The sequence below is a fragment of the Hemiscyllium ocellatum genome, chromosome 4 (assembly GCF_020745735.1).
Source record: "Hemiscyllium ocellatum isolate sHemOce1 chromosome 4, sHemOce1.pat.X.cur, whole genome shotgun sequence".
NCBI lineage: Eukaryota > Metazoa > Chordata > Chondrichthyes > Orectolobiformes > Hemiscylliidae > Hemiscyllium > Hemiscyllium ocellatum.
Window position 1 is genome coordinate 91,951,224 of NC_083404.1, and position 144,179 is coordinate 92,095,402.

General features: G+C 40.8%; 3 protein-coding genes and 1 non-coding gene across 7 annotated transcripts; 2 read left to right on the forward strand and 2 right to left on the reverse strand.

The window, feature by feature from the left end:
• Positions 1-1,923: 1,923 nt before the first annotated feature.
• zfand1 (zinc finger, AN1-type domain 1) lies at positions 1,924-28,451 on the reverse strand. The gene is made up of 8 exons (XM_060824389.1): positions 28,364-28,451; positions 13,124-13,166; positions 12,941-12,980; positions 10,692-10,816; positions 10,520-10,611; positions 7,235-7,359; positions 5,697-5,852; positions 1,924-4,095 (listed from the first exon to the last, which is right to left on the reverse strand). The coding sequence occupies exons 1-8, from the start codon at positions 28,416-28,418 to the stop codon at positions 3,925-3,927; spliced, it is 807 nt and encodes a 268-aa protein (XP_060680372.1). The 5' UTR covers positions 28,419-28,451; the 3' UTR covers positions 1,924-3,924.
• An 85-nt stretch (positions 28,452-28,536) lies between these two features.
• On the forward strand, positions 28,537-66,298 carry LOC132815007 (charged multivesicular body protein 4b-like). Its single transcript, XM_060823629.1, has 5 exons — positions 28,537-28,816; positions 45,458-45,635; positions 54,535-54,649; positions 60,621-60,726; positions 62,839-66,298. The coding sequence occupies exons 1-5, from the start codon at positions 28,591-28,593 to the stop codon at positions 62,904-62,906; spliced, it is 693 nt and encodes a 230-aa protein (XP_060679612.1). The 5' UTR covers positions 28,537-28,590; the 3' UTR covers positions 62,907-66,298.
• Positions 66,299-79,879: 13,581 nt separating this feature from the next.
• snx16 (sorting nexin 16) lies at positions 79,880-125,914 on the reverse strand. Of its 4 annotated transcripts, XM_060824392.1 has the most exons (9): positions 125,622-125,638; positions 125,157-125,199; positions 122,842-123,294; positions 114,466-114,552; positions 111,907-112,055; positions 97,922-97,991; positions 85,848-85,984; positions 84,727-84,843; positions 79,880-81,344 (listed from the first exon to the last, which is right to left on the reverse strand). In XM_060824392.1, the coding sequence occupies exons 3-9, from the start codon at positions 123,214-123,216 to the stop codon at positions 81,239-81,241; spliced, it is 1,041 nt and encodes a 346-aa protein (XP_060680375.1). In that variant the 5' UTR covers positions 123,217-123,294; positions 125,157-125,199; positions 125,622-125,638; the 3' UTR covers positions 79,880-81,238. The 4 variants fall into 4 exon arrangements, with proteins under 4 accessions (XP_060680375.1, XP_060680374.1, XP_060680376.1 ...); XM_060824391.1 differs by lacking the exons at positions 125,157-125,199; positions 125,622-125,638 and adding an exon at positions 125,812-125,914; XM_060824393.1 differs by lacking the exons at positions 125,157-125,199; positions 125,622-125,638 and adding an exon at positions 125,329-125,500.
• On the forward strand, positions 83,901-83,973 carry trnar-ccu (transfer RNA arginine (anticodon CCU)). Its single transcript has one exon. It is a non-coding gene; the product is annotated as a tRNA-Arg (tRNA).
• Positions 125,915-144,179: the final 18,265 nt, after the last annotated feature.

The following is a 144,179-nucleotide window of genomic DNA, read 5'->3' on the forward strand; positions in this document are numbered from 1 at the left end:
CACGAATGTCACTTCAGGGAAAGTAACTACCATCCTTACCTGGTCGAGCCTCCATATGACTCCAGACACATAACAATGTGGCTGACTGGATCAGCTTCTGGGCAATAAATGCTTGTATAGTCAACTACACCCAGATCCCATAAAGGAATTTAAATAAACCTGAATTGTTGCTAGATCCCACAATCTTGTCTCAAGGATAATTTAAGGAGGAAGTGAGGACTGCAGATGCTGGAGATCAGAGTCGAAGACTGTGATGCTGGAAAAGCACAGCTGGTGAAGCAGCATCCAAGGAGCAGGAGAATTGGCATTTTAAGCATAAGGCTTTCATCAGGAATGAGGCTTGTGGTACAAGGGGACTAAGAGATAAATTGGGCGGGGGGGTGGGGGCTGGGCTGGGGAAGGTGCCTAGGAATGTGATAAATAGATGAAGGTGGAGGCGAAGGTGATAGGTTGGAGAGGAGGGTGGAGTGGACAGGAAGATAGTTCAAAAGGGCAGTGACAAACTGGAAGGTTGGATCTGGGATCAGGAGGGGGCGGAGAAATGAGGAAACTGGTGAAATCCACATTGTTTGCCTTGGAACCCTCCAACCAGCTGGGGGAAGGTAGCTGGGAATGCGACAGTTAGATGAAAGTGGGGATGAAGGTGATAGGTTGGAACGGATAGGTGGGAAGGAAGATGGACAGGGAGGATAGTTGAAGAGGGTACTGCTGAGTTGGAGGGTTGGATCTGGGATAAAGTGGGGGCAGGGGAAATGAAAAACTGGTGAAATTCACATTGATCACGTGTGTTTGGAGGGTTCCAAGGCGATCAATGTGGATTTCACCAGTTTCCTCATTTCCCCTGCCCCCACTTTATCCCAGATCCAACCCTCCAACTCAGCAGTACCCTCTTCAACTATCCTCCCTGTCCATTTTCCTTCTCACCTATCCGTTCCAACCTATCACCTTCACCCCCACTTTCATCTAACTATCGCATTCCCAGCTACCTTCCCCCAGCCCCACCCTCCTCCCATTTACCTGTCAGCTCTCTTGGGCCACAAGCCTGATTCCGGATAAAGGGCTTAAGTTTGAAACGTCGATTCTCCTGTTCCTCGAATGATGCCTGACTGGCTGTGCTTTTCCAGCACTATATGCTTTGTCAAGGATGATCTTAGTCACTTGGACAAATTAGCATAAAATTTATTTGCTTATTAAAAATCTCACCTCTGCTGTAGTTTCTATAAAATTTCCCACTGGGTCAATACTTAACTGACTGCAAACTTGTTTTACAGGAATTACCTCACTCAACAAACCAACACACCACTTAGCTCTGATGTAGAGTCATCTACATTCAAAAGATGAGCTTGCTTTCTCTCCGTGGATGCTGACTGACCCGCTGTAATCTCCAGTATTTGTTGTTTTCAAGTCAACTAACCACCGAGTGTTCTGTATAACTGTATACATTGCATACAAATTGAGGCTTAATTAAAACAGCATACCTTGATCCAGTAACACTCCACTACAGATAAATCTGCTCCAATAAGCAATGCCAGAGAAAATCAAATGTTTTTTTAACTTTGTACGTTGTTTGCATTTTGTCCAATTTCTGGTTGTCATGTTTTTTGGTCACCTATATAAGGTGATCAAGGAAATCATAGGTGGAGTAAACTCTGTTCAGATGGAGGCAGAGTGGAATGTTTCTACAGATTTTTTTCCCAACTATCAATAGTTAGTCTACATATAAAAACTTCTCACTCAAATTTTAGTGTTGCTCATATTTTTTTAGTGTCTTGAATCCATTGAACATTTTCTAATGACTATTTCAATAACTTCAACGAGACAAGAAAGTCAGTGGAGAGATAGCATTGAAATTGTGGTCAATGCTAAGTAATTACTGCACAAAAAAAAATTGGCCCGCAAAATTTTTAATCGAATTCCAGAATTTTAATATTGTGTCATGTTTACATGACTTGTAGGGTAAAACTTTGTAATGATAGTTTAAGTTATTCTAACATTTTAACTTTTTGATATTTGTAAACAAACTGATTAAACTTTCAGTTGTCATCAGGGATCTATAGACCAGTGAGCCTAATGACGGTGCTGGGCAAGTTGTTGGAGGAGATCCTGAGGGACAGGATGTACATATATTTGGAAAGGCAAGGACTGATTACGGATAGTCAACATGGCTGTGTGCATGGGAAATCATGCCTCACAAACTTTTTTGAGTTTTTGAAGTAACAAAGAGGATTGATGAGGGCAGAGCAGTAGATGTGATTGATATGGATTTCAGTAAGATGTTTGACAAGGTTCCCCATGGGAGACTGGTTAGCAAGGTTAGATCTCATGGAAAACAGGGAGAACTAGCCATTTGGATACAGAACTGGCTCAAAGGTAGAAGACAGAGGGTAGTGGTGGAGGGTTGTATCTCAGATTGGAGGCCTGTGACCAGTGGAGTACCACAAGGATTGGTGCAGAATCCACTACTTTTCGTCTTTATACAATGATTTGGATGAGAGTTTAGGAGGTATAATTAATAAGTTTGCAGATGACACCAAAATTGGAAGTGTAGTGGACAGCAAAGAAGGTTACCTCGGATTACAACAGGATCTTGATCAGGGGAGCCAATGGACTGAGGAGTGGCAGATGGAGTTTAATTTAGATAAATGCAAGGTGCTGCATTTTGAGAAAGCAAATCTGAGTGGGATTTACATACTTAGTCGTAAGGTCTTGGGGAGTGTTGCTTAATAAAGAGACCTTGGAGTGCAGGTTCATAGTTCCTTGAAAGTAAAGTCGCAGGTAGATAGGATAGTGAAGAAGGCTTTTGGTATGTTTTCCTATATTGGTCAGAGTATTGAGTGCAGGAGTTGGGAGGTCATATTGCAGCTGTATGGGACATTGGTTAGGTCGCTTTTGGAATACTGCATGCAATTCTGGTCTCCTTTCTATCAGAAGTGTGCTGTGAAACTTGAAAGGGTTCAGAAAAGATTTACAAGGATATTGACAGAGTTGGAGGATTTGAGCCACAGGAAGAGGTTGAATAGGCTGCAGCTGTTTTCCCTGGAGTATCGGAGGCTGAGGGCTGACCTTATAGAGATTTATAAAATCATGAGGGGCAAGGACAGGGTAAATAGAAAACGTCTTCTCCCTGAGGTGGGGGAGTCCAGGACTAGAGGGAAAATGTTTAGGGTGAGAGGGAAAAGATCTAAAAGAAACCTAAGGGGCAACTTTTTCATGCAGAGAGTGGTACACATATGAAGCGAGCTGGCAGCGAAAGTGGTGGATTATAGTACAATTGCAACATTTAAAAGGCATCAGGATGGGTATCTGAATCGGAAGGGTTTGGAGGGATATGGGCCGGGTGCTGGCAGGTGGGAGTAAATTGGGTTGGAATATCTGGTCGGCATGGACGAGTTGGACTGAAGGGTCTGTTTCCGTGCTATACATCTCTCTGACTCTATGTATGCCCTATGCCCACTCCATTAACCGTGACACTTCCAAAATACAAGTTGCCAAAATAAAATCTGTTTAAAATATTGAAGCCTAACTCTAATATACTCTGCTTTTAATTTAACATTCAGATTCAGATTTTCTCACATTATTCCAAGGGCAGTTATGTAATTTTTTTACAGTGAAGAAGGGTTGCTAACATGATTTAAGGTATTAGATTACAGAGATCAGATAGTGAAGACATAATTTGGGAAAATTATTTTCGACTCTAAACAGGTTAAACATCATCTGGAATTACCCATCAAGCATGTAACAGTAACAGTAGACTGATTTATTCCAAATAAAATGATTTACACTTAAATAAAAGTCAATAGTTTGGCGATATAAAAAAGTTGTATAATTTACAGTGTTTAAAGATCATCTCAGATATGATATCAAAACAAACTTTCTTCAGCGTACTTTCCTCTAAATGATTACATTTGTTCATTTTAATAACTGTCATTCCATGTATGAATTTGTGTTTTCTAATTTCATACAATCATTGTCTAAGTATTCAAGGATAATGGTTCCTCCATTGATCAGTGGGCTGTCATTATTTGTTAGCCATAATTCCAAAGTTTGGCCCACAGGCAATGCATTTCCTGATTCACTGTGACACAGCCTCAATTTCTGGGGAATGAAAGAAAAAGAGAATGAGAAAAAAGTTGCAGTGGCAAAAACTATTTATCTATTAAAACATTTTCCTATGCTGCATTACCTGTCACATAATGGAAGCTATAAAACTTTAATTTTCTTTTTACTTTATTGCTTTGCTTGACGATTTCAAAAACCATTTGAGTAGAAACGGTTTTCTTGATTGCTGTTATAAATTTATCTTTAATTAATTTCCGTATGTCCTCCAGTCCTATTCTCTTGATATAATTTGAGTACTGTTTATCATTGTATGTATTCTTATTTTATGTTTTTGAATGGATATTCTCTTACAAACTTTTTACTAAACTCCAGCACTCATCTCATTAATCTTTCACTTATGTTAACTCTTTCGACTTGGCATTAGTTTTGTTCCTCGATTTAGCATCTTTTCAACTGGAAGCCTTTTTTTTGTAAAGCCAGAGGATAACGTCTTCAGACTTTTATTTTCCTGTTTTGTAATACTGTGTTATAACTGCATGAAAAGTAGTGTATCGACTAGTTTCAAATTCTCTCCTTAATTATGTGCTATTCAATCCCTCCATTGCACAGCCATATCTTAGCTTACATTTATCAGTTTTCAGTTTCATTTGCCATTTATCCACCTAATGTCTCAGCTAATGTTTATATATTTGAAAATCGCTGCAGGATCCTTTTTGTCCACTATTCATCCCATCTTTTGTGTTTTAAAATGTGACTAAAATTACATTGTTTTAGCAAATCATTTAAAACAAAAAAATACTTACTTTTGTACCACCCAGCATGAGAAAATAGGATTTCCAGCCAAGTTCTAAGCCACTGCCAATACTCCTTTTACTTTGTTGTCAGAAGACAACAGAGATTTATTTTTATTTTTTAAAAGAAAACTACACTTCTCAGCAGTATCTCATAGATGGGAGTTCAGACATTAACAATCTAAACAGGACTATTTCAGTGCCCTCCTTAAACCCAGGTTCATTCAAAATTCTGGTGCCTGCGTGCTAATTTGCACAACTTTACATTCATCAATTATCCCTATGGTCTGACTTACACTATTCCTGGTGTAGCAATGCCTCAAATTAAAAATTCCCATCTTTCTGTTCAAAGCTCTCCTTGGCTACACCTCTGTTTATCTCTACTTTCCTCCAATTACAGTCTATTGACTCCATGACTTCCCAAGCTCTGAAATTCCCTATCCCTCTCTCCTCCTTTCAATCCTTACTTCCTTGACCAATCTTTAGTCATTTGACCTAATATTTCATTAACCAACAAAATTAAATGATAATTAACGCTCCTATGAAATACCTTGCGACACTTTACTATTTAAAAAGATGCTATATAATTGCTATCAAGCTCAATGTGACAAAAGACTCATTCACGTTTTTCATATTGCAATATTGCAAATCTATGCTCAAACCACTGCATCACTTTCAATTATTAGTTTTCTATTTGCAAGTTGTTAAACCTTTGAATTATCAATTTTAAACAGATGAAACATCTCATGCTGGCTAAATAATGGACATTAGCTAAGAGTGAAGGAAACAATGATACCAAGTAGGCAAAGGATAAATGCAAAATTGTATGATTTTATCAACAATTACCTTAGCTGCCAAAATATTGTTGTCATTCCTAAGGTTCAACAGTGAGGCTGCATTATCCACCATTTTTCCAATACTCCATTTGGAACAAAAGAACATTGATCTGCTTTTCTCTTTGCTTCCTTTTGGCAAAAAAACTTGAAAATATAGTCGCTCACTCTGCAAACAACAAATTAAATTCAATGATTTTTGGCCATTAGTACGTTTGAGAAAAACAGCCTTAACTTCTGTAACTTTGCATCATTATCCAATTTAGATTTAAAACTGGGAACACAAAGATCATTTTTCACTTAATTGCAACTGATTTATAAAGTTAAAACCCCATGACAGTTCCAACTCTGAGAATCAAACTGCCTGTCTCCTTCACTTCTAAAAATTTGAAAACATAGAAAATAGGAAAGTGAATAGGCCTGTTCCACCATTCAATATGACCATGGCTGATCATCCAACTCAGTACCCTGCTCCCTCTTTCTCATAATGTCCTTTGATCCTGTTAGCCCTAAGAACTATACCTAACTTCTTGAAAATATTCAATGTTTTAGCCTCAACCACTTTCTGCCGTAAGAATTTCACAGGCTCACAACTCTCTGGCAGAAGAAATGGCTTAGCCCAAATCCTTAGATTGTGACCCCTGGTTCTGGACATTCAGTCATCAGGAACATCCTTCCTGACTAGTCTTGTTAGAATTTTACAGATTTCTATGAGCAATTGCATACTCATACCAGATGTAGACAGATTTTTGATAGAAGTCAATAATACTGTGTACAAAATAGGTAGGTAGGTATTTGTTTAGGTGATTAGCCTGTGGTCATTGATGGATTTTTAATTTTTTTACATTGCAAAGAATACCAGAGCAGCTAGAGGGCACAGCAGTAATTGTGATGTTTAGTTGTGTCATGATCTCTTAAATTAATACATGGGATATGGGTGTTGTTGACAAGGCCACGTCTTTTGTAACCACCCATCTATGAGTAGGTTTAAGGATAAGACACACCAAGAAAACAGATTTAACCATCTTCTAATCTTAAAAAGGTACGATTAAGCAATTAAAATCACAACACAGGGAAATAAGTTTGAAAATTATGCATTTTTCTGTTCCAATCATTTTAAGATTATAAAACTTTATTCTTCTGGCCATACACATATTGCTGTCTTCACAAATGGCGCAATTCACCATATGGATTTGGGAAAATGTGTAATTTGGGCAAATCCTTGGCCTTCTTGCTAATTCTGGCAATCCATTAAGAAAGTGATGATATTCTGTATGTAAGCCAAGTTGCTGACTATTTAAATATTATGAAAATCTTATCTGTCCTGTTGCCTTTCCAATCCACAAACAATATGACCAGTGTACAGAATGGTTAAAGACCTGCTAGAGATAACCTCTGCTTATTTTTACACCTTATCTTAACCTACTTGAAGGCAAGATGACACTAAAAATCAGCTCCAAGACATCATTTGAAAATTCAGAACCCCATCATATTGTGTACTATCCCCATTAAAAGAACTTCAATGAAAATTTCACCTTAAATAACATTAACCTGTGGTATGGAATTGTCTCCAACAGCATGTAACTTCATCTTCATAAGTGCTACTTTTGCAGCTGTTGCATCATTCTTTGCTCCTTTTCTACCTTTCTTCAGCGGAACAGGGACTGCATCTCGGGCTTTTGATTTAAAAAAAAATTGAAACAACATAAATGCAATACTGATATTGGTTAAGCTAATTATTTTTCCTGTCCTTTCCAATCAATATGATATGTATATTTGTATCAACGATCCCTGAAATAGATACATCATAAAGAGACTTGCATTTTTTTTTTGCATTGCTTTCCCTAACCATAAAATGGCCCAAAGTACTTTTGAGCTGAAAATGTGTTGCTGGTGAAAGCACAGCAGGCCAGGCAGCATCTCAGGAATAGGGAATTCGAAGTTTCGAGCATAAGCCCTTCATCAGGAATGAGAGAGAGTAGCCAAGCAGGCTAAGATAAAAGGTAGGGAGGAGGGACTTGGGGGAGGGGCGATGGAGGTGGGATAGGTGGAAGGAGGTCAAGGTGAGGGTGATAGGCCGGAGTGGGGTGGGGGCGGAGAGGTCAGTAAGGAGATTGCAGGTTAGGAGGGCGGTGCTGAGTTGAGGGAACCGACTGAGACAAGGTGGGGGGAGGGGAAATGAGGAAACTGGAGAAATCTGAATTCATACCTTGTGGTTGGAGGGTTCCCAGGCGGAAGATGAGGCGCTCCTCCTCCAGCCGTCGTGTTGTTATGTTCTGCCGGTGGAGGAGTCCAAGGACCTGCATGTCCTCGGTGGAGTGGGAGGGAGAGTTAAAGTGTTGAGCCACGGGGTGGTTGGGTTGGTTGGTCCCGGCGGCCCAGAGGTGTTCTCTGAAGCGTTCCGCAAGTAAGCGGCCTGTCTCCCCAATATAGAGGAGGCCACATCGGGTGCAGCGGATGCAATAGATGATGTGTGTGGAGGTACAGGTGAACTTGTGGCGGATATGGAAGGATCCCTTGGGACCTTGGAGGGAAGTGAGTGTGGAGGTGTGGGCGCAAGTCTTACATTTCCTGCGGTTGCAGGGGAAGGTGCTGGGGGTGGAGGTTGGGTTGGTGGGGGGTGTGGATCTGACGAGGGAGTCACGAAGGGTGTGGTCCTTGCGGAACGCTGATAGGGGAGGGGAGGGAAATACATCCTTGGTGGTGGGGTCCGTTTGGAGGTGGCGGAAATGACGGCGGATGATACGTTGTATGCGGAGGTTGGTGGGGTGGTAGGTGAGAACCAGTGGGGTTCTGTCTTGGTGGCGGTTGGAGGAGCGGGGCTCAAGGGCGGAGGAGCGGGAAGTGGAGGAGATGCGGTGGAGGGCATCGTCGATCACGTCTGGGGGGAATCTGCGGTCCTTGAAGAAGGAGGCCATCTGGGCTGTGCGGTGTTGGAACTGGTCCTCCTGGGAGCAGATGCGGCAGAGACGAAGGAATTGGGAATATGGGATGGAGTTTTTGCAGGGGGCAGGGTGGGAGGAGGTGTAGTCCAGGTAGCTGTGGGAGTCAGTTGGTTTATAGTAGATGTCTGTGTTGAGTCGGTCGCCCGAGATAGAGATGGAACGGTCTAGGAAGGGGAGGGAGGAGTCTGAGACAGTCCAGGTGAATTTCAGGTCGGGATGGAAGGTGTTAGTAAAGTTGATAAACTATTCAACCTCCTCGTGGGAGCACGAGGCAGCGCCGATACAGTCATCGATGTAGCGGAGGAAAAGGTGGGGGGTGGTGCCAGTGTAGTTGCGGAAGATGGACTGTTCCACATATCCTACGAAGAGGCAGGCATAGCTGGGGCCCATGCGGGTGCCCATGGCAACTCCTTTAGTTTGGAGGAAGTGGGAGGATTGAAAAGAGAAGTTATTCAGGGTGAGGACCAGTTCAGTCAGTCGAAGGAGGGTGTCAGTGGAAAGGAGACAGGCCGCTTACTTGCGGAACGCTTCAGAGAACACCTCTGGGCCGCCCGGACCAACCAACCCAACCACCCCGTGGCTCAACACTTTAACTCTCCCTCCCACTCCACCGAGGACATGCAGGTCCTTGGACTCCTCCACTGGCAGAACATAACACGACGGCTGGAGGAGGAGCGCCTCATCTTCCGCCTGGGAACCCTCCAACCACAAGGTATGAATTCAGATTTCTCCAGTTTCCTCATTTCCCCTCCCCCCACCTTGTCTCAGTCGGTTCCCTCAACTCAGCACCGCCCTCCTAACCTGCAATCTCCTTACTGACCTCTCCGCCCCCACACCACTCCGGCCTATCACCCTCACCTTGACCTCCTTCCACCTATCCCACCTCCATCGCCCCTCCCCCAAGTCCCTCCTCCCTACCTTTTATCTTAGCCTGCTTGGCTACTCTCTCTCATTCCTGATGAAGGGCTTATGCTCGAAACGTCGAATTCCCTATTCCTGAGATGCTGCCTGGCCTGCTGTGCTTTAACCAGCAACACATTTTCAGCTGTGATCTCCAGCATCTGCAGACCTCATTTTTTACCCAAAGTACTTTTGAGCCAATTAAGTGCTTTTGAAATGTAGTCACTGTTGCATTGCAGGGAAAACAGCAGCCAGTTTACACAAAGTAAATTTCTACTAACAGCAGTTATATAACCAAGATAATCTTGTGACTTTGATTGAGGGGCAAATATTGGCCAGAACACAAGGGAATAACTCTCTGTCCTTCCTTAAAATAATGCTGTGATATCTTTGACATCCAGCCTTGGTTTAACATCTTATCCAAAACTTGGCACCTCTGATCGTGGATTGTTGTGTTTAAGTCTTGGAATGGGACTTGAACTTCCAAACTGGCTCAGTACCAAAAATGCACCCTACTGATCCACAGCAGAAGCTATCGAATACTGTGCAATAATAAAGGCGAAGAAGAGAAGCAAATAGACTATACAATGTTGATGTTTTGTGCTGCTGAGCAGTACATGAAAGATTAGCTTCAGCTATTCAGCAAATAGAGATCTCAGCAAGGAGAGATAATGTATTCCTCCAAAATAATTGGAAAGTGTTAATCTGCACTACAGACATAAACCCACTAATATCAGATTATGGTTCCTTAAAAAAGGAGTGTCTGGCCTTATCCTTTGATTAAGTATCAGCACACAAGTAAAACAATATCCACAAAATTCTAATACTATTCTACTGTAAAGAACATACAATTATATTGTAATTTTAATTTTTACTAAGCTGATTTGGGTTTTATATGCATGTGATTAGACTTTAAAGATTAATTTACGAATAACCAGGTCATAGATAATAGAAAAGCTATGTTGTTTCTGAAAGGTAATTCAATACTTGCCAACAGACTCTTTAACTACTTGCCGAGAAACAGCCAAGTGTGATATAGGCAACTCTTGTTTTTCACAATTGTGGTCTGACTGGTGTCGATGACTGAAACAGAAACATCAACATTATAAAGTATAAATCATAACCAAAACTGTAATAGAAGTTCAGCTTATATAAATACTCACCTCAGACAAAAATGTTTCTCGCAATGTGAGCAAATTACTGGCAAGAGGTCTTTTGCCTTACAGCTTTTATATGTACATTTGTAAGAAGAGGTTCCTTTAGATTTCACTGGTTTTCTTAAACAAACCTGAAATTGGAATTTCAGAATATTTAACTCAATTTTTTAGCATTTTAAATTTTACTTTATATTGGATCTCCCTTTCTATTGCTCACAGCAGATAGGTGCATCTACAATATATCAGGTATAGCATTCTGACAACCGATTAAATTAATTATTTAAATTTCTGTTTCAATAAATTTGGTGCAATAGTAATTCAACAATTCTATTCATTAGTTAATGAAAGTTGTAACTGGGTTTTTAAAAATGTATTAAGTGTAATATAATGCAACACAATACAATATTTTGTTGTAAAACAAAAACTGCACAATGCACTAAGCTTGATCAGTTATCAACCTAGATAATCAATAATTAATAGTGCTAGGCAGAGGCAGTGAAGTCACCTACATTAGGGACATCAGCCTTTAGTGGCACAGACAGGATTTGCAGGAACTGGAGGAAGTGTCAAGGACCTTCCAGTAGGTTGCTTGTGCTCATTATATTTTCAAGCCAGTATGGGGAGTGGCTTAGAGAACTTGTGGTGATCCTTCACATCTGCTGCCCTTGTCCTTGTAGATGAAAATGGTCATGAGTTTTGAAAGTGCTGTTTAAGAAGCTTTACTTGTATACTAAGAGATGCTTTGAGTTTGCACCACCATGGAACCAAGGAATTGAGGTTTGCCAGAAAGACAAGCCATTATGAGATTTCACTCAGAGTTGGATTCCTGGTAACTATAGTGAGGATAAGAGGTAGGATATTCCATATTTGCTAACACTGGAGTATTAACTTCCCAAAATACCTAGACATCATCAAACTTGGGGCTTTATGACTGTAGAATTTCATGCAATAGTAATTCTGGAGATAGACAGAGACAATATCATAGAAATGAAAAATAATATATTTGGTTTATTATTATCACATGTACCAAGATATAGTGAAAAGTATTGTTTTGCGTGCTATCCAGGCAAATTGTACTTTACATAAGTCCATCAGGGAATAGAACAGAATGCAGAATAAGGTGTTCCTGCTAAACAAAAGATGCAGAGAAATATCAACTTCAATACATGAGAAGTTCAATCAAAATTTTGATAACAGTAGGGAAAAAAAGCTGTTCTTGAACTGTTGATACTTGGTTCAAACAATTTGTAACCTTTGCCCAATGCAAGAGGGTGGACATTCATATTTTCCTTTTATTTAATTCATTTGTAGGACAGTATGTAATTGGCTAAGCAGCATTTATTGCCCATCCTTAATTGCCCAGATGGTAGTTAAGAGTCAACCACATTGCTGTGGGTCTGGAGTTACATGTAGGCCAGACCCGGTAAGGATGGCAGTTTCTTTCCCGAGAGGACATTAGTGAATCACATGGGTTTTTCCTGCTAATCGACAATGGATTTATGGTCATCATGAGATTCTTAATTACAGATATTTATTAAATTCAAATTCCAACATCTGCCGTGGTGGGATTCAAACCCAGGCCCCCAGAACGTTATCCGTAGCTCTGGAATAACAGTCCAGCAATAATTCCACTAAGCCATCGCCTCCCAAACCAATGTGGCTTGGAGAGGTGATGGTGATCCCCTGACATTGCTGTTATTTCTTTCCTGGACAGTTGTAGAGGTCATTGGGAAAGTAGGTGTTTTTGAAGTGATACAGTAAGGGCAGAGCATTTTGTACATGACTGTAGTTGACACTATGACTTTTTCAATTCAAATTTTGATGTTTACAAGAGCAATACTTCTGTTTCTACAACCATTAAATATACTGATTTGTCAAATAGGATTTCATGGGATATACAACACAGGAACAGATATTATCAATTCTGGTGATAGAAATTTTAATTTTTCCTTTCAAAAGATTTCCACTTTATGTTCCTCATATTATCAGCAAGTAAGAGTAGATAACAGACTCAGATTCCTGACAAATATTTGTTGTAATATCCATTAGGAAATGTACAAATGGAATTTCCTTGTTAAATCAGTGGAAAAAGTGTGTTAGATTTTCTGGAACATTTCAAGGAAAGACTAGGAACACAAGTCTCATCATTTTGTGTGATCGATTTAAACACGGAAAGTGACCCACCTATAAGCCAATATTAACTCAAAAAAGGAATAATGTACTACTTGCACAGGTATTTTTGTCCGAAAACTCACCTCAGAGCAGCCATGAGCATCTTTACCTCTATGTTCAAGGCTAAATGAAAAGAAAAGACATTCAGCTTGCAGTCATTTTTAAAATAATACAATGGTAAGAGGACACCTATCCAATCTTATATTTGTAAAGCTTATATTCCTATTTATAAATGTAGCTGTTTATTTTGATGATGAATACTATACCAGTAAATTCCTGAACATCCATCACAAACAAAAGGCAGAAAATCTGAAAGAGGGAACAATTCTTGTTAGTTTAACACAACTCAGCCATCTTGACAGCATATTTGTTATTCACTTAAAATTACTTCAGAGCTTACAGGAATGGTTATTGTCAATTATTCTGATGACAGGAGAAAAGTTAGCTCTCTAAGTTCAAAGTGGACCAACAAATATTATCATAAAATGAGGTTAATTATCATTTGAATACATATACGCGTATGATTTGGCTTCAAATTTCTAGTAAATAAGTCAAGTTAACATACTTTATATTTGTCTATGAGACTAGAAATTTATTATTGTTCGGGATCATGTACAAGTGTAGTTGAAATTTGACATTTCAGTCTACAATTTCACACTACAATTGTGCTGATATTTAGACAGTAATTTCTCCTCACTACCTTTTGAATACTTTCCCCTTTTTTTTACTGCTCATTTTAAGATCAAATGCAATCTAGCTGGTGAAATACCAGGTTAATGGAGAAGCTGGGAGAGGGAGAGAGTGCTTCCCTTGACTTGGTAACTGTAAGTAAATCAAAGCGCATAAAAAGGAACATATGGCATCCCTGAGGGCTCCCACGAGAAGGGTGAACAATTCATCAACTTCAATAACACCTTCTACACTGACTACAAGTTGACTGGACCATCTTAGATAGCTCCCACCCGTTTCTGGACTTTTCCATCTCCATTTCCAGCAACCGACTTAACATGGAAATCAGCACCAAATCCACTGACTCCCACAGCTACCTGGACTACAATTCCTCCTACCCTACTTCCTTATTCCCAATTCCTCCTCCACCACCGCATCTGCTCTCAGGAGGACCAATTCCACCACAGAACATCCCAGATGGCTTCCTTCTTCAAAGACTGCAATTTCCAATCCCACGTGGTCGACAATGCCATCCAGTGCATCACCTCCACTTCCCGCACGACTGCCCTTGAACCATATCCCTCCAATCGCAACAAGGACAGAACCTCCCTGGTCCTCACCATCCACCGCACCAACCTCTGGATACATTGCATCATACTCTGCAATTTCTGCCACCTACAAACAGACCTCACCATCTCGGACATATTCCCCTCCCCACCCTTATCTGCATTCCGCAGAAACTATTCCCTCCGTGACTCCCTTGTTGGTCAACGCGCCCCACAATCAACCTTCACTCCCAGTACCTTCCCCTGCCATGGCAAGAAGTGCACACACACCTCCCCTCTCACCTCTGTCTAAGGCCCCAAAGGATGCTTCCACAGCCAACAGATTTACTGTACCACGGCCCATGTCATCTGCTGTGCCCGTTGCTCTCGATGTTGTCTCCTCTACATCGGGGAGACAGGACGCCAACTTGCAGAACATTTCAGAGAACATCTCTGGGACACATGCACTAAACAACCCCACTACCCTGTGGCCGAACACCTTAAATCCCCTTCCAAATCTGCCAAGGACATGCTAGTCCTGGGCCACCTGCACCACCAAACTCTAGCCACTTAAAGCCTGTAGGAAGAATGCCTCATCTTCTGCCTTGGGATCCTCCAATCGCATGGAATCAATGTGAATTTCACCAGTTTCCTCATTTCCCCTGCTCCTACCTTTTCGCAGATCTAACTTTCCAACTTGGAACCATCCTCTTGAACTGTCTTATCTGTCCATCTTCCTGCCCACTTATCCGCTCCACCCTCCTCTCCATCACTTTCACCCCCACCTTCATCTACTTATCGCAGTCCTAGCTACCTTCTCCCCAGCCCCACCTCACTCTCATTTATCTCTCAGCCCCTTGGGCCAACCCCTCTTCCCTGATGAAGAGCTTACGCTCGAAACATTGACTCTCCTGCTCCTCAGATGCTGCCTGACTGGATGTACTTTTCCAGCACCACACTAATATACAAAGAGTAAGTTTTCTTCAGTAGATACTTAAAAAGAGCTGACAAAGTGAGAAGGTAGGAGACAGAGGATGGTTGGAGAAGGTTGTTTTGTGGACTGGAGGCCAGTGCGCCAGTGACCAGTGTTTTGCACAAGGATTGATGCTGGGTCCATTGCTTTTCGTCATTCATATAAATGATTTGGATGTGAATATAACAGGAATGGTTAGTAAGTTTGCAGATGACACCAAAATTGGTGATGTAGTGAACAGTGAAGAAGGTTATCTCAGGATACAAAAGGGCTTTGATCAGATGGGTCAATGGGCTAAGGAGTGTCAGATGGGTATAATTTAGATAAATGTGAGGTGTGCATTTTGGTAAGGTAGAAGCCAGGACCTATAGTCCAAAGATGTGCAGATTATGTGAATTGGCCATTCTAAATTGCCTATAGTGTTCGGTGCATTAGTCAGGGGTGAATGTAGGAAATGGGTCTGGGTGGGTTCCTCTTCAAAGGGTCGGTGTGGACTTGTTGGGCCAAAGAGCCTGTTTCCACTCTCTAGGGAATCTAATCTAAATGGTAGGGTCCTGGGGAGTGTGGCCGAACAAATGGACTGCTGCGGGAGGGTGCACAGCTCTTTGAAAGTGGAGTTGCAAGTAGACAGGGTGATGAAGAAGGCATTAGGTATGCTTGTCTCCATTGGTCAGTGCATTGAGTATAGAAGTTGGAATATCATGTTGTGGCTGTACACAAACATTGGTGAGTCCACTTTTAGAATACTGCATTCAATTCTGGTCTCCCTGTTGTAGGAAAGATGTTGTTAAACTTGAAAGAGTTCAGAAAAGATTTACAAGAATGTTGCTGGGTTTGGAGGGTTTGAGCTATAAGGAGAGGTTGAATAGGCTGGGGCTATTTTGGATGAAGAATCGGAGGCTGAGGGGTGACCTTATAGAGGTTTATAAAATCATGAGGGGCACAGATACGGTGAATAGCCAAGATCTTTTTTCTAGGTTAGGGGAGTCCAGAATTAGAGGGCATAGGTTTAAGGTGAGAGGGGAGACATTTAAAAAGGACTTAAGGGGCAACATTTTTGTGCAGTGTGTGGTGTGTGTAAGGAATGAGCTGCCAAACAAAGTGGTGGAGGTGCATACAATTACGACATTTAAAAGGTATGTGGATGGGTACCTGAATTGGAAGGGTTTAAGACAGACATGGGTCAAATGCTGGCAAATGGGACGAGACCAGTTTAGGATGTCTGGTTGGCATTGACAAGTTGGACCAAGGGTCAGTTTTTGTGCTATATAACTCTATGAGTGTATACTGGAAGTCTGTAACAAAGAATGCTGGTGAAATGCAGCAGGTCTGGCAGCACCTGCGGAGAGAAATAGAGTTAACATCCCAAGTCCAGTGTCTGAGTGGGCTCAAATCTGGCAAACTGGATATTATGCGGGTAAATATGAAGTTGTCCCCTTTGGCGAAATAAAATAAAATGTACACAATCTAATGGAATGTGTATTCCCAACACAACCAGCAACTTAAGACAATCATTAAGAGCTATTTGCACATGTGCAGTTCAATGCATGTTTGCACATTACCGCATGATGTTGATAAAGATCTGGGTTGTGCTAGTCTGCCTCTGTGCATGCAGAGGAGACTTTGGCATAGGTGAGTGTGAAATTCTGAGTCAGTTGCTGCAGCACTGGATCAAGGATTTTATACCTTCCAAACTTGTTTGTACATTTTGAAGTTCCACAGAGACCTTAAAACAGCACAAAAAAGTCTCTGAACTCCACATGTATACTACACATTAAATTGTGCCAGGCAGGGTCACATCATTCCAACTTTAAGCTTTAGAAGCCAGTGACTCATTCTTATTCCAATGTTAACTGAAGGGCCCTGACAGGGCTTGTTTGAGCGATGGTGTTTCCCACTCCATTACCATCTACCAGTTGATTCTTTGGACTTGTTTCCACCTTGTGATTATATAGGCATTGCCATCTTTATGAAAGACAATAAGACCTAGGAGAATTAGAGTATCCAACCCACTAAGTCTACTCTCATTCAATGAGATCATGGCTGATCTGAATCTTCCAATTCCATTTTCTTGCCTTTTCCTCGTAACCATTATTCTCAGGGAAAGGCAAGGTTATTTAGGGAATATTTGCAGCAAGTGCTGGATAGGTTTGTCCCACTCAGGCAAGGAAGGGACAGTAGGGTGAAGGAACCTTGGATGACAAAAGATGTGAAACATCTAGGAAAGAGGAAGAAGAAAGCTTACTTAAAGTTGAGGAAGCTGCTGAAAAATGTGTTGCTGGAAAAGTGCAGGAGGTGAGGCAGCATCGAAGGAGCAGGAGAATCGATGTTTCAGGCATAAGCCCTTCTTCCTGATTCTCCTGCGCCTTCGATGCTGCCTAACCTGCTGCGCTTTTCCAGCAACACATTTTTCAGCTCTGATCTCCAGCATCTGCAGTCCTCACTTTCTCCTTAAAGTTGAGGAAGCAAGGATCAGACAGGGCTTTAAAGGGTTACAAGGTAGCCAGGAAGGAATTGAAAAATGGACTTAGGAGAGCTAGAAGGGGGCATGAAAAAGCCTTGGCGGGTAGTATTAAGGAAAACCCCAAGGCATTCTACACTTATGTGAGGAACAAGAGGATGGCCAGAGTGAGGGTTGGGCTGAGCAAGGATAGTGGAGGGAATTTGCGCCTAAAGTCAGAGGAGGTAGTGGAGGTTCCTAATGAATACTTTGCTTCAGTATTCACGAGTGAGAGGGATCTTGTAGATTGTGAGGCGAGCATGAAGCAGGCTGATATACTCAAAACGGATTGATGTTGAGAAGGAGAATGTGCTAGAAATTTTGAAAGACATAAGGATAGCTGTGTCCGCTGTGCCAGACAGGATATACCCAAGGTTACTATGGGAAGCGATTGCTGCACCTTTGGCGATGATGTTTGCATCCTCACTGTCCACTGAAGTAGTACCAAATGATTGGAGGGTGGCAAATGTTATTCCCTTGTTCAAAGAAGGGAATAGGGATAACCCTGGGAATTACACACCAGTCAGTCTCACATCGTGGTGGGCAAATTATTGGAGAGGATTCTAAGAGATAAGATTTATCATTATTTGGAAAAGCATAGGTTGGTTAGAGATGGTCAACATGGCTTTCTGAGGAGCAGGTCATGCCCCACAACCTTATTGAATTATTTAAGGATGTGAAAAAGCATATTGAAGGTTGAGCAGTGGATGTGGTGTATATGGATTTTAGCAAGGTGTTTGATAAGGTTCCCCATGGTAGGCTCATTCAGAAAGTAAGGAGGCATGGGATACAGGGAAATTTGACTGTGTGGATACAGACTTAGCTAGCCCATAGAACACAGAGGGTGGTAGTAGATGGAAAGTTTTCAGCCTGGAGCTCGGTGACCAGTGGTGTTCCACAGGAATCTGTTCTGGGACCTCTGCTCTTTGTGATTTTTATAAATGACTTGGATGAGGAAGTGGAAGGGTGGGTTAGTAAATTTGCTGATGACACGAAGGTTGGTAGAGTTGTGGATAGTATGCAGGGCTGTTGTAGGTTGCAATGGGACAGTGACAGGATGCAGAGCTGGGCTGAGAAGTGGTAGATGGAGTTGAACTTGGAAAAGTGTGAAGCGATTGACTTAAGGTCAAATTTAAATGCAGATTACAGGGTTAAAGGCAGGATTCTTGACTGTGTGGAGGAACAGAGGGATCCTGGGGTTCATGTCCATACATCCCTCAAAGTTGCCACCCAAGTTGATAGGGTTGTTAAGAAAGTGTGTGGCGTATTGGCTTTCAATAGCAGGGGGATTGAGTTTAAGGGCCACGAGGTTATGCTGCAGCTCTATAAAGTCCTGGTTAGGCCACACTTGGAATACTGTTTTCAGTTCTGGTCACCTCGTTGTAGGAAGGATGTGGAAGCTTTCGAGAGGCTGCAGAGGAGATTTACCAGGATGCTGCTTGGACTAGAGGGCATGTCTTATGAAGAAAGGTTGACAGAGCTAGAGCTTTTCTCATTGGAGCGAAGAAGGATGAGAGGTGACTTGATAGAGGTGTACAAGATGATGAGAGGCACAGATAGAGTGAATAGACAGAGACTTTTTTTTCCCCAGGGTGGAAATGGCTATCATTATGGGGCATAATTTTAAGGTGATTGGAGGAAGGTTTATATGAGATTTCAGAGGTACGTTCTTTATACAGAGAATGGTGGGTGCAGAGAATGGACTGCCAGCAGTGGTAGTAGAGTTAGATACATTAAGGACATTTAAGTCACTCTTGGATAGGCACATGGACGATAGTAAAATGAAGGGAACGTAGGTTAGCTTGATCGGAGAATAGAATAAAAGGTCAGCACAACATTGAGGACTGAAGGGCCTGTACTGTGCTGTACTGTTCTATTTTCTATTACTGGTTTAAAGTCTGCCTATCTCAGCCTTGCATATACATAATCACCCAGCCTTGATAGATTTCTGTGCGAAACAATTCCGTAGATTCACAATCATCAAAAGAAATTCCTCCTCAACTCTTAAATCTATAACACCTTATACTGTGATTATGCCCAATGGTCCTCGACTTTCCCATAAGAGGAATCAAACTTTCCACATCTTATCAACTATAGTTCAATAAGGTTGCTTCTCATTCTTCTAAATTTCAAGGAGTACAGGCTGAACTGCCTCAATTGTCAGTATATCTTCCTTCAGGTATGAGGTCTAAACGGTTCACAGTATTGCAACTGTGTTCCATCTAGTGCTTTGTACAGTTTGAGCAAAACCTTCCTACTTTTAACTCCATTCTCTTTGAAATGAAGGCCAACATTCCATTTGCTTTTCTCCTATTATGGACTGAGCTGGAACATTGGATTTTTGTGATTCATGAACAAGAACTCTCAAAACTCTCTGTTGCAAGTATTTGCAGTCTTTCTCGATTTAAATATATTCATCTCCAGTATTCTTCCTGCCAAAGAGTAAAACCTCACATTTCCCAATGTTTCCCAATGCAATAGGAAGGAGATTATGTTTCAATTCTACAGCTCACTGATGAGATCATATCTAAAATACTGCATATTGCATTGTTTTCAAGGGAGGGTGTACATTTACTGGAAGGAGTTCAAAAGAGTTTCACCAGAATAAAGCATAGAAAAGGTAGATTGTCTTATGAGGAAAAGTTGGATAAGCCAGACTTGTATTGAATTAATTTGGTGGCACAGTGGTTAGCACTGCTGTCTCACAGCACCAGAGACCTGGGTTCAATTCCCACCTCAGGCGACTGACTGTGTGGAGTTTGCAATTCTCCCCATGTCTGCGTGGGTACCCTCTGGGTGCTCCGGTTTCCTCCCACAGTCCAAAAATGTGCAGGTTAGGTGAATTGGCCATGCCCGTAGTATTAGGTGAAGGGGTAAATGTAGGGGAATGGGTCTGGGTGGATTGCACTTCGGCGGGTCGGTGTGGACTTGTTGGGCTGAAAGGCCTGTTTCCACACTAAGTAATCTAATCTAATCATGGCTGGTCTTGACGGGGCGGATGTGGAAAGGATCTTTCCTTGTTCAGGAAAATCTAGAACTAGGCTCACAGTTTAAAAATAATAGTCACCCATTTAAGACAGTGACAAAGAGAACATTTTTCTTAGACATTTGGGAGCCTATGGAACTCAGCCGTCATCTTATTCAATAACAAAGCAGCCTTGAGGTGCCAAATAACCTACTCCTTCCCCTTATTTATTAGCATGTTTATAAAATGTTGAAAGTTCATACAAAATTAAAAAAATGTTTATAATAATCTAGCAATATTAAGAAATAAAGATGCTGGTCATACTTTGTAATAGACTAAAGGAATTGGACCAACATGTGTCATTCACAAATTTTACGAGCTTTTATTTCTGGTGTTTGCAATCGCATGAGAATTAAGTTCTGGTGCTTTATCAGATCATAGTTCGAGTACCATGTTTAGTTAGCAGAGACAGTGCAGCAAAATGGACTTTCAGTTAAATAATGCATCTAAGAGTTGATTTTAGAGAGATTTACAAGATTGTAAACAACATGGAATGTACAAAACTGTAAAATTACTTTTAACTGTGACTGTTTGAACCAACCTTCAAATAAAACATAAAAACCAAAACACCAGTGCTACATGCTAGTGAGGGTAGGAATAGGAGAATAGAGCAGATGAATATGTGGATGAGAAATTGGTGCAGGGGAGAAGGGTTTACATTTTTGGATCATTGGAATCTCTTCTGGAGTAGAAGTGACCTGTACAAGAAGGATGGATTGGAAGTGGACTAATATACTGGCAGGAAGATTTGCTAGAGCTGCTTGGGAGGATTTAAACTAGTAAGGTGGAGGGATGGAATCCAGGGAAATAGTGAGGAAAGAGATCAAGCTGAGACTGGTACGGTTGGGAAAAGGAGCAAGTCAAACAGTCAAGGTAGGCAGGATCAAAGCAGAGAACAAGGTAGGATTGAAAAAAATTAAACTGCATTTATTTCAAAGCAAGAGATCTAATAGGGTAGGCAGATGAACTCGGCATGTTTAGGAACACTGGACTGGGATATCATAGCAATTACGGAGACATGGCTCAGGGATGGACAGGACTGGCAATTTAATGTTTCAGGATACAAATGCTATAGGAAGGATAAAAAGGAGGGGGGGGGGGGGCAAGGGAAGAGGAGTAGAATTTTTGATACAGGATAGCATTACAACTGTACTTAAGGAGGATATTCCTGGGAATACATCCAAAGGAGTTATCTGGGCGTAACTGAGAAATAGGAAAGGAATGACCACCTCATTGGGATTGTATTATCGACCCCCCCAATAGTCAGCAGGAAATTGAGAAAAAGATTTGTAAGAAGATCTCGGTTCTCTGTAAGAATAATAAGGTGGTTATGGTAGAGGATTTTAACTTTCCAAACATCGACTGGGACTGCCATAGTGTTAAGGGTTTAGATGGAGAGCAATTTATTAAGTAGGTACTAGAAAATGTCCTGATTCAGTATGTGGATGTACCTACTAGAGAAGCTGTAAAACTTGATGTACTCTTGGGAAATAAGGCAGGGCAGGTGACTGAGGTGTCAGTGGAGGTGCACTTTGGGGCCAGGGACCAGAATTCTATTAGTTTTAAAAGATGATGGAAAAAGATAGACCGGATCTAAAAGTTGAAGTTCTAAATTGGAGGAAGACCAATTTTGATGGTATTAGGCAAGAACTTTCAAAAATTGATTGGAGGCAGATATTCACAGGTAAAGAGGCAGCTAGAAAATGAGCAGCCTTCAAAAATGAGAGTCCAGAGACTGTATATTGCTGGTGAAGTGAAAGGCAAGGCTGGTAGGTGTAGGGAATGCTGGGAATACTTGACAAATCGAGGTTCTGGATAAGAAAAAGAAAAATGTATATGTCAAAAAGAACTACAGCACAGAAACAGACCCTTCAGTTCAACTCGTCCATACCCACCAGATATCCTAACCTAATATAGTCCCATTTGCCAGCATTTGGCCCATATCCCTCTAAATTCTTCCTATTCATAGAACATAGAACATAGAAAAATACAGCGCAGTACAGGCCCTTTGGCACTCAATGTTGCGCCGATCCAAGCCCACCTAACCTACACTAGCCCACTATCCTCCATATATCTATCCAATGCCCATTTAAATGCCCATAAAGAGGGAGAGTCCACCACTGCTACTGGCAGGGCATTCCATGAACTCACGACTCGCTGAGTAAAGAATCTACCCCTAACATCTGTCCTATACCTACCACCCCTTAATTTAAAGCTATGCCCCCTCGTAATAGCTGACTCCATATGTGGAAAAAGGTTCTCATGGTCAACCCTATCTAAACCCCTAATCATCTTGTACACCTCTATCAAGTCACCCCTAAACCTTCTTTTCTCCAATGAAAACAGCCCCAAGTGCCTCAGCCTTTCCTCATACGATCTTCCTACCATACCAAGCAACATCCTGGTAAACCTCCTCTGCACCCGTTCCAGTGCCTCCACATCCTTCCTATAATATGGCGACCAAAACTGCACACAATACTCCAGATGCGGCCGCACCAGAGTCTTATACAACTGCAACATGACCTCAGGACTCCGGTTCTCAATTCCTCTACCAATAAAAGCCAGTACGCCATATGCCTTCTTCACAGCACTATTTACCTGAGTGGCAACTTTCAGAGATCTGTGTACATGGACACCAAGATCCTCTGCTCATCCACACTACCAAGTATCCAACCATTAGCCCAGTACTCCATCTTCTTGTTACTCTTACCAAAGTGAATCACTTCACACTTAGCTACATTGAACTCCATTTGCCACCTTTCTGCCTAGCTCTGCAGCTTATCTATATCCCGCTGTAACCTGCCACATCCTTCCTCACTGTCAACAACTCCACCGACTTTCGTATCATCCGCAAACTTGCTCACCCAACCTTCTAGCCCCTCCTCCAGGTCATTTATAAAAATGACAAACAGCAATGGTCCCAAAACAGATCCTTGTGGAACACCGCTGGTAACTGCACTCCAAGATGAACCTTTACCATCAACTACTACCCACTGTCTTCTTCCAGCCAGCCAATTCCTAATCCGAACCTCCAACGCACCCTCAATGCCATACCTCCGTATTTTTTGCAGTAGCCTACCATGGGGAACCTTATCAAACGCCTTACTAAAATCCATATACACCACATCTACCGCTTTACCCTTGTCCACCTCCTTAGTCACCTTCTCAAAGAATTCAATCAGGTTTGTGAGGCACGACCTGCCCTTCACAAAACCATGCTGACTATCCTTGATCACATTATTCCTATCCAAATGTTCATAAATCCTATCCCTTACAATTCTCTCTAAGACTTTACCCACAACAGAAGTGAGACTCACCGGCCTTATGCTGCCTCATATATGCAACCTGATGCCTTTTAAATGTTGCAATTCTACCAGCCTCCACCTCTTCCTCTGGCAGCTCATTCCATACAGGCACCATCCTCTGTGTGAAATGGTCACCCCTTAGGTCTCTTTTATATCTTTCCCTTCTCACTCGAAACCTATGCCCTCTAGTTCTAGGCTTCTCCACCCCAGGGAAAAGATTTTATCTATTTACCCTATCCATGCCCCTCATGATTGTATAAACTTCTATAAGGTCACCACTCGGTCTCTGCTCTCCAAGGAAAACAGCAGCTGCTGATTCAGCCTCTCTCTCTGGCTCATATCCTCCAACCCTGGCAACATCCTTCTAAATCTTTTCTGAACCCTTTCAAGTTTCACAATGTCCTTCCAATAGGAGGGAGATCAGAACTGCAAGCCATATTCCAAAAGTGGCCTAACTAATGTCCTATACAGCCTCATCATGACTTCTCAACTACTATACTTAATGCTCTGACCAATAAAGGAAAGCATACCAAACCCTTCTTCACTATCCTATCTATCTGTGACTCTACTTTCAAGGAATATGAACCTGCACTCTAAAGTCTCTTTATTCAGCAACACTACTGAGGACTTTACCATTAAGTGTATATGTCCTGCTCTGATTTGCTTTTCCAAAATGCAGTACCTCACATTTATCTAAATCAAACTCTATTTGCCACTCCTCAGCCTCAGGTACAGACAGCGAAATTCAGTCAATCCTTAGAAGATTATAAAGGCAGTAGGAGTATACTTAAGAGGGAAATCAAGAGGGCAAAAAGGGGACATGAGATAGATTTGGCAAATAGGGTTAAGGAGAATCCAAAAGGATTTTCTAAATATATTAAGGCCAAAGTGGTAGCTAGGGAAAGAATAGGGCCCCTCAAAGATCAGCAAGTCAGCCTATGTGAGGAACCATGGGAAAAGGGAGAGTTACTCAACGAGTATTTTGCATCAGTGCTTACTGTGGAGAAAGACACGGAAGATATAGAATGTGGGTAAATAGATGGTGACATCTTGAAAAATGTCATTATTACAAAGGTTGTGGTGCTGGATGTCTTACAATGCATAAAAGTGGATAAATCCCCAGGACCTGATCTGGTATACCCTCGAACTCTGTGGGAAGCTAGGGCAGTGATTGTTGAGCCCCTTGCTGAGATACTTGGATCAATGATAGTCATAGGTGAGGTGCTGGAAGACTGGAGTTTGGCTGACGTGGTGCCACTATTTAAGAAAGGTGGTAAGGAAAAGCCAGGGAACTATAGACCAGTGAGCCTGGCGTCAACGGCGGGCAAGTTGTTGAAGAAAACCCTGAGGGACAGTATTTATGTGCATTTGGAAAGGCAAGGACTAGTCAACATGGCTTTGTGCATGGGAAATCATGTATCATTAACTTGATTGAGTTTTTTGAAAAAGTAATGAAGAAGTTTGATGAGTGCAGAGTGGTAGACATGATCTACATGAACTTCAGTAAGTTGTTGAAGGCAGAAGACTGAGGATGGTGGTGGAAGGTTGCCTCTCAGACTGAAAGCCTGTGACCAGTGGTGTGCCACAACGATTGGTGCTGGGTCCACTGCTTTTTGTCATTTATATAAATGATTGGGATGTGAACATAGGAGGTATAGTTAGTAGGTTTGCAGATGATACTAAAATTGTAGGTATAGTGGACAGTGAAGAAGGTTACCTAAGACTACAGTGGGATCTTGATCAGATGAGCTGAGGAGAGACAGATGGAGTTTAATTTAGATAAATGTGAGGTGCTGCATTTTGGAAAGACAAGTAGGACCAGGACTTATAAACTTAATTGTAAGGTCCTGGGGAGTGTTGCTGAACAAATTCCATCTTGGAATACATGTTTATAAATTCTTGAAAGTGGAGTCGCAGGTAGATAAGATAGTGAAGGCAGCATTTGGTATGCTTTCCTTGATTGGTCAGAGCATTGAGTATAGGTGTTGGGAGGTCATGTTGTGGCTGTACAGGGCATTGTTTAGGCCACTTTTGGCATACTGCGTGCTTCTCAGATGGCGACGTAACAGACTACAGATGGGAGGTGGAAGACCTGAAAAAATGGTGCATTGAGAACAACTTAGCTCTCAATGCCGTCAAAACCATGGAACTCATTATTGACTTTCAGCGGGATGTTAGTCATGCCCCCCTACACTTTAACAGCACAGAGGTGGAATGAGTGGACAGTGTCAAGCGTCTGGGAGTGGTCATCCACATGAAGCTTTCATGGACTCTTCATGTGGATGCACTGGTTACAAAGGCCCAACAACAACTGACGAAGTCTCTTCTTCCTCAGGCAGCTGAGGAAATTAGGCATGACGGCGAATACCCTTGCCAACCTTTATAGATGCGCCATCGAGAGCATTTTGTCTGGATGTATCACTACCTGGTACAGCAACTGTACCATTCAAGATTGGAGACAGTTACAGAGAGTGGTGAACTTGGGCTGGACAATCACAAAGGCCAACTTCCCATCTATTGAATACATCTACCAGGCCCACTGTCAAGGAAAGGCCACCAGCTTTCTCAAAGATCCATCCCACCCAGGCAATGTTTTTCTACAACCTCTACCATCGGGGAGAAAGTACAGAACCCTGAATACATGCACCAATTGGTTTCGAAACAGCTTTTACCCTACTGATGTTAGAATATTGAATGGACTCTCAAACTCTTAACATTCGTCTGTACCTGTGTTTTTGTTTTTGCCCCTGTTTACGTAGTATTTACTTATCTATGCTACTTAACTATGTGATCTGCCCATATTGCTCATAAGACAAAGCTTTTCACTGTGGCACGATACATGTGACAATAAGTTTAATTCAATTCAATTCTGATCTCTCTTCTTTCAGAAGGATGTAGTGAAACTTGAAAGGGTTCAGAAAAAATTTACAAGGATGTTGCCAGGTTTGGAGGATCTGAGCTCTTGGGAGAGGGTGAATCAGTTGGGGATGTTTTCCATGGAGCGCCGCTGGCTGAGGGGTGACTTTACAGAGGTCTATAAAATCATGGGGGGCATATATAGGATAAATAGACAAGGTCTTTTCCCTGAGGGGGGAGTTGACAACTGGAGGGCACAGGTTTAGAGTGATAGGGGAAAGATATAAAAGAGACCTAAAGGGGCAACTTTTTCACACAGAGGGTGACGCATGTATAGAGTGAGCTGCCAGAGAAAGTGGTGGAGGCTGGTACAATAACATTTAAACAGCATCTGGTTGGGTATATAAATAAGAAACGTTTAAGAGGAATATGGGGCAAGTGCTGGCAAATGGGACTGAATTAATTTAAGAAATCTGTTTGGCATGGACGGGTTAGACCAAAGGGCCTGTTTACATGCTCTATGAACTGAGGATGCTGGAAATCAGAAACAAAAACAGAAATTGCTTGAAAAACTCAGCAGGTCTGGCAGCATCAGTAAAGTTCTAAAGAAGTATCACTGGTCTTAAAATGTTAACTCTGGATTTCTCTTCAAAGATGCTGCCAGACCTGAGCTTTTCCAAGAATTTGTGTTCAAAAAGATTTACCAGGATTTTGCCAGAGTTGGAAGATTTGAGCTATAGAGAGAGGTTGATTAGTTGGGGCTGTTTTCCTTGGAGCATCCGAGGCTGAGTGGTGACCTTATAGAGGTTTATAAAATCATGAGGGGCAATGAAAGGGTAAATAGACAAGGTATTTCCCCGAGGTGGGGGAGTTGACAACTAGAGGGCACAGGTTTAGGGTGATGGAAAAAGATATAAAAGAGGGACCTAAGGGTCAACTTCTTCACGCAGAGGGTAATGTGTGCATTGAATGAGCTGCCAGAGAAAGTGGTGGAGGCTAGTTAAATTATAACATTTAAAACGCATCTGGATGGGTATAGGAATAGGAAGGATTTAGAGGGATATGGGCCAAGTGCTGACAAATGGAACTAGATTAGGTTAGGATATCTGGAGAGCATGGACGAGTTGGACCAAAGATTATGTACATCTCTGAGAGTCTATAAATAAAACATTAGAGGTATAGGAAATAAAAAGAGTTCGTTGGAGCAACATAGGAGGAAAAAAAGGACATAGCGTTTCGAGTCCAGTGACTCTTCCTCAGAAAATAAACTAGTTACTCTGTAATTCTGAAGGGTCACTGGATTCGAGACGATAGATTTGCAGAATTTCTAGAGCAATTTCGGTTTTTGTTTACGATCTTCAGCATCCACATGATCTTTGTTTTAATACAGCTAAAAAGCCCTGGAATTATCTCAGGAGGAAAAACCTACGAGAGAGGAGGCACTCCTGAAGGATGAGTTTTAATCGCGCCCCCTCATCTTAAACATTCTTCCCATCGAGGCAAAAGAATCGAGCAACATTCATTAGCTTTTCGAAGGAAAGACTTCCACGAAAAGAATTAAAGAGCCTCCCATCACAAACAGGGTCCGGTAGACATGTACTACTTGGCGAAAATCACCATAATTTACACCTACCTAACTGACGGCAATGTTGTACCTCACATTGTTGACCAATCTCCAACTCCGCCATTTTGACACCATGCTAATTCCCCGCCCCTTCATTGATTGACAACAGCATTACCGGAAGTGATGTTCAATGCGTCCAACGTCCTCGGTGGATTGGCAGTTGCACTACCGGAAGTGACCTCCAGCGGGTTTCGAACTGTGTTGTTGTGTCGGGCTCGAGGCACCAGGCTGTCGTTATGAACAAGATTTTCAATTTCTCCAAGAGCGGCTCGAGCTCCGGGTCTGGGTCCAGCTCGTCCCGATCCCATTCACACTCCAGGAAACAGGGCCCGAGCCCGCAGGAGGCCCTTCACCGGCTCAGGGAGACCGAGGAGATGTTGACCAAGAAACAGGAATTCCTGGAGAACAGGATCCAGAGAGAGCTGGAGACCGCCCGGAGAAGCGGCACCAAGAATAAGAGAGGTAGGAGCTCGTCCAGCTCGGTGTAACCCTGGGAGGCCAGGTGGAATATCCCCCTCGCTCACCACCTACCTCTGTCCTCGCCTCGAGTAGGATACACACCCACCCCACACACGGGGAATGAACACCTCTACCCAACACCTACGACTAGATACAACTCTGAAGGCAGGGACATACTAACCTACGTTCCAGAGCATTCACGATATGGGGTGTAGGTACACATTCACCATGATCCTGTTTGTACACTTTGAGGGGTGCAGGGACACATAATCCCCACGTTGTACACTTTATGGGATGCAGGAACACACAATTCCCATGATCCTGTATGTACACTCTGTGGGGTGCAGGAACATGTATCTTCATGTTCCTGTATATAGACTTTATGGGTGGCAGGAACACACATCCCACATTCCTGAGTATGGGAATACAACAGGGAAGACCCATCCCCACACTGAATATATACCGCAGCGGTGGAAAAAAACACGTACCCCATAGTTTGGAGTATATACACCTACCCCATACTCCTGAATATACACTCCTGTGGGGTTAAATTGACACACTGTAGAACATGCACAGAACTGGAGGCAGGGACATACCAATCCACCTTTCAGAGTATTTACTACACTGGGTGCAGCTACACACATACTCCACACTCCAGAGTATACTCTAAAAGGGGGAGAGGCAGGAACGCAGCGACCTTACACTCATGAACACATTGCGTGAAAAGCTTAACAATGTTACTCCAGGAAATAAGCCTTTATACAAAGGACAGGAAAGGGTAGGCATGGAAAATCAGAGTAACAGTCCAATGTTAGGAAATCCCTTCAAAACAGTGCAAATAATAAATTAGGTTAGAGACAGCTTCAATATCAACAGGTCAGATCACATTGCAACTATTTCTACCTCCCAAATATTAGGTTTTTCTTTTCCCTGACATGTTCATGCTGCAAAAAAATGACAACAGCAGTATCAAGATTAAAAGTTGAGAGAAATTAGAATAATCCAGAGAGCAAAAGAAGTAGGAATATACTGTTAACTATCCTGTTCACTGAACAAATGTGACAAATCGATTGGCAGCAAGATTGAAATGTCAAGGCCAAGGAACATCAAAATTAGTATAGTCAAAAATGTAATGATAAAGTATTTAGCAGTGCACATTCATAAAGAATGACAGTATTGGTAATAACCTGTATTGTACCTTTAACATACCCAATGATAAGAAAAATATACATTAGGAAAAAATAAGAAAAGCAAGCACTTTTTATTTTGCAGCCTAAGCCAGCATTTATTCTTGATTCTTAATAACCCCGAGGGCATTTTAAGACTCAATCATGTTGCTGTGGATCTGCTACCACATGTGGGCCAGATGAGATAAGGATGATAGATTTCCTTCTCTAAATCATTTAAGTACATTTACTAATGTTTGATGAGTTGACAGTGGTTATATGGTCAGCATTAAGCCAGCCTTTTAGTGAATTCAAATTTTGCCATGATGGGGTTTGAATCATATCTCCAGAACATTAGCCTGGGGCTCAAGATTACTAGTCCAGTGATATTGCCACTGTGCTACCATCTCCACCAACAGTGATAATGAAAAGGTTAGGGCCCTTTTTAACCCCACCTATGTAAATACAGTTTCTAATAGACACAATGACAAGAATAAACTCTGTTGACTAACACTCTTTCTCCCTTCATCCTAAAGCCAAACAGCGCTATGCAAACATAAATTTAGCTGCAGATAGCTAACTGAAACAGCTGGAAATACCAAGTTTTCTAATCCAGGGATATTGAACCAAGAACACAACGATTGCTTGGGAAGTTGCAACATATCAGTTGGGCATATTCCAGTGTCTGGATTGACTAGAACTACAGTCTAAAGATTGATTTGAGCTAGGCAAACCTAGGATATGTCAGGCATGCATTAAAGGCAGATGTGTATATATAAAATGTATTTGTATTACAAAACTGGCAATAAAAAGCGCTAGCAGGCAAAGAATAATGGCGCGGTAATTGTATAGCCATAAAAATAAAAATTGGTGTGTGTCCACGGAGAAAAGAAAGCTAGAACGTAAAAGGGAAATTGATGTAGAATGGTGTTATGGAGCAGTTTGGTTTCTTCACTGTGCGAGAAACTTCAGGCTAAATTATTGGGAGCACAAAGCTGTGATGCAACAGTTACAGAGTTAAAAGTTGCATTGTGAAAGACGTGCCTTTACATTCCAAGTATTATGCAACACTAAAATCTGTATGGAAAGTAAAGAAATACAAGCATTTCCTAAGTTAATGTATGTTATTTTTAATTTTCTGTAAGAGTACGGAATTGAGAATTATAAGTGAGTTAATAGTGATCATGCTTTACATTTCCTAGTCATCTTGCATTATTTCTTGTCCATTGCTGTTGAATTACTCCTTTTTCTGAGGAGTGAACTATAAGAACGAAATGGTTAGTTATAAAGGTGTGTACATAGTGGTCTTGCTTAAGGCAGTCAACCACTGTTTACTGTTTCTCAAATTTCACATGGCCAATATTCCAGGGAGGGGTAACAAATGCACTTTAAAGACAGCCTGTAACTTTCCTTGAACATAATAGCACTCACATTAATGATAGTGGAGCTTCCTGCCCATCTTTCAAAATGAGGACAACTTGTCCATCAAATTGAATCAAACTTTGAGTTGCAGCATCTCCATGATGAGGTAGAGTAATAGCAGAGAAGGAAAGAATAGGAAACAAATCCCAAAGACTCACAGCAGAAACCTGCAATCTGAGTACAGGTAATCCTTGAGTCGAGGGACAGCTGACAACTCTCAATAAAGTTTTATACTTAGAATTTTCTGGCACTGTTCCATGTACCTGTATCCGAAAAGACCATATATTCAACTGTTGTTTCTTTCTGCAATTCTAAAAAAAATTGTAACTGATGAAATGATTCTCTGAACAATGTGTCCAATTCAATTTTGAAGAGATCTAAACCGAATGTCCTTTCAATCTCAAAATATATCAAAGAATTATTAATGAAAGTAGTGTTCTGTGTTCTGCTTGAACCAGCTTATACTTTTTTCTACATGTAGCAGTTCAGATTCTCCCAACTGTCCTTAATCAAAACAAGTTTTACTAAATTTTGTATTTCAATATCATTATGAAGGTTTTTGGGTGGGTGAGTAAGCTGTGAGGAGGATGCAGGGATGCTTTAAATGTGATTTAGACAAACTGAGTGGGTAACTGCAGGGCAGATGCATTATAGTTTGGATGAGTGTGATATTATCCATTTTGATAGGAAAAAAAGGAAAGTAGATTATTAACTGAATGGCTTTAAATTGAAGGAGGGGAATATGCAACAAGACCTGGGTGTGTTTGTACACCAGTCAATGAAGGTAAGTATGCAGGTACAGCAGGCTGTCAAGAAGGCAAAACATATGTTGGCCTTCATAGCGAGAGGATTCATGAAAAGGAGTGAAGATGTCTTGCTGCTATTATACAGTGCCCAAGTGAGACCACATTAGTTTTGGTCTCCTCCTCGAGGAAGATTATTCTTGTTTCAAAGAGAGTGCAGTGATCGTTTACCAGATTGATTTGTGGGATGAGAGTCAAAAAGTGTGGTGCTTGAAAAGCACAGCCAGTCAGGCAGCATCTGACAGGCGGCATGGTGGCTCAGTGGTTAGTACTGCTGCCTCACAATGCCAGGGACACAGGTACGATTCCAGCTTGAGTAACTGTCTGTGTGGAGGCACATTCTCCCTGTGTCTGCGTGGGTTTCCTCTGGGTGCTCTGGTTTCTTCCCACAGTCCAAAGATGTGCATGTCAGGTGAATTGGCCATGGGAAATTGCCCATAGTGTTAGGTGCATTAGTCAAAGGGAAATGGATTTGCGATGGTTACTTTTTGGAGGGTCAGTGTGGACGTGTTTGGCCGAAGGACCTGTTTCCACATGTAGGGAATCTAATCTTTTAAAAAAAAGCAGGCGAGTCAGTGTTTCGAGCAGAAACTCTTCATCAGGACTGCATCTGCAGTCCTCACTTTCTCCTGCTTCCTGGAATGGCAGAACTGAATGTGTAAGGAAAGGTTGAATCGGTTGGGATTATATTTGCTGGAGGACAGAAGAATGAGGAGGCATCTCATAGAAATCCAAAAATGTTGTAACAAACTAAATACAGCAAGTGTGTTCTTAATGCTGCCGGAAATGCAGAGCCAGGGGTCACTAAGGATACAAGATAAATCATTTAGGGCCAGTGGATCTGAGGACTGGCAGATGGATTTTAATTTAGATAAATGCGAGGTGCTGCATTTTGGGAAAGCAAATCTTGGCAGGACTAATACACTTAATGGTAAGGTCCTAGGGGCTGTTGCTGAACAGAGACCTTGGAGTGCCAGTTCATAGCTCTTTGAAAGTAGAGTAGCAGGTAGATAGGATAGTGAAGAAGGCGTTTGGTATGTTTTCCCTAATTGGTCAGAATATTGAGAACAGGAGTCAGGAGGTCACGTTGTGGCTATACAGGACATTAATTAGGCCACTGTTGGAATATTGCATGCAATTTTGATCTCCCTCTTATTGGAAGGATGCTGTGAAACTTGAAAGGATTCAGAAAAGATTTACAAGGATGTTGCGAGGGTTTGAGGATTTGATCTATAGGGAGAGATTGAATAGGTTTGGGCTGTTTTCCCTGGAGCGTTGGAGGCTGAGGGGTGACCTTTATAGAGGTTTATAAAATCATGAGGGACATGGATAGGGTAAATAGACTAGGTCAGAGAGTCCAGAGTTAATGGGCAAAGATTTAGGGTGAGAGGGGAAAGATATAAGAGACTTAAGGGGCAACCTTTTTCACGCAGAGGGTGGTGCATGTGTGGAATGGGCTGCCAGAGGAAGTGGTGGAGGCTCGTACAATTGCAGCAATTAAGAGGTATATGGATCGGTATATGATTAGGAAGTGGTTAGAGGTGTATGGGCTTAATGTCCGATGAGAATTATTGATCACTGTTGGATTCCTTTCCAGATCCATCCTAATCTTACAATTGTCCTCCTTAGCACTTTATGTAGCTTATCCACATTTTCCACTATACTAAGGAGTTAAAAAGGAACTTTTGTTTTTAAGCTGTCTTTCACTTCCTTAGAACTCTCAAAGCATTTCAATTAAGTATTTTTGGATTATAGTCATTACATTTATAGACAAATATGGCAACCAATTTTTGCTCAGCCGAAGGTGATTTAAAAATAACTATATACCTGCTTAAAGAAGGGTGGAAATCATTGAGGGCCTATCCACAGTCTTGCAATATGGGATGTTGCAAGCCAGCTAGAGGATTGCAAATCTTACATTGGTTTAAAAAAGGGAGTATGACAAACAAGACAACTGTAATTTAGTCAGCCTAATATTGCTGCTGGGAAACTGAGGCAAGAATCCAGAGGAAAAGAATTAAGCATTTGAAGAACCATTGGCTAATGCATGGAGATAGATCTGTTATTGGCATATTGTACTGGGCTGATGTGATTTAAATTGTAGACGATTACGTGGTTAATATTGTCTTTAAATTTCCAGTAGGTTTTTGACAAAGTTCATATAATAGATGTTATGAAAATTAATTTTGAAAATTGAGAAACCACACTGGTATTGAAGCACTGGATGTGACATTGAAAGTCTCTATCCAGTCAATCTTGCAGTGCCCTCATCAATATCTTGGGGTTAGTGCCAAATTGGGAGTGCTATCTTACAGACCAATCAAACATCAATCTGACATGGAAACTCAGTGAATCATACTTTACAAGCTACACACCAGGCAACACCATCACCCTGGGTATTTACTGACTAATAGTAGTACAAACACAACAGGTGACAGGTCAGTGGTAGACAGTTGGGAGGGCATTGGGAGATCTCAATATTGCCTGTTGACCCCATGAAGTGTATGGTGTCAGGCCAAGTATGAATGAGGAAACATGGTTACCAAGTTCCCCCCTCCCAACATCAAACTCATCTTGGATGAGGAATCAGTATTCCTCCATATTGAATATCACTTGAAGGAACAGGATGACTTCAATGTTTATCACCAACAGTGATCCACCTGTACCACTACTAACTGAGCTAGTTGAGTCATGAAGGACATAGCTGTTGGACTACATCTGTGGCAGGTGGTGAAGAAGCCAGCAAGAGTGAAAAATATTTAACCTCATGCTCCCCAATCAGCCTACCACAAATGGATCTACTTGTGACAGTATTGGTAAGAGTGACCTCTGCACAGCTCTTGTGGGGATGATATACCATCTTTGCGTTGAGAATATCCTCCAATTTGTTAAGTGGCATTGTCATTGATGTGAAATGGGAAAGACTTTAAACTGATCTAGCAATTAAGTTGGGCATCCATAAAGGGTTGTAGGCTTTCAGCTGCAGCAGAATTATGTTTAAGTATAATGTGTAGCCTCATGGCTTGTATGCTTCATAACCAGAACTTTCCAACAAACACCAAGACATTGTTTGGCTGGTAGTGAGAAAGGCAGTACCTGTGAGATCCTACGTGTACACGGGTCTGTCTGCACCATTGTACGCTGTCCCAAAGCAGCTGCTGCTGTAGATCTTCTCTGTACTCTCCAATTTAATATCCTTACTATAGCAAGGTCACTAGAGCTGTACATAGTACTCCAAAGTGGTCTCACCAACATCCCAACTATAATGTTCAGTGGTATGAGCAATAAAGACAAGTCTTTACCACCCTGTCTACCTGTTACACAACTTTCAAGAAAGTGTGTACCTGAACCCCTAGGTCTCTCTGTTCGACAACATTCCACAAGACCTTACCGTTGACTGTGTAAGTCCTTCCCTTGTTTGTCTTCCCAAAATTTATCCAAATTAAACTCCATCTGCCACTCCTCGGTCCATTGTCTCTTTTGATCAAAATCCCTTTGTAATCTTAGATAACTGTCTTAACCGTCCATTATAGCACCAATTTTTGTGTCATATTCAAACTTACTCACCATGCTTCCTATATTCTTATCCAAATAATTTATATAAATGACTAACTATAATGCACCTACCACTAGTCCCTGCGGAACATGCTGGTTACAACCCTCCATCAGTACCCTCTGTCTCCCTCCTTCAAGCCAATTTTGTATTCAATTGGCAAGCTCACCCTGAATACCACGTGATTGAACTTTACTTACCAGTCTACCACTCAGAACCTTGTGCAAAACCGTGCTAAAGTCTGTCTACCAATGTCTACCGATCTGCTCTCCTCTATCTTCTTGGTCATATCCTCAAACAAAACTCAATCAAATTTGTGAGACACTATTTCCCATGCACAATGCTATGCTGGCTATTGTTAATCAATCCTTGCCTTTCCAAATGAATGTAAATTCTGCCTGTCAGAACACCATCAGAATCCCATCCAACAACTTACCCACCACTAACGTCAGGTTCACCGGTCTGTAGGCTTCCCCTTGCAGCCTTTCTTAAATAAAGGTACAGCATTTGCCATTCTTCAGTCTTCTGGCACCTCACCTGTGGCTACAAAAATCTCTGCCCGTGGCTCCAAAATGTCCTTTTGTTTAAGGAGCCCAGTAATGCAGATAAGTCTTCAACCAATTTGAGTGTCCTTATGTTATCAAGAAACCTCCATAGGCACTGGACATTGCAAAGACTGTTGGTCCTGACAGTGTTCATGCAATTGTACTGGGGTTATGTGCTTCAGAATGTCTGGTGCTTTTCCAGTACACCTACAATACTGTCATCCACTCCTCAATGTGGAAAATTGGAACATCAATACATGAGAAGCAGGACAAGTCCAACCTGGCCAATTACCGCCTTAACAATCTACTCCTGATCACCATAAAAGTGATAGAAGTTGCTATCAACAGTGCTATCAAACAGCGATTTCTTAGTAATAGCCTGCTTATTGATGCTCATTGGCCATTTTGTTCAAAATAAAGGTCAAATAATTCAGCACTTTTGTTCATTTTGAACCAAGCCTGTAAAAGGGTCGTGAGTAAAGTGGCCAACAAGGTCAAATAAAACTGACTGTATTTGCCATCAAGGCTGCATTTCACCATGTGTGACATGAGGTACTCCAGCAAAATCAGAGTCAATAGGAATAAGGGAAAATCTCTGCTCATTGGAGTCATATTTAGTACAAAGGAAGATAGTAGTGATTGGAGGACAGTCATATCATCTCCAGGACATCTGTAGGAGTTTGTCATGGTAACCTTTTAAAACAATCTATGGCAGTTCCATGGTCTCCATTACTAAACCTAATTTTAAGTTGCAGATTTCATTAATTAAATTTAAATTCCACCTATCAAGATGACATGACATTGAGCAAGCCCTAATCCTGTCAGAACTTCTAAAATCCCCTTGCTGAAAAAAAGTGCCACCGTGATAGGAAACAAGCCAAAGTCAACAGCCTCTATTTGAAAATATAATGTTCGTATTTATATAAATAACAATTAATTGTCATCAATTATTTTGTCAAATTTGTATGTTGAGATTTGCTGGTGAAATTTGGGTGTCCAATGAATTGCATGAAATTACTCAGTCAAAAATCCTTGGAACATTTCATAGTGTTTTGCAAACACTTACCTGATATAGAGGTGTAGTGAGAAACAAATCTGATTTTTGGACATTGATTGAGGAATAGATATTGACCAATACACTTTCCTGATCTTCTTTCATATCATGCAATGAGGTCTTTTAGTGCAGTAAGGGACTTGGTTTGACATCCAATTAAAAAGGCAACACTTCTTTACTACTGCACTAAAGGATAATCCTTGATTTTGTAGTTGTCTGCATTTGGGTTGACCCCATAACCTTCTGACTCTAAGGCAAGAGTGCTAAGACCTTTCTTCATATCTATTTCTCTTCGTGGCTTGGTGTGAGTACTGCTTGATAGCATTTACAAGGAAATGCCTTAGGATGTTTTTTTATTGTGCTTATTCCGCTAAATAAATACATTAATTTCTACAGCATATTATTACAGTTTTACTAATTTTTGCTAATGTATCAATTAGCAATGATGTATGTGACAACATTAAGTTTCTTATTTTGGAATTGCGAAGTTAGAACAAAGTATTTGCATTTGAAATATCAAGGCCTGAACAACCAAAATATATAACTAATCTTCAGTGCTCTTCTAATGAAAATCCTCATCTTATCTATTCTTTTAGACATAAATGTGTACTTTAGATGCTCTTGAAAGTGTATGAATGCTTATGTGTTTTTCATGCTAGATGAGGACAACTATTTTTCAAGACCTTGCGTCCAGAGTGATTTGATAGTTAAAAATGCTGTGGACCACTTTACCACTTATATTTTTCTTTATTTTCCTTTCTTGGGTTGTTTGCCCATCGTAGTTTTATTAGAGTCAAGTGTATAATAAGTCATATGGATAATCTTTATGGATACAATTGTTCCATATTCAAATAGTGAAAATTAATAGTAGTCATCTAATCAGCTTCCATTATGGGAAATGTATCAAAACGAGTTTTAAAAATTTTAAATGTTCTTGGTAAGATGCCAGATTCTGTTTCCTACAAAAAATAACTTCTCAGCATGAAATGTCATTTCTAAGGATTTTTTAGACCGTTGTTCAAGAAAATTCTACAGGTCCTTTTGGTTGTAACATCACCTGCTGCAGAAATCTCTAGAGGCCAAATCAGTCAGTGACAGGCTAGGAGAGTGGGCAAAGAACTAGCAATTGGAACACAGTGTGGGAAAGTAAGAGTTTATGTACTATGGTAGGAATAATAAACACACAGACTATTTTCTTAAAGTGAATGACTTCAGAAATCTGAAGCACAAAAGGATTCTCTTAACGTTCATGTGCAGGTTCACTTGGCAGTTTGGAAGGTAAATTTAATGTTATCATTCATTTTGAGGGGGCTGGAATAGAAGAGGAGGGATGTACTGCTGAGGCTGTTTAAGGCTCTAGTCAAACCACATTGGGAACATTGTGTACAGTTTTGGGGCCCTGTTTCCAAGGAAGAAAGTGATAGCCTTGAAGGGGATGCAGAGGAGGTTCACAAGAGTCATCCCAGGAATTAAGAGCTTGTCATATGAGGACTCTGGGTCTGTACTCAATAGAGTTTCAAAGTATTAGAGCAGAGGCGTCATTGAAACTTATAGAAAACTGAGATCCTTGGATGTTTATGCTAGTATGAGACACCAGGAACTGAGGGCACAGCCTTGGAGTGAAGGGCTGACCCTTTAGAACTGGGCTGAAGAGGAATCTTTTCAGATGGGTGGTGAATTTGCCTTAGAAGGCTGTGGAGACAAAGTAATCGAGTATTTTTAGGGCAGAGATAGATAATTTCTTGATTAGTAAGGGGGATCAAGGGTTACGATGGAGAGAAGATGAGAGAATGGGGCTGAGAAACACATCAGCTATGATTGAATGGTGGAACAGACTAAATGGGCCAAACGGCCTAATTATGCTCCTATATCTTATGATCTTATGGGTAAATGCAAAAGGCTCAGATTTTCTGATATTTGCCCTTGATGCCCACTTGCTTTAGAAGGGAGAAGTATCCTTTCTCATTTGGCTGATTGCAGCAATCCTGCTTGTGGTACACTCAGGATTTCAGATCGTATCTAAATGAAGTGTTTAGAGTATTCTTAACGCCTGATCCAGGAACTCCACAGATTTGCTTTGGTGAATGGGTAGCTGATATTCTCGTCCTGTGAACAGCCCAAAACGAACAAGTAACTCAAGAAGGAAGAGGAATTGGTGCCACTAACACCCATCCTCAATGTTGGAATAGCTCACCAGGAAAGTGCGAAGACAAATCTGAATGATTTGCAACTATCAGCCAGAGTGCCCAGTAAATGATCCATTTGTCACTCCTCCTGCGGTGCCAAGCACCACAAATGACAGTCTTTAATCAATTAAATTCATTGCCTATGATGTCCAAAAATCACTGAAAGCACTTGGAGGTCCTGACTGAAAATTAGTGCTGCATCTTTGGAATGTTACTGATGAGAGGGCTGCTGATCAGTTGTTAAAAGCAAATCTTTTTTGTGGACAGATCAATGGTGTCAATAAAAACTTAATTTGAAACCATCTCGTGGAGCCCTGGAAAATCAGACCTTCATTAAGAACCCTTGTAGAACAGCTATCGTATTTAGTATTTTACAGGTAAGCTTGTTTAATTGTAGAAAGGAGTGAACTTGGAATGGGTGTGGTAATTATGGTTGGTTGAAATTTCTTCAGTTGCCTAATATATATTAAAATATGAAGCCTACTTAGCATAGGTTAAGAGTGGATCTCAGGATCAGTAGCATTGCTTTAACGTTAAGTAAAGTACTTGTTTATCAATAAAAATTATTAAAAGCCAATAGTAAGATTGAAATGAAACGGAACAAAATTATACACTACATTATTTTAATTCTTCCGTTTGAATAGTATTTTTTGTTTAGACTGTACTGAGTACATTTTCCTCCACATTATGAAAGTATAAAATTTGTACTAATTACATTCCAGAAAGCAAGCCTGTTGTGTAATGCTATATACTTGGAGAGTTAATGTTGTACATTGAGGAATATTCTAATTTGGAAACACTTTCACGCACACACACACACACACACTTGTCCAGGGTTAATAGTTATTTGTTAATAAACTACATTTTCTAAATTAATTTGTTCATTGTTAAACATGTGAAAGAAAGGAAAGTGTGCACTTAGATGCTTTTATTTTAATGCATGAATTTCCTGATTTTATTTTGCATGTTTTAATTGGGTACCTGTGTTTCTCTTGACAGATCACCTCAAGTTAATTCACTTCCTTCATACTTGCAGAAAGAACATCTTCAAATCTTTTGTCTTCTTTGGCCTGCTCTGTGATAAAATGCTACGTAAACCTGTAATCCTCCTTTCTGTTAGATCATCTGGGCACCTGTAAGTCACATTTGACGAATGGTTTAATTTCTGGGACTATTCTTTTCTCTTTCCTAGAAGCTTCCTTTCTGTCTCTAAATATGAATTTACTGCAGAGTAGCAAGTCAGTATTTTGCTTATACAGAATCTGATGTTATAATATTTTAAAGATTTTTTGTTAGAAACGATGGGTAACATTTGAATGTGATGTCAAATATAAACAAAAGTTATTGAAATAACGCATTATGAATCATTAAAGTCGCATATATTTTTGACAACATTCAAAACATTTTTCTCTGTCTTCCTAAATCATTCATCAATTGTACGTCAGGCATTCTAAGAGGTACTGTTTTTGCAGATGATATTTGACATTGGAGCAAATTACTGCACATGCTGGAATCTGTACTGAAACAAAAAAAGTGCTGGAGATCACAGCAGGTCAGGCAGCATCCATGGAGAGCTTTGAAGAGTCATCTAGACTTGAAATGTTAGCTTGCTTTCTCTACCTGATCCACTGTGATCTCCAGCATTGTTTTGTAATTTAATATTGTTGTTGTTGTGCTAGAGGCTCAGAACAGATATACTGATGCCCAGTTCCTTGTTCTTTTACAACCTCCATAGAAGTTAGGAGGTTTTAGATTTTTTTTTTGTAGATATTTTTATTGAAATTTAACATTTTTGCAAATTTACAAAAATAAACAAAACTCTCAAATACAAACATTGATGTACAATTAAATCATATATACAATAGTCATAATTTAACAAAGAAAAGAGAAAGAAAGAAAACAAAAAAAAACGAAAAAAGAAAGAAAAAAAAACTCAACTTTCTACTAATCTAACCTATAACTAACCAGAGTGTATACCTAAGTCTCTTACATGCTCGGAATGTATAAACATCAAATATAATAAAACCCGTATTCGCGCAGGATTCCTCTCCCAAGGGGCCCCGGAGCAGCCCGGTCTGAAATCTTCACTAAATAAAAGCCCTTGTTAGGATAGCCGAAATATCTGCATTTATATAATTCAAAAAGGGCTGCCATATTTTATAAAATAATTCAGTCTTTTGGTGCACCATATTTGTGAGGAAGTCAAGGGGGATATATTCCATAATTAATCTGTGCCAATTTGAAAGTCCAGGGGGGCCCTCAGCCACCCAGTTCACCAAAATATTTTTCCTTGCACAGAAAGAGAGAATAGAAAATAGTCTCTTCCCATGCATATCCAGAGATGAGAGGTTCGAAAAGCCCAAAAGGAGAGATACAGGGTCCACCCTAATTTCCGTTCCTAAAATTTCTGTCAGGGTATTTGCCACTTTAGTCCAGTATCTGCGGATTTTCTGACAAGTCCACAGACAATGTACAAGAGTACCCACCTCTATTTTGCATTTAGGACACATTGGAGATGCTCCTGCCTTAGGAGGTTTTAGATTTAAACCTTTAAGTTACAAACTTATTTTTCTGGATTGATGGGTAATAATTTACCATGTTGCAACTGTAGCAAAATTCCTAATGATTCTGCATAAAGGTATCTGGCACAGTGTTCTGAAATTAGCCACATAATAATTACATGTGAGAAGCTACCAATTTTAGAGAAAAGGGTTTCTGAAGTAATTAGTATGTCACTGTGTTGTTAGTATGTTAAGTAATATGCCTGCAATTAAATTAGCTATTGTTTCATTACTCTACTGCATTGATTGGATTATCAGAATATTCAAAATTATTTCCTACTCCTTGTCAATATTGTTTCCTTATGCTCAAATTGTTCTAGTAAACCTATACTACACCTTGATTTTAATGTGTACACGAAATGCTTCATTAGAATCCACTTTTATAAGTACTAACACGAATCTGTAATTTGCATCAGAATAGGCTGGATATGGCTGTAGATTGTGGAATCATTTGACCATCATTTATTTAAGGAACAAAGCCTTCATTAAAATGTATGTTAGTAATTTCTTCTACCCCAGGAAGAAATGTTTATCTTTGCATCACATATGTAAATTTGTTTCCTTTGCTGCTTTGGTGTTTTTATTTTTAGGTTGCGTTGCCTTTTCCCTGGAGATGAACAACTATTTGAGATTCTGTAGTCCTCAGTGCCCTGTTCCAATTTCTATTGGACACTTCTGTTTTGCATCAGGACTTGATTTTTTGTTTTGCTACAAGTGTATATTTTTGTCAGTGTCTGCATCTGGAATGAGTAAATGTGTACGTAAGGAATCAAGATCTGTGGCCGTGTGCAAAGCAGGGAGACATCCAAGTGGGCAAAGTGGTCTAGGATATGGAGTAACATTTTGCTATTCAGTTACAAGTAAATTGTGTTCGCAGGAGAAGAAAGGTATTGGAAAACGTTGATTACAAAATAAAAGAATAAAAATTGTCACCGATTTTTTTTTTTCTCTCAACTGATAGTTGAAAGGTTATCCACATCAGAAAAGGTTAACTAAGTTTTCTTTTGAATTTATTGTTTTATAGACATAAATTTTAAAATTATTATAAACATGCATGTATTTCTGTATAAACATGGATTTTATGATCCCAGCTGGTGGCACTACTGGTCAAATCAGATTGCAGAATTAAATCTGGTTTTGAGAGATTTTTGAAAATTATTTGTTAGTGTGATGATTTTTAACTGCAATAATCACGGACGGCTGCAAAGTTTTAACTGACAATTGAAATTTTCTGCACAAAAGAAAGAAAAGTGCACAAAGCTACCTAAATGTAGAAGACAATGTTAAAGATCTTGCAATATAGAGCAAAGCAAAGTCTAATCCCACGTTTTGGCACTCCATTAAGAGACTCCTCCAAAGAAGTTAACTTTCTGTATCAAATCTTTAAGTTTGACTTAACTGATTCTCAGACCTTTCCTGTGAACTATACAACCTTGTTACACGAATACTCACAAAACTTTGTCTTTGTTTTATAATAAGCTGCTGATTTCTAACCAAACATTCATAGTTTCAAAGTTTAACAAGCTAAACTTTTCAAATGTGGTAACTGTGATTTCCCTGAACAGCCCTATACTTCTTTCCAAGACAGATATACTATTTGCTTCAAACTCCAGTTATGTCTTCTCTGATCCGCCTGACCACTTTCACTCTGTTTGCTGAGATAACATTGATTTTGATTATTTTAAATCAAAAGAGACTTATAGCCTTCAATGTTTACACTCCCTACCATATACCAACAGAGTAAGAACAATTTTCCTTTAAACTGTAAGGAGTCTCTACTCTGACATTTTTGCTGGTCTCTGTTCAGGAAGGATAGACTGGCCTTTGCTATTTTTAAAAGAAAAACCTTCACAAATTAACCAATCCCATGTACCACTATATTAAAATTTCCTGTTCTTTCTCAAGAGGGTGGTAAATGGGGCCCAAGTCAATGTGTTTGTTGATAGAGTTCCTGTTGGAATGCCAAGCTTCTCGGAATTCTCATGCATGAACAAGCTGAACAGAGACATGCACGAGAATTTCTAGAAGCATGGCATTCCAACAGGAAGGAGGAGAAAGTGAGGTCTGCAGATGCTGGAGATCAGAGCTGAAAATGTGTTGCTGGAAAAGCACAGCAGGTCAGGCAGCATCCAAGGAACAGGAGATTCGACGTTTCGGGCATAAGCCCTTCTTCAGGAATTCCAACAGGAACTCTATGAACAAACACATCAACTTGGATCCCATTTACCACCCTCTGAGAAAAACAGCAGGAAATGACATCACCAATCCAAGGAAACATAAACAAATAAATAGAAAGCGGATCTCTAACACCAGTGCTTCACCGGAGGCTCACTGATGTTACCTAGTAGGGTGATGAAACGTCTGAAAATGTATCTTCCATCTCAGTGAGCGAACTTACGTACAGAAACTCAGCTTGAGCTACAGATCTTCTCAAAACTCGTTAATCTTTCATCATTATATATTACTGTCCATAATATGCCCTCTTAGAAAGACATACTAACACAAAGTTATAGTGGCTATTTCTTCAAATAAAGAACCTTGGTTGTGATATTGCCCATATTTCAAGGATTAGTATAAATCTCCATCTCCTCCCCATGACTGCTTGTGTCTTTCTTTCTGACTACTTTATGTATGCCATGTGATTATCATTTTAAAAAAAAAGACCTTCTACTTCAGTATAAGGATTTTGAGGCCCACTCTGCAAGATATAACTTACCAGTAAGTAAGTTTACATTTTGTCATGTAAATTAGGTGTATTAATTCCTTCTAATTGAATTAGTAGCTATTTTATATTTGGACTGTGGATCAGAATATAAATACTTTTATAACTGTTGTTTGATTCTGCTTCCACTGCACTCTGGGGCAGTGAGTTCCACAGATTCACAACCCTCTGAGAGTTGTTTCCTCTCATTTCAGTTTTGAATCTACCTCCTCTCACTCAATATCTGTGACTTGTTGTTTGAGACTGCCTCACAAGGGGGATCATCTGTTCAACATTCACTTTATCAATCCCCTTTAACACTTTATATCCCTCAGTCAGTTCCCCCTATTCTCAAATCCTGTTACCATCCATTCAGCATTTACTTCTCTTCAGGCTTCCGGTCTCTTTTTTTTCTCTCTGTCTCTGCACTGTCTATACTCAACTCATCCCTTTTTTCTCTGCCTGCCCTCCAACCATACTCATGTTGTCTGCATAAATACCACCATTTCCCAGCTGCTTTCAGTTCTGACGTAGGTCACTGGACATGAAATTTTAATTATATTTTGCTCTCCACAGATGCTACCAGACTTGCTGAGTTTCTGCAGCACTCTTTTTGTTTCACTATATTCATTTCTTGTTTCTTCTATTCCCAGTTGCCCTACAAGCACTCAAACGAAAGAAGCGCCTTGAAAAGCAGTTGGCACAGATTGATGGTACACTCTCTACAATTGAATTCCAGCGAGAAGCATTAGAAAATGCAAACACAAATACAGAAGTTTTGAAATCTATGGGCTATGCTGCAAAGGCCATTAAAGCTGTTCATGAGCACATGTAAGTGTTTTATTTTTTATCAGGTACTGAGAAATTTATTTCCAAATCAATGGTCATTGCACTGGATTTTTCAGAAAATTAAATTTTGAAGCATACACACCATTATCAATATGCAATAGGCCAGCAATGTTGTGAAGAAGAAATAAGCCAAGAATTGGGAATGGCACTGTGGCTCATTGGTTAGCACTGCTGCCTCACAGCGCCAGGGACCTGGGTTCAATTCCACCCTTGCGCGACTGTCTGTGTGGAGTTTGCACATTCTGCCCATGTCTGCATGGGTTTCCGCCCACAATCCAAAGGTGTGTAGGGTTAAGTGAATGGCTATGGTAAATTTCCCATAGTGTTCAGGGATGTGTAGGTTAGGTGCATTAATCAAGGGAAAATATAGGATAATAGAGTAGGGGAATGGTTCTGAGTAGGTTACTCTTCAGAGGGTTGTTGTGGACTTGTTGGGCTGACGGGCCTGTTTCCACACTGAAGGGATTCTATGATTCTCTGATTCTATTGTATTGTGATTTGCTGTAAGTCACTTGCATGTTAATTTGCCAATCAACGTTTTGGTTAGGGAGTAGAGTGGAGTCTCATTCTTTCGTAATTATGAATTGATTAAAAAAAATTGCTGGAGAAACTGAGTAGATCTGGTAGCATTTATGGAGACACAAACAAAATTAATGTTTCAGGTTTAAAGTTTACTTTTGAAGAAGAGTCACAGCGGATTCAAAAATTAACTTTGTTTCTCTGGTGTTGCCAGCCCTGCTGAGTTTCTCTAGCACTGTGTTTGTATTTTCTTCAGCTCCGCAGTACTTTGCTTTTATCTCTGAATTGTTTTAGTTAGTTTAAAATGTCTAATTTTAACTGTTTTTGTATCTTTCCCAATGTGCCTCAATCCAGTTTTTCTTTTTATTTCACTTATATAACAAATTTGACAGTGAAATTTAGCCCCTTTAAAGATGGACTCTGCATTCTTTAATCACATTAGTTAATAAGATATATTGTTTATCCTGTTGGTAAGCAGGATTCCAGATTCCCTTTCATTTGCTATGATATTATCAGCTTGCAGATCCAGTGATTTAGTGATTAAAGAATTTTAAGATTTAGAAATACCTAATCTAACTAACAGGGTTCACCACTGGATAAACCATCCCAGCAAAATCTGGTTTATTATGTTTGATATTTTGATTCCACATTATTTTTAATTTATTCTTGGTACCATTTGTGAATTGCTGTGTGGATGTACTTAAATCCTGAATTTATAATCAAGTAACACATTGAGGATAGACTTGCTACAAATCACCTGAGGGTTGATAATTCCTATCGAATACTTCATTGTGATATAATATTTGTTTAAAACAATGTAGTTGATGAGTACCATGGCATTGAAACCAGTCTGTAAACTGTGAATGTTGAAGGCCAAGGATTAAGCTTTAATCGACCTTAAACCTACATTAGGCTAGTGAGCTATGGCCACCTGCTTGCATTGCCAGCTGTTTCAGTTTTGAAGATTTTTTTTAATGTTGAATTGATTGTCATGATGCCATTGTGAAAGGAGGATGAATGAGCTGGAATGTGTTGCTAGTTGAAATTTTGGGCAAGTGATGTGTGGAGTGGTTATGGACCATGATTTTAGTACAGGGTGTGTTTCTTTCATCTCTACATACAGGTAAGTACCTTTCACAAACTTACCCTTTTAGATGCTAACCTTCCTTTAAGGACTACTTTCAGTTCTGTAAACCTAGTTTTCTTGGTGCCAGATATGTTGAGGGGAACCTAGTTTTGTACAGGGATCTTAGTTTCGAACAGAGATCATTTTTTCCATTTTGGATGGAAACCCGGAAACCTTTTTTGCCAAGGCAAATCTTTTAGGATTAAAAATTAGAAATCACACAACACCAGGATATAGTCCAACAGGTTTATTTGGAAGCACTAGCTTTCAGAGCGCTGCTCCTTCATCACAACCACTTGATGAAGGAACAGCACTCTGAAAGCTAGTGGTTCCAAATTAACCTATTGGACTAGAGCCCTGGTGTTGTGTGATTTTTAACATTGTGCACTCCAGTCCAACACCGGCACTTCCAAATCATTTAGGATCAACAATGCTTTATGAAATTGTGCTATCCTTTGATCCAAATATGTCATGCAACAATCACTGTCTACGTACCAAATGTGTCAGGTAACGCAGTCATCAGTGCCTATGTATGAACTCTCAATAGCCCTGAGGACACAAAAGAACAATTCTATAAGGATTTGGATTACTTTATTAAGTCCACGTGTCAACAATAAATCATGATCGTGGGGTACTTCAGTGGCCATGTGCAGAAAGCAGGAGATGAGTTCTAGGTAAATGTGGAGTTGTAAAACTTAACAGAAATGCCTAGTTAGTCTTGAGCAAATGTGGTGAGTGCAATCTTTGCATTATCAACACATTGCTCAAATAGGCCGATAAGTGCAAGACTTCTTGGATGCATCCCAAACAGCAGCACATGATCAACCTCATTGTGTTAGATGGATCTTCAGGATGTACAAATCCTCCATCCAGTGTAAGGTGCAGAATGTTTGTTGGTTCACAGATTAATGAGACTATGTGGAGAAGTGGAGCAAATCTAAAGATATTGTCATTGAGATAGCAAAGATTGTTCCTGGACAAGTGCGCCAGGATTAGTTTGATGAAAATGACAAAAACATCTCTCAAATCTTGCATATAATTAAACTATTTATGAATGGCAAATGATCCAACCTCTATTTCCAAAAGATCCAAGTTGTAAATTGAAGGACAATGTTCAGAGAGATCTGTATGATACAAGATGGTGTGAGGAAAGCTAAAGAATTATCTACCCTTGCACAAGTCAACAAGTTAAATGTATATGGATCCTCAAGGACAGGCTGTGCACTGCTCTTAGCTGATGGGTCATACTTGATTAAAGATCAGGCAGAAATAAGAAACATGGGCAGGATAGTTCAGTTTGCTGAAAAGACTGACCATTGTCAACATCGCAGCCCTCGGTGATCAGTCCTTGATGAGCTTGACTTGCCTGCTTCTGTTGATGATGTCAGACAAGCCATTTAATACATAAACTTGGGTAAAGCTTCAAAGAAAGATAAAAATCTCATTAGAATCTTTTCAAGTGATAGGCCCTCACCCAATGTCTTCCATGATATCCTCTTGTGCATTTCGAATGGAAAAGAAGGTGCCAAGTTACTTTTGTGATGCTATGATTCTTGGTGTCTAAAAATACAAAGGCATCATCAAACCAGAGTGTGGCAGTTGCAGGAGGATCTCACTCCTGTCCATAGGAGGAAAGGCCTTCACTTACATCATCCTGAAGACACTTTTCAACATTGCAGAAACAAATCTATTTGAGGCTTAGTGTGGCTTTCAAAGAGGTCACAGCAATATGGACATGATGTTTAAGAGAGATGCCTCAAGCAAAATATGGCTCTTTAGTTTATTTGACTCTGCAAGGTTTTGACGTAGTCAGTTCTCTCTACATACGTTCGAGACACCACCCACGCTCTCCACCTCCTCCAAGACTTCCGTTTTTCCGGCCCCCAATGCCTCACCTTCACCATGGACATCCAATCCCTCTACACCTCCATCCGCCATGACCAGGGCCTCCAAGCCCTCCGTTTCTTCTTCTCCCGACATCCCCAGTAATACCCCTCCACTGACACATTCGTTTGACTGAACTGGTCCTCACCCTTAACAATTTCTCCTTCGAATCCACCCACTCCCTCCAGACAAAAGGGGTAGCCATGGGCACCCGCATGGGCCCCAGCTATGCCTGTCTCTTTGTCGGCCATGTAGAACAGGCAGTCTTCCGTAATTACACTGGCACTACTCCCCACCTCTTCCTCCGCTACATTGATGACTGTATTGCAGCCACCTCGTGCTCCCATGTGGTGGTCGAGCAGTTCATCAACTTCACCAACACTTTTCACCCCAAACTTAAATTCACCTGGACCATCTCTGACACCTCCCTCCCCTTCCTGGACCCTGCCATCTCCATCTATGATGACCAACTTGATACCGACATTTTTTACAAACCCACCGACTCCCACAGCTACCTGGATTACACCTCTTCCCACCCTACCTCCTGCAAAAATGCTATCCTGTATTCCCAATTCCTCCGCCTCTGCCATATCTGCTCCCAGGAGGACCAGTTCCACCACAGAACATACCAGATGACCTCCTTCTTTTAAGACTGTAATTTCCCTTCCCACATGCTTGAAGATGCCCTCCAACGCATCTCATCCATGTCTTGCACCTCCGTCCTCAAATCCCACCCCTCCAACCGTAACAAGGACAGAACCCGTCTGATCTTCACCTTCCACCCCACCAACCTCCGCATAAATCGAATTATCTGCCGACATTTCCGCCACCTACAAACGGACCCCACCACCAAGGATATATTTCCCTCCCCACTTCTTTTCGCAAAGACTGTTCCCTCCGTGACTACCTGGTCAGAAACACGCCGTCCCCAACAACCCACCCTCTCCTCCTGGCACCTTCCCCTGCCACCACAGGAATTACGAAACCTGCGCTCAAAGCTTCCCCCTCGCCTCCATCCAAGACCCCAAAGGAGCCTTTCACATCCATCAAAGTTTCACCTGTACATCCACCTATGTCATTTATTCTATCCGTTGCTCCCGATGCGGTCTCCTTTACATTGGGGAGACTGGACACCTTCTTGCAGAGCGCTTTAGGGAACATCTCCAAGACACCCGCACCAATCAACCCCATCACCCCATGGCCCAACATTTCAACTCCCCCTCCCACTCTGCTGAGGACATGCAGGTCCTGGGCCTCTTTCACCGCTGCTCCCTCACCACCCTGCGCCTGGTGGAAGAACTCCTCATCTTCCATTTCAGAACATTTCAACCCCAGGGCATCAATATGGACTTCACCAGTTTCCTCATTTCCCCTCCCCCACCTGACCCTAACTCCAGATCAGCACTGTCCTCATGACCTGTCCTACTTGCCGATCTTCTTTCCCACCTATCCGCTCCACCCTCCTCTCTGACCTATCACCTTCATCCCCACCCCCCAGTCACCTGTTGTACTCTTGGCTACCTTCTCCCCAGTCCCATCTCCCCTCTCATTTATCTCTCCACCCCGGAGGCTCCCTGCCTTCATTTCGGATGAAGGGTTTTGCCCGAAATGTCGATTTTCCTGCTCCTCGGATGCTGCCCTGACCTGCTGTGCTTTTTCAGCATCACTCTAATCTAGACTCTGATCTCCAGCATCTGCAGTCCTTACGTATGCATAGTCAATTGGGTAGCCCACTGGACAATCTTAGAACGGTGTATTTATCAAAAAAAATTGGCATGCTAATACAGCTTTTCCATGATGAAATGACAAACAAGGTCCCTTTAAATGATGAATCATCAGTTCTCTTTGTTATCACACAGTTAAGCAGGTCTGCATTATAGCATCAGTGCTCTGTAACCTGTGCTTCACCTGAGACCTTGGTCATGCTGTCAAGGATTTTGAAGAGGAAATGATCTTCAATATCATGGTCATTCAGTCTTTGACCTGTGATGTTTCTATGCAAAAAACATCCATGAATTCATTTTTGTCAGTTTGTTGTTGTATTTGTCCAAGAAATAAAGTTATCACTGGCTAGGAAACATTTATTACCGATCCCTGATTGCTGAGAGGACACTTGAGTGTCAACTGCATTTATCAGAAGTTACATATAGACCGCTCCAGGTAAAGATAACAGTTTTCTTACCTGAAGGACACTAGTTAACCAGATGGGTTTTATGGCAATTGACAGTGATTCGATCATTGCCACTGAGCCAGCTTCTTATTTCATTGGATATAAACTTCACCACCTGCCATGGAGAGATTTGGAAGTAATAAACTGTTTCAGTTAGAAGTATCCTTTAGTGAAATAAAATATAAGCAGTGGGAGAGCTAAACAGATGATTAGCAGACAAATAAAAGCAAAATACTGTGGATGCTGGAGATCAAAAACATACAGAATGCTGGAGAAATTCCAGTCTGGTAACATGTGTGGAGCGAGAAATAGAGTTAACATTTTGAGACTGGTATGACTCTTTAGGACTGAATGGGTGCCGATGGCCATGTTTGACAGGGAGAAAATGAGGTGAGTTCAAGGAAAAGTTGTTTAAAGTGAGAACAAACTCGAGGTGAAGGATGGAGATTCTGCAGATCTTGTTTCAAGGAAGAAGTGGAGACTCGTCAGATCATCCTGATGCAGAATCAACATGTAAAGGGATTGCACGTTTGTGAATATGCAGCAGCTGGGGCCAGAAAACTGGATATTGTGGAAGCAACATAAAGTTCCGAAGAACAATCCTCATTCACCCATGACTTCTATCCATCCAGTGCAGAAGCTTGTTCATTCATCTCCTCTCTTCTGTGTCCAAGGCACCAATCACACCTTTCAAATGAAGCAGAATGTTCTTTTCTATTGCATTCACTGCTAATATCGGTGAGACCTAAGTGCAGGCTGGGTAACTGCTTTGCAGAACGTCTTTGCTCTCTCCGTAGGTATGACCCTAATCTTGCAGTTGCTTGCCTTTTCAATGAACTACCTTGCTCATGTGCTAACATTCTATCCTTGGCCTGTTTCGATAATCCAGCAAAGCACAACTCAAACTCATTGGACAGCACTTCATTTTCCATTTGGCACTTTACACCCTCATGGTCTCACTGTTGAATTTTATAACTTCAAATATACTGCCATTTTTCTCAACTATAGCCTGATCTTGTTTGCATCTTGTTTACTTTACTCTTAATAGAGAGAGCCCATATTTTCTCTTTCACTCCTTAATTTCACCCATTTGACATCTCTTTTTCTCTTTCACCAGCATGGACCTTTGTTTTTTGCACAGGACCGCTACACCATCTATCCCCTTGCTCCTCCTCTGCTTCTGTTGAAAGTATTAAAAAAGAAAGTAATTTTTAAGCAGTTTTCAATTCTGAAGAAGAGTCATGTTGGACTTGAGATGTAAACTCTTTCTCCTGTCAAGGTATTGTCAGACCTGGTGCGTTTCTCCAGTATTCTCTGTTTAAGATGATTAACAGATATACTGGAGACAGGACAAGGAATGAGACTAGGGCAAAGGGGCAGACCTGGAATAGGTAATGGAAACAAGGAGGCAACCCAGACTGCGCTATCAGCAAGATCTAGGAAGTGTTGGATGGATAAGAATAATAGGTGAAAGTGAGGACTGCAGATGCTGGAGATCAGAGCTGAAAATAAGTTGCTGGAAAAGCGCTGCAGGTCAGGCAGCATCCAGGGCACAGGAGAATCGACGTTTTGAGCATGAGCCCTTCTTCAGGAATCTAAGAATAATGTCTGATGTATGTACCGTAGGAATTGCGTAAATTGACACCAGGATATCCATTTCGCATATGATTGAAATTTGACAGGATTACAATCGAATAATGGTAAATGTGTGTGAATTAAAAGAAGAAAGATTTGTGGCTTTTCCGAGTACTGCCTTAAATTGCTTAAGGCTGACTTTCTCTGTATATGCTTGAACAATCAAACTTGACTTTCCTTGCTGTTTGTCAAGTAGCACTTCAATAAGATTTGAACCTATATCCCATAAAAAATTCTCTATTACTGATCTAGTAACATACCACTTTGCCACTACCTCCAATCCTAGTGGTTCTGAAAATGAGATTTTAAAAGGTTTTAAAGCTGTTTGGATTGACCATCAGTACTTAGAATATGCACAACAAAACAAAGTTATGGAATACTAGTTAGGAACAGAATTTCTGGCATCCTTTCAGGTATCCTTTCTTAACAAGCAGTTGTTATAACACCTTTGTCACACTAGCCAATATTGTTTTAATCAGTACAAAATAGAACAAAGAACAACATCACAGGAAGAGGCCCTCCAAGCCTGTGCTACCTCATTTTGTCTTTCCATGCTAAAACTGTCTTACAGGATCCGTGTCACTTTATTCACTTCCTATTTGTGTATTCGTCCAAGTGTTTCTTGAATGTTGCTCCTGGGTCTTCTTCCACCACTTCATCTGGCAACGTATTCCAGGCACTCACCTCTCTGTGTGTGAAAAACTTGGCTCACCCATCTCTTTTAAACTTCCCTCCTCGCACCTTGAACCTGTTTCTCCAAGAAAATGACCACTCCATCCTTAGAAACAGCCTCATGCTTTCCACTCCAAGCATGCCATTCGCAATCTTATAAATTTCTAATAGGTCACCCCTCAAACTTCTGAGTTCCAGTAAAAATAAATCCAGTCTATCCAACCTTTCTTCATAGCTAAAATCCTCCATACAGGCAACATCTTGGTAAATCTCTTGTGCATTCTCTCCAAAGCATCCACATGTTTCTGGTAGTGTGGTGATCGGAACTGCCTGCAATATTCCAAGAGTGGCCTAACTAAAGTTCTAATAAGCTGCAGCATCACTTGTCTATCCTTATACTCCCTGCCCCTTCCAATGAAGGCAAGCATGCCCTCAGCCTTTTTTACTACCTTATCTACCTGCGCTCCCACCTTCAGTGATCTGTGTACCTGCACATTATATTTCAAGCTACTACCCATCTCCTGTTTCTTTGATTTAATGTATTATTCACAAAACTTTAATGTAATTGTGATTCTTTGTAGTCAAATTGAAATGTTTATAGAGTCTAGAGATTGATTCAATCTGACTGTTATTTCCTAGATTTAAAACAACCGTGTACCAGGTTCACAGTTGAAAATTACATGGAGCAAATTAGCATTACTATTCTGGAAATAAATAAGAATTATTAGTTTGTAAATAAACAAAACTGCCTAAAAACCTTCTGTTATGGCATTCAGTATTGGAAATGGTTTGAAAGAAATTGAGTTTGTAAAAGTGAGTTGAAAGTTTAGAGATGTGAATTGAAGGTTTAGAGACATTAATTGATTTTTTTTCAGAGATTTAGATAAAATTGATATGATGATGCAAGACATTACAGAGCAGCAAGAAATAGCACAAGAAATCTCTGATGCAATTTCCCATCCAGCAGCATTTGGCTCAGAATTTGATGAGGTATGTAAAATATTTAATAAATCTTGATGACATACCTGGAGTTAAGCTGGGAAGGGTTGTTTTTAAAATTGATGGAATCATTCATCTTATATGTTTCTGATCAGCAGCAGTCAAGAAAAGAATTTTATTAAGCTTGTTGATTTGTTGTTTGAGGCTAGCTGTGATAAATAAATTTGTCTTTTTATTACTGTTTATTTTTAGATATCAGCTCTCTGGTCTGCAACTTCTTTCTATTCTTAAGCTACACAATTCCTCATTGGAGAATCTGTGTGCTGTTTCTGAAAAGTGATAGACTGGTAATAATTTGGGGAATCTACTTCAGACAGCTTAGGCTATGTTCCCTAATTCTCGTCCTTTTTGTACTTTGTGTCATTTTTTCCCCTCTGCCACCTCCCACCAGGTAAAAGGTGGAGATTTGACATTGATAAGTTCACTTGAGCTTATGAGCTTTGGTCTACTTCAATTGAGTCAGCCTTTTAAATTAGTTGATGCAGTGTCCTATTAGTGGAAAATATCAATCATGTGATTTCTGTATTGGAGCAATGTGAAACCGCTTATCAAGTGTGAAATTGGAGATCTTGGGCCCACTTGTAACTACATGCTATAGACAGTGAGTAGTGGTCTGATTGGAATAGCTGTTTGTCCCACAGGATAGCTTCGTGCCCTATTTCAGCATCAAGCCTGTACAGCAAGCAAGTGGTTCCAGCTCTGTTTGAGAGATTGCAAAAAAATGACTTGTTGCAAACTACAAGACATGGTTGATATTTGACAAATTTAAGAGGATGAATAATCAGTCTATGGGCGAATATATTGTGGAGATTGAGAGGCTATGTAACAGACTAAATTCCATTTAGAAATTCAGGGTTTTGTGCTTGCATTCGGACTATTAGATTGTGTACACATGGATAACTGTTCTGAAAGATTTAAATTTTGTGGTAATAACTCTCTTTGAACAAATGACTGCTGCTCTAAAACATGTTTGAGGAGACCATTCACCTCCCTTCACTGGACATGTTGGGAGTAATGCATACAGAGACTGGAAGACTCCTACTGTACCAATTCAGAAAGTCAAGGGTGACCAAGTTGCAGGCACTTGTGTAAGGACAGAATAAATTGGTGAAAGAGTGTTAAGAAGGCAACATAAATTTAATAGCGTTTTGAATCAAAAGAGAAAACAAGAATCAGGTGCTAGCCGACAAAAAATTAATCCCACAAATCCACAGACAATATTTAATAATGGTTTCAATGTGGCATTAAATTTTATTGTCAGAATTTGTCTGAAAATCAAGAGTTTAATGTTTGAGATGCTCCTGAAACAGGCGATTCTGATGTTGAATATGGCAAGGATGAACAGCAAAGAAACATATTAATAGCCAATGATTTAAGTCATCCCCTAAGTATCACATTAGATAATGGCTAGTACAACATCTTTCTTGATGAAGGGCTTATGCCTGAAACATCGATTCTCCTGCTCTTCGGATGCTGCCTGACTGGCTGTGCTTTTCCAGCACCAAGTTCTTCAACTGTATCTCATCAGTATGGGATTGATTGGCTGAACTGTTCTTTGGAAAGTAGGGACAAAGCATACTCAAATAGAATTAATAAATATGAAAAGACAGCAATGATTGCCCGCTATCTTCTTTAAAGAGCCTGGTTTTCTAGTGTGAAAGTGTGTAGAACTGTGCCATTCCAATAGCACACTCATTATTCGGAATGAGGCACAAGTATTGCTGAATAGGTTTTCAATTTTAAAAAGAAGTGTAAGTACATAAGAAGTGATAAAGCAGTTGTGTGTAGTAAAGTGGCAAACCTGCAATTAGAGTCAAAGAGTCATAGAGATGTACAGCGTGGAAACAGACCCTTTGGTCCAACATGCCAACCAGATATCTGGTTGGCCAACATGCCAACACAATCTAGTCCCACCTGCCAGCACCTGGCCCATGTCCCTCCGAACCCTTCCTGTTCATATACCCATCCAAATGCCGTTTAAATGTTGCAATCGTGCCTCCACCACTTCCTCTGGCAGCTCATTCATAAACACACCATCCTCTGCATGAAAACGTCGCCCCTTGGGTCTCTTTTATATCTTTCTCCTCTTAACCTAAACCTGTGCCCTCTAGTTCTGGATTCCTGCACCCCAGAGAAAAGACTTCTTCTATTTATCCTATCTATGCCCCTCATGATTTTATAAACCTCTGTAAGGTCACCCCTTAACCTCTGTTCCAGGGAAAACAGCCCTAGCATATTCAACTTCTCCCAATAGCTCAAATCCTCCAACCCTAGCAACATTCTTGTAAATCTTTTCTGAACCCTTTCAAGTTTCACAACATCTTTCCAATTGGAAGGAGACCAGAATTGCATGCAATATTCCTAACCAATGTCCTGTACAGCCACAACATAACCTCCCAATTCCTGGACTCTGACCAAAAAAGGAAAGCATACCAAATGTCGTCTTCACTATCCTATCTACTTGTGACTCCACTTTATGAACCTGCACTCCAGGGTCTCTTTGTTCAGCAATACTCCCTAGGACCTCACCATTAAGTGTATAAGTCCTGCTAAGATTTGTTTTCCCAAAATGCAGCACCTCACATTTATCTAAATTAAACTCCATTTGCCACTTCTCAGCCCACTTGATCAAGATCCCGTTGTAACCTGAGGCAACCTTCTTCACTGTCCACTACACCCCCAATTTTGGTGTCATCTGCAAACTTACTAACTAAACCTCTTTTATGCTCACATCCAAATCATTTATATAAATGATGAAAAGTAGTGGACCCAGCACCAACCCTTGCGACACTGCACTGGTCACAAGGCCTCCAGTCTGGAAAAGCAACCCTCCACCAGCACCCTCTGTCTTCTGCCTTTGAGCCAGTTCAGTATCCAAATGGCAAGTTCTCCCTGTAGTCCATGAGGTCTAACCTTGCTCACCAGTCTCCCATGGGGAACCTTATCCACATAGATAACATCTACCGCTCTGCCCTCATCAATCCTCTTTGTTACTTCTTCAAAAAACTCAATCAAGTTTGTGAGACATGATTTCCCACGCACAAAGCTTTGTTGACTATCCCTAGTCAGTCCTTGCCTTTCCAAATACATATACATCCTGTCCCTCAGGATTCCCTCCAACAACTTGCCCACCACCGAGGTCAGGCTCACTGGTCTATAGTTCCCTAGCTTGTCCTTACCACTTTTCTTAAACAGTGGCATTACCTTAGCCAACCTCCAGTCTTCTGGTACCCCACCGATGATACAAATATCTCAGTAAGAGGCCCAGCAATTACTTCCCTAGCTTCCCACAGAGTTCTAGGGTACTCCTGATCAGGTCCTGGGGATTTATCCACTTTTTTGCGTTTCAAGACATCCAGCACTACTTCCTCTGTAATATGGACATTTTTCAAGAAGTCACCATCTACTTCCCTACATTCAGTATCTTCCATGTGCTTTTCCACAGTAAATATTGAATTCTTGTTTAGTATCTTCCCCCATCTCCTGTGGCTCCACACAAAGGTCACCTTGCTGATCTTTGAAGGACCCTATTCTCTCCCTAGTTATCCCTTTGTCCTTAATGTATTTGTAAAAATCCTTTTGATTCTCCTTAATTCTATTTGCCAAAGCTATGTCATGTCCCCTTTTTGCCCTCCTGATTTCCCTCTTAAGTATACTCCTACTTCCTTTATACTCTTCTAAGGATTCACTCGATCTATCCTGTCTATACCTGACATATGCTTTCTTCTTTTTCTTAACCAAACCCTCAATTTCTTTAGTCATCCAGCATTCCCTATACCTTTCAGCCTAATAGAAATATACTTTCTCTGGAATCGTTATCTCATTTCTGAAGGCTTCCCATTTTCCAGCCATCCCTTTCCCTGTGAACATCTACCCTCAATCAGTTTTTGAAAGTTCTTGCCTAATACCGTCAAAATTGGCCTTTCCCCAATTTAAACGTCAACTTTTAGAACTGGCCTATCCTTTTCCATCACTATTTTAAAACTAATAGATTTATGGCCACTCTCCCATTGACACCTCAGTCACCTGCCCTGTCTTTTTTCACAAGAGTAGGTCAAGTCTTTGCACCTTTTCCAGGAGGCACATCCACATACTGAATCGGAAAGTTTTTTTGTACACACTTAACAAATTCCTCTCCATCTAAACTCTTAACATTATGCAATTAATGGGGTGTTGACATTATCATATTCAGTTAAGGAAAGTGAGGGTTTCTGTGTGCATAAATTTACTAAGGCTTCTGAGACAGCAGCTTCCAAACCCACTACCATTATCTTCCAGAAGGACATGGGCAGCAAATAGATGGGGAAATCACCACCTGCAAGTTCCCGTCCGAGCCACTCACTGTCTGAAATGTATTGCTATTCCTTCAGTGTCACTGGGTCAATATCCGGAGCTTCCGTTACAGTAATATTGAAGGTATACTTACCTCAAATGGATTGCAGTTGTTCAAGAAGGCAACTTACCACCACCTTCTGGACATCCACTTGGAATGGGCCCAGCTAGTGATGCCCATGTTCCATTAGTGAATGAAAAGATTGCTGAGACCTTAAATCTGAAAGGGGATAAAAGAATATAGCCATCTATTGTGTCTCTTTTGATTTTGAAAAACAAACTGTTTTTGGAAAAACAAACAATTTTCTTTTGTATCATCCATGACAAATCACCAATCTTTTCTTATTCAGTGGAAGTTATTGCTCTTCTTTGAGATTTGGTATTCTTGTATCTGTTCCAATGAATGCAAGACAAAAAAACTCTGATAGAATGCCTTTTTTAAAAAATTGTAATAATCATATGAGTTAATGTTGTTAACATGTGGAAGCTGTTCAGGTCAGCCATTCATGGGAATGGATTTTGCCCCATTGTGCCCCTCAGCAATAGCTCTGATGGGTTAGTCATGTAGAGATTTGTCACAGAAATCATATAGCATGGAAACAGACCCTTTGCTACAACCAGTCCATGCCAAACATAATTCTAAATTAAACTAGTCTCTCTTGCCTAATCTTGGCCCATATCCCTCCAAACTTTTCCTATCCATGTATCCATCCAAATGTCTTTTAAATGTTGTTAAGATACTTACTTCAGTATTCTTTATTTGATTGTTTGGCTCCATAGGCATTGAGCATCATTTAGGAGAAAGTGAGGACTGCAGATGCTGAAATTCCTGATGATAGGCTTTTGCCTGAAACTCAGTTCTCCTGCTCCTTGGATGCTGCCTGACCTGCTGTGCTTTTCCAGCACCATCCTTTCGACATTGAGCATCATTTATCTAGTGTGTTTCAAACTTTAGTGTTCCCCAAGTTCTTCATAGTCAATGAGATACTTTTGATGTGCAATCACTGTTTTTAAATGAATATACATTGAACACTTTAATTATTTCATTCCAAATTGCTTTTAGTTCCTTAAACGGCACTCTTCGCAACACCCTTATAACTCTCATTATTGCGAACATGCTGGAGGACAGTGAATTAGATTTGATTCAGGATTATTTCCTTTCCTTTTAAGTTATAGAGAGTAAATAATCGATGAAAAGGAACAAGTTTGCGTAGCAGGGTATAGAAATCAAAGCAGATTAAATCTCAAAGCCAGGCAACATGAAATATTAAATAAAAATGCCAAAACTACTTAAAGCAGAAAAGCTCTGTCTAAGTCAATGTGCATAGTGATTGACCGCGAAATGTTCACTCTGTTTCTGTCTACAGATGCTGCCTGACTTGCTGAGCATTTGTAGCATTTTCTGTTTATAACAATCCATGTTTGTTTTATTATGATTTGTAATTCTGTTTGACCAGAGAGAAGGTTCTGCATCTGATTATGATGTTACAAATTATTTAAATTTCTTCCTTGAGATTTTTCCAATTATTAATTTTTTTTTCTTTAATCAGATGATATTTGTTAGCTGCTGTGGATAAATATTTGAAGCTGTTCCTTGCTACCATGAGTTAATTGAAGAATTTGTTTCCAGGATGAATTGCTGGCAGAATTAGAAGAGCTGGAAGAAGAAGAATTAAGTAAGAAAATGACTAAAGTAATGCCAAAAGTTCCAACCACTTCTCTCCCATCCAGACAAGGTGAGCTAACGGAACCTGATGTTGGAATTATTTGAAATACGTGGGATATTCTTGTTTATACTGATATACTGTAGAATTAGTGAACATTTGAAGAAGGATGAAGATGGATTATACAAGTATTCTTATATACTTACGTAAATTTACTTTTCTTAAAATCAATAAAGCTAGTGTTCACCTTTGCAATTGAAAGTGAGCAGCTGTAAGTGTTTTTCCTGTTTGGATATCTGTCAATGATATAGTTCAATAAGTCAAGGGCAGATTCAAATTGAACCTAGTAGATAGGGTACGACCCAAGGGAAGAACTGGTTAGTTCTTGTTAAAAAGGTAGATCTGAATCCGGAATTTTTTAAAGGAAACTTTTAAGGCAAATTTACACTGTGTTTAGCAATGTTGTTGATGGTTTTAGAATGTTATAGATTGTCTCTGCTGCTGTGGTGCTATTTATCACATGTCAAAATGTGAGCAGTTTCCAGAGAAGAATTTTAGATGTTGAATTACACTCACTCCATCCTGACTGAGATGGAAGCGCTGTAGTTACTGAGAATAACCAAATAGGAATATCCCAAGGAAATTCTACATAATTGTAATTATATTTCTGCAGCATTGAGGAGTATGCACTTTAGGAGTGCCTTGCTCTTCTATTAAGCAACAAATTCACGAATCATGCTAATCACAATAGCTTATCCATATTGTTTAACAATTAAATATTGTTGTATACTTCAAAATTAAGGAGAGTTTAATTTTGTCTTTGAGGAGTCGTCTCTGGAGAAGGGAAAATTAGATTGCAGTATAAGCTGCATTTCATGATTGCATTTCATAGTTAAGCATGAGATCTGAGTGCCAGTCCACTCCCATGAGTAGATTAGATGGGAAAGTTTAAAGGAAAGATGAACGTATATTAAATATTTGGATGTTCTTTGGAGGTTGGTAATATATTGGGAATTAATTCTTGTATCAGTGAGAGTTGAAATTGCCAAGGCAATTTGTACACAGAAGCTCTGTGATAATCCACAAAAGTACGTTTCCAGTGTCACTAATATGTTTTGACTGGTGATATTTCATATATTTTTCTTTGCAATACTAGGGAAACATTTCAAAAATACCAACTTGCCCATCTTCAGCAATATGGGTAATTGGAGTCAAGAAAATATCCTTCCTTACCATTTTCTAAAGTATTAGGTGTGGTTTGGTCTTCTCCAACAGTCATCCTTTTGGTTCTGCCAAAAAAGGTTGCCAGTTTAGTGTCAATTTCTGTTTTAATTTTCCTTCAGTTTTATATTTAGAATTATCTCTCAGTGGGATCTGGACTGTGACTATTCCATTCATGTGGATCTTTAGTGATAGTAGAATGTAAGGAAGTTGTCATCATATAGTTGTCATGATTTGGAGATGCCGGTGTTGGACTGGGGTGTACAAAGTTAAAAATCGTACAACACTGGGTTATAGTCCAACAGGTTTAATTGGAAGCACACTAGCTTTCGGAGTGCCACTTCTTCATCAGGTGGTTGAGCACAACCACCTGATCAAGGAGCGGTCCTCCGAAAGCTAGTGTGCTTCCACTTAAACCTGTTGGACTATAACCCAGTGTTGTGATTTTTAACATCGTATTGTTGGCTCACCTTCGAGCTTGGAGCTTTACTTTCCAGCATCAATCCATTTTCAAGTTGGTAATGGGTTCATGAATTATTCATACTCACAAATGTGCTTGAACATTAGATGTTTTATTTTGTTCATTATCTTGTTACACGTCACCATGATCATTAAAGTTACAAAACTTTTGCATTGTATGACTGTTGAACTTTGTAGGCTGGTCATCTTGATTATATCTGTTTCTTCGCTTTAGAACTTAGCCCTTTCATCCAGAATTTTAGGAATTGTGTTTATAAATTACCATTGTTGACTGCTGTATTTGGCTTGTTTTGGTGAAAAGTATGTCGTCAATTATTTATAGAAGGACACTCATTTAATTATATCTGTAGTTCATTAATCTTCCGAGCTATACGCGCAACAGCCTTTGTTTTCTCTTTGTCAAGGATTTGTACCTTAGCTGTACAAATCCTAATAGGCAATTTCTCAAATATACTGAAAGATTTATTTCTTCCTCCATTCTAGTTAAATCTAAGAAGACGACCAGGGAAGAAGATGCTGGTATGAAGCATTTAAAAGCGTGGGCATTGTAGAATCATCCAGAAGAACCAGGAATGATTATTCTGGGGACATGAAGATGTTCTGCAATTATCTGAAGTTCATTTCTGCAGTGGTAAACTCTGATATTTGTATGGAATATTTTTTAAAATCAATATTGGTAAATCATCCACTTTTCATGGATTAGCAAAACCAAAATCTCTATGCAATTTGGATCAGACCAAATTTGGAAAATGTCTACATTCAAATGTCATACTTTGGGGCTGAAATATACAGAACACATTGAGCAAAGAGCTGATGAAAGCCTGCTATTTTCAAGTGATTGTCTCATAGTACATATACATTTTTTTAAAAAAACATACAGTAAGATTTGATCTGATTCAAGATAAGTATTTCTGACCTTATATTTTTTGCCATCTGTTTTGTTGTTGATCAAAAGTGTGTATATTAGTCAAATCTGATTCCTCCAGTTATTTTTGTAACTAAGCAGATGTTTTATAATTAGAAATCTATGTACCATGCACACATTTGCTTCTAACTCTAAATTTAAAACTTCAGCTATTGCTGAAGCTTACAGCACTGAAATATTAACCAAAATAACCAATAAAATACAGCAAAAGTGGAGTCAGACAGCCATATTCAATCAGAAGAAAATTGAAGGTATAAAGTGAAGTAGCCTGGAAGCAAATAGCGCTGTACAATATTTGCAGAATATTCAGTCAGCACTAAACACTTTCAATAATTTTGCATGAAATATTGATTTTCTGTTGAATAGATTTTGCATCATTCAGACCAAGATGAGAGGTTCAAAATGAAATCAAAACATTAATGATGACCAGCTAGCCTTGGCTCAAAAACTAGTAAACACACTTGTTAAGAGAAATAACATTGAGTTAACAAATGATAAACCTAAATAGGTGAATATGACAGCAATGTTTCTGTTTCCAGAAATTGTTTTTAGATCTGTCCACTTCAGTGGCCTTCCTTGTAAATATGTTCTGCCAAGTCTTTGTTTCTGTTTGAACTTCTCCACTTACTCATTACTCCGTTAGCTTTAAATGGAACAATAGGTCAACAATAGTGGTAGATATTACCAAACCTCTACATAAATGTTCACCAATTTATTCCTAGGATCGAAATGTTGTCCTAGGAAGACGAATTGAGTAGGATGTGTCTGTACACTCTCACGATTTTTAGAATGAGGTGATCTCAGTGAAATATAGAACTTTCTGAAAAAACTGGATCAGGTAGATGCTGAGAGATTGTTTCCTCTGGTTGAAGAGTCTGGAACTCTGGAATAGTCTCAGGATAAGGGATTGGAAATTTAGGACTGAGTTGCATAATTTCTTTATTTAAGAGTTGATGTTATTAAATTGGAGCAGGTTCAGAAAAGATTCACCAGGATTTTGCTGGGAATGGAGGGCTTGAGTTATAAAAATGGTTTGGATAGACTGGGACTTTTTTTTTACTGGAGTGTAGGAGGTTGGGAGGGTGACCTTTATCAAGGTTAGTAATATTATGAGGGGCATCGATAAGGTGATTAGCCACAGTCTTTTCCCTAAGATGGGGGAGGTCAAAACCAGGGGGAGTATATTTGTAAGGTGAGAAGAGAAAGATTTAAAAATAAACATGAAAGGCAATTTCTTTCACATTGAATGTTTTGTGTGTGGAATGAACTGCCAGAGGAAGTGGTGGATGCAGGTCCGGTTACAATATTTAGAAGACATTTGGATAAGTTCATGAACAGGAAAGGTTTGGGAGGACATAAAGCACGGGCAAGTGGGACTAATAAAGTTTGAGAACATGGCCAGCATGAACTAGTTGGACCGAAGGGCTGTTCGTATGCTGTATGACTATGGCTTTATCTTTGGAGTTCTGTATTCCAGAAGTTTTGGACACTACTTTGCTATATTCACGTCTGAGATCATACATTTTAATTAGCTTCAACTTTAAAAATCTATGGGGTAAGGTGGGAAAATGGTGTTGAGGTCAAAGATCATTACAATAGGTATGCAACACAAACAGGCTACTTGACCCAACCAGTCTCTTCACTTTACTTTAGCCATAAGATATAGACAGAGCAGAAAGAAGCCTTTCCATTAGACCACAAGATATAGAAGCAGAAGTAGGCTATTCAGCCAATCAAGTCTACTCTGCCATTCAGTAAATTGATTAGTCTGATCAGCTTCAACCCTATTTTCTGCCTTTTCCTCATAACCCTAGATTCCCTCATTGATTAAAATTTTGTCCATCTCAGCCTTGAATATTCTTGACAACCTAACCTTGACAGCTCTCTGTTGTAAGGAATTTCACAAATTCATTATCTTCTGAGAAGAAATTGTTTTTCATCTCTGTCTTAAATGTGTGACGTCTTCTTTTGAGATTTTTTCCCTCTGGTCATAGACTCTCCCACAAGGGGGAAAAAATCTTTCAGCATCCACCTGACCAGCCCCCTAAGAATCTAAAATGTCAAATTTCCGTTTCTTCAACTAAGTTCTGACTTGTTTTTTTCTTACCTATCATACTTGTATTTCTATGATGTGGATTATGATGCTTTTTTCAATTTTAACAGGACTGAAGAAATGCAAAATAATGTTGATTTGAGCATATAGTACCATGATACATTAGTGACTGTCATTCAAATAAGATGTGACAGAGACATAGTTGGAGCAATGCAAATGCAAAACCATATAAAACAGAACTCTTGTCAAAAAAAGTCATCCAACTATCTACACCACAATTTAAAAAAACTTGTCTGTACACCTTTTCTGCTAACTTGTATTGTGAAAGTTCATAAGTCCACATTCTTAATATAGATTTCTTCTCTTATAAGATAAAAACATTTGAGTTTCCACAGAAAGACTTCTCATCCATCAAAACCTCAGGAAAGAACCACAGCAATCCTGGTGGTAGAACTCCTGCAGCTCTTGGGAGATATTACCCATAATACAAGGGCAACATGCAAGAGAAACTAAACATTTCCACACTACAAACCATGCAGCTTTCTAAATTCATCGAGAGTGCCTTTTGGAGATTTACCAAATGAACTGCCTCACCTCATGTCCCATAAAAAATTTACTGGGTTTGGCCGGTTTGTAATATGGAAATTACTTAAATTCTAGGCTAGTACACTACCGTATTTTTAAAATGCAATTAAAATAGACGCTAGCTTGATAGCGTACCAAGAAATGTTAAATGAAGCCTTTCCTTGCACTTTTATTTCTTCTTGCACTGCAAGCATTCGAATGACCATAATTTTAAGATGAAGTTGACAAGTGACTTGATTTACTGTATTTAAATTTTTTGTTAAGAGACTTGATTTTCCTGTTGGACAAAATAATGTGATTTAAAATAGGGGACAAAATAAAACTTACATAGATCTAAAATTTTGCTTTCATTGGAAAATCTGATTTAACACAGTTTTATGTTATGGTTGAGATGTATTCAAGCAATTAAGTCTTATTTAAAAAATCCAATATTATTTTATCTGATGATATATTTCTAAAGTTTGTTAGTACAATTGACACTAAGTAACCATAAAGATTATTTTTTAATGAAACCTGTGGGGATTTTATATATTTTGGTTTGCTTCATTATTGTTCATTGAAGATAAATGCACCTATTCAAGATCAACCAATAGAAAGTGATGTACAAAACATTTTGTAAATAAACGTACATAACTTCTGTATCTAATGTCTTTGTGTTTTATGTTACAAAAACCAAAGTTTGGAATGAAACAGTTTTCACAGCGATGTTTTGAGTTCTGTTGATTGTCGCTTCTAGCAATTTTCTGTGTCTTTGAAAATGCATGGACGTTTCAAAACCGATGTGTAGGATTTAAATATCTAACTGGCTTACTTTCCATTTTCTAGGGCATTACTGGCAGTCAGTATCTGCTGATATAGTACGGATCCGGGTCCATGTAGCATATTTGTAGCCTATGTAGTTGAGGTAATTCTGTGGTTTCTTTTGTTCCTGGTATGTGGGCATAGCTGACGAGGCTAACATTTATTGATCATTCCTAATACAGTCAGTTCTTCTGTAAAGCAATGGTTGTGTTCTTTTGCAACCCTGTGTTATAGAAAAATCGCACTTCAGAAACAGTGCTTAAAGTATTGGTGCTATAATCAATACACGTTTTACAAGTTTGTGCTGTAGAAACTGCGTCCCCAATTTATCAATTGCATTACAGTGAATTCATGTTGATGAGACACTTTATAACAGAATGAACTGTACTGCAATTAGCATTCTGATTGTTTACTATTTTCCCCTAAAAACATTTATAATTTAAGTGTTATTTCCACTTCTGAAAATACTAGCATATTTCAGTGATTTTCTTTGAAATGTTAAGAATTTTTCCACTAATTTCTATATTCTGGTATCACTCTTTAATTTACAAATTCCTTCAAGATTTTTTGTGCTAGTAAAAATTATTTTTCTTTCAAGAATTATATGTTATGAAATTCTCACATTGAACTAACAATCTTCAAATAGTTAAAATTGTTTTATTAAATAGGGGCTGCTTCATGATGGCAGTTTTCTGTCAATATTTTGATAAGAACTGATGAATCAACAATGATGATACCCTTGACTGAGACACCAGGGAATCACTGAGGGGCTGAAGAGCACCCTAAGATTTACAGGTTTCGGGGTTGTGAGGGAGGAAGAGGACAACCTTTAGCTGTAGTCCACATTAGAATCAACAAAAGCAGTAACAGGTGTGGTCCTGCAGTCAGCATGTGTGGAGCTAGGTAGAAAATCACGCAGGATTTCAAAGCTGTACTCTTCACATCATTCCCAATACCACACATAAGGAAGTATGGATATATAACAGTAAGGGAGACAGGTAGCTGGAAATTTGGTGTGGTAGGTAGGACTTTAGATTCTTGTGACATTGTGATTGGCTTTGGGCAAGAAGGGACCTGTATATGCTGGATGGTTTGCACCTGAACAGAGTTGCAGAATTGGGAAGGTTTAAACTAATTCAGCAGGTGCACAGGAGCCAAAGAAAGAATCTCCGAGGGGAATAACAAAGTGCACCAAAAGCTGGGAGAAATAGATAGCACTAAAATAGAGAATTGTAAGTTAATGAGTGGGGCTACAGAAAAGAAGAAAGGAATGAAGACCATGTCAGGGTTATCATACAAATACTGTGCAAATAAATTTTGCATGAGCAGTTGAAGAGAGACCACATCCTGAGTGATGCACAACTAGAGTTTGTGTTTCTGGAAATTTAGAGCGCAGTGGGAATTAAAGCTGTAATTTATTTTGAAGTTCAGTAATTTAGTTAAAAGATTGTTTATGTCGCTGACTCTGCTATCTGAGGGATATTTAACTGTTAATCATCTAAAGCTGAAATAGGACCAATAGTTCATTACTATTGAAGCTTAACAATTTGCCTCAGCTTTGTTGAAGAAAGGGACTGTTGAAAGCACACTTTCAATTAGGACAGAACACATCCTGAGCAAGGCATTACCAGTGTGTGTGTTTCTGGGGATTTGGAGCTCATTGGGAATTTGTTGGAGAGGTGTTTTTTGCTTTGTCAATATGGATGTCCTCATAACAAAAGGGGTCAAAATTATGATAAAGTATGCTTATAAATAGATGCAAGGTAGAAAAATCAATCAAGACACAAACTAAATATAGAGGGTCGAGGAGAAATCGTGAAAACACAAATAAGAACAACAAACAGTAGAATTGTTTGTTACTGTTAACATGAAGCCTGACAAAATGGAGTTTTTGAGATCTTCTTCTTTAGGCAGACTTGTAAGCACAGCTAAAGCTCAGAATAAAAAAAACCATAGGAATGTGAATACGAAATTGGCCAAGTGATAGAAAACAAAATTAGCGGGCGGCACGGTGGCACAGTGGTTAGCACTGCTGCCTCACAGCGCCTGTAGACCCGGGTTCAATTCCCGACTCAGGCGACTGACTGTGTGGAGTTTGCACGTTCTCCCCGTGTCTGCGTGGGTTTCCTCCGGGTGCTCCGGTTTCCTCCCACAGTCCAAAGATGTGCGGCTCAGGTGAATTGGCCATGCTAAATTGCCCGCAGTGTTAGGTAAGGGGTAAATGTAGGGGTATGGGTGGGTTGCGCTTCGGCGGGTCGGTGTGGACTTGTTGGGCCGGAGGGCCTGTTTCCACACTGTAAGTCTAATCTAAAAAATGCTGGAGATTGTCAAGTCTAGCAGCATCTGTGGCGAGACAAGCTGAAATAACATTGGGTCCAGAATGACTCGTCTTACTGATTTCTGCCGAGTTTCTCCAGCATTTTGTTTGTTTCAGATTTCCATAATCTGCAGTATTTTGCTTTTATTTGATCAAATTCAGTCATATTTTATGGATATTTTTCAGGCTGGGTGAAGGTTTGTAGTAGAGTTCCCCCAGGGGATTGTGTTGGGATCTTTTGATTTTCATGATGCTTATTGATGATTTAGACTTTGGGTAGAGGGCACAATTTCAAAATCTAGGTGACATTTGGAAGCATTTTAAACTAGGAAAAGGACAGTATAGAATGTGAAGGAATATAGACTTGGAGACTGTTGGGATGGATATATCATAGGCCTAGGGAGGGTAGAGATGTAGTTACTTCTTGGGAAATCGGGGGGCGCTGCGGAGCTGTTGTTTGGACCGTTTACCGAAACTGCCTGTGCAGCTGGACTACCAAGGTCAGACCAATACAATGGCAGCCTTTACTCGGAGACCTTGTTTACGAGACAGACCATCTCATGGATACCTGCCAAGGCCGAGGCCTGTTCACAGGAGGCTTTTGTCTGTGAGAGATCACGTGTGTGAGTGATTACGTAGCGTTAGCTTAGCGAACAATATATCAAGCAGGGGTTTTTGGAAAGATTTCAGAAGGCGCCTTCTCCAGTGATCTGAAAACCTCACTGTATTTGTGTACGGCTCTCTCTCACTAAAACAGCTTATATTTTGAATCAGATCCAGTGTTTCTCTCCTTCAAACGAACACGGGGACGGTAGCCCGTCCTAACAGATTGGTGACCCCGAACGTGTGGAGGGAGTGGAGACACGCCTGTTGGCAGGAATTGAGAGGTCGCCGAACGGCCGGCCACTTCTAATCAGGCTCGGAGGCGCCTTTTTCAAAAAAGATCTCCAGTAGGGATTTGAATACGCTAAATTCTTATTTGCTCGGCGTCTCACAACTCTTTGCCAACCGAAATTGTGGGCTTGGCAGCCCGAGAGAGAGTCAGACCGTTTATTTATGAAGAAAAGTCCCCTAGGTGAAGGGTCATCCCGGCCGCGCGGTTTCTGAAAGTCCTAGGGGTGGTGAGTATTATTGTTTTTAAGAGAAAAAGTCCTCTAGGTGGGCGCTGAAAGTCCTAGAGGTGGGTAGTGTTTTGTAGAGAAAAAGTTCTCTAGGTGGGTGCTGAAAGTCCTAGAGGTGGGTAGTGTTTTGAAGAGAAAAAAAGTCCTCTAGGTGGGCACTGAAAGTCCTAGAGGTGGGTAGTGTTTTGTAGAGAGAAAGTCCTCTAGGTGGGTGCTGAAAGTCCTAGTGGTGGGTAGTGTTTTGAAGAGAAAAAGTCCTCTAGGTGGGCGCTGAAAGTCCTAGAGGTGGGTAGTGTGTTGAAGAAAAAAAAAGTGCTCTAGGTGGGCGCTGAAAGTATTGTTAGGGGTAAAACGTATAATCCCCCGCGCTAGACGATCTCGGGTAAAGCTTAAGCTTCCCTCCTGCACTAATGACTGGGGAGTAAAGTATATACTTCCCTTGACCAGAGGACAGCGCTGATCGGGACAGGCTTTGTGAGGAGTCGAGGTGGTGCATTCGTGCGCCCGACACCCAGGAGTGCCGTGGTGGAGAGAGAGACAAAAGATAGAGGACCGGGGACAGAGACAGACACAGAGTTACGGACAGAGCGACTGTGTGTGTGTGTGTGTGTATGTGTGTGTGAGAGGGACTTTGTCTATGAGAAAGATAGAGTCTCTGGGTGTGTAAACATCTGTATGTGTGTATAAGTATTTTTGTGTTTGTAAAAGTTTGTGGGAGAAGAGGAGTTTGTGTGTGAAAGTCTGTGGGAGAAGTTTGCATTGTTGCCCTAGAGAGAGAGAGAGAGAGTGAATGCTGCGTGCGCCAGCAGTGTGTCTGTGTGAAAGAGAGAGACTGGCTGAGGGCATTCTCAGCTAACAAGCAGTTTAACACTTTGTGCTTTGGCTTGAATTCATCTGTTTGTTAATAGTTTTATGTTTAAAACTTGTTGTCTGTCATTTGATTCAGTGTGCTATTTTTGATTATAATTTCATGAATGCTTAACGTGATTTTCTTTCAGGATAGAATTTTAATAGATATTGAGAGAGGGAGAAAAGATTAGATGGTATCTGATAAGGTTGATCCCCATTTTTTTTGGGAGAAATTTTTATGTTTAAATGAAAGTATTAAAAGGTGGACAGCAGGAAAATTTATTTTTGACAACAGCTTACAGTGGGAAACGACGGAGATAGTGACAAAGAAAGATAGAAACAGAAACAAGGGGGGGGCAGGCTTTTAAATCACCTATGCAAGTGAAAGAGGAATGAGGTGTTATGAAAGAAGACCCCAGAGGGCAGGAGAGGCAGAAAAGAGTGTTTGGATCTCGGCAAAGAATATAAAAAAAATGTAAGGAATACTAGATTTATTGTACTCCGAGGAGTACAGGTGGGGAATGTGAGGAATCTCTCATTTCCATGACCCTAAGATTATGCATTTTTTGAAAAAGCCTCCTGTGTTCCGGGTACACAGGGGCATTTGCTAAATTACCAGAGGGCTTTCTCTTCTCAGGGAGGGTATTGAGAGCTGTGTGATTCTCGGGGATGATTGAGAAACAGCCATATACACAGCCCACTGTAATAACGATTGAGCAACATAAAATCACTCTACCCCAACTCCTTGCTCTGAAGTGTCCAGTGAACCTATTAGCGAGGGATGCATTCTCGAAGCTTGGAGTGTGCATTCATTGCTTGACTGATGAGATGCGGTTTATGCACTTTGTATAAACCTTCTTGTAAATACAGATATACATAATGTACATATTTAGAATAACAAATGATGTAAATACCAAGTAAAACTTATTACTATTTATATTGGCAATTTTTGTGAATTTGAATATGTTCTAGTATAAAAAGAGTTTTCCATCCGACTCTTCCAACGTTCTTATAAATATAGAAGAGACAGTAGGTAATCGTGCTCAAAATTTATCACACCAGGTAACACGTCGCAAAACAAATTAATATTCAAAAAAAAATCTTGTTTAGAGTGCATCTTATTGGATAGGGTCCAAAAAGCTTGAAATATCTATATTGTAGGAATAAAGACAATAGTGCAACTAAATTAATATGGAATTTAGTAATCTGTGATGAAATACAAACTGATATTAATAATTAATGTTCTAAATTACTAATTGTTGACTCAATTTCAAAATAAAATATTAAAGCTGCAGTCACTGCAGATAAGGATTATAAGCGAAGCAATTTCTAGTCCAGAGATTAGAGTATTTGTATTGTGGGATTTGGCTATAGCTCAGATGCTCTATTTTGCGTGAGTAAAGTTTTTAAAACATTACAAGATCAAAAAAAAACCTTTGAACTTTGGTATAATTACTGAACCTATAAAGTTTACTTTTATGTCATCCCTGTGTCAGTTCATAGATTTTTTTAAAAAAAATTTAAATCAATAAAAAGCCAAATTATGTAACGCCCTGGACCCAGTATTATGTTGACAGTGGCTTCAGGGCCAAGTTGCAGACAGAGTTCTTTTTTCTTTTAACCAAAATAACAAACTCATGTTTCAGAACAAACAGAGACAGATAAAGAAAAATGGAAGGTGAAAAAAGACAAAGGGAAGAGAAACCAAGAGAGAAGGATAGATAGAAGGATTGCGAGGAATAAGGGTTAGGGGTAAGGAGATTCACAAAGGACTGTGCAAACAGAGAGAGAGCGCGTGTATAGCTAGCAAAACATTTAACCCTTTGTGATTTGGTTTGAATGCACATTTGTTTGTTGGTGATTGAATGAGTAAGTTTTGTTTCTAGGGCTTGAGTTCCAGGACTGCTGTTTAAAGTGATTTCGTTTTATGTTAACTTAACATGATTTAGATGCATCTGTTTGCTTGGTGATTGAATTCTTGTTTTTTGTTTCTAGAGCTTGAGTTCCGGGACTGCTGTTAAAGTGATTTCTTTTTATGTGAGCTTAACATGATTTTTTAAGGCTACTAACTTCTGTTCTTTTATGAGTCATGACTCCCTAACTACTTTTCTTACTAACCTCTTTTATTTTTACATAAAAGCAATATATGAAGGACAGTCGAAGTTTCGTTCGACAGTGGGTAGTTGTAAAAAACGAAAGTTTCCATGGTTATTATCTGTGACCTTGGATTCGACCATTGTGCATGCGTTAGAAGTTTTTAACTTGAATTGACAAATTGTTGTAAGACAGCTCTGATTATTTTTACGACCTAAAGTATTGTAATTGAGAAATGATTGGTCAGGAGTACATAAGAAAACTAATTTTGGATCTAAATTAGGGTACTAAATCTGGACGATTACAGTGGATTTCAAAATTGGGAACTGTATGCATTTTACATTTTAAATATTAACCACTGAATAAATGGACGTAAATATATAAATATGTTTACAAGTTAGGAACAGGCCTTAAAGTTAGTCAAACATGAATTGATAAATTGGTGTTTGAGCATATGGGAAGATAGGAACATTGGAAAATTTCTTAAAAGAAAGAAACAGGGAAGAACATAACGACTTGTCCCCTTCGGGAAGTGTTGATAGGGGACAAGGAGATTGGGTTTGTGTGTGACCCCCTCACCAGTGGGGAGGTCGGAACATTTAAAGGGAAATGACGGTCCTGGTTGAGAATCCGATAGGATTGTCAGAACAAATTAATTTATTTTTGGGGCCCAGTCTGTATTTGTGGGCTGAGTTAATGTCTATTTTGAATATACTATTTACTGCGGGAGAAAGGAGACTTATATGGGGATGCTGGATAGGGAAAGATACGGAAGATAGAAGGGTGAAGTGGGATAAATCCATTAAATGAATTGTTAGGAGGGGCACAAAGTGTTTGTAAAGAGAGAAAGGGCGAGTGACAGGAGCAGAATGCGTAAATGATGGTAGCTGCGGTTGATGAGGTAATTAGGAGAAGAATGCAGCCAAAAGTGAGCAACCGGAACAGCGAGTGATAGCATGTATGGCAGAGAAGAAAGGGAGTAGGGAGAGACCTGGAGGAGCATTTGATAGAGAGTTTGAGCGACAGGGGCAGAGACGAAGGTCTCCACAGGCAGGATGCCATTATTGTGGAAGGAAAGGGCATTTTGGGCGGGAGTGTCCTGATCTATAAAGGGAAGAAAGAGCCATTCCGTTTATGATTTTGATAACGACAGGGAAGGGAACAACAACTGGCATCATTTCTGAGCAGTCAGGGGTTAAAAAACCCAGTCATAGATTGGCTGAATAGCACATTCGGTAGATGGGGAACTGTGCTGGGACAGCTGGCCCTTGGTTTATGCATCTCTGTTGCTATCTTTATTACCTGTGGTTGTTGTATACCATGTATCAGGACGCTTGTGACACGATCGACCATGCCCTGACGGGAAAGGATAACCCCCCATCCGCATAACAGGCAGCGGTGCTGGAGGAGCCTGTGATGGGGGCACCCCAAGGAAAGATTACGGGATCGGTATCAGAGGGAATGGAGGAGATATGCCTGAGAGAGAAGCGCGGGACAACTTATGATTTTACTTTATAACTGTATCTCTCATTTCTATTCCTTCCCATTTAGGGCCTCAGAATGTGAGGGCTGAGGTGCAGAGACCCCCTAGTTGTGTATTTTTTTTCTTTTTCTTTCCCGTTCAAATTGACAACAGGTAAATTTGTGCTTTTATGCTGCAGTTAGAGATTGTGAAGTGCTATATGCCTCGAGACTCAAGAGACTATTGTTCATTCAAGAAATTCCTAGCCATCATCTGGTATTCCTAAGTGGCTTCGATTGGTCTCGACGGCCACTGTTCACAATGATAAGCCAGTTACCACTGCCCGTGTCCGTACTTGACAGCTGTAAAATGGATGTGGGTTTTTATTGGTCAAGTGAAGGTGACTGGTTAGCCAATGACGGGTAAGATTCCTCGAGCGAGGGACAACCTAAGACAGGCACAGTCGTGCATTGACCTTGTGAATAATGGCCTGTGGTCATGTGGTTTTAACAGATGCCTGGCTTTTGTATCCGTGTCGGGAATCTGGTCAAGTTTCTGGCTTGCAAAGCAGCTTGATATAAGGAAAATCGTGGACCCAGCAGTTTGACATTGTATTCACTGTATTTTTGACAAAGGAAAATGCCAGTTTTGTGTCATCTTCCAGAACCGACTCAACAACAAACCTTTGGGAAGGAAGGAGAGCTCATTGAATCCTATTGCAAAAAAGATTTGACACTATGTCAGTAGTTTGAAAATTTATTTTAAGATGTCATGGTATAATACGACCGATTTTACTGGGAGGTTGTACAATTGGGTGTTCTTTGGACAGCAGACCTTCATTCTGCAGGCGTCCTAACTCATCCACTTTGTGTTTTCCTCTGGTTCTCTTCGCTTTTGTTATCATACTCAGTATGAATGTTTTTTTTTAATCGTTTTGATGGTTTTGAGATAGCTTTTTGTATATGTTTTCTTTAAAAGAAGTAACCTAGATTTGCCTACTATTTGTTAATTTTTGCTTGTTTTGTAGAGGTATGCTGCTTAAGGATCCCTTCACTCCGAACTAGTGTATCCCTAGGACCGGTCGGCCTGGTTGAGATAACGTGTTCGGAGAAGCCAAAGGGACGCGAGGGGGGCGTCCGCCGACACACCCGGCCCCGGTTGCCGCGCGACATTGCGTTTGTAACGGTTTGGGTTGTTGTGGCCTCAGTAGAGGCCAAGGGAGGGAGTGTTGGGATGGATATATCATAGGCCTAGGGAGGGTAGAGATGTAGTTACTTCTTGGGAAATCGGGGGGGGGGGGGGGGGGGGGGTGCTGCGGAGCTGTTGTTTGGACTGTTTACCGAAACTGCCTGTGCAGCTGGACTACCAAGGTCAGACCAATACAATGGCAGCCTTTACTCGGAGACCTTGTTTACGAGACAGACCATCTCGTGGATACCTGCCAAGGCCGAGGCCTTTGTCTGTGAGAGATCACGTGTGTGAGTGATTACGTAGCGTTAGCTTAGCGAACAATATATCAAGCAGGGGTTTTTGGAAAGATTTCAGAAGGCGCCTTCTCCAGTGATCTGAAAACCTCACTGTATTTGTGTACGGCTCTCTCTCATTAAAACAGCTTATATTTTGAATCAGATCCAGTGTTTCTCTCCTTCAAACGAACACGGGGACGGTAGCCCGTCCTAACAGAGACACAACATAAAAGAGACAGATCTGAAGGGTGTGCAAGAGCAGAGGAACCTGGGTATGCAGTGGCACAGGTCAATAACAGTGGCAGGGTGGGTTAAGAGTAGTTAATAAATCATATAGTATTTTGCACACTATTCATAGTAGCATATAGTACAAAAGCAAGGAGATTTTGTTAAACTAGAAGGCATTTGAGACATTAGCTGGATCATTGCATTTCATTCTGGTCATATTGCACTTTAAGACTGACATGAGACATTGGAAAGATTGCAGGAGAGTTTTTGAGAATTGTTCCAAAGATGAGGAATTTTGGTTACGGAGATGGCTGTGGGGACTTTGATTCAAGTTTTCAAAATCATGATAAGCCTAGACTGAGTAAATATTCCATTGATGAAAAGATTGTATTACTAATAGGTTCATTAGTGGATATGATGACATGGGGAATGCACCTGCAATGATTGACAGTTAATGGCCAAACCAACAATCAGCATGCACCTCCCCTGAGCATTGTTTTCATAGAAGCCCTGGTGTGGAAGCAGGTCATTTTGTCTAACAGGTCCACACCGACCTTCTGAGGAGTATCTCACCCAGACCCATTTCCCTATCCTATTACTCTACATTCTCCCGAACTAATGTATCTAACTTACACATCCTTGAACACTATTGGCAATTTTAGCTTGGCCAATTCACCTAACCTGCACGTTTTTGGATGGTGGTAGGAAACCAATGCAGACACGGGAAGAATGTGCAAACTCCACACAGACAATTGCCCAAAGCTAGATCAAACCCAGGTCCCTGGTGCTGTGAGGTAGCAGTGGTAACCATTGAGCCATCCAATCTATTGTTATCTGGTTGGAATTACTCCATTGGAAGTTGCAAATAAATTTAACACTGCTAATTCAGTGAATTATCATCTAACCATGGTATTTTTTGAATTTTGTTAATGGATACAAAACAAAAAACTTTGAGAAACATATTTGCTCAAAATTACTTATATTCTGTTTGCAAATGACAGTTATTCAATCATGCAAATAACCACTCCTTCTACATTAGGCAGTGACAGTAAATCTGCTCACAATTAGTCCATTTCCTTAATTAATAATATAAGCAGCTCAAAGTTGTCACAGTAAATGTACACAATGACCCAATGGAAGATGGAAAAATCCAGGTTGTCATTGGAAAGGAATCAATTCCCTTGCCCTCTCATTTTGGCCATGTTTCAAACATTTTCTTGTTGGTTGGATCTCAGAATATTAAGCTATAGCAATGGCTCTTAGCAACAGCCAACCTCTTGATCTTCCAATCTCACCATTATCAGATCTTCACCTATTGCATAAGCATAGCTTCAAATGCAGGCAGAGATTGGTACTCTGGAGGGGGATTCATCACAGTCTCAGTCTTGCTGTACTGCCGCTTGGATATTTCTCAGCAGACATCTTGTCATTTACTCAGTTTTGTGTCTGCCCCTAAAATGGAGATCTGCAAAGGAAGTATGCTGTTAAATTATTAGAGAGAGATGATATGACTGCTTTGCACTGGCAACTTAAAAATATTTCACTGCAGCTTTTGGTAATTGCATGATTTGAATAAGGACTGAGTATGCCAGTTCATTTTACTTTCAGTTTCTAACCAAACAACTCCACCATTAAAGAAGCAGAAACCTGATGCATGTTAAGTAAATTGAATTGTCATAATACAAAGGACAGCAAAAGGATTTTAAATTGGTCATTTGACTAGTTAATGGTAGGTTTTAAGATTTTTACAATTTTGGACAATTGAGCTCACTGATCTTGAAATCACAAATGACATCCTTGGACTTGGAACTGCAGGTTACACCAAATGACTTGATTTTCAGGCTCAAAAACACTGGCTGTTGCAATATGGAATAGACTGTTCCGAACCAGGATTTTATTATGGTAGTTTGCCGTTTTTATTTTATCCCTCGTTTTGTTTTTCTAGAATGAGAGTTTTGAACTTGGTTACAAACAGTAAATGTCCAAAAAAATTTAACTATTCCTGAAGATGAGTTGTAAAATTTCTTTGAAAATATTTTCAACGATTCTTCTTGTTTGCATGGCAACTAAATCCAACAGGACACAACATGATAAAAAGTATACTGATCAATACAATGTTTCACAAAATAGAAAAGAACTGACTCCATTACAATTACTTATGTCAAGTAATTGGGTGCAATATTAAGTGGCAATTACAAAAAAAACCTCCTCCAAACTACACTTGGGGTAAATTGTTGAATGGTAGCAAAAATAGCTGTGGTGAATGATTTCTTTTAAAAACTGCATTAAGCACTGCTTTTGTTGGCCTATTAAAGACAAACATGGCTGATAATTTAATTTTGAAAAATGCATAATTTTGAAATTTGCATATGAACCAGAACTTGTAGAATTCGACTTCAAAAGGACATAGACTGGTAAAATTGGGTGACAGGATATTGAATTTACAAACTGTAAATTCAAAGCCTGTACAGAATGTACAGTGATACTTTTTGCTGGAAGAATGACTAACAATACAAACTAAACAATCCAATTAGAGCTTAACAATGTGTTGCTGGAAAAGCGCAGGTCAGGCAGCATCAAAGGAGAAAGAGAATCGACGTTTTGGGCGTAAGTCCTTCTTCAGGAAGGGTTTATGTCCAAAACGTCGATTCTCCTTCTCCTTTGATGCTGCCTGACCTGCGCTTTTCCAGCAACACATTGTTAAGCTCTGATCCCCAGCATCTGCAGTCCTCATTTTCTCCTAAGGAATCCAACTTTAAAGGGAGATGATGTAAGTGCACAAATCATTTAAAGTGGTTAATAAGGCACTTGCAATACTGGATTTTAGTAAGAACCACAGTCTAAGAAGATTATGGTGAACCCTACATTCTACTGGTTTGGTATCAACTGGAGTATTGTATACAATTCTGGCCACCACATTTTGAGAACATTGTGAAGGCATTGGAAAAAGTGCTGAAATAGCTTCACGGATGAGGAATTTCAATTCACAGATCGATTGGAAAGGCCAGGGCTTTCTCTTTAGAGAAATTAAAAGGGGATTCAATACAAGTGTTTAATATCATGAGGGGTTGAGATGAAACAGATTACAAGTAACAGTTTTCACTGGCAGAAGAATCTAAATGAGTAAAGGTTTAAAGATGCACAGCAAAATTGTGATTGAAGGCCAGGCGTTTCTACTTAGAGTTAATTTACTAAACCTCCACATGTTAGAGATTAGGCTCCTTTCAAGTTTGACTAGCTAAAATCTTACTTGAAGTCTTCAGTTAACTGCAGCTCTACAAACTACATTTTGATCAGTAGTCTGCAGCTCTACATTTGGGATTTATGAAGTTCCTGCCAGATGCTTGAAATTTCTGTGCAGCCTAGCTTAAACATTAATAGCTGAGTTACAAGCACAGTTCACAACACGAGAAGAGTGTATTTAGGTTAAGTGATTTTCTATAATGGCAACTGGTTGGAGCCCTGTCACCTGAATAATCAATTCAAGAAGAAAATAGAGGTTATACTAATCAATCACATACTAAAGTGTATAAAAATAAAAGATGTCAAAATGTTCGGAGTACTGAATGACAAATGGAAAAAACTTTTTAAAAAAACAACTTTATTTAAAAACCATTTATCCACCAAATCACCCATGCAAATTAAAACCAATTAAAATTTTTCCCATTTCAGAATGTTTTTATGCAAATGTTCTTAGTGTGATGGGTTATCTCATGGTAATAAGCTATATTTTATATCATGCATAAAACCTACAGAAACATGGCACATCATACAGAAAAATGTGTATCCAGACCTGACAAAACATAAACTTCCAGTGGAAGATTACAGCATCCAATCTGTTAAATGTTCATCTTTCGGGTCTACAGAACACAATGTAAGTTACTAGCATAAATTAAAATATTCTTGATAGGAAATCAGGCAGTTCCAGTATAAATTCTCAAAAAATCTATTATCCAAACTTCATGACTCTCACTTGTCACACAAGCTCATAACAAATATGTGAATTAAAAATCATTGCATATTTTTTAAGTTCTAGAAAAACAAGGCACTTGAAGCAACTAAGACATGCAAGATTGAGAAACCAACATTAATCAAAATTAATTTGATTGTAACAATAAAAAGCAATTCAAACTAAAACACCTTTTGCCAATGAAACTTGACAAATTTAAATACACAGTCTGCATCATGAGTCAGTGTGTTTTGTCTAGTCACAACTTGGTAATAAATTGTAAATTACTGCAGAACAGCTATTTTTAAAAAATCAATTTAAAGAACAACCCACTAAGATCATGACTTTAGCTTGTTTGTAAAATTGACAAAATTAACAGGTTTATTTTGTTGTTGATCTAAACAAAATCTGTTTAACAGACAAATTTGAGGAACAAAACCAAATGAGATCAAGAGCTAATTTATCCTGCTTAAACAAAGCTCAATCACATTAATTGGAAGTGCGCTGATGCCCATTCAAACCACAGTTTCTTCAAAACAAAGTATACTTCCAATGTAATGTTTAAATGGTAAAGTTAGCTCCAAGAAAGATAGTTACATTTGAATAGTGAAAGGGCTATATCATGTTTGAATTTAGCTGTAAAACATTTTAGCCAAACTATTCGTGTATATATTTCAATTTAGAAGTTGAAAGCAGCTTGCAAAAAAATTGTACAAACAAAATTGAATGGCTCTGAAGAATTAATAGCCCAACTTATCTGTAATATTTTTGACCTCTACTTAAGCACTCAAACTCACAAAATTCAGAGCCTAGTAAAGCTGATTTACTAATAAAATCTACTTTATTGCTTCAAGCAAAAATATATTGATATATTTATCCATAGAAAGGCCAATTTTCTTGGCTACTTCACATACTAATTTTAGAAACCATATTGATTCATAGCTTTGAGCTGTATTCCAGCTACAGCTATTGTTGCGATATATTGCCAAGAATTATAGATCAACATTAACAAATGCTAATACTAAATGTTCTATCAGTTTTCTTCCGCAGCTTCTGCTTCTTCTACTGGTGAAGACGTTTCATTTACAGGGCTATTCCAAGAGGCTCCAGAGTGTTCTTTATCAGACTCCATTCCGGAGCTTGAAAATATTAAAATTAAATAAAATTGAAAGGGTTGCATTTATATTTTGTCTTCATTAAAATAAAATTGAAATCAAAAGCAACACAATTAAGCAAGAGAATTCTTTAAAAATTGGGGAAACCTGGTGAATTGAAATGGTGTTGATAATGGGAGTTAGAGCACTTAAAGTCAATACTCCTGTTTCTCACATGTACAGCCCTTACATCTGCAGCTGTATCTTTTCATGGATCTGCTTCAGGTTACATGTCAAGAACTTAAATGAGACTTGAATTAGTCCTAGTCTTAATACTTTTTAGAAAGTCAAAGAAGAAAAACTGTTTATGACAGGTGTCGAATCATAAGACAACTTTAGAGCTAAGAAGAATAGCGAGGTATCAAAGGGGAGGTGAAGAAGCATATTAGAGGAACAATGAGGATTACGAGAAAAAACTGGCACCTGCATAAAGGGAAATCCCAAAGTCTTCGACAGACACTATAAGAAGTAGAGGTACCAAAAAGAGGGAAATTATACATGGAGGTAATAGGTAAACGAAGATGGAGAGTAATGATGCTAGGTCGGAGAGGAGGGTGGAATGGATAGGTGGGAAGGGAAATGGACAGATAGGACAGTTCAAGAGGGCGGTACTGAGTTATATGGATTGGATCTTGGATAAGATGGGGCAAGGGAAACGAGGAAACTGGTGAAATCAACATTGATCCCGTGTGGTCGGAGGATCCCAAGGCGGAAGATGAAGTGTTCTTCCTCCAGACGTTGGGTGGGTAGAGTCTGGCAATGGAGGAGGCCCAGGACTTGCATGTCCTTGGTGCAGTGGAAGGAGGAGCTGAAGTGGTTGGCCACAGGGCAGTGGGGTTGATTGGTGCATGTCGAAGTGATGTTCTCTGAAACGTTCCACAAGTTGGCGCCCTGTCTCCCCATTGTAGAGGAGACCACATCAAGATCCAATGGACACAGTAGATGACGTGTTTGGAATTACAGGTAAATCTCTGTTTGATGTGGAAAATTCCTTTGGTGCCTTGGACGAAGGTGAGGGGAAATGTGTGGGTGTGGGTTTTGCACTTCTTGGGGTGGCAAGCGAAGGTGCCAGCACTGGAGGGTAGGTTGGTGAGGTATTTGGATCTAACAAGGGGTTCGCGGAGGAAATGGTCTCTGCAGAACGCAGATGGGTGGGAAGAGAAATATATCTCCAGTGGTGGGGTAAATTTATATGTGGCGGAGGATAATGCACTGTATCTGGATGCTGGAGGGATGGAAGATGAGGACAGGGACATTCTGTCCTTGTTGTGATTGGAGGAATAGGGTTCAAGGGCAGAGCTGCAGAAAGTGGAGGAGATGCGCTGGAGGGCATCACTGACCACGTGGGAGGGGAAATTGCAGTCCTTGCAGGAGGCCATCTGGGTAGAACCTCTCCAATCGCAGCAAGGACAGAACCCTTAACATTAAAAGACATTACCACTGTTGAAACCCACTAAAATATTTGAGGTGACCATTGACTGGAAGCTGGATTGGACTAGCCCCACATAAATTGTGGCTACAAGAGCAGGTCAGAGGTTTGGAAACAGAGATTGAGTAATTCATCTTTCATCACCCCGGAGTCTGTCACCTGGATGCGTGCAGTTCCAGCAACTCAAGAAGCTTGACACAAACCAGAACAAAGAAACTCACTTGATTGATAGGATATCCACAAACATTCACGCCCTCCACCACCAATTAACTGTAGTAGCAGTGGGTACCATTTATGAGGAACATTGTCCTTAGCACTTTTCAAACCTGTGGCCACTGCCATCTAACAGGACTGGACAGCAGGTACAGGGAAACATCACCACCTGCTAGCTCCTTTCCAAACCATTCACTGTCCTGACTTGGAAATATATTGTAGTTCTTATAACACTAATGGATGAAAATGCTTCAACTCTCTCTCTAACAGTTTTATGAGTGTACCTAGACCAGATGGAACACAGCAGTTCAAGAAGGCAGTTCATCACCACCTTTTCAAGGGCAAGTAGTGATAGGCAATAAATGCTGACCCAGCCAAAAAAACCCACATCCCTGAATGAACCGACAAAACAAAAGGTTTCAACCCACAAAAAAGAGCCGCATATACTTTTAGTCATAGGATTAGAAGCAAGAGGTAAAACAGGCACAGTATGTTAAAATAAAGTTAAGCTTGAAGTGGTAAGAACTTAAAGCCAACATTGTAGGTTTAAAAAGCCTAACATCTAAATGATGGGGATGTCTGGAAATTAACATCTGAGAACTCAGTTGGTAAACAACAATCTATTCAAATATTCAAGTCAAAGAGGGTACTTCCACCTTGATATACAATGGCCTACAAAAGCAACTGGAACCATTATTCAACCCAGGAAGAGTACAAATAAAAGGGAGAAGTGAAGGAAGCAGGACTGGCGAGATTAGAAAAGCATACAAAAGACGCCAAGAAAAAGACAAACAGCAAATATGGAGCATTATTACAAGTTGAAACAAAGTAAAAGAGAGAGATGGGCAAAGAAAGTGAAATGCTTTAAAGAAAAGCAGCTCCAGTGGCCTAATAGTGCAGCTCCAGTGGCCTAATGGATAAGGCACTGGCCTCCTAAGCCAGGGGTTGTGGGTTCAAGTCCCATCTGGGGTGTCTGACTCTTCCTTGTGTGTCCTTAATCTGCTTTGCCAACAACCGCTTATCTGCATTCAGTTGATGGGGTGGGTTGTTCCCTGTCGCCTTACGCAGCACTTTAGGGTGGCACGGTGGCACAGTGGTTAGCACTGCTGCCTCACAGCGCCAGGGACCTGGGTTCAATTCCCGCCTCAGGCGACTGACTGTGTGGAGTTTGCACGTTCTCCCTGTGTCTGTGTGGGTTCCCTCCGGGTGCTCCGGTTTCCTCCCACAGTCCAAAGATGTGCGGGTTAGGTGAATTGGCCATGCTAAATTGCCCGTAGTGTTAGGTAAGGGGTATATGTAGGGGTATGGGTGAGTTGCGCTTCGGCGGGTCGGTGTGGACTTGTTGGGCCGAAGGGCCTGTTTCCACACTGTAAGTAATCTAATCTAATCTTAAAAAAACTGATAAAGAGATGATAACGTATTAAAAAATTAAATTAAAAATTAAGTGAAAAATGTACATTGCTACATGTGCAGAAAATTAGAAATTACTGAAAGAAACAACTAATTGGCATTTGATCAGGAGTAAGCCATTTAACACCTCAAGCCTTTCTTCTATTCAGATACATGTACAAAAAGCAAATGTATAAAGTAACTAACACTGGACAAAATGTTCAGATCCAGTTTCTAGATTATAAGAAAAGTGAAGAAACTGGAGATGCACTTATTATAATCTTTAAAAACAGAGCATTCTTTTCCATGGTTTGATCTACATGGCTTCAAATCTACCTGTTATCCTCTATTACAGCTTGATCAGCTTCTACTGCAGAGGACTCAACTTCACCACTACATTCACTCTCCTGCCCAGAAGGTCTGCGTGTTTTCTCTTGTTCCAAGGACATTTCCCTACAAGATAATCAAGAATACAAAGCAACATTTTAATAATCATGAGACAGGGGAAAAATTAGAATACATAATCAGGTTTGAAATGTCCTGCCATTACTTATTACAACCTTCAAACTCATAATAAAAGCTGACATAATGGTCTTAAAAATTCTATAATAGCAGTTTTCTCTGATATTACCAGGCTGGACAAGGGCAGATTCAGCAGTGGTGAGATTTATGGTTGAACGACCTACCTAACATTCAACAACTAGACCAGAAAAGTTGCAGTTAGGCAGATTAGGGCATCAATAATCCTTAATCATTACATTTGTGAGTTTGAAATAAAGTTCTCAACATGCAATGCCAGAAAAAACATTTTTGCTGGTCTACTGGAGTATAAAATTCTACAATTCCTCACTGACCAGTATAACTCATATTTCACAAATGAACAATCTGACACTTCAGTGCACAAATCTATATTGTAATGTCCAAGGCAATGCTCATGAAATAACTCCAGGATGTTGGTAGACTATGTCCACACATCAGCTATTGTTAGCTTTGTTAATGTCTGAATTGCAGCATTTAAAAGTACCCAGGTTCTGTTTTGTAAAGATTTTTTTTAAGAAAAAGCATTTTGTTTAATGTTTTTCTTCCAACAGCCCAAGTGAATCATGTTCTAAAACTACCACCAAAGCTCCTTCTAAAACATTGCTGGAAAATATCAAGAACCACAAAACTATTTTCCACTAAGTTTCCTTCCAACCTTGCTGGACAGACTTCTGCCCATTGACTAACGAGGTCATGCATTAAATATCACATCCCCGCTGCAATTCTGAAACTGCACAGACATCTAAGAATTTCAAGTAAAGGACAACATTTGTGTATTTAATTGCATAGCTAAAAGTAACCACCAATTTTAGTTAAAAATAATTGACTTGATAAATCAGCCACCAAGTAGACAGAAGTGTTTAGGGTATTAACTTTAGATGTTGAAATAATTTTCACAAGTAGATCTCATTAAATACCTTATTCTACTTTCTAAAACTTCTATATGAAGACATTTTTCTTCCAGTAATTTCTTCAAAGCCTCAACTTCCTTTTGTTTTTCAGCAAGTTCCTTTTGTAGTCTGTAATTAGTTTCTTCCAATGTTTCACAGAAAGCCTGTGATGGAAAACCATTAATATATTTAACACACTTGTCTTTCATTGAGCTAAACTGTTCCATTGTACGACTATAAGACTATGCCTTAAAGATTTATAAATTGTGACACAAAATGTATTATAATTTCCATTGCAAATAAGGCATTATTATACAAATGAAAATACATATTGAAAATACACAACCGATCAACCAGCTTTCAAACTTACAGCACTGAGGAACTTCATTATACCATTACTGGTTAAACAGTGTGATGATATCAAGGCTTTAAGAGGTATATTTCGAGATTTTTTTTGATGAAGACGGGTTGAGACAGAGATGCTGAGCCTGCACAAAGCCTTGGGGCTTTTTTTTTGAAAAAAAAGGTTGGAACAGTAGAAGCAGCCTGAATGGGTGAGGTCAAGCTCCCACAGGACCCAGGATTTTTGGTTTTAGCATTCTGCAGTTGCTGAGGTCTTGAAATGGATATGGAAACTCCTATTCCTCTCTCTCTAACAGCTAAAAGTTGGATTTTTCTTCCTGCTGCTAGATTTGCATGTGAGACAATCCATTTAATGAATATGTCTTTGCTAAGGGTATGTTTTTGAGATGTTACTATATTGGAATAGTTGTGGTTAATATCCATCTTATTTTGTTAAGAATTTCAATAGAGTTACAGTTAAGCCAATTCTTTTCATTTTGCCTGTATCTTAATTATAGTGTATGAATAAAATGTGCTTTATTTCAAGCTGGTAATTTGACCTTGTTCATAACAACAAAAATTAAATAGAAGGAATAAAAATTATAATTTGAGGTTAAAGTAATCTAAATTAGCCAATCACTGCAGGAGAACAGCCTTACCTTGTAGCTTTTAAGTACTTATTGTTTATTCATTCATTCATGGGATGTGAATGTTACTGGTTGGACCAATATTTATTGCTCATTTCTATTTGCCCTTGAAAAAGGTGATGTTGATCTGCCTCTTGAACTCCTGTAATCTATTTGGTGTAAGTACTCCCACAATATGGTTAGGGATGGAAAGAGTTCCAGGATTTTGACTCTGACATCAAGGAAAAGGTGATACCTTTCTAAGTCAGGATAGTGAGTGGCTTGGAAATGGTGATTGCTCTCATGTACCTGCTGTCCTTGTCCTTCTAGATGATAGTGGTCATGGAATTAGAAGGTGATGAATTTCTGCAGTACATATTGTTGGTAGTAAATATTGCAACTACAGACCATCTTTGACCTGAATGGTGTCAAGCTTCATGTTATAAGGACTGCAAGTCGGGAGTATTCCATCACACTCTTGGCTTATGTCTTCCAGATTGTGGAAAGACCTTGGAGATTGAGGAGTCAAATTACTACTCCAAGATTCTGAGCCTCTGACTTGTTTTGGTCAGAGTATTTATGTGATTAGTTCTGGTTCAGCTTCTGGTCAACAGTAAACTCCAGGATGTTAATAGTGGGAGATGCGGTGATAGTGATATCATTGAATGTCAAGGAGTGATGATTAGATTTGTTTTTATTGGAAATGGTCATTACCTGGCATTTGTGTGGTGTGAATATTACTTGTTATTTGTCATTCTAAGCCAGGATATTGTCCAGCTCTTGTTGCATCTGGGCACAGATTGCTTCAGTGTGAAAATAATCATAATATTGTTGTGATTTTGCAATTAGATATTGCGCATCATTTCTTACTCCCCCACTGTATAAAAACTCAGGAAACTGCAACAGTTTGTTTTGAGTTGAACCTATAATTGAGTAGTCGCTTGATAGGAACTGGATAATCTTAAAACAACATTATCTTGCAAAAGTAGAACCAAAATGTATGCAGAGTACATATCCATAGCTGAGGGAAACTCTACGAGTAACTTAATCTACTTTATTCCCTATTCTTTGATATAGAGATTTGTTGAGCTCCTTGCATTACAGTCCTAACACCAAGCTGAATGCAAGTCAATTAAATTCAGAATGAACAGTCACATTTAGCAAAAGTGGGACAACTCGCATCTACCTAAGAAGCAAATGTAAAACAATTTATACATTAAACTGAACAGAATACATAACTTGTAGCAATCACCAATTATAAATAAAAGTGGAATCGTTGAATTGTTCAAATCTGGCACCAATTGGATAACAGTACTTAGGATATTGATCTTACAAGACAAAAAAATGCACAAGCAAATCTCATTAAATGCCTTCCTCTTACAAAAGTTTCTAAATTAAGACATTTTTCTTCCAGTAATCCATCTTAAAAGGTAGACCTTTCATCTTAAGGAGGGTTACTGGACCTGAAACATTAATTCTGATTTCTCTCTACAGATGCTGCCAGACCTGCTGAGCTTTTACAGCAATTTCTGTTTTGGTTTCAGATTTCCAGCATCTGCATTTCTTCCAGTTTTTTAGACCTTCCATCTTAAAAGGCAGACCTTATTCTTAAACTAGGAGACAGAGATTAAAAATAGGGGCCTCCCATAAGACCAAGATAAAAAGCATTTTCTTCCTCCAAGGGTCAAGTGTCTTTCAAATTGTCTTCTGTTTGTAATGGTGGAAGCAGAGTAATTAACTATTAATGAGAAGGTAGACTAATGCTTGGCTAACGAGGGAGTCAAGAAGGGTATAATGCATGGGCAGGAATATGGAATTGAGATCACTGTCACATTAGCCATGATCTGATAGTGCAGAACAGAGGTTTCAAATGCCCGCTCCTCTTAATTCATATGATCGTGGACCCCATGGGAGGGACCATCCTCCAGGCAATCACCCAATTAATTCCTCTCAGGATTTTCTCTTTTTGAGATCAAGTACCATTCTTCTAAATTTCAAGGTTTATATGCTCAAAGTGTTCAACATTTCTTCTTGAGAAAAGCATTCACATTTATTCATAAATAAGGAGACAGTATTCCCCATGAAGTCCCACTAATTTTACATTCTGTTCCCATTGCAATGAACCCTAACATTTCATGTACTTTCTGAATAGCTTGTTGTTCCTACATACCAAACTTGTCACTCATACCATGATACCCAGACTTCCTCATCCCAATGAATATTGCAATCGGACACCAAATTTGGTGGTCTTATGGACAGTGAAGGTTATCGAAGAGTACATTGGAATCTTGATCAACTCAGTGGCTGAGGAGTGGCAGATGGAATTTAATTGAGATAAATGAGAGATGTTTCATTTTGGAAAGACAAACCAGGGCAGGACTTACACAGTTAACATAGGGCCCTTACCTCCACACTCACTTCCCTCCAAGGCCCCAAGGGATCCTTCCATATCCGCCACAAGTTCACCTGTACCTCCACACACATCATCTATTGCATCCGCTGCACCCGATGTGGCCTCCTCTATATTGGTGAAACAGGCCGCTTACTTGCGGAACGCTTCAGAGAACACCTCCGGGCCGCCCGAACCAACCAACCCAATCACCCCGTGGCTCAACACTTTAACTCTCCCTCCCACTCCATCGAGGTCATGCAGGTACTTGGACTCCTCCACCGGCAGAACACAACAACACGACGGCTGGAGGAGGAGCGCCTCATCTTCCGCCTGGGAACCCTCCAACCACAAGGTATGAATTCAGATTTCTCCAGTTTCCTCATTTCCCCTCCCCCCACCTTGTCTCAGTCGGTTCCCTCAACTCAGCACCGCCCTCCTAACCTGCAATCCTCTTCCTGACCTCTCCGCCCCCACCCCACTCCGGCCTATCACCCTCACCTTGACCTCCTTCCACCTATCCCACCTCCATCGCCCCTCCCCCTAGTCCCTCCTCCCTACCCTTTATCTTAGCCTGCTTGGCTCTCTCTCTCTCTTATTCCTGATGAAGGGCTTATGCTCGAAACGTCGAATTCTCTATTCCTGAGATGCTGCCTGGCCTGCTGTGCTTTGACCAGCAACACATTTGCACCCTAGAGAATATTGTTGAACAAAGAGATCTCAGGATGCAGGTACACAGTCCCTTGAAAGCAGCTTCACAGGTAGACGGTGTGATGAAGATGGCGTTAGGCATGCTTACCTTCATTGGTCAGTACACTGAGTATAGGAGTTGGGATGTCATCCTCTTAAGGCTGTACAAAACATTGGTAAGACCACATATGGATGCTGTGTACAATTCTGATCGCCCTACAATAGGGAGGATATTATAAAACTGGAAAGGGTCAAAAACAATTTGCAAGTATGTTACTGTGACTGGAGGGCTTGAGTTACTGGAGGGGCTGGGTAGGCTTGGACTTTTCCCCGCGGAACGTAGGAAGTTGAGGGGAGTGACCTTATAGAGGTTTATAAAATCTTAAATAAAGGGCATAAATAAAGTGAATAGCCAAGATCTTTCCCCCCCCCCAAGGTAGCAGAGTCCAAAACTAGAGGGCATAGGTTAAAATGAGAAGGGAAAGATTTAAAAGGGACCTGAGGGACAACTTTTCACAGAGGGTGGCATGTATACGGAACGAGCTGCCAGAGGAAGACATAGGGATGAGTACAATTACAACATTTAAAAGATGTTTGGACAGGTAAATAGAAAGGAAAGATTTAGAGGGATATTATCCAAATGCAGGCAAATGGGACTAGTTCATTTTAGAAAACCAGGTCAGTATGGACAAGTTGGGTTGAAGGGGCTGCTTCCAGGCTCTATCACTCTACTTCCATTAACTATCATACAGGTATGCCACGTTTATGCACTTGTATCAAAGTGGACAAGTTCACATTTTCCTACATTATACTCCAGCAACCAAAATTTTTGATTACTCATTTAAGCTGTTTATATCCTTTAGCAGACTCTCTACCTCCCTTGCTCTCATTGGAAAATTTAGCCAGTCTACATTTAATACCTTCATCCAAGTTATTGGATTAATTTGTAAATAGTGGAGGGTCCAACTATGATATCTACGGCATTCCACTAGTTACAACTTACCCAAAATAAACCCATTTTCTGTTTCCTATTAGACAACAAATATTATATAATGTTGATGCATTAACCCCTACACTATGTGCTTTATTTTTGTGTCACAATCTCATTTGAGGCACCTTATTAAACTGGAATTAATGTACTTCCACAATTGCAAGTATACTACTATATTGACTAATTCCCACTTTATACAGCTCACTGGTTACTTCATTAAAGAACAATAGAATAAGTTAGAAACACAATTCCTTTTCAAAAATCTTATTGACCTGCCAGATTGCATCAAGATATTCCAAGTATCCTGCTACAACTGCTTAATAATGGATTCTGCACTTGTCCATCCCAAATGGCATGGAGAAGTTGGTGGTGAGCTGCTTTCTTGGAACCATTGTAGTCTTTGGAATATAGGGACATCCACAGTACTATCAGGAACGAAAGAAGGAAGACAGTTCCATCACTTTGACATAGCAACAGTGAATGAATGACAGGATAATTCCAAATCAAAATGGAGAGAGACTTGGAAGGAAAGTTGCAGACTGAAGAGTTTGTCTAGGTGGTGGAGGCCACCGATTTTAAAGATGCTGTTGAAGAAGTCTTTGTGAGTTGCTGCAGTGTATCTTATAGATGGTCCATAATGCCATCATTGTACATCTTTGGTGAAAGGAATGAATGTTGAACATGGAAGATGGGATACAAACGAGCATACTGTTTTGCTTTTGATGGTATCAGGTTTCATCAATGTTGCTGGAGCTGCACATGCCAGGCAAAAGAACAGTATTCTATCACTCTCCTGAACTTTGCTCTTCTTTCACTTTGCTGATGATTGAGAATAGACTGATAGGATAGTAAGTGGATGGGATGGTCATGGATTGATTGGACTTCTCCTGCTACTTGTGAGGGGCACAGTGTCTTAGTGGTTAGCACTGTTGCCTCACAGTGCCAAGGTCCTGGATTCAATTCCACATCAGGAGGGATTTGGGCATTAGTAGTGCACTAAATGGGACAGACTGAAAACAGATCGAGCAACTCAAAAGAGAAGCTCAGAATTGGGCATTATTGAGACCTGTGAGCAATTCTTTTCAACAGAATTATTTCCAATCACAATTTGTAACCAGAGGGTCGGAACAGACTCGATAGGCCAAATAGCCGCTTTCCACATTGTAGGGATTCTATGATTCTTTGACAAAAAGATTTACAAAGATGTTGTCAGGGTTGGAGGATTTGAACTACAGTGAGAGGCTGAACAGGCTGGGGCTGTTTTCCCTGGAGCATCGGAGGTTGAGGGGTGACCTTATAGAGGTTTACAAAGTCATGAGGGGCATGGATAGGGTAAATAGACAACGTCTTTTCCCTGGGGTCGGGGAGTCCAGAACTAGAGGGCATAGGATAAGGGTGAAAGGGGAAAAATATAAAAGAGACCTAAGGGGCAACCTTTTTCACACAGAGTGGTGAGTGTATGGAATGAGCTGCCACAGAAAGTGGTGGTAGCTGGTACAATTGCGACATTTAAAAGACATTTGGATGGGTATATGAATAGGAAAGGTTTGGAGGGATATGGGCCGGGTGCTGGCAGGTGGGATTAGATTGGGTTGGGATATCTGGTCGGCATGGACGGGTTGGACTGAACGGTCTGTTTCCATGCTGAACATCTCTATGACTACAACAAGGCAATTTTCCATTGTTAGGTAGATGTTAGTATTCTAACTGCACTGGAAGAGCTTGATTAGGGGTGTGCTGTTCTGAAGCACAAGCTGTCAGGGCAGTACCTACTTTTGCCAGCTGTTGTTTCTACGTGGAGTGAATCAAATTAGTTGCAGACTGACATTGGTGATGCTGGTGACTTCAGAAGGCTTAGATAGAAAATCCACTTAGTACTTCTGGTTGCAAACAGATGAAAATGCTTCAGTCTTCACTTTTGCTCTTATGTCCTGGGCTCCCCAGCATAAAGAACAGGGATACCCTGTGGAGCTTCCAATTCTTTATTTGTTTAGTTGTCCACTAATATTCATGATTATATGTTTCAGAACTTCAAACTGATCAGTTGGAAGTGGAAATTGCTTTGTCTTGCATATTGCATGCTGATATGTAAATAGTTCTGTGTTGTAGTTTTACCAGGTTGACACCTTGTTTTTATGTATGCCCAGTGCTGCTTTTGGCAGGCCCCTCTCATTGAACCAAGACTGATCGCCCAGCTTGATGGCAACGCTAGTGGGGGATATGCCAGGCCACTGGTTAAAAATTGAGATTGAATATAATTCTGCTGAAAAGAATTGTTCACATAATGGCCAATTTTGAGTTGCTCTTTTGAGTTGCTAGATTTGTTCTCAGTCTGTCCCATTTAGTGCAGTACTAGTGCCACACAATATGATAGTGTTTCCTCAATGTTAAGATGAGACTTTGTCTCCTACCCTATTTCTCATATTTCCTACCCTGGCTTCCTGTACCTCAATACCATGTCAGTTCACTCATCCACCATGCAGCTCCCACTCTCATCCATATTAGTTCAAAAGAACTCAAACTGCAATGGCTGCGGCTCCAGAACACTTGCTTTCTTGATTTTATTACATGTCTGACTTCTAGTCACAACCTCTTGACTCAACCAGTGGGCAAATCAGCGGGCCTAATCTAACAAGGGACTGTCTTCGGAAATAAAACATCCAGATAGCTTCAATGTATATGGCTTCACCTTCAGCACACTCTTTTCTTGTTAAGTCTGTTATCATGTTCTATAACTATTAAGAGTTATAAAGAAATGTTTTTAATCAATGTGTTCCAACATGTTAAAACACACCTCTGGAATAGTTGGGACTTGAATCCAGGTCCCCCGACACTACTACTACTACTACAAGATACAAGACCCTTGCATCCAGCTCACATCTTTGATGTTGTTTCAGACACTAACTAGACATATTTACTGTGGATCTTACTGATCCACAAGCAATCACATATTACAGGTGCAACACATCATCTGTCATCCCACTCTTGCGTTTTAATGAAGCAATTATTTTCCTAAATTTGAAATAGTTTATGCCTTTTTCATTTCCATTTACTATGCTAATTAAACTTTAGTAATGCCCTTTCCATTTAAAGTAGAACAGTAGATTCATAAGTAAAATTACTTTCTTTCTATTGTCTCAAATTAATTATAAAAAAGACAGCTTTTAAGTATTACTTTTAAATTCTAATTTTGCTCATTTCCAGCTATTTACAAAACTGCTTAAGTGCAGTTCTGCGCAAACCAATCAAGCTTATCAGCAAGAGCAATTTTGTCTCAGAGCTAGAAGGCTGTGTGCATTCAAGTTTCATGCCAGGGAACCAAGCACGTAGTTCAGGCTGACCTTTCAATATACAGTATTGTGGAAGGAGTGCAACAACAATTAGCACTTACACAGCAAAATGTTCCAAGCAATTTTACACAAATATTATTGAACAAAGCTTGCCTGTGTCACACAGGAATCAAAAGAACAGGATGTAAAGTAGGATTTAAGAAGCGTCTTATTGGAAAAGTAGTTAAGGGAAAGAATATCAGAATTTAGAGTCTAAGCAACTAAGGGACAGCTGCTCATGGTGAAACAATGAAGGAAAATTATTTATTTTTTAAACCCATGATTTGGACATCACTGGCCCATTTCTAGTTGTCCTTGATTTGGTGGTGAGCTGCTTTCTTGAACCACTGCAGTCCATTTTGTGTGCCTCCACCTACAATTTTATTAGGGAACTAGTGGCAAGATTTTAAATGAGCAATACTGAAGGAACAATGATATATTTCTCAGTCAGGATGGTGAGGGGAACATACAAGTTGTATGCTTTGTATCTGCCACCAAGGTTAGTTTAGATTGTAGTAGTTGTGGGATTGGAAGATTCTAAGGAGTTTCGATGAATTTGTGCAGTGTGTCTCCATTGATGGTACACATTGCTGCTCTTGTGCAGTGTGGAGGAAGCAAATGTGCACATGATGCCAATGAAGCAGACTGCTCTATTCTGGATGGTATTGAACTTCTTAGGTATTACTGGAGCTACACCCATCCAGTCAAGTGCAGAATGTTCCATCACACTTCTGACTTGTGCCTGTAGACAGGCTTTGCAGAGTCAGGATTTGAGTTACTCATTACGGGACTCATAATGCCACAATATCTATAGGGTTATAAAAGTTGTTCCTGTTCAATAGCAACCCCAGGATTCAGCAATGGCAATGCCATTGAATATCAATTAGTGATGATTAGATTTGTTTTTGTTGGGAGACTGTTATTGCCTAACAATAATGTGGCACAAATGATACTTTCTGATCGTCAGCTTAAGCCTGGATATAGGCCCAATCTTGTGGCATTTGGACATGGACTGTTTCAGTGTCTGAGGAGTCACAAATGGTGCTGAACATTGTGGAATCATCAGTGAACATCCCCAGCTCTGACATCATGATCTAAATCCAACAACCACATCTACCCGACATCTACATGCCAGGTGAGAATCCAGCCAGTGGAGAGTTCTCCCCAATTCCCATGGGCTCTAGTTTTGCTAAGGCCCTTGATGCCAAATAATCAAATACAACATTGACATCAGGGGTTGTGACTCTCACCACACCTCTGGAATTCAGTTCTTCAGTTTTTGAACCAAGATTGTGATGAGGTCAGTATGTATGTAATGTCAGAATTAGAGAAAATCAGAAAATAAAGTGGAGCTGCTGGAGGAAGTTAGGCATAGGGAGAAACTAAACTTTGCAGGATTTGGAAACCAGGACTCAAATTTTACATTGACGGTGTCTCAGGATTGCAAAACATTATAGATTAATAAGAATGTTATGCTTCTAGTACAATAATAACTAAACTTCAAAATAGTTCATTGTCTGAACATTTTGGGATGCCCAGATATCATGAAAATAAACTATTTAAATGGATGTCTTTCACATTTCGCCCATCTATTCTTCCCACTGCCTATTGCTAAGACAGAACTAAACCTTGTGAACAGATTTCTTCAATTCCAGTGTAGCTCTGGTTGAAAAATACAAATGAAATTTTAAGTCTTATTCATGTAGCAAAGACATAGAAGCCATTGTTCACATACTCCTTCGTTAGCACAAAGGCAACAGTGGGGGACAGGAAAGATTGATTAGGTGAAAGTGAGGACTGCAGATGCTGGAGATCAGAGTCAAGATTAGTGGTGCTGGAAAAGTACAGCAGGTCAGGCAGAATCCAAGGAGCAGGAAAATCGACATTTCGGGCAAAAGCCTGTCATCAGGGATGCTCATTCTTAATTGCAACATTATGAAATCCTCATGTTTGTTCAGAATATAGATTTTATCAGTCTGAACTATGCTACAACAAAAGAGGGTGTGGAATCAAGAATCCTTTAGTTACAAGAAACATGTTAATTCTGAATTTTTTAAATTTCCTATCACATTAGCAGTCACATGGAAACCAATAAAGAATTCTTCAAATTATTGGCCAAATTAGTTTTACTTGCTTTCATAAAGGAGTTAGGGTAAGTTTAGGAATTGCAACTGAAGTCTGATTTTGCATAACCGATTATAATAAAGATCAATAACCCATCTAGATTTAAGTACAAAAATGTGATCAATACCAATACAATCAGTATCACAAAGGCAAAGAAAAAGACAAAAACAATCAGCTTTAACAACAGGAGCTAGATCTTAACCTTTTATTTAAAGAACTGTGCATGGAAGGTTATTTTTCCAATGTGATGTGCCACAAGGATTGGTGCTGGGTCCACTGCTTTTCATCATTTGTATAAATGATTTGGATGTAAATATAGGTTAACAAGTTTGCAGATGACACCAAAATTGGTGGTGTATGGACAGCAGTGAAGGTTACCACAGAATACAACGGAACCCTGGTCAGACGAGCTGAGGAGTGGCAAATACAGTTTAATTCAGATAAATGTGAAGTGTTGCATTTTGGTAAGGTAAGTCAGAGCAGGAGTTATACACTTACTGGTCCAGCCCTGAGTAGTGTTACTAATCAAAAAGCCCAAGGGGTGCAGTTGCCCAGTTCTTTGAAAGTGGAGTTGCAGATAGGCAGTGTGGTGAAGGCAGTGTTTAGCTGGCTTGCCTTTGCTGGTCAGTGTGTGGAGTATAGGAGCTGGGATATCATGTTGCAGCTTTACAGGATATTGGTTGGGCCACTTTTGGAGTACTGCATTCATTTCATGTCTCCCTGCTACAGCAAGGGTTTTCTTAAACTTGAAAGGGTTCAGAAAAGATTTACAAGGATGTTGCCAGAAATGGACAGTTTGAACTACAGGGAAAGGCTGAATAGGCTGAGGCTTTTTTCCCTGGAGTGTTGAAGGCTGAGGGAAGACCCTACAAAATCTGGGTAGGGTGAATATCCAAGGTCTTTTTCCCAGGGAAGAGGAGTCCAAACCTTGATGGCATGTGTTAAAGGTGAGAGGGGAAAGTTTTAAAAGGGACCGGAGGGGAAAGTTTTTCACACAGAGGGTAGTGTATGTACGGAATGAGCTGTGGAAGGAAGTGTTTGAGGAAGGTAAAATTACAACATTTAATAGGCATCTGGATGGATACATGATAGGCTGAGCTTTGAGGGATATGGGCCAAATATTGGTAAATGGGACTAAATTAATTTAGAATAGCTGCTTGGCAAAGATCAATTGGACTGAAGGATCTGTTTCCGTGCTGTACAACTCTGACCGTATATTTGCAAAAACAAAGATTATTCCTCCAAAATATAATTACAGTTTTTATTCAGCTTTCACAGCATCTACAAAATGTTATGGGTGAAATTATATAAGACTGAATACCAGTACCGGTTCAATAACATTCCTAGCAACATTGCAATTATTATTCTGACACTATATTTGGACAAGGTAAACATAGGGCAACATAAAGGTCATCTTGAGTAGATGAATTCAACATTAAATTGTATGTAACCCTATGGTATTAACTTCAAACATGCCCAGCATTCTTACTTTCTTCTGCAAATTGTATTTGTTTCAATTTGTATAAAACAATGATACGACTGTGCACAGAAACCATTTGTTTTTTTGCTGTGTTCAATTTACTCCCAAGAAAATTAAACTGAAGACTTACCCTACTCTCTTCTAGGCTATCAAAGGGGCCTGGTGGATCATCCAAACATAAAAACTCTCTCACTGAAGTGCTGAAACAACAAGGTTATTTTAGTAGAGAAGATTGATTTTGTTGCAAATCAATTTAACAAGTTCCATAAACATTAAATTCACGCAACGACCATGTGCATGAGCAAAAGTGAAAAAACCCAACATTCCTCTAAGAGAAATAGTAACCTCAAATGATTACCATGGGCTCAGGTTTTCTTATGGATTTATCTTAAACGTAGTTTTGTCACCAATTACTATTTTTTTTCCTCTACTCTGCCTTTCAAATCTCCAGTTTCCACCCTCACACATCCTCTATTTCAATTAAACTGACTTTTTCTACAATGATGCTTTCGGCACCAATTCTCATTCCCAAGTTCACCTATATCCCCATTTTATGTCTCGCTATTAAAATCTGAGAAATACAATTTAAAGCTTAAACTTGCTTAGAATGTCACATAGATAAAAAATTAAGAAGTCTCATATATATAGATCTATTTAAAAATGGTTTTAATAGCTTAGTGCAAGCTAATTTACTATTTGAAATCTCTCCATGTCCATAACCTCATCAATATATCTGCTCCCTAGTCATTTTCTTCGAAGCAAACAATGGCAGTTTCTAATGATGCCTCGTGTTTAGGCCGTGATCCACATGAAAATTAGAATGTAGCAAGCAAAGGATAATCTAAAAAAAACGATTCAGAGGAGTGAAAGATTCAAATGACCATAGAATCTTAAAAAGGCAAAGATATTCTCACTTGTTTCTACCTGCTTTGCACTATGATCTGGGGATGAATGCAAATAGATGAGAAAAGCAATAAAGGGTGTGTTAAAGATTATGCCGGAGGCAAGGGGTGGAAGACTTCTCCATTACTTCTAGAACAAAAGTTTATTCTTCTGTCAACGCTAGTATCACGTTAATACTCACTGCAACACCAGCTTGCTGGAGGGAACAAGTAGGTACATCACAGGGGACCTATGATTAAGATCTGTATGATCATGGGCAACAGAATAAACTGCCAAAGCAGAAACAATAGGAAAATTGCATGGTACTCTGATATGCAAAGCTACTTGAAAAACCAACTTTCTTTTGTCAGTATTTGCTATAATTAATAAAAGGGACCTCGGTATTTCTTTTTGAAAGACTAAAAATCATGGCACATTAACTGTAGGTGAGATGTTTGTTCGAATTGGCATTCACTGTGATCTTAGAGTTTTGAACATTTCATTCGGGAGGTGGAGGGGGGGGTTATTGAGAAGAGTTACAGGGAAGTTGTCTCACCTCAGGTAAAAGAAGAAGGTAGATGGGTTACCGTCAAGGAACAGAAAAGGGAACCAGCAGGCAGTGCAGAGATCCCTGTGGTCATTCCCCTCAACAACAAGTATACTGTTTTGGACACTGTTGGGAGGGATGACTTACCAGGGGTAAGCAATAGGGCACAGGTCTCTGGCACAGAGTCTGTCCCTGTTGCCCAGCAGAGAGGGGGAACAGGAGCAGAACATTAGTCACCGGGGCCTCCATAGTTAGGGGGACAGAGAGGAGAATGAAAGAGACTCACAGTTGGTGTGTTCCCCCCCAGGTACCAGGGTTCATGACGTCTCTGATTGTGTTTTTGGGATTTTTGAGGGGGGTGGGGGTGGGGTGCAGCAGCCTCAAGTCGTGGTCCACATAGGCACCAACAACACAGGTAGGAAGAGAGGTGGGGATTTAAGGCAGAAATTCATGGAACTAAGGTGGAAGCTTACAGCTAGAACAAACAGAGTTGTTGTTTCTGGTTTGTTGCCTGTGCCACATGCTAGTAAGGTGAGGAATAGGGAGAGAGAGCAGTTGAACATATGGCTACAAGAATGGTGCAGGAGGGAGGAATTCAGATACCTGGATAATTGGGGCAGGTAGGGCCTCTACAAACAGGATGGTTTTCACCTGAAGCAGAGGGTACCAATATCCTGGGGGGAGGGAGCGTTATTTGTTAATGCTCTTCAGGTGGATTTAAACTAATTCAGCAGGGGGGGTAGGGACCAAAATTGTAGTTCAAGTATATGGGAGGTTGAGCGTAGTGAAGTCAGAACTAAGATTTCAAGATCGCAAGAAGCTGGTTTGAGATCTGTCTACTTCAACACCAGGAGCATCCAGAATAAGATAGGTGAACTTGCAGCATGGAATTTTGATGTTGTGGCCATTTCAGAGACATGGATAGAGCAGGGACATGAATGGTTTTTGCAGATTCTGGGATTTAGATATTTCAATAAGAACAGAGAAAATGATAAAAGAGGAGGTGGTGCGGGTTGTCTCACCTCAGGTAAAAAGAAGATGATAGATGGGTTACCATCAAGGAATGGAAAAGGGAACCAGCAGGCAGTGCAGAGGTCAAGGAGAATGAAAGAGATCAAGGACAGTATTACAGTTCCAGAAAGAACGTTTGAGGACTTGTCTACTGAGGTAGTATGGGCTGAGATTAGAAACAGAAAAGGAGGTTACCCTGTTGGGAGTTTTCTATAGACCTCCAAATAGTCCCAGAGATGTATAGGATAGGATAGCAAAGACGATCCTCAATAGGAGCAAGAGTGACAGGGTAGTTGTTATGGGGTGGGGAGGGGGCAGGCGTTAGATTTGGAGGTAGGTATATACTGCAGGGCAAGAGCTATAGCTGGGGGAAAGGCAATTACAATTAAGCAAGATTTAGAATGCATAGGATGGGGAAGGAAACTGCAAGGGATGGGCACAACTGAAATGTGGAACTACTGCGGGTCCTTGGTGAGTATGTATCGGTCAGGCAGGGAAGAAGTTATCAAGTGCGAGAGCTGTGGTTTAATCAGGAAGTTGAATCTCTTGTCAAGAGGAAGAAGGCAGCGACTTATATATTAGGAGGAGATGTGATGGCTCAGTTCAGGCGCTTGACAGCTACAACTTAGCTACAAAAGATTGAAAGAGAAAGTTGAGAAGAGCCTGGCGGGGGCATGTGATATCGTTGGCAAATAGGATCAAGGAAAATCCTAAGGATTTCTATAGGTATATCACGAATAAAAGAATGACGAGAGTAAGATTAGGGCCAATCAAGGACAGTAGTGGGAAGTTGTGAATGGTGTCACAGGAGACAGGGAAAGTACAAACTGAATACTTTTCATCAGTATCCAGACTAGAAAAAGACAATGTGGTCAAGGAGAATACTGAGATACAGGCTACTAGACTAGATGGTATTGAGGTGCATAAGGATGAGGTGTTAAAATAGATAAGTCCATGGGCCAGATGAGATTTATTCTAGGATTCTCTGGGAAGCCAGGGAGAAGATTGCCAAGCATTTGGTTTTGATCTTTATGTCATCATTTTCTACAGGAATAGTGCCAGAAGACTGGAGGACAAGAAATGTTGTTTCCTTGTTCAAGGCGGGGAGTAGAGACAACCCTGTGAGCCTTACTTCAGTTGTGGGTCAAGCATTGGAAAGTGTTATGAGAGATAGAATTTATAATCATCTAGAAAGGAATATGTTGATTAGGGATAGTCAACACTGTTTTGTTAAGGGTAGGTCGTGTCTCTCAAACCTTAATGGGTTCTTTGAGAAGGTGGATGAGGGTAAAGCGGTTGATGTGGTGTATATGGATTTCAGTAAGGCATTTGACAAGGTTTCCCACTGTAGGCTATTGCACAAAATACAGAGACTTGGAATTGAGGATGATTTAACGGTTTGGATCAGAAATTGGCTCGCTGAAAGAAGATAGAGGGTGGTGGTTGATGGGAAATATTCATCCTGGAGTTCAGTTAATAGCGGGCCACCGAAAGGATCTATTTTGGGTTCACTGTTGTTTGTCATTTTTATAAATGACCTGGATGAGGGCATAGAAGGGTGGGTTAGTAAATTTGTGGATGACACTAAGATCGGTAGAGGTGCGGATAGTGCTGAAGGATGTTGCAGATTACAAAGGGACATAGATAAGCTGCAGAGCTGGGCTAAGAGGTGGCAAATGGAGTATAATGTGGAGAAGTGTGAGATGATTCACTTTGGAAGAAGTATCAGAAATGCAGTGTACTGGACTAATGATAAGTTTCTTGACAATGTAGATGAGCAGAGATATCTCCAGGTCCAAGTACACAGATCCCTAAAAGTTGCCACTCAGATTGATAGGGCTGTTAAGAAGGCATATGGTGTGTTAACCATCAATGGTCAAGGGATTGCATTTCGGAACCATGAGATTATGTTGCAGCTGCACAAAATTCTGGTGCAGCCACATTTGGAGTACTGCTTACAGTTCTGGTCACTGCATTATACGAAAGATGTGGAAGGTTTGGAAAGTGTTCAGAGGAGATTTACTAGGTATGGATGGAAGGTCTTGTGAGGAAAGGCTGAGTGACTTGAGGCTGTTTTCATTAGGGAGAAGCAGGTTGAGAGGTGGCTTAATTGAGATATATAAAATGGTTAGAACCTTTTTCCTTAGATGGCGATGGCTAGCCTGAGGAGACATACCTTTAAATTGACAGGTGATAGATGTAGGACAGATGTCAGAGGTAGTTTCTTTACACAGAGAGTCATAGGGGCACAGAACACATTGCCTGCAACAGTCGTAGTCTCGCCAACTTAAAGGGCATTTAAATGGTCATTGGTATGCATGTGGACAAGAATGGAATAGTGTATGTTAGATGGGCTTCAGATTGGTTCCACAGGCCGGTGCAAAATCAAGGGCAGAAGGGCCGGTGCTGTGCTGTAATGTCCTATGTACTGAAAGGGCTTCTTCAACAAATTCTTTTGCAGAATGCAAGGCTTTTGTTTTCAGCCTCAAAAGGACGATTCTGATGCTGACTGCTAATAGCTGGACTTTAGTTCATTCGTCTTAGAGGTGATTTGAATGTGCCAGTTTGTTTTCTGAGCTTTCATTATTCGTATATTTATTTTCATCCAACCTTTCTCTTCAAGGGCTCAACTACCTGATCTTGTACAGTTTAGCTCTTTCTTGCCTGTCTGATTGATTTTTCTTGCAGCCACCAGCTGCCGTTTTGTGAAGAGCAAATACATGAATAAATATTGATACGAATCACTTTGAGCTTAAGGATCTCTATCATTCTGGATAATTCATTCATTACTTGAATTTATTGTATTCCTTAGTGGCCTTTGTTGTGGATTGAAATTTTTCAATAGACAGGATATGCTCATGTTGTTGTTTTTCTCTGCATAATTTCAAAGATTTTTAGAAGTTTCTGAAACTTCATTTGCTTTTGTTCCTGATTAAATAAATGCAAGTTTATCTTCTTGCTTCTGAGCAGTGATCTAGCTGTCTGTTCTGGGAGTTTCACCTCTGCCTGCAGTTGCTGCACCTGGGTAGGTTCTTTTCAGTAATTAAGTAACTTTATTTCTTAACATGCTTCACAAAAAGACTGACATCCTTTGCACAAAACAGAAAACTGGGTTTTCAGCAACAATGTCCCTTAATTCCACGGAAATTTCAAATTTGAGTAAATGCATGACTTGCGTGCCTGTTCCCTCCACTGCAGCAATCTTCTGAAAAAGCAAACTATAACTGCAATGCTGTGATAGCTGGCATCACCTTATTACTGCTTCTTCCCAGTTTGTTGTGAAAATTTCTGTTCTGGCTGTTGCAATACTAGTACTGAAGTGACTTCAGTGTCTGCAAACCAAAGAATTTCTAAAGCAATGCAAGCTCCTCTACATCATGAAGAAGCATAATTAGTAGGAATTACTTACAAAGTCTCCATATTTCTTCTCTATTGTACTGAAGTGCAGTGTGCATTTTGCCTCTTACTCCAGTTCAAGTACTTCCCAAGCCCCAAAATGTAATGGAGTAGGGATGGAGGATTCCTGATTACTACCATCCTCCATCACCCAAATGGATTGATGCATATATTACAAAATCCAAGTTAAAGCTAGTTTCTCTGCAATTTTCTTTCATCTCTGTATAGCAAATATTACTATGCAGGCTTGTCATAAAAATAATTCAACTTTATTGGTGCACTTGCCACAGAAAGAGTTTACCCTGCCACTCTACATCTCCTACGGCTTGGAAGCCTGAAGACTGCTGTGGTTTGTTTATTTTTTGGTGCTATTGCTAAAACCTTAGCTTGTGTCTCTCTTTGTACTGGTGACTCTCCATAAGACTGACAGAATGGGTTCCTCTAGTAGAATTCTTTTGTGACTTGAACTATATCTTATCAGCATATTTTCAGAGTGCCTGTTTCTTTCAACTCAAAGTAATTTTGTTTCTGTAATACTTTACTCACTGTGGCAAACTGATTTCTTCTTATGGCTAAGCAAGTACTCTGCTGAAAATGTGTTGCTGTAAAAGCGCAGCAGGTCAGGCAGCATCCAAGGAACAGGAGATTCGACATTTCGGGCATAAGCCCTTCTTCAGAAATGAGGAAAGTGTGTCCAGCAGGCTAAGATAAAAGGTAGGGAGGAGGGGCGTTGGAGATGCTATAGGTGGAAGGAGGTCAAGGTGAGGGTGATAGGCCGGAGTGGGGTAGGGGCGGAGATACAGGAAGAAGATTGCAGGTTAGGAAGGCGGTGCTGAGTTCGAGGGATTTGACTGAGACAAGGTGGGGGGGGGGAAAATGAGGAAACTGGAGAAATCGGAGTTCATCCCTTGTGGTTGGAGGGTTCCTAGGCGGAAGATGAGGCGCTCTTCCTCCAACCGTCATGTTGTTATGGTCTGGCGATGGAGGAGTCCAAGGACCTGCATGTCCTTGGTGGAGTGGGAGGGGGAGTTGAAGTGTTGAGCCACGGGGTGGTTGGGTTGGTTGGTCCGGGTGTCCCAGAGGTGTTCCCTGAAACGTTCCGCGAGTAGGCGGCCTGTCTCCCCAATATAGAGGAGGCCACATCGGGTGCAGTGGATGCAATAGATGATGTGTGTGGAGGTGCAGGTGAATTTATGGCGGATATGGAAGGATCCTTTGGGGCCTTGGAGGGAAGTAAGGGGAGAGGTGTGGGCGCAAGTTTTGCATTTCTTGCGGTTGCAGGCGAAGGTGCCGGGAGTGGAGGTTGGGTTGGTGGGGGGTGTGGACCTGACGAGGGAGTCACGGAGGGAGTGGTTTTTTCAGAACGCTGATAGGGGAGGGGAGGGAAATATATCCCTGGTGGCAGGGTCCGTTTGGAGGTGGCGGAAATGACGGCGGATGATACGCTGTATATGGAGGTTGGTGGGGTGGTAGGTGAGGAGCAGTGGGGTTCTGTCCTGGTGGTGGTTGGAGGGGCGGGGCTCAAAGGAGGAGGAGCGGGAAGTGGAGGAGATGCGGTGGAGGACATCGTCTATCACGTCTGGGGGGGAAATTGCGGTCTTTGAAGAAGGAGATCATCTGGGTTGTACGGTATTGGAACTGGTCCTCCTGGGACCAGATGCAGCGGAGACAAAGGAATTGGGAATATGGGATGGCGTTTTTACAGGGGGCAGGGTGGGAGGAGGTGTAGTCTAGGTAGCTGTGGGAGTCAGTCGGTTTATAGTAAATGTCCGTGTTGATTCGGTCGCCCGAGATAGAAATGGAAAGGTCTAGGAAGGGGAGGGAGGAGTCTGAGACGGTCCAGGTGAATTTGAGGTCGGGGTGTAAGGTGTTGGTAAAGTGGATGAACTGTTCAACCTCCTCGAGGGAGCACGAGGCAGCGTCGATACGGTCATCGATGTAGCGGAGGAAAAGGTGAGGGGTGGTGCCAGTGTAGTTGCGGAAGATGGAGTACCACATATCAGGTACTAATCAGGTACTCTGCATGGGACTTCTCCTGTACTTTCAGTTTCTGTGCAAGCTTTCCTATTCTGCTGGCCTAGTGTGCCTTGAAATCTGTCAATTGCCAACCCCCATCTCTGCTAAGCTTCACTTTAACTATTTTCCCCACGCCTCTGTTTAAACTACTGGCTTGGTCTTGTGGTTTATTGTCATTAGTCTTCACTTCAGGCTCATCCTACCTCCCATTAGTTCCATGGGTCTGGTTTCCGTTGACACTACATACTAATGTGAGATCTACAGTCTTAAGTGAACAGCAACAGGCTTTATTGAACATTGCCCTCTAAACAGGGTTGCTAGAGAGGCCACTTTACTTGGATTTCTACTGACCCAGTCTCCAATTGCATATGATCAAGAGTCTCTATAACATAGCTCCCTCTACTGTGTACTGAACATGTGCAAAGATTTAATTCCCTTTTACTCTAAACTCAGAAAAGGTCTCAATTTTGTTAAAACAAATAAAAATGCTGGAGCTCAACAAAAGCAACTGAATTAGAGTTATAGAGTCATGGAGATGTACAGCACGGAAACAGACCCTTCGGTTCAACTCATCCATGCCGACCAGATATCCCAACCGCCAGCACCTAGCCCATATCCCTCCAAACCATTCCTATTCAAATACCCATCCAGATGCCTTTTCGTTGTTGCAATTACACAAACATCCACCACTTCCTCTGATAGCTCATTCCATACACATATCACCCTCTGCGTGAAAAAGTTGCCCCTTAGGTATCTTTTATATTTTTCCCCTCTCACCCGAAACCTCTAGTTCTGGACTTTCCCACCCCAGGGAAAATCCTTTGTCCTTACCTCCCTTCTTTAATAGTGGCACCAGGTTAGCCAACCTCCAGTCTTCCAGCACCTCACTGAGACCATCGATTTACAAATATCTCAGCACGTGGCCCAGCAATCTCTTCCCTAGCTACCCACAGAGTTCTCAGGTACACCTGATCAGGTCCTGGGGATTTATCCACCTTTATGTGTTTCAAGACATCCAGCACTTTCTCCTCTGTAATATGCTCATTTTGCAAGACGTCACCACCTACTTCCCTACATTCTATATCTTCCATGTTCTTCTCCACAGTAATCACTGATGCAAAATACTTGTTTAGTATCTTCCCCCATCTCCTGTGGCTCCACACAAAGGCTGCCTTGCTGATCTTTGAGGGACCCTATTCTCTCCCTAGTTACCCTTTTGTCCTTAGAGTATTTGTAAAAACCCTTTGGATTCTCCTTAATCCTATTTGCCAAAGCTATCTCATGTTCCCTTTTTGCCCTCCCGATTTCCTTAAGTATACTCCTACTGCCTTTATACTCCTCTAAGGATTCACTCAATCTCTGCTGTCTATACCTGGCATATGCTTCATTCTTTTTCTTAACCAAACCCTCAATTTCTCTTGTCATCCAGCATTACCTACACCCAGCAGCCTTTCCTTTCACCCTGACAGGAATATACTGTCTCTGGACTCTTGTTATCTCATATCTGAAGGCTTCCCATTTTCCAGCCGTCCCTTTACCTGCGAACATCTGCCTCCAATCAGCTTTTGAAAGTCCTTGCCTAATTCATCAAAATTAGATTTCTTCCAATTTGGAACTTCATCTTTTAGACCTGGTCTATCTTTTCCAATCACTATTTTAAAACTTATAGAATTATGGTCACTGGCCCCAAAGTGCTCCCCACTGATACCTCAGTCATCTGTTCTGTCTTATTCACAAGAGTAGGTCACGTTTTGCACCTTCTCTAGTAGGTACATCCACATACTGAATCAGAAAATTGTCTTGTACACACTTAACAAATTCCCCTCCATCTAAACTCTTAACACTATGGCAGTCCCAGTCTATGTTTAGAAAGTTAAAATTCCCTACCATAGCCATCCTATTATTCTTACAGATGACTGAGATCTCCTTACAAATTTGTTTCTCAATTTCCCGCTGACTATTAGAGGGTTTATGATACAATCCCAATAAGGTGATCATCCCTTTCTTATTTCTCAGTTCCTTTCTTATTTAGTTCTGTATAATAAATGGTGAGCCTGTAGCTCCAATCAGGCTTTATTAGTGGCCATGTTGGGGAATTAGTTGTACTTGTGGTTTCTTTCAGGACTCCCTGTTTCCCTCGTCCTTTCACTGTCTCCACAATTGCTTTTTCTGCTTTGGGTTTTATTGGGTATTGCTGGTGGGGCTTATGCTCCGGTCCGGGAACACTTAACGGGCCTATGTTAACTAGACCTGTATCTAACTTTGTTTCTGCCCAGGCTCCGGGGATGGAGGTGCAGATGGCTCTGAATTCTGACTGTAGCCACTTGAAACTATTAAAGGTGACTCGTAAGTTTTCAAATCTCAGTTTCCCAACCGTCCTGTCTGGGCCAAATCAATTTCCCTTTTGCACAATTGAATAGAACATTATATTCTCTCATGAGATCATTGCCCATTATGGTGCCCTCGTTATTTTGGCATACATAGAGTTTAATGGGGATATTATAGTTTATTTCTACAAAGGTAGTTTTGCTGTTTTATTCCCTCCTACCCCAGTTAAGTAAATCATTTTATTTTGCGGGGTAAAGGTAAGTTTGTGATGGATACAGCCACTCCTGTGTCGACTAGCATTTCACATTTCCTGCCTCTATTACTGCGGGTATGTAAATTCTACCCTCTCCCTTACCCTCATGGATGGGAGCAGCATGGTGTAGTTGGTGCCCTATCCATAGATTATCCGGCTCTTCTCAAAACTGAATTAAAATTAAAACGTGAATTAAATACTTTGGGATGCAAGCAGCACTGATACTAAACTTAGAACATGCCTGTATGTTTATTCTTGGCTCCAATATGAAAAGTAGAACTAATTCTTGTCTTTAATCACTGCTGCTTACAAGTGGCTAACTAATTCATCTTAGTTAGTATCCTGACTTAAAGTGAACAGTGCTTCCTTCAAAAACCCAGATGAGTCTGCAGAACATTCTTGCTACACAGTTATAAAAGAAAGGCCCGAAAGGAAACCAATTTAGTTCTTTAATTGAAATGGGGCTTGAAACTATTAGAGACGAAGTGGAAGAATTTAATCTAACTACTCAGTTAAGGACCTTTTATTTTAAAAAGAGGTCCAAAAATGAACACAATCATACTGGAATTAGAAACAAAATGTACCACTGTTGAAAATTTATTCTGTAAATAAATGTAGTGCTAAATTAGCCTTAAATTTACACCTGAATTCATGCAGTGTTATTGTTCAAGCAGCTTATTTTAACATTAGAAGTGTGGGGTAGGAGTGGAAATACCAACAAAATCAAAAAGCTACCATGTTTGATTATTCCAGTTTAACAGATTGGGTGGAAAAAAAGACACGAGTTTCATCTATGTAGGAACATAAATAGACTAGATATTACACAATATTTCTGCTAGAAATTAAGCTCTGAGAATGTTTTTCTGGCTTAGATTTTTTTTTTAAAAAATTCATTTGTAGGATGTGGGCCTCACTGGCTGGACAGCATTTATTGCCTGTCCCTAGTTACCCTCGAGAAGGTGATGGTGAGCTGTATTCTTGAAACGCTGCTGTCCACCTGTTGGGGGATGACCCATAACACCATTAAAGGAGGGAATTCCAGGATTTTGACCCAGTAAGACTGAAGGAACAGCATTTTACTTTTAAGTCAGGATGTTGAATGGCTCGGAGGGGAATGTGCAGATGGTGGTGCTCCCATGTATTTGCTCTCCTTGTCCTTTTTGATGGAAGTGGTCATAGATGTGGAAGGTGCTCTTATGAGGATCTTTGGTGAATTCCTGCAGTGTGCAGATAGTACACACTGCTGCTGTTAAGGTACGGTGATGGAAGGAATGGAAGCTTGTGTCAATTAAGCAGGGCTGCTTTGTCCTGCATGGTGTCAAGCTTCTTGAGTGTTGAGCTTCACCCATTCAGGCAAGTGGGGAGTATTCCATCAGACTGCTCACTTGTATCTTCGAGATAATGGATTTGGGAGAGTAAGGAGGGGAGTTATTTGCTGAAGTATTCCTAGTCACTGACCTGGTCTTGTAGCCACTTTGTTTATGTGGCACATCCAGTTGAGTTTTTGGTGAATGCTAACCGCCACGATGATGAGCGTGGGGGAACTCAGTGATGGTATCACCCATTGAATATCACGGGACTGTGGCTTGAATGCTACTTGCCATTATGAGCCTAAGCCAGGATATTGTCCAGACCTTGATACATTTGAACATGCACTGTTTCATTATCTGAGGAGTCACAAATTGTGCTAAACATTGGCTAATATCCCAACTTCTGACCTCACTGATGAAGCTGCTGAAGATAGCTGGGCCAAGGACACTACTGTGCGGAACTTCAGCTGAGATGTCCTGGAGCTGCGATGACTGACCAACAACCATGAGCATCTTCCTTTGTGCCAGATCAGGCTCTAACTTAGTGGAGAGTTTGCTCCCAGATAATCACAGATTCTAGTTTTGCCAGGGTTCCTTGATACCACACTTGGTTGAATGTAGCCTTGTTGTCAAAGGATGTCACTCTCACATCACTTCTGGAATTTAGCTCTTTTGTCCATGCTTGAACCAAGGCTGTAATGAAGTCAGCAGCTAAATGGCCCTGGTTGAACCCAATTTGCGGGTCTATGAACAGGCCGCTTGCACTATTGACGACACCTTCCATCAGTTTACTGACGATCGAGAATAGACTGACTGCAGTATTTGGCTGGGTTGGATTTTTCCTGCTTTTTATGTTCAAGTTACTACTGGGAAACTTTCCATATTGTTGCGTAGATGCCAGTGTTAGAGTAAAAAGTGAGGTCTGCAGATGCTGGAGATCAGAGCTGAAAATGTGTTGCTGGTTAAAGCACAGCAGGTTAGGCAGCATCCAAGGAACAGGAAATTCAACGTTTCGGGCCAGAGTCCTTCATCAGGAATGATGCCAGTGTTGTAAGTGTACTGAAACAGCTTGGCTAGGGGAGCAACAAGCTCTGGAGAGTAAATCTTCAGTGCCATTGCTGGAATGTTTTTAGAGTCCATAGTATGCGGTGCTTCCGACTATTTCTTGATATTACTGAAATCTGTCTTGAAGTCATGCAGAGGTTATGTTATATAGAAGGCAAGTAAGTGTCTTTTGTTCTTTACTATCTACTGGGTTTGATCAGCTGAAGGAATCAGAGAAATAGTTTGGGATTTTTTTCTCCTATTCCTGTTTTGAATGCTCTAATAATACAGCTGCAGGAACAAGAAGAGTTTAGCCATGATGGTCCAGCTAATGTAGTATGGTGCAAGCTGGTCTTTCCTTGCCTGTCACATGCACTTCTTCGTGTGTTTGCATTTCTAAGTGTCTCTGGGCTATAGCTTTGAAAAGATGGATTAGTTAAATATTGTAGGACTACCTACTAAAGCTGGGTCTCTCTCTGCTCTTTTGTTTTACTGCTTTCAACTGTCACGTCTTTCATGATTTTTTTTGCAACTATTTAATATTAAATGTAAAAATGGCAAAACAACAGATTAGGTTTTAGAAAGTGGATATGAATCTGCAATAAGGACAATGCAACAAATGTTTTGAGTATGCAAAGAATTAACCTGACAGGCTCAGTCAAGCTTACAAAGTGGTGCACCTGCATGTACTGAAAGCTGTTTGCAGACAGGAAGAGCATATACACACACAGCATCTATTTCAACTCAACAAAATAGGCCATTCACTTAAACTATTTATTGGTTCATTTATCAGAGCAATGCCTTGTCCAAATCAAGCCAATTTACATGTTTCAAATTTAAACAAAACTCAGCTGTTAACTATCAATAACTAATTGGTACATTTTCCATGGTGATGCCTCTTAGTCTACTTGCTAACCAATTAGTACTTTCCTCTCATACAGTGTAAATGTTGGTATTCTCATTCAATCGATATTCTTGCAAATTGTCCTTGTGAGTGCAAAATCAAAAACTTAAACAAAAATGTCTTTTTTTCAAGTTCTAGATGATCAAACAACTAAAGAATATTAAGTTGAACCACTAACAAGCTGAAGTACTCCTTTTGCCCAATCACAGCTCTATGAAGAATGGGAGCATTTGCTTTAATAAAGCTGTGTAGTCAGACAATGAAACAGATAGTTGCTATAAAAATAGATTTGCAATTCCTTGGTGCCTTTTTACAAACTCTGGTTGCTCAGCTCTTTAATATCACTGCTTTTACGGTGTAATCACAGCTGCAATGTCAGAAAAGCTACGCACGTTAGGCATGATGTATAGAAAGATTACATTACCTGTTAGCAATATCTTTGTGTGCTACAAGATTTTGCAAAAACGCTTGCAGTCCTAGTTGTCGGTCTTCTAGAAAGTTAGGATCATAATTATCCTTGAACCAACGTTTGGGTGGAAGTGCAAGACGAAAACCAGGAAACATCTCCTTCAGCTGGAAGAAAATTGAAAAGTTTTTTTTGTTTATTCTGATTAAAAGAAATTTCTCGCTGGCTACATGTTCTTAGAATGGCCTGACCAAATTTCTTAGTCATATTAGATCTTCAGTGAGTCTAAAATATTATTTATCCATGCAAAAATTGCATGTCTAAAAATAAAGACAACTTGAGAATATTAAAATCTGGACACCTTGCAATGTACCTGAAGTATAAACCCTGTATTTTTCCTGTACACAAGATGAAATACTGATTTATAGCATTAGATTGTCTACTTATAAACAGATAAATCTCTTGAGAAGGGATAATTTTATTTTAATGAGTGAAACTAATTGCAAATAATTTCCATCACATTGATATGGTCAAATTGTAGATTTTGACTTAAAGTAATGAAACCTTGGAATACAGATCATTCTTCTAGAACGCGTGTTTCATTAACACAAATTTACTCTAAAGCGATTGATGATTTGAGGACACTGTTTCTAAAGTGTGAACTTTTAAAACACATGTTGGCTATAACGCAATTACATTGCCAACACTTTAAGCACCGTGTCTAAAGATTTTTCTGTAATGAGGGGCTGCACAACAACACAACCATTGTATTATATAAGAACTACCTGTAATACTATCATACTTAAATTACATAAAGATTGAAATGTAATGCTAAATTTTTTAACTATTAAAAATTTAAATTAACTGCTAAATTAGAGCCCTAATCAGGTCATATCACTTAATAAAAACAAAATCATAAAAAAAACTTAGAACAGAGCCATTTTCAAGAAAACAATTTATTTCATATACTCTATAGAAACAGAACACCAAAAAAATGTAACAGCACCTTTTAAAATATTAGCTGATTTTTAAAAACATTTGTTTGCATGATACAGACAGTGCTGGCAAGGCCACACATATTGACCATGTCAATTACCATAGCTCAGGGGATAAATATACAGTCTATTTTGATGCTATGCACTTAGACGAACCCTGCACTATGAACTCTGGTTCAACTTCACGCTAAAGGCTTGCCTTGCACTGTTTCCCCATCTCTGGGGCTTTTAAATGCTAATTCATTCAATAGAGTATTAAGTGTGTGAAGTTATGTTCAATGGAAAACAAACCTTGTCAAAATAGTTTTACATGAAACTATCTCACAATTATAAGGCTAGCAATTCAAGGTCTCTCTCTATCTATATATATCTATATCTTATATATATATATATATATATATAATATATTATATATACACACACACACACACACACACACACACACACCTTGCAATTTTTTTTCATTAAGTCATTATTCATGACCTGAATATTTAGATGTCCAACGTGCTTTGAAGTAGCAATTGCTAAGCCAATTATAAGAGTAAACCAAAACTGTTACAGTATGAAGTTGTGAATGAGGCTGAACTTAATAGAATCACCAAATAGCCACACTTTATATTAATTTTCAGCACAAAGATGATTTTGTGTTAAGAATGCAGAAGTCCCTTTTAAAAGCAATGATGACCTGAGCTGTAATAGTCCTCAAAACCACAACCATCTTCTTTTGGAGCGGTATGGTTCTAGTTACTGTATTCCTTTTTTATGATATCCACTAACTTTCACTAAGAATCCGAAATGATACATTCTGTTGAAAGTTGATTGGATGTCAAAAGTACCAATTCTTCTTTCCCTCCTCCTCTGAACTTCCGTCGTGAGGCAACAATCCTTTCTACCTGACCATATGCAACAAGGTTAATGTAGCTTCATTATAAGCATAGATTAGAAGTATATTTCTCCTTTCCTATCTTGAGGAGTGGCTTGCTTCAATGCAAATCTTAATTCTCACATCACCAAACTCAGCACAGGAAAAACCTGTTGGGTAAGATGTATCAATGTAGTACCTTGGTATCTGTATGGCTCAGTCATTTACTAGACAGTGCATTTACCTAATGAGTTAACAATATTAGAATCCTTAACTATGTTGGTGCAGCAACTTTAGGACTTATAGCACCACAGATTTAATGTGTTATCTTTCAGTTAGAGTAGAATAAACCTTTGTAAATGAGAAATACAGATTTGAACTCGAATACAGACAAACATATGGGTTAAGGGCAGGAATTCACTTGGTCCCTTAAGCTTGCCTTGCCTTTCACTATGATCATGGCTGATGATTATGACACATTCCTGCCACTTTCAATAACTTTTTGTCCCCATCACCCCAAAGCCTTGCTAATCAAGAAGCCTTAAAAGTATTCATTGTTTATTAAGAAAAGGGTTGCAAAGACCTCTGCAAAAAAAATTGAGAATTAGTATTTTCTCTGTTTACATTAAATCTGAAATCAGAATATTATGTATATTTATAGTACAACTTCAAAATAATTTTTTCTATTACTCTCACTACACAAATATGAAATTGACAAACCTTGTCATTGAGTCGTGAAAAATCTGTATACCTCCTAAACACCACCCAGTTCTCGTCAAGGTGATTTTTCACAAGTATCTTGTAAACCTACGATTAACAAAATAACATAATAGTATTAAAACAAAATTGTAACCACACTAGATTTTTAAAAATTAACAATTAATTATTCATATAATTAAAACAAACAATGTTTGAATTGAAAGTAGAAATAGAACTTCACTTCCAAAGAAAATACATTTTCACTCTTGAATGCCTTGTTAAAATGAAGAACACATTTTCTATTTCACGATTTACTCACTGCCTCAGGTGGGATGTAATTTCAATGCAGATCACGAATGTAGAGTTATATCTCTGAGGTTTAAATGCAGGGAAGAAACAAAACTAAAATGGAGAAATAGCTCATGTGAAAGATTTGATTTGATTTATTGCCATCACATGTACCAAGGTACAGTGATAAGTTTTGTTTTGCGTGCAGTAAAGGCAGACATGACATACAAGGATATACAGATCAGTGTTTAGATGAGCGAGGCACACAAAGCTACAACTACACAGGAGGTGCACAAAAGCAAGATCAACATTAGATTTGAAATTAGAGAGGTCCATTCAGCAGTCAAATAACACCTGGGAAGAAGCTGTTCTTTAATCTGTCCTCAAGCATTTCAAATGCATTTCTAAAATGGCCAAATAAATAAAAACCTTGATTATATTAAATACCATCACATACCATTTTTTTTGTTTGATAAAATTAGAGCATCATTTTAATGTTACTTGAAAGTTATGTTACATGCTCAGATTGCTTTACTATTTTTGCATGCAGTATTTCTAAGTCAAAACACCTCATTCTTTCCCATCTAAACGTGATGCATTGCTTACACTAAGTAATACTAATATGCTACTTATAAATAAAAGAAAAACATTGATGGGACCATTATATTGTCTAAATATCAAAAGAAAACTGATAACGTAGATTGTCAGTTGACTCATCATTCTATATCTCTGATGACTTTTGCTTCATAATCCTTTGAAATATTTTCCTTCCAAGAATTTATGCAACTTCCCCTTGAAAGTTAGCACTGTATCTGTTTTCATCACGCTTTCAGAAAATGCATTTACAATCTCAAACCGTGCAGTTTAAAATTATATTTCCTTATATTTTACAAGGCAAAATACTGTGTATGTTGTAAATCTGAATTGAGAATAGAAATACTGGAGTAACTGAGCAGGTCAGGCAGCATTTGTGCAGAAAAACTAAATATATTCTCCTGGCGATGACCTTTCACTAGAACAATGCCTCATTTTCTCTTTTATTTTTCTGGTCAAATCAGTATTCACCCATGTGCTTCTGCCACTGACAGCAACATTTCATTTACTCTAAGTTGTACATAATTTTGAACAACTCAAAAAAAAAGAACCTTTTCCCTTCCCTATGCATTTTTATCCACATCCAGGATAAAATATAGGTTGCATATAGGAAAACAAAAAATGCAATCAGGAAACTTGGTCAATTGCACAATTCCACTGAAAATAGAAATTTCAAATAAATGGTGTACAACTTGCAAAGAAATCTGAAACATCTCTGGTACTTGGGATCAGTCCACTCCGGATCCTAATTTTACGTTCTTATTCTTAAAATTATTTCTGCAGTGACGGATTACTTTTTTAACCTGAACATCACAAACGTTGAGCAATGAAATGAGCAATTCCAAATAATAGGATATTTAGGGAAAGTTAATCAGAATTGAGCACGTGAAACCATTCCAATTTGTTGCCGCTCAAGGTTACTTCAATATGATTCTTCTCCCAATGGACCAGAACTCATGTTCATGCAGCTGTCTGCAGAGGTTAAGAGATATATTTTAATGCCTTACAGCTCAATGTCCTTATAAATAAATGGATCCACCATGTTCCTTTAACTTTCAGGAAACTAAGCACAATATTGTACGTAGTTCTGTGTTCCAAATATTTACTAGTAATCTTCACCTATCCACATTTATAGTCATCTGTTTCTAAGAGTTCCAGCATTCTGCAGTAATTGGTTCATATTTATTTTTAAGCCAATAAGTGTCAGCTGGTGACGTGACTGTGTGACAACAGAGGCAAGTCCACTCCTGTCCTCAGCAGAGATCTCAGCAATCAAATTCCAGAAGGGATTGATGGATCCAACAGTGATATGAAACAGCAAATGTGGCCACTACAAAAAAGGTCTACTGCAGCCTTATATAGTTCAGAAAACAGATTAACCCACGCGATCTCACCCATTAAAAGTTTCTGGTCTGTATGCCTCATTGCAGTTATCGACAAAACCTCAGACAGTAAGTTTGTTAATTTTTGTTCTGAATTAGAACAATATTTTGGACTCTGACCTAAAGCTGAAAACTCTTGCTAGAGGATGGACAGTAATTCATCCAAATAGCTTCCCTAAATGTGAATTAAAACCAGAACAATGAGATCCATTGGATTCAATGAGGACAACTACAATTGCATACAAATTTCAACCATACCAAAAGCAGGACTTATGCTTGATTTCTCTCTCTCTTCACCTTAGACTGGAAAGATCTAATCGCTAAGGCTTTTCAAAACTTTTCCAACATTCAAAAACGTCAAAGAAGGTTTATTGCATATGAGGGGTAAGAGGCCTACAGAAGCTAGAGATCAGAGTAGACAGCGTGGTGCTGGAAAAGCACAGCAGGTCAGGCAGCATCCAAGGAGCAGGAAAATCGACGTTTTAGGCATAAGCCCTTCATCAGGAATTAGGCTTGTGGGCCAAGGGGGCTGAGAGATAAATTAGGTGAGGTGTGGGGGGGGGGGGGGGGGGGGGGGGGGGGGGAAAGAGGGGGGAGGTAGCTGAGAATGCAATAGGTAGATGAAGGTGGAGGAGAAGGTAATAGGTCAGAGAGGAAGGTGGAGTGGATAAATGGGAAGGACAATGGCCAGGTGAAGAGGGTGGTGCTGAGTTGGAAGGTTAGGACTGGGAAAAGGTGAGAGGAGGGGAAGTGGGAAATTGGTGAAATCCACATTAATCCTGTGTGGTTGCAGTGTCCTAAGGCAAAAAAATGAGGTGTTCTTCTTCCAGGTGTCGGGTGGTTAGGGTTTGGCGATGGAGGAGGCCCAGGACCTGCATGTACTCGGCGGAGTGGGAGGGGAAGTTAAAGTGTTCAACTACAGAGCGGTGAGGTTGATTGGTGGGGGCGTCCCAGAGATGTTCCCTGAAACAATCTGCAAGTTGTGTCTTGTCTCCTTGATGTAGAGGAGATCACATCGGGTGCAACAGACTCAGTACATGACATTTGTGGAAGTACAGGTAAACTTCTGTTGGATGTGGAAGGATCCTTTGAGGTGAAGATAGAGGTTTTGCATTTCTTGCAGAGGCAGAGGAAGGTGCCTGGAGTTGGGTCTGTTATCTGCCCTTGACTTCTTCATTTCTAACTGCTGTCATGACATATACAGCCTCAACCTGTCCATGCCCCTCACCCTCTCCAACCTCCTGCCCTTGCAATGCACAGCCATTCCATTCCCTCCGTTCCAACCCCAACATCACCATCAAACCAGTAGACAAAGGGGGGGGGGGGGGGGGGGGGGGGAAATGTGTGCTGTGGTAGTTTGGCACTCTGACCTCGACACCACTGAAACCAAGCGCCAACTCAGACAACTCCTCCTATTGTCCCCTCGACCACGACCTCACCTTCCATCACCAAACCATCATCGCCCAGACTATCCACAACCTCATCACCTCTGGGGATCTTTTGTCTACAGCCTCCAACCACACAGTCCAAGAAGGCCGCACCGCTCCATCTACCTCCTACTGAAGATTCACAAACCTGACTGCCCTCAACTCATCGTCTCAGCCTGCTCTTGCCCCAACAAATTCATCTCTGCCTACCTTGACACTGCCCTGCTCCCTTAGTCCAGGAACTCCTCACCTACATGCAGGACACCATCCAAGCCCTTCACCTCCTCCAAATCTTTTGTTTCCCCGGCCACCTACACCTTATCTTCACCAGGGACATCCAGTCCCTTGACACATCTATCCAGCATGATGACAGCCTCAAAACCCTCTGTTTCTTCCTCTCACGCCGTCCCAACCAGTACCCTTCCAGTGACACCCTCATCTGCCTGGCAGAACTGGTCCTCATACTCAACAACTTCTCTTTCCAATCCTCCCACTTCCTCCAAACCAAAAGGGTAGCCACGGGCACCTGAATGGGCCCCAGCTATGCTTGCCTCTTTTTCGGGTACGTGGAACAGTCCATCTTCCGCAGCTACACCAGCACCATCTTATCCCCCACTTTTTCCCTCCGCTACATCGATGACTGTATCAGCACTACCTCATGCTCCCACAAAGAGGCTGAACAGTTCATCAACTTTACTAACACCTTTCACCCCGACCTCAAATTCACCTGGACCATCTTGGACACCTCCCTCCCCTTCCTGGACATCTCCATCTCCGGTGACAGACTAACTACGGACATCTACTAGAAACCAACCGATTCCCACAGCTACGTGGACTACAGCTCCTCCCACCCCACCTCCTGCAAACACGTCATCCCTTATTACCAATTCCTCCACCGTATCTGTTCCCAGGATGACCAATTCCACCACAGAAAATCCCAGATGGCCTCCTTCTTCAAAGATCACAATTTCCCCTCCCACGTGGTTGATGATATCCCCCAGCTCATCTCTTCCATTTCCCACATCTCCGTCCTGAAACCCCACCCAACAAAGAGAGAAACCCACTGATCCTCACCTTCCAGCCCATTAACCTCCATATACATCGCATCATCCTCCACAACCGACAAACAGACCTCACCACTCAGGATATATTTCCCTCCCCACGCCTATCATCTCTCTGTGACTCACTGGTCAGATCCACATCCCCCCACCAGCCCACACCCCACTCCTGGCATCTTCCCTTGCCACCGCAAGAAGTGCAAAACTTGCATCCACACCACCCTGCCGGCCCACAAACCTCATTCCTGATGAAGGGCTTATGTCTGAAGCATCGATTCTCCTGCTCCTCGGATATTGCCCAACCTGCTGTGCTTTTCCAGCACCATACTCTGGACTTGTTACATATTATATTTGGGAGCTTAGGTATAAATTGGAGGAAAAATTATTTTACCTTTCACTGCTGTTAAGGGTGACTTGTTTGCTTTTGAATAAAGGTTAAAAACTCGTTTCTGAAAATCTAGTTTAAAAGCAGCATTTCAAAGAAACAATGCAACATTAGCTAAATATTTCGCCTCTTTTCTATATAATCTAATGCGGAATCCTTTGCTAGCCGAAAAATAACATGACAATAACATGTCAAATAAATAAAAGCATGGGGGAAAGCCATTCGCTCATTCACCCATGACAATTTCTTGGCCAGAGTCCACTTCCTTGTCTTGAAATTACACAAAAGAGTGATAAATTAACTGTTTGCAGTTAGTGCATTCTCTATGGCAACAGGTCTATCAATCAAAATCCACTCAATGAATCTGCAACTTCTCATGCACTATAAATTTTTGTTCACTGTGTGATTTGGTATTCTTGTGATTCTGTCCTGATGATTGCAACACACCGCTTTTATATTTTATAAAAAATTTTCTCTTCATTTATCCATTAATATCTTGAGACTTCTGTTACATTTTCAAGTTATTCTATAAAATGGTTATTGTTATTCTATAAAATGGTTATTGTTAAAACCATAAATTCATACAATTAGCGAGATGATAAAAGTACAAACTGATTAACTGCAATTCAAATAATTGTTATGCTACATGCTCTAAACCATTTACAAAATGATTTTCCCTCTACATATCACAAAACAGTAATTTGATATGCTTTTTCACTGGTATTTGAAAACATGCACAATATCTAATAATTGTGTTACAATCCTACAAGGCTGTGGCTGATGGGGCAATATGATTTGTTAAAAATCATTCAAGTTAAACCTTATATTAGTAACTGAGACTAAAAGATTTGCATAACAGGATACAGCACTTCTGTACATAGACATTGCTATGTAGTTTGTTACAGTCTTACAAGATGGCAAACCTCAACCCAATTTATTTTTAAAGATTCAATCTGAATACTAGAGTAGAAAGGAAAACCATAAACTTTAACTGGATCATTCAATAAAAGCTTTAGAAATCAGAACATTAAATTCCATCACAGAAACTGCTCACTGGTGATATCTGCACAAATTTAGTCTAATTCCAGCCTTCCGTTCATCCCCTGTAACTTGCAACTCTTGCCTTCGCAAGTATCTACTTGTGCTTGTGATGACCCATGTACTTTTTTTAAAAAATATTTTAATGTAATGTAATTTCCCTTTGAGTACATTGTCTCCTTTAAAACTGAAGGAGATTGGGAGCGTGCTTAACAGATTTCCAAATATGACATCGTCAGGATGAAGAAATGCCCATGGAACCTGAAGTTGCCATCAAGATGAACAATGAAAATAAAGAGTTAAGTGCAGATGTATTGACTTTTACAGTTGGTCTTTACACCATAGAATCCAGAACACAATTTTTTTTCTATAAAGAGGAAACAAACAAGATTTTCCATAAATGGAAAGGTTCTGGTGTTGAAGTAGGTCTATTTGAAATGGTTCTGTATTACCATGTGTGGTATACATCACAGCTAAAGCCAGGAAGGGCAGGAGATTGTGAATTCCACAAAGACTAATTGTTGCTGTTTCACTATTGCCAGAGACATGAGACGTTTTTTATGGTCACAGAAGGGAGGTTCCAGGACATTTGGAGTGTCCTCATTAGAGAGAATGAGTTTGTACTTGTGTACCTTGTCGGTGTTTACTGTACCTAGGACTTTGTGGAACGCTTCAGAGAACACCTCAGGGACGCCTGGACCAACCAACCCAACCACCCCGTGGCTCAACACTTTAACTCTCCCTCCCACTCCACCGAGGACATGCAGGTCCTTGGACTCCTCCACCGGCAAAACACAACAACACGACGGTTGGAGGAAGAACGCCTCATCTTCCGCCTGGGAACCCTCCAACCACAAGGGATGAACTCGGATTTCTCCAGTTTCCTCATTTCCCCTCCCCCCACCTTGTCTCAGTCGGTTCCCTCAACTCAGCAACGCCCTCCCAACCTGCAATCTTCTTCCTAACCTCTCCGCCCCCACCCCACTCCGGCCTATCACCCTCACCTTGACCTCCTTCCACCTATCACATCTCCATCGCCCCTCCCCCAAGTCCCTCCTCCTTACCTTTTATCTTAGCCTGCCTTGCACCCTCTCCTCATTCCTGATGAAGGGCTTATGCCCGAAACGTCAAATTTCCTGTTCCTTGGATGCTGCCTGACCTGCTGTGCTTTAACCAGCAACACATTTTCAACTTTGTGGAATTTAACTGTGGTGAATACAACTCAAAAGGGGATGGAAGTGAAAGGACCTCCAAAACAGTTAATAAGGTTTCTTAAGGTGTCATGTGTGTGGAAAGTGCACATCTTTTTGTATGGACTATTTAAAATTGCATTTACATTTTTATTTTAAATATCCTTCATCATACCTTAATAAAAAAAATGTGCCAAGCAATTGCTACAGTAATTGTGCCAGAGGCAACTTTATAGTTTAAAGTGGTCTATAGTTATAATCATTCATCACAAATAGAAAAAAATATGAACTAAACTATGTTTTTACAGAACCTTTCAATCCTCTGGATCTCCCAAAATCTTTCTTTTGAATGTAACATCACCATTATATATGTAAATTAAACCTTTTAAAACACTAAAATGTCAAACAAGGCCAAACTCCTCTCAACCATTAGCTGAAACAATTTAAAAACTTTCTACTCTAAAACTAATACTGGAGGGTGCAGATCCACTGGCAACACACTTTTCTTTAAAAATGGCTGCTTACAATCTCCCATACTTAGCTCATCCAATGACGCAAACAAGAAAATAAATGGAATGTGATACAAAAATTTGTTCCGCCTGTGTAAGCACTACTTTCAGTTCTTTTCTTTGATCTGAGAGGTCAAAGGAGGTGGGGAGTCCTAGGGAACTGCTGTGTCTGATGAACTACAAAAACAGAGGAAGTCAGAGAAATTGCAATTACTTTGAAAGATGTCTGAGCAAAAACAAGCAGGTTTTGCAAGTTTGCATGCAAAGGAACAGTAGTGAAACAGTGAAGCCACAGTGAACGCCCAAAACTAGATTAATTATGTGTAGAAAGCTAAGCTTCAGATGAACTGAGCAAATTGTTTCATCAATTTGAGGTCAGAGAAGGGAGACTTGAAAGTTCCATATTATCTGGACTGCTGTAGCTAGAGCAAGAGTGAGTTTGCGACTGTGTCTGTTATCAGTATTAACAGAGTCTAGCAAGAAACAAGAATATTTATTAATAAGCATTGACAAAAGTACTACTTACTGTGAATTTTGCCCTTTCTTCCATTACTTCATATCCCAACATAGTAGGTGTTGCAGGTCTCTCTTCCCAGTTTGCTATTTCAGTTTCTTTTTCAGATTCCGCAGTTTTGGAAGAATATGCAATAGATGTGTTTGCACCATTGAGCTTAGTTCGTAGCAAAGGACTATTATTTGTTGAGTTTGTGGAAGCTAGGTGCTCAGAGGTAACTGTCTTTTTAAATCCACCAGAATGCACATCACTAACTTGACCTTTTGAAGAATTTGAACTGGTGGATACACTGTCCAAAGACTGAAGTGAAGAACTCCTCCGACTTCTACTTGTAGCTGTTCCAGAAGTCCCAACCGGCATGGGGACAGGGACAAATGAAGTGGTCATCCTTCTACTAGTACAATTGCTGGAATTAGTTTCTTCCTACCAGGCATAAGAGGCGGCAAATGAACTTGACCTTTCAACCTACAAAATTGAGAAGAAAAATATTAAAGCATTATTAATTTTGGATATATGAAACATTATACCGATGTCTCAAAAAGTGACATCTTAGATGCTACACAAGTATACGATACTTAGAGTTGGAAAGCTAAATCTGAAACTATACACTTTGCTACACCCAAACAATTTAAGTAGATAATTAAGAACAAATACCACAAAGTATTACGTATGTAACAGTACAATGCCGATAGCAACTACTGAAATTGGTGATTTAAGTCACAGCATCAGATACATTTCGCTATCTATTTCTTCAATGTAAGAATGTGGTTGGTTGACAACCTTGTGATAATATATGAACAGAAACACAAGTATTGTGGTTCATAAAAGTGGCAACTGAATTAATGCAACTATACTAATAATAAACTTTTGTACAAACAGCAGGAAAAGAGTGAACAAATCTGATTCCAAGTCACTTTCCCCAACTCCCTTTCCCCAACTCCTTTGCTGAAGGCCATTTCAACCAAGTTTCACAGGCAGTTTTCTAGTAACTTGTCAGTCATTTTTCATAAATAATCTCTGCTTGTTGCAGAAATGTATCTAACAATGTACTTCACAGTGAGGCAAGTTGATGACAAATCCAACAATGATACTTTCAAGAAGTGATAGTTTAGGATAGTTTACTTCCTCATTAATCATAGTGAGAAGACTTGTGATAAACCAAGCCCACAACCAAAGTGGCAAATTGGGTAACTTGTCAATCTTACTTTTTTTAGTTTTGAAAGCATTCTCACCTATATCATGACTTTTGCCACTTAGTATATCCCAAAGTACTTCACAGTCTATGAAGCTGTTTTAACATGTTGTAATTTAGGAAATGGAGTAACATACTGTACACAGCAAGCTCCAATGAGCTATTTTAGCTATGTCACCTGAGGAATACCTATCACGGAGAACTGAACAGTTACTCTTGCCAATGGTGGAATGGTATAGACTGGAGCCTTAACTGCAGGAGCAGATAGCTCTGCAATAGGTTTGTAGATTTATGAAAAGGGTAAGCCATGGCCAGTTTTAGCCAAGTCAGGTGGACTGGTTGAAATGCCTCAACAGAAAGATGGAGACCTCTGGCACAATTGAATTGAAGTGTAGGTTTGAACTTGGTACTCATGTCTTAAAAGGGACATGAAAAAACAACCTTTCAATTCAAACATGGGAGTGCAACTACTGAGCAAAAACTGACTGCTTCAATATATGACTGAGCACCAAACTGTATCTTATCAGTAAGCTGTTCAGGAGTGAAGTCCTCAATACCTAATTATGGAACATCAGCTCAACCATCTGCATTAAACTCTTACACCACAGAGTAAAAAACAAAAGAAATGTGGAAGCTGGAAATCAGAAACAAACATTCTGAGGAAGGGTCACCGGTCCTGAAATGTTAACTCTGATTTCTCCCCACAGAGTGGGCAAAGAGTAGAACTGGAAAAAGCATGAGTCTAGCAGCATCAGAGGAGGAGAGGCGACGTTTGAGGTAGAAGCCCTCCATCAGGACTTTCTCTGCACAGATGCTGCCTGATCTACTGAGCTTTTCCAGCAATTTGTTTCTTACACGACAGAGCCGTGTAAATATTTTCATCCACGCTAAACAGAACTATGGATAGTTCAATTAATTGACGGCATGGGGTAAACAGACACCTTATTTTTATTCTCTTATGAGTAAAAGGCCGCCTAAATACAGGCCAATTAGCCGTGACAGAGCTGCGCATGCCTGTGAAAGCAGAGGCGTTAACGTGTATGTTGATCAGTGATTTAAGGTGACAGTCAGTGTGGTATATTGGCGGACCGTGTGTTTAATGTACACTACTGTACCGTATTGCTCAGTGTTATACCTTCACTCTCGGATACGATGCTCTAAGTCATGAAGCTGTGATCCTGGGCGGACAGATATTAAACTCCATCATCCAGCCCCTGAAACAAATCAGGTTTACCCCCCCCCATCCACCCCCAGCTCTTTGAGGAGTTTACAAACCTCCCCGCCCCCGCCTCACGGCTGCAGCTCACCGAGAGGCCGCGAACATCACTCCCCAACCCCGCCGCCGCGTCAACCGGCTCCCGGTCACAACGCTCCTGACTGAGCGGCGCGCGCCTCCGCCTCCCCCGTGCTCGCCAGGCGCCGCGCGCGCCTCTGTTCCCCCGTATTCCCCGGGCGCCGCGCGCGCCCCGCCTTTCTTGATTCGCTTGGCGCCGCGCGCGCCCCTCTGTTTCCCCCCCCCGTATTCCCTGGGCGCCGCGCGCGCCCCCGCCTTTCTTGGTTCGCTTGGCGCCGCGCGCGCCCCCGCCTGCCCCCTACTCACTGGACGACGCTCACTTAGCGGCGCGCGCCCCCGCCCTCCCCCAAACGGCAGATGCAAACAGTGTCACGCGACCAGGCTGCAGCCACGGAGCGAACATGCGGCGGCGGGTATTATTACAACAACAACCCGCAGGCACAAAGAAAAACACAATCCCTACAAGGGGGGCAATCTCCAGGCGCACTGCACTTACCCTCACAGACAGATCAGCTACTCAAATCACAACAAGGCACCTCCAACTAACAGAACATCGGGAAGCGGGCGGCTCCGTTCACCATGTGACCTGCAGCTTCAGACAGCCCAGGAGATTAACTGCTGATTGCTCATGAAGTAAAACTCCAACTGGAAAGTACAGATATAGGGGTGGGTGAAAGGTATTGACAGGGCTGTCAATCTTCTAGAAGCTACCCTGGAGTCTCCAAGACTTAAAGGCTAATCTGAACACTGCAGAGAGCAGGCTATAGAAACAATATCACGGGGGCATAAGAAAAGAAAACAATTGTGCAAGAAAAATGAATTGATAGGGGTGGCTGGAGTTGGAACTCTCCCTGTCAGCAATACATCCAACCAGGTGTCTGCCATAATAAATAGTGCTTAAACTCCTGGAGCATTGACCCATATGATGCACACTTGTGCTGCTAAGCAACTGTACAAATAATTGACAAAGAATTGTGGATGCTGAAAATCTGAAATAGCTGGAGAAACTCAGCAACATCTGAAGAGAACACAAAGTCAGTGTTTCAGGATCAGTGGCCCTTCTTCAGAACACCTCAAGTTAGGAGTAAAGTTGGATTACAATATGTTAATATGGTTGAAGGCTTACATCCTAATTCACATATTTGAATGTCAGCCTGATGATCCATTCTTGATTATTATATTCCTTTAGACACCCACCTATCAACCATTGAAATTTTTGGTGAAGCTTTCTCCAGTGCATCTGGATGGAATCTTATAGCAGTCCGAGCAACATCAGTTCTGATGAGATTTGTGGCAGAATTGGAGAAGTCTGATGAGGCCTATCTTGACAGTAGAAGAATTTCATTATTTTTATGTTTTTGTTGTGTGGTGGGGCAAGTTTCTCAAAGGCAGTGGCGTGATGGCAATTAAAGGGAATTATTCCATTTGAAACATTTTTGTAACATCACAATTCACAAAAATTTAGCTTCCTTTCTTGCCAAATGCCCCAAGCAAACTTGATGTCAAAAAATCATGACCTGGAAATCTGAGTAGGTAACCAGCAAGTTCAGCTTGCTTCTGGTTGCTTGAACTTTCTATGTTCTCAGCACAGCACCTCAGGGCATAATCTACAGACATTAGCCATATGCATCCTGCAGCCATCTACATTAGCATCTGACATTTGGAAACTTCTCTTGACCATCACGGCAACTCTCCGATCAATTTGCAGGGTGCTTAGTGTGAGAAACAGAACTCACTCATAACTCAGCCTGAGACAAAGCCTTGGAAAGAAGAACAATTTATTATAGCCTTGCAAGTACCGGACCCTTCTGCAATCAAGCAGAAATGCACGTGAAAATAGAGCCTGTTAGCATTCTTATTCAGTTTACAAGTTGTGGAATCACGCCTCCCTTTTCCCATCCTATCATAAGCTGATTACCTCACTTGTTTTTTTCTCTCTAGTTATTTTCTTATCTGGCCATCTTGCTGTCCTTGTCTGCATTTTTTTGTTTCTTGTTTGTTAAAGCTTGTTCTTTTATCCAGTTTCTCTTATCATACTATAAGCTTTATTGTGAAATGCCCCTGCTGCTTCTTTTTGTGGTCAATTACAACACTTTAAAGTTATTTCCTAGCTTAAAACTATTTTCTTTAAAAGATCCTCTGTATTCATTAAAGTCTTAGCCTTAAGTATGCTACATGCTACAAGAATTCCGTGATCATTTGTATAATGTCCCCTTCCCCTCCCCTCACCCATCTACAAAAACAACATTTCTAATCTCCCACAATTCCCCCCTTTTTTTTAAACTGTTGTTTCTGCACTTATTAGGTCTCCTTTAATTCATTTTCTTATTTTCTGCCCTCTTAAACATTTTGGCGATGAGGTTCACAATCTTACATTTTGCATTTGTGTTGTTCTTCCCTCGAACTCTAGAAGCATTCTTTGACTTTCTCTTTGTTGCATATCATCTACTGATTGTAAAAGCATCTGATGATTTATTTGGGTTCCTTCCCAAGAGATGTCATCAGTCAGCTCATTACCCATTTTAGGACATTGAACCCTACAATCAGACCCACTAATATCAATAATTCATAGATAGCTAGATTGACTAACCACCTTCTCCAACCAATCAATCCCCAATTCCCCCATTCCCATCCTTTTTCGTTCCAGTACTGATTACCGGCCTCCCTTATCTTGGCGATTTTATCTCGCACATGTTTGGAGATATCAGGAATGTTAGAGGAGACCTCTGGCATGTATGTACAACATTCCTCTCCAATTAGTGCACAGGTACCACCCTTCCCTGCTAGAATATAATCCGGAGCCATCCTGTTCTGAAGGGTCGTTAGCCTAGTGGCAATCATTTCGGTTGCTATGGCTGCTACTTGGGATTGGGTTTCGACCAATGCATCAGCAGTATTGTTGGAAGCCGCCAACTGCTTGAGCGGTCCCATACATAGGTATCAAAGTCCAGAGGAGGCGATCTCCTTCGGTTACTTTCCGGGTTACTCACCTTCCTGTTTATTCCCAGGTATTTTTGGGGCTCTCTTTAACAGCCTCAAGTGGGGAATTAAAAGGCAATGCCTTTCTGGTTTTGAGATAGTGTCTGAACTGGATGGTGCCAGCACCCATTCCCGTTACATCCGCCACTCCAAACGTACTTCTCGACGGGGATAAATGGGTAGGCCTTGAAGCGACACACCCAATATGGCCCATTCAATACTTGGGGAATGGTTGTGACCGTGCCTTGCTGGTGTAGACACAAGATGATTTTCCTAATCGGAAGGGCAGAAACAAGTGGTATCTACTGCTCCTTTTGGTGGGGAAACTCTAAGGCCATTGATAGCACCCAGAGTTTCTCGGGGCTGGTCGAGGGAACCACCCCGCAAAGTTATAATTACCCCTGTCAGGTCTCCAAGTTGTATCATTTGAGCCCGAGTCAAATTGTTGTACATCGTACACTTCTTCTTTGGTAAGTGGTATTACCGTGAGAGGAATTCCAGATTCCCCATGGTGTGGTATCTCCGCACATACCCAACAGCCAGTATGCCCCTTTAGTTTAACATAATTCTGTTAAAAGTGGTAAAGTGATTCCCCCCCCCACCTCCCCGGCAGCTAGCACCAATATTATCGCGACAACATAAAGCTGACCATTCATTTCAGCTCACAATCCTATCTGTCTATTTCCTAACCCTTTAAATACCAGGGAGAAGTGAGTCCATGCAACACTTACAATTGTTTTGGGATACAGTTTTTTTTTAATCAATACTTAATAGTCTCTTATCTCAGTCCATTCTTTTTGCTCAGCTTGACTTTCAGAGGGTTGTCTGTAGGATGAGCTTGCCACTCTGTCGGAGGGGAAGGAGCGTCCACCAGGCCCTTAACATGAGTGTGATGACTCCACCCTTTTTCAGCAGTCCAGACAGCTGTTTCAGTAGTCAGGAGGGTTAGGAACAGTCCCTCCCAGCTTGGGTGCAGTTTGGTATCTTTCCAGGTTTTGATCAGGACCCAGTCACCCGGTTGTATTCGATGTACGGCGAACTTAAGTGGAGATGTCTGGGTCAACAGACCCTTCTGCCTAAGGACAGACAAGGAAGAGCTGAGCGCCACAATATAGTTCTTTAACAAACTTATCATTGAACTCTACAGTTAGTAATTGTCCTGTCACTTCCTCATTATTTCCTCTAATTAGGGTTGGCTCAAAAATAGGCACTAAGAATTCCTTGCCTTTTACTCCGGAAACCCTGAGATTCTTGTTAGTCAATTCAACGCCGGTAGGTCTAAAACTTAGGGATGACCGTGCCGCTCCTGTGTCCACCAAAAATATTGCCTCCTCTCCTTCAGGTCCCACCTTTAAATTTATGAAGGGTTCCCGGTGGGTCTCAGGAGGAAGGAACCCCTGACTCCCCTAATCTTCATCTAAAGTCATTAGGGAAATGGCTTCCCTTTCTCGTGCTCATTCTGGGCATTCCCGTTTAAAATGCCCCACTTTCCTGCAATGGTAACACCCTGCCTGTTGCCTCCTCTCCCGTGTGTCCGACCTTTGTCTTTCGTGTCTTCCCCTACCCTTCCTATTATCCCCTGATCCCATTCTCCTTTTTGTTATTTTTTTCTACTGCCTCCACCATCATTTTGGCTTTCTGTTTCTGCTTCTCGTTTTCCCTTTTCACATACACTTTCTGTGTCTCACATAGCAGTTCTTCCATCTGTCTTTCACTCCATCCATCTAATTTCTGTAACTTCTTTTGTATGTCCGGCCATGATTTAGTTACAAACTGGACCTTTAAGAGTCCCTGTGCTATCGGATTATTGGAATCTATTCCTGGATACTTTCTTGTGGCCTCCTTGAGCCTTTTAAGAAATGCAGAAGGGGTTTCATCCTTCTCTTGTCATACTTCAAAGGCCTTAACAAAGTTTTGTGATCTAGGTGCTGCTTCTTTAATTCCTAATATTACCATTTCTCGTAGATCCCGCATTGACTCCCTATCTTCTCTGTTATTATTTTCCCAATGAGGATCAAAATTTGGGAATTTCTGTGAATTTTCCCTTCTTCCCCAACTGGGTGCTTCTTTTCCCATTCCTATAAAGCCGCTCTCCTAATCATACCTTGTTCTTCCCCTGAAAATAATGTTCCTAAAATTGCCATCAGTTCTCCCCAGGTATATAAATTAGGCCCTAGGAATTGATCTAATTGTTCGGGCTGGTCCAACTGGATCCTCTATTAAACTTTTCATTTCCTTTTTAAAGGCCCTAACTTCACTGCTAGTTAAGGGAGCATTTACATATGCGATTGCAGCTTCCCCAATTGGAACCTCTCTTAATTTTATAGTTAATTTTATATCTGCCATTATCTCTGCCCCTCCTTTACGTGTGGTGCCCCCCCCAGGTTCTGCATCTTTTAGTTCAGAGTCCGTTCCCCTTTGATTAGATTAGATTACTTACAGTGTGGAAACAGGCCCTTCGGCCCAACAAGTCCACATCGACCTGCCGAAGCGCATCCCACCCATACCCGTACATTTACTCCTTACCTAACAATACGGGCAATTTTGCATGGCCAATTCACCTGACCCGCACATCTTTGGACTGTGGGAGGAAACCAGAGCACCCGGAGGAAACCCACACAGACACGGGGAGAACGTACAAACTCCACACAGTCAGTCGCCTGAGGTGGGAATTGAACCCGGGTCTCTGGCGCTGTGAGGCAGCAGTGCTAACCACTGTGCCACTGTGCCGCCCATTTAGATTAGATTACTTACAGTGTGGAAACAGGCCCCCTGCGGCCCAACAAGTCCACACTGACCCGCCGAAGCGTAACCCACCCAAACCCAGTCTCCTACATTTACCCCTTCACCTAACACTACGGGCAATTTAGCATGGCCAATTCACTTAACCTGCACATTTTTGGATTGTAGGAGGTAACCGGAGCACCCGGAGGAAACCCACGCAGACACTGGGAGAAACTCCACACAGAGAGTCACCTTAGACGGGAATTGAACCCGGGTCTCTGGCGCTGTGAGGCAGCAGTGCTAAACACTGTGCCACCGTGCTGCCCATAAAATCCACAGACAGTTACCAAAGGTTGGAATTGAACCCAGGTCTCTTGCACTATGAGGCAGCAATGCTAACCACTGAGCCATCCTGTCAGTCTCTTACTGTGTCTGGACTCGGTTCTACTTCGGGAGCTGTAAGCTCATTCCGGGGAGTAGTATGTGGGGGCAACAAACACGTTAAGGGATCCCATTGTGGCTTCCCTTGTTCCTTATTTTTCTGTTCTTTTCCTGATTCCTCCATATTGATGGGACATAATTTTACTCCCGCGCTCCCTATCCAACAAGCCGCATAATCGGACTCTTTTTGACTGTACAGTTCTTTTTGATTGACATATATATTAAGATTTGACACAGCCAATCCTCATCGGATCCATATTTGGGCCAAAAAAAATACCAGGCGCCTTAATACTTTCTCTAGTCCAAACGAAACAACAATAGTTTATCATTGTAGCCTTATCTTTCTCCCACGTCCGGGAGCTGTGTTCCCAATTACCCAACATTTTCCCCAAAGGACTGTCGGGCGGGATATATTCCCCTTTAACATTATTTACAGATCGATCATTACACAGACAACTCCCCGTGCCTCCCATTGTTGCTAATTTAATTAATCTTAACGAGGTTCGGTGTCACCTTCTTCCACACCCCCTTCAGAGTCCTGACTAGACACCTTACTCGTCTGATTAATCTGACCAATTATATGCTTTTTGAGACTTCAACTGTTCTCCATAAATCCCTTTTATGTAAGGACAAAAGAGATTAGTTAGAAACTGATAGTAAGGCAGTCATGACCTGCAAAAAGAAGAGGAGTTAACATTTTATTTCATAATCTGAAAAATCCTTAACCTTAAAAGAAATCATGTTAAAATTTCCATAGTAGAAATCAGATTCAAAACAGTCCCGGATCTCAAGCTCCAGGGAACAAAGCACAAACATTCAATCACCAACAACCAAATGTGCATTCAAACCGAATCACAAAGGGTTAAACTTTCTACTATCTGTACAGCTCTTTTCTCTCTCTCTCTATCTCACACACACAGACACCGTGTCTCACAGACACTTTGAGCTTCCCGCAATGACTCCTCTAGCATTTGAATATTTTTCTGGACGTCTGGCCATAAGTTAGTTATGAAGTGCACCCTCTGTAGCCCTTCAGCTACTAGCCCTTCTGACATAGGCTGTTTGACATATGCTTAATTTTATATATCGACAATTCCCTGTACTTTTGTACTTCCCGACCACCAAGGCAATACTTAAAGGTCTCTTTTCTTACCTTGGTCTGTGTACAGAGTTACCTGGTCGTTTTGGTACGCCCCGTCCCGCGGCAATTCCTGCAGCAAATACCGCTGCCCACGGTCGCCCGGATATATCCTTTAAGACCTTTCCCTACCCGGGTCTTGTGCACAAGAGTTGCCCAACCGAACCCGCCGCGTCTGCCCGCCTTTTTTCCAGGGTCTCCCAGTGTGTATCGTACTTTCCCAAACTGCGAACGACAAGCAAGGGAGTCAAAGATCACCGAAACCGGCGAGGTACACCTCCCCCGTCATCCCAAGAGTGTCGAGCGGTCAGAGTTTTGGATCCGGACGAGCCCCCAATTGTGAGAAACAGATCTCACTCATAACTCAGCCTGAGACAAAGCCTTGGAAACAAGAACAATTTATTATAGCCTTGCAAGTACCGGACCCTTCTGCAATCAAGCAGAAATGCGTGCAAAAACAGAGCCTGTTAGCATTCTTATTCAGTTTACAAGTTGCGGAATCACGCCTCCCTTTTCCCATCCTATCATAAGCCGATTACCTCACTTTTTTTTTCTCTAGTTATTTTCTTATCTGGCCATCCTGCTGTCCTTGTCTGCATTCTTTGTTTCTTGTTTGTTACAGCTTGTTCTTTTATCCAGTTTCTCTTATCATACTATAAGCTTTATTGTGAAATGCCCCTGCTGTTTCTTTTTGTGGTCAACTACAACACTTTAAAGTTATTTCCTAGCTTAAAACTATTTTCTTTAAAAGACCCTCTATATTCATTGAAGTCTTAGCCTTAAGTATGCTACATGCTACAAGAATTCTGCGACCGTTTGTATAATGTCCCCTTCCCCTCCCCCCCACAACACCCTGTCACCCATCTACAAAAACAACATTTCTAATGTCCCACATTAGGAAATACAGACTTTCATTGCATAGCATACTATCAACTTGCATTGAAATTCAGCTGCAGGGACATTTTAAGTGCAGGCACAGGCACCTAGCTTATAAATTGGACCAAGTAGAGCCTAGATTAGAGTGGTGCTGGAAAATCACAGCAGTTCAGGCAGCATCCGAGGAGCAGTAAAATCGACGTTTCGGGCAAACTCCCGTCATCAGGATTCCTGATGAAGGGCTTTTGCCCGAAATGTCGATTTTACTGCTCCTCGGATGCTGCCTGAACTGCTGTGATTTTCCAGCACCACTCTAATCTCGACTCTTGTTTCCAGCATCTGCAGTCATTGTTTTTACCAAATTGGACCAAGTATAATGGCAGTGATCACCATTGTGGCCTCCACAAGGCATACACAATCACGGTGGGTATCATTAAGGGCTAGTGTTGGGGCAGAGAGCACAATTGGAAATTAAGTTCAATTTGGTGGGTCTTTTCATTGGGGAGATAGTGAAGACTGTACATGCTGGAGAGTCAAAGTCAATAAAATATGGTCCTGGAAACAGCAGAGCAGGTCAGGCAGCCTCTGAGGAGAAAGAGAGCCAATTTTCTGAGCATAACCCTTCATCAGATCTAATGATAAAGTCCTGATGAAAGGTTATGCCTGAAACATTGACTCTCTTGCTCCTCAGATGCTTCCTAATCTGCTGTTCTCATGGGGGAGATGAGTAGAATGTGATGTTGAAATACTTCAAGGTACAAGAAAGTGCCTGCTGTTAACAGTATCCACCATGAGCTGTGTTCCCTGCTGTCACTTATTGTTCTCTGGATGTGCAATACAACTGTCTAATGGCTATGCCAACAGTAAGGGGAAGCAGAGTCAGAGTCTGTTTGATGGGTGAAAGCTTGTGATCCATGTCTGCAAGATATAAAGAGATTGAAGAAGCAAGTACATGAACATAGAACAGTACAACACAGTACAGACCCTTCAGACCACGATGTTGTGCCTACCATTTATCTTAATTCTAAGATCAACTGAACCTAGACCCCCCTCAATTTACTACCATCCATGTGCTCGTCCAGCAGTTGCTTAAATGTCCCCAATGTCTCTACAACTTCTGGCAGTGCATTCCATGCACCCACCATTCTCTGTGTAAAGAACCTACCTCTGACATCTCCCCTATACCTTCCTCCGATCACCTTAAAATTATGACCCATCATGACAGCCATTTCTGCCCTGAGGAAAAGTCTCTGGCTATCTACTCTATGTCTCTCATTACCTTGTACACATCTATCAAGTCACGTCTCTTCCTTCGTCTCTCTGGTGTGAAAAGCCCTTGTTCACTCATCCACTCTTCATAAGACAATCCCTCTAATCCAGGCAGCATTCTGGTAACTCTCCTCTGCACCCCCTCTAAAGCATCGACTTCCTTCCTATAATGAGGCAACCAGAACTGGACACAATATTCCTAGTGTGGTCTAACCAGCCTTTTATAGAGCTGCAGCAAAACCTTGTGGCTATTAAACTCAGTCCCCCTTTTAATAAAAGCCAAAACATCATATACCTTGTTAACAACAATATCAACTTGGGTGGCAACTTTGAGTGATCTCTGTCCGTGGATCCCAAGATCGCGCTGTTCCTCCACAATGCCACACTACCTCCAGTACTCCACACCTGTCTTTAACCCTGTATTTAGCATTCAAATTCGACACTCCAAAATGAATCACTTTGCATTTATCCAGGTTGAACTCCATCTGCCACTTCTCAACCCAGCTCTGCATCCTGTCAATGTCTTGTAGCTTGCAACAGCCCTCGACACTATCTACACCACTAACCTTTGTGTCATCGACAAACTTACTAACACACCCTTCCACTTCTTCATCCAAGTCATTTATAAAAACTACAAAGAGCAGAGGCCCAAAACAGATACCTGCGGGGCGCCACTGATCACCGACCTACAGGCGAATACTTTACATCCATTACCACACACTGTCTTCTTTCAGCCGGAAAATCCTGTATCCAGTCATCCAAATTTCCCTGTATCCCATACTCCTAACTTTCTGAATGAGCCGACATGGGGAACCTTATGAAATGCCTTACTGAAATCCATATACACTACATCCACTGCTCGACCTTTGTCAACTTGTCTCATCACATCTTCAAAGAACTCAATAAGGCTTGTGAGGCATGACTTGCCCCTCACAAAGCTATGCTGACTATATTTAATCAAACTATGGTTTTCAAAATAGTCTTAAACCCTATCTCAGAATCCTTTCCAGTATCTTGCTTACCATAGATGTAAGACTGACAGGTCTATAGGTTTGGCCCACCGATCTTTACACCTCTGAAGCTGGACGCCAAATCATGGACACCTCCTCTCACTGCCCCCTTGATAATGACCTCATCAAACCATCATCTCCCAGACCATCCATAAGCTCATCACCTCAGGAGATTTCCCATCGACCGCTTCCAACCTCATCGTCCCACAACCCCGCACTGCCCGTTTCTACCTCTTGCCCAAAATCCACAAACCTGACTGCCCCGGCCTACCCATTGTTTCAGCCTGCTCCTGCACCACTGAACTCACTTCTGCATACCTCAACACTGTCCTGTCCCCCTTAGTCCAAGAACTCCCAACCTATGTTCGGGACATCACCCATGCCCTCCACTTCCTCCATGATTTTCGCTTCCCCGGTCCCCAACGCCTTGTCTTCACGAGGGACATCCAGTTCCTATACACTTCCATCCGCCATCACGAAGGCCTCCAAGCCCTCCGCTTCTTCCTCTCCCACCGACCCAACCAGTACCCTTCCACTGACACCATCCTTCGACTGACTGAACTGGTCCTCACTCTTAACAACTTCTCCTTCCAATCCTCCCACTTCCTCCAAACCAAAAGAGTAGCCATGGGTCCCAGCTATGCCTGCCTCTTCGTCGGATATGTGGAACAGTCCATCTTCCGCAGCTACTAGCACCACCCCCACCTTTTCCTCCGCTACATCGATGATTGTATTGGCACTACCTCGTGCTCCCACAAGGAGGTTGAACAGTTCATCCAATTTACTAACACCTTCCACCACAACTCAAATTTACCTGGACTGTCTCAGACTCCTCCCTCCCCTTCCTAGACCTCTCCATTTCTATCTCGGGTGACTGATTCAACACAGACAGTTACTACAAACCGACAGACTCCCACAGCTACCTAGATTACACCTCCTCCCACCCTGCCCCCTATAAAAATGGTATCCCATATTCCCAATTCCTTCACCTCCGCTGCATCTGCTCGCAGGAGGACCAATTCCAGTTCCGAACAACCCAAATGGCCTCCTTCTTCAAAGACCGCAATTTCCCCTCTGACGTGGTCGATGATGCTCTCCACCGCATCTCCTCCACTTCACGCACCTCTGTCCTTGAACCCTGCCCCTCCAATTGCTACCAGCTCAGAACCCCACCAACCTCCATATACATCGTATCATCCTCCCTCATTTCCGCCACCTCCAAACAGACCCCACCACCAGAGATATATTTCCCTCCCCACCCCATCAATGTTCCGGAGAGACCACTCCCTCCACCACTCCCTCGTCAGGTTCATACCCCCCACCAACCCTACCTCCACCACTGGCACCTTCCCCTGCAATCGCAAGAAGTGCAAAATGCCATACCTCCTCCCTCACCTCCCTCCAAGGCCCCAATGGATCCTTCCATATCCCTCGCAAATTCACCTGCACCTCCACACACATCATTTACTGTATCCGCTGCACCGATGTGGTCTCCGCTACATTGGGGATTCCGGCTGCCTACATGCGGAACATTTCAGGGAACACTTCTGGGGCACCCACACCAACTGCCCCGTGGCTGAACACTTTAACTCCCCCTCTCACTCCGCCAAGGACATGCAGGTCCTTGGCCTCCTCCATCGCCATACTCTGGTCACATGACACCTGGAGGAAGTGTGCCTCATCTTCCGCATAGGAACCTTCCAACCACATGGGATGAATATAGATTTCTCCAGCTTCCTCATTTCCCCTCCCCCCACCTTATCTCAGTCCCAACCGCCCTCCTGACCTGCAATCTTTTAACCAACCTCTCCGCCCCCACCCCCTCTCCGGCCTATCACCCTCACCCTCACCTCCTTCCACCTATCGTATTCCCACCACCCCTCCCCCAAATTCCCTCACCCCTACCTTTTATCTCAGCATGCTTGGCAGACCAGCCACATTCCTGAAGAAAGGCTTATGCCCAAAACGTTGATTCTCCTGCTCCTCAGATGCTGCCTGACCTGCTGTGTTTTTCCAGCACCACACTTTTCAACTCTGGTCTCCAGTATCTGCAGTCCTCACTTTCTCCTAGGTCTATAATTCCCAGGGATTTCCCTATTCTCTTTTTTGAACAGATGAACAACTTTCGCTTCCCTCCAATCATCCAAGACTACTCCATGGAGAGTGAGAATGCAAAGATCATCACCAGAAGCACAGAAATCTCATTCCTCACTTCCCATAGTAACCTTGGATATATCTGGTCTGGCCCTGGGGACTTGTATACCTTGATGCTTCTCAGAATTTCCAGCACTTGCACTTTCTTAAGAACAATCTGGTTAAGCCTATTAACCTGGTCCACGGTGTTCTCCCTATCAACAAGGTTCTTCGCGCTAGTGAACACTGAAGCAAAAAACTCATTTAAGGCGTCCCCTATCTCTCCAGGCGTCCTCTATGCCTGATTGGCCCTACCAATCTGATCATTCTCTTATTCCTCACATGAGTGAAGAACACCTTTGGGTTTTCCTTAATCCTTCCTGCCAAGGTCTTCTTCTGCCCGCTCCTGACTCTCCTCAGTCCATTTTTGAGTTTTTCCAACCTACCCTGTAATCCTCGAAAGCTGTGCCAGATAATTTCTTCCTCAACTTAAAGTAAGCTTCCTTCTTTTTCTTGATGAGAAGCACCTCTTCACTTGTCATCCAAGGCTCCTTCATCTTACCATTCCTTGTCTGTCTCAGTTGGACGAAGTATTCCAATATTTGCAACATGTGCTCCTTTGTGGGCGGCACGGTGGCACAGTGGTTAGCACTGCTGCTGCCTCACAGCGCCTAAGACCCGGGTTCAATTCCCGACTCAGGCGACTGACTGTGTGGAGTTTGCACGTTCTCCCCGTGTCTGCGTGGGTTTCCTCCGGGTGCTCCGGTTTCCTCCCACAGTCCAAAGATGTGCGGTTGAGGTGAATTGGCCTTGCTAAATTGCCTGTAGTGTTAGGTAAGGGGTAAATGTAGGGGTATGGGTGGGTTGCGCTTCGGTGGGTCGGTGTGGACTTGTTGGGCTGAAGGGCCTGTTTCCACTCTGTAAGTAATCTAATCTAATTAAATAGCCTCTACATTTCTGTTGTGCATTTCCCATAGAACAATTCTTCCTAATTTATACTCCACAGCTTCTGTCTAATAGTAGTATAATTTCCCCTCCCCCAATTAAATACCTTCCTATACTGTCGGTTCCTATCCCTCTCCTTGGCTATGGTAAAGGTGAGACAGTTGTGGTCACCGTCACTGAAATACTCTCCCACCGAGAGATCTGACACCAGACCTGGCTCGTTGCCTAGCACCAAATACAATATGCTCCCCATCCAGTCAACCTATTTACATATTCACCCGGGTTCAGTTCCCGACTCAGGCGACTGACTGTGTGGAGTTTGCACGTTCTCCCCGTGTCTGCGTGGGTTTCCTCCGGGTGCTCCGGTTTCCTCCCACAGTCACAAAGATGTGCCGGTCAGGTGAATTGGCCATGCTAAATTGCCCGTAGTGTTAGGTAAGGGGTACATGTAGGAGTATGGGTGGGTTGTGCTTCGGCGGGTCGGTGTGGATTTGTTGGGCCGAAGGGCCTGTTTCCACACTGTAAGTAATCTAATCTAATCTAATCTAATCTAATATTGACTCAGGAACCCTTTCTGGACACACCTGACAAAATCGACTCCATCCAGACCATCTGCAGTAAGGAGGTTCCAATCATTATTGAGGAAATTGAAGTCACCCATAACAACAACTTTGTTAAGTCTGCACCCTTCCAAGATTTACTGTCCAATATGTTCTTCCATCCTCTGCTGCTAATGGGGATCTATGGGAAACACCCAATAAAGTGACTGCTCCTTTCCTGTTCCTGAATTCCACCAAACTGACTCAGTAGGCAAACTCTCCTCAACAACTTCCTTTTCTGCAGCTGTGATGCATTCTCTAATTAACAATGCTGCCCCGTCTCCTCTTTTATCACCCTGTTCTTTTTAAAAGATCTAAATCCTGGAACATCCTGCCCCTGTGAAATCCATATCTCCATTATGGCCACAACATTGTAATTCCAAGTACTGATTCATGCTCTAAGTTCATCACTCTTATTCCTGATACTCCTTGCATTGAAACAGACACACTTTAACCCATCCCTTTGCCCTATTAACTGTGTATCCTTACAGACTCTCTGCATTCTACTTCTGCCCGTTCTACAACCACCTTCTCCTCTGATCTGTAGATCTGGTTCCCATCCCCCTGCCAAGCTCGTTTAAACCCTCCCAACGTGCTCTAGCAAATCTCCAGCCCAGGTCATTGGTGCCCCTCTACTTTAAGTGCAATCCGTCCTTGATGTGCAGGTCTCACCTTCCCCAGGAGGTATCCCACTGATCTATGTATTTGAATCCCTCCCTCCTGCACCAGCCCTGTAGCCATGTGTTTAGCTACACTGGCTCCCTGTTCCTTACTTCACTGGTGCATGTCACCAGTAGTAATCTGAAATTACTATTCTGCTCGTCCTGCTTTTTTTTTGTAAATATATTTATTAGCAATTTTTATTAAACTTTACAAACATATTAAATTATTGAAAAAACAATCAATAACAAATATTAATATAATAAAAAGAAAAAAACTTACAATACAACTACTATCTACTAACTTACCCTGTAATACAAAGCAAACCCTAACATTGTTTTTGGTGCTGCTTTGCACAAAGAAAAGCAAAAAACAACCAAAAGAAACCCCCACAAAATACAGAACAGCTATGCTCGATGCAAAGCTCCCAAACAAAGGAACGAGAGCATTGTATATACAGCCGTATTAACTCGGGAGACTCCCTCCAGGGCCCAGGGCTTGACAAACCCAATCATCCTGGTTACACAAATGCCCTAGTTAAGATAACTGACAAATCTATATCAAAGTAACTCAAGTAGGGCTGCCATGTCTTATAAAAATGGTCTGTTGTGTGGTGCACAATGTTTGTAAAAAAGTCCAAGGAAATGTGCTCCATAATTAATTTCTGCCATCCCAGCAAGCCCGGTGGGTTCTCAGACACTCAGTTCATCAGAATATTCTTCCGTGCACAGTACGCAAGAATATTAAATAGTTTCTTCCCATGCCCGTCTAAAGATGGTAAATTTGGTAGACCTAAGAGGAGAAATATCGGGTCTACTTTGACTTCAGTCCTCAATACCCTCCCTATCTCTCCCGCCACAGCGGTCCAATAAACATGGACCCTGTGGCATGTCCAGAAGCAATGGGTAAGAGTGCCTACACTTATTTTACATTTGAGGCACACTGAAGGTGCCCCTTTTTGAAACTTCACCACACGGTCAAGTGCCAGATGAGCCCTGTGCAGAACTTTTAACCACATAGCGCATGTCCTATTTCAGATTGAGATCTTTCGAGTATTCTCCCATATGTTCTCCCATGTTTCAGAAGAGATCTCCGCTGCCAGACCTCACATAACCAGTTAATATCCTGCCAGGCCCTGCCACCCAGCAGGCGATAGAAGGCACTAACCGAAAGGGTGCTTGTGGAATGTAACAACAACCTCTCTGTATCGGGCTTATAGGGCTTAGTGAGAAGTGTAGTCTTCTTCTGGATGAAATCCCTAACCCGAAAAAAAACGGAAAAGGTCTCTGCTGGGCAACCTGTATTTGCGGCTCAGTTGCTCAAAAGACATCATAACGTCCCCCTCAAACAAGTCTCCCAAACTAGAAACTCCCCCTGCTGCCCATAGTTTGAACCCTGAGTCCATCATCCCTGGTCGGAACCCTGGCATGCCAACTATAGGTGTAAGTGGCGAAGTCTTGGATAAACAACCCTCACTCTGACGCATTGCCCTCTATGCCTTGACTGTACTAATGACAATGGGGTTCCGGCAACGGTCCATAACTGTCCTCATCTTATCCATGAACAACAGGTTAATAAGAAGGCACTTTGCCTGGGAGGCCTTGATATCCAGCCATATTGAGTTTGGATCGTTACCTACCCAATCACAGACAAAGGACAGCAGGGAACTCAATTGATGCCTTCTGATGTGTGGGAAATCAACTCCTCCCCCTCCAAGAGGCAACTGCAATTTAGTAAGTTTGATGAGGGGCCACCCACGATGCCAGACAAAGGAACCAAGCCACCCCATAAGCTTCCGCAGTGTTGACCTGGGAAACATTATAGGGAGCATACGCATGGGATAAAGCAAACGAAGAAAAACATTCATCTTAATGTTAGATATTCGGCCCAGCCATGAAATTGGAAGAGCCTCCCATCTCTGGAGATCTCGCCTAATACTGTCGAGCAAGTGAGCAAGGTTAGTCTGAAATAACAGATCAAACTAGGGGGTAATAAAAATGCCTGGATATCGGAACCCTGCCTGTGACCACTTATCGTCCTGCTTTTTGGCTTCCAACCTAGCTTGCTGAATTCACCTTTTAAATCCTCATCCCTTTTCTCAGCCATATTATTGGTGCCAATGTGCACCACATTCTAGCTGCTCACCCTCTCCCTTCAGAACCTTGTAGACTTGATCAGAGACATCCCAGACCCTGGCACATAGGAAATAACATACCTTCCAGGAATCTCATTCATGATGAGAAGTATGGGTTTGCAAACTCCAGCTACATTTAATTTAGAAGCATTTCTTTGCATAATTTACGTGCATTCAGTGAATGTGCTTAGGCTTCAAATATTACTCAAAAGCAGATTATGCCGTGCTGTTGATGCTGACTAAACTGGCATTGTTATTTCAGTGATGCAGAAGTTAGCGGTAATAATTTAAAAAAACACAAGAGGAGAATGTTGGTCAAAAACAATTTATTACTTGTCGGTGCCATGGATTGAGGAAACATTGCTGCATTGTATGTTATGAATGCAATAAAGCTCTACTGAAACAATGTTGCAAGCAGTCTTGGGCTCCATATCTAAGGAAGGATGTACTGGCTTTGGAAGAGGTCCAGAGGAGGTTTACAAGAATGATCCTGGGGAAGAAGGGCTTGTCATATGTGGAGTGGTTGAGGACTCTGGGTCTGTACTCAATAGAATTTAAAATTTAGGGGAATTTCATTGAAATTTACAGATTACTGAGAGATCTTGATAGAGTGAATATGGAGAAGATGCTTCCATCTCGTAGGAGAGACTAGGCACGATGGCACGCCTCAGAATGAAGGGTTGACCCTTTAGAACTGAGCTCAGCAGGCATTTCTTCAGAGGGTGATTAATCTGTGGAACGCATTGCCACAGAAGGCTGTAGAGGCCAAATCACTAAGTATATTTAAGACAGAGATGGATAGGTTCTTGATTAGTAAAGGGGATCAAGGGTTACAGGGAGAAGTCAGGACAAAGAATTGAGAAACATATCAGCCAAGATTCAATGACAGAATAGCCTCGATGGACTGAATGGCCTAATCTCTGACTGGAAACTGGCTGGACAGATGACAATGTTGATGACAATTCTGCTACCTAAGTGACTTTTTACTAAACCATAAACATGCAATGTTTTATCAATTAAATAAAACATAAGTTTATTAAGAACAAAAATGAAAAGAAACAGATAAATACAATCATACTATATTCTCTTATAACACAGAGCCAAAGATGTTTAAACGCACAGTAGGAATAACCGAAATACTATATAGATTGCATAGAATCATCAGCTTTGTATCAGAATTAGCATACCCTAGTACCCCTTACAAATACAATTGTAATTTAAGAACATTTAGCACTGTATCTCTAGCAAGACCAAGTCCAGATATTTCCATGTGAGAAGCAAAAACCTAAAGTACTGTGGATGTTGAAAATCTGAAACAAAACAAGTTGTTGGAGAAACTCCGCAAGTCTGGTAGCATCTGTGGAGAGAAAGCAGAGTCAGAGTCAATGTTTCTGAAGAAGGATCACTGGACCTGAAACAGTAACTTTGCTTTCTCTCCACATGCTGCCAGACTTTTTGAGTTTCTCCAGTAATGTCTATTTCTGTTGTAGAGACTCTTGTCTTAATCCAGGAGCTTGAAATAATTAAAATTTCAATTCATTTGCTATAATTTTACATAACTCTTTCTTATTCTGCTCCTGATTTACCTTCCGTACAGTTTTATACTATCACTGAAGTAACTTCAATTCCATTTGAAATTTCAAGAACTTCACATCTGTTCCACTGTGTCCCAAAACTTCTTATTCTAAGATAATTTCATTACTTTAACTCCTCTTCTTAGGATCGCTGCTTAGCACAAGTAATCAATTAAAAAAAAAATTCTCATGCTTCAGATCAAGCTAGACCTTAAAAGGAACAAAAGGACAGAACTGAAGGTTCTGAATCTGATATACATATATTTCTGATAGTGTAAATAAAACAGATGAATTAATGGAGTAAATAGAAATAAATAAGTACAATCTGATAACTATTACTGAAACATGGTGGCAGGATGACATAGATTGAATGTAAATGTTA

Bases quoted from the DNA above. Each gene is read 5' to 3' on its own strand.
- snx16 (XM_060824391.1), bottom strand. From the start codon at position 123,216: ATGACCACTTCATTTGTCCCTGTCCCCATGCCGGTTGGGACTTCTGGA. The intron at 97,992-111,906 runs GTAATGTAATCT...TTGTTGTTTCAG, and splicing joins CACAAAGATATTGCTAACAG to CACTTCAGTGAGAGAGTTTT. The intron at 85,985-97,921 runs GTAAGTCTTCAG...TTTCCATCACAG, and splicing joins ATAGCCTAGAAGAGAGTAGG to GCTTTCTGTGAAACATTGGA.
- zfand1 (XM_060824389.1), bottom strand. From the start codon at position 28,418: ATGGCGGAGTTGGAGATTGGTCAACAATGTGAGGTACAACATTGCCGT. The intron at 13,167-28,363 runs GTAGGTGTAAAT...TCCCTCTTTCAG, and splicing joins ACAACATTGCCGTCAGTTAG to ATTTTCTGCCTTTTGTTTGT. The intron at 4,096-5,696 runs GTAATTGTTGAT...TTCATTCCCCAG, and splicing joins ACAATATTTTGGCAGCTAAG to AAATTGAGGCTGTGTCACAG.
- LOC132815007 (XM_060823629.1), top strand. From the start codon at position 28,591: ATGAACAAGATTTTCAATTTCTCCAAGAGCGGCTCGAGCTCCGGGTCT. The intron at 28,817-45,457 runs GTAGGAGCTCGT...TTCTATTCCCAG, and splicing joins CGGCACCAAGAATAAGAGAG to TTGCCCTACAAGCACTCAAA. The intron at 54,650-60,620 runs GTATGTAAAATA...ATTTGTTTCCAG, and splicing joins TTGGCTCAGAATTTGATGAG to GATGAATTGCTGGCAGAATT.